This window comes from Urtica dioica, chromosome 7, assembly GCF_054948205.1.
Source record: "Urtica dioica subsp. dioica isolate 48M chromosome 7, U.dioica_male_clone48M_v1_H2, whole genome shotgun sequence".
NCBI classification, from domain to species: Eukaryota; Viridiplantae; Streptophyta; class Magnoliopsida; order Rosales; family Urticaceae; genus Urtica; species Urtica dioica.
The window spans coordinates 45,273,848-45,414,229 of NC_142762.1; the positions used below are offsets into that span (position 1 = coordinate 45,273,848).

At 36.2% G+C, this 140,382-nt stretch overlaps 17 protein-coding genes, 1 long non-coding RNA gene, 1 other non-coding gene and 1 pseudogene across 32 annotated transcripts in view; 14 read left to right on the forward strand and 6 right to left on the reverse strand.

Moving 5' to 3' along the window:
• The first annotated feature begins 11,840 nt into the window (after positions 1-11,840).
• On the forward strand, positions 11,841-13,070 carry LOC149392083 (uncharacterized). The gene has a single exon (XM_089620657.1). It carries the CDS (start codon positions 12,091-12,093, stop codon positions 12,868-12,870), a length of 780 nt encoding a protein of 259 aa, XP_089476783.1. The 5' UTR covers positions 11,841-12,090; the 3' UTR covers positions 12,871-13,070.
• Positions 13,071-21,581: 8,511 nt separating this feature from the next.
• LOC149392084 (large ribosomal subunit protein eL14y-like) lies at positions 21,582-23,687 on the reverse strand. Its single transcript, XM_089620090.1, has 6 exons — positions 23,676-23,687; positions 23,386-23,592; positions 23,200-23,301; positions 22,336-22,465; positions 21,951-22,063; positions 21,582-21,855 (listed from the first exon to the last, which is right to left on the reverse strand). The coding sequence occupies exons 1-6, from the start codon at positions 23,685-23,687 to the stop codon at positions 21,802-21,804; spliced, it is 618 nt and encodes a 205-aa protein (XP_089476216.1). The 3' UTR covers positions 21,582-21,801.
• Positions 23,688-24,304: 617 nt separating this feature from the next.
• Positions 24,305-26,605, forward strand: LOC149392085 (uncharacterized). 2 transcript variants are annotated; one of them, XR_016300268.1, is made up of 4 exons: positions 24,305-24,385; positions 24,568-24,664; positions 25,281-25,589; positions 26,171-26,605. It is a non-coding gene; the product is annotated as an uncharacterized LOC149392085 (long non-coding RNA). The 2 variants fall into 2 exon arrangements; XR_016300269.1 differs by having other exon boundaries at positions 25,295-25,589.
• Positions 26,606-28,012: 1,407 nt separating this feature from the next.
• On the forward strand, positions 28,013-35,603 carry LOC149392086 (triacylglycerol lipase OBL1-like). Its single transcript, XM_089619576.1, has 5 exons — positions 28,013-28,447; positions 28,602-28,792; positions 28,965-28,998; positions 32,868-33,493; positions 34,976-35,603. Exons 1-5 carry the CDS (start codon positions 28,129-28,131, stop codon positions 35,270-35,272), a joined length of 1,467 nt encoding a protein of 488 aa, XP_089475702.1. The 5' UTR covers positions 28,013-28,128; the 3' UTR covers positions 35,273-35,603.
• A 9,814-nt stretch (positions 35,604-45,417) lies between these two features.
• Positions 45,418-49,939, forward strand: LOC149392087 (triacylglycerol lipase OBL1-like). Its single transcript, XM_089619575.1, has 5 exons — positions 45,418-45,990; positions 46,101-46,288; positions 46,447-46,480; positions 48,254-48,888; positions 49,401-49,939. The coding sequence occupies exons 1-5, from the start codon at positions 45,675-45,677 to the stop codon at positions 49,683-49,685; spliced, it is 1,458 nt and encodes a 485-aa protein (XP_089475701.1). The 5' UTR covers positions 45,418-45,674; the 3' UTR covers positions 49,686-49,939.
• A 4,963-nt stretch (positions 49,940-54,902) lies between these two features.
• On the forward strand, positions 54,903-57,617 carry LOC149392088 (triacylglycerol lipase OBL1-like). Its single transcript, XM_089620091.1, has 5 exons — positions 54,903-55,206; positions 55,334-55,518; positions 55,609-55,642; positions 55,927-56,549; positions 57,273-57,617. The coding sequence occupies exons 1-5, from the start codon at positions 54,903-54,905 to the stop codon at positions 57,546-57,548; spliced, it is 1,422 nt and encodes a 473-aa protein (XP_089476217.1). The 3' UTR covers positions 57,549-57,617.
• A 1,919-nt stretch (positions 57,618-59,536) lies between these two features.
• Positions 59,537-62,879, reverse strand: LOC149392089 (Remorin family protein). Of its 3 annotated transcripts, none has more exons than XM_089619540.1 (7): positions 62,572-62,879; positions 62,169-62,286; positions 61,941-62,012; positions 61,158-61,838; positions 60,721-61,042; positions 60,447-60,528; positions 59,537-60,159 (listed from the first exon to the last, which is right to left on the reverse strand). In XM_089619540.1, the coding sequence occupies exons 1-7, from the start codon at positions 62,788-62,790 to the stop codon at positions 59,950-59,952; spliced, it is 1,704 nt and encodes a 567-aa protein (XP_089475666.1). In that variant the 5' UTR covers positions 62,791-62,879; the 3' UTR covers positions 59,537-59,949. The 3 variants fall into 3 exon arrangements, with proteins under 3 accessions (XP_089475666.1, XP_089475665.1, XP_089475667.1); XM_089619539.1 differs by having other exon boundaries at positions 60,721-61,051; XM_089619541.1 differs by having other exon boundaries at positions 60,721-61,039; positions 61,155-61,838.
• Positions 62,880-65,911: 3,032 nt separating this feature from the next.
• Positions 65,912-72,435, reverse strand: LOC149392090 (S-adenosyl-L-methionine-dependent methyltransferases superfamily protein). Of its 3 annotated transcripts, XM_089620434.1 has the most exons (13): positions 72,147-72,434; positions 71,970-72,021; positions 71,819-71,882; positions 71,621-71,703; positions 71,318-71,426; positions 70,420-71,215; positions 70,105-70,232; positions 69,318-69,546; positions 68,520-68,655; positions 68,136-68,230; positions 67,916-68,039; positions 67,163-67,353; positions 65,912-66,160 (listed from the first exon to the last, which is right to left on the reverse strand). In XM_089620434.1, the coding sequence occupies exons 1-12, from the start codon at positions 72,227-72,229 to the stop codon at positions 67,222-67,224; spliced, it is 2,031 nt and encodes a 676-aa protein (XP_089476560.1). In that variant the 5' UTR covers positions 72,230-72,434; the 3' UTR covers positions 65,912-66,160; positions 67,163-67,221. The 3 variants fall into 3 exon arrangements, with proteins under 3 accessions (XP_089476560.1, XP_089476558.1, XP_089476559.1); XM_089620432.1 differs by having other exon boundaries at positions 70,420-71,426; positions 72,147-72,435; XM_089620433.1 differs by having other exon boundaries at positions 70,420-71,426; positions 71,849-71,882.
• An 811-nt stretch (positions 72,436-73,246) lies between these two features.
• On the forward strand, positions 73,247-76,904 carry LOC149392091 (THO complex subunit 5A-like). Its single transcript, XM_089619477.1, has 8 exons — positions 73,247-73,580; positions 73,663-73,953; positions 74,034-74,370; positions 74,470-74,798; positions 74,922-75,181; positions 75,507-76,116; positions 76,188-76,319; positions 76,413-76,904. Exons 1-8 carry the CDS (start codon positions 73,353-73,355, stop codon positions 76,674-76,676), a joined length of 2,451 nt encoding a protein of 816 aa, XP_089475603.1. The 5' UTR covers positions 73,247-73,352; the 3' UTR covers positions 76,677-76,904.
• A 273-nt stretch (positions 76,905-77,177) lies between these two features.
• On the reverse strand, positions 77,178-80,900 carry LOC149392092 (ABSCISIC ACID-INSENSITIVE 5-like protein 5). Of its 5 annotated transcripts, none has more exons than XM_089618902.1 (5): positions 80,688-80,900; positions 79,285-80,497; positions 78,347-78,418; positions 78,222-78,251; positions 77,178-77,561 (listed from the first exon to the last, which is right to left on the reverse strand). In XM_089618902.1, exons 2-5 carry the CDS (start codon positions 80,302-80,304, stop codon positions 77,487-77,489), a joined length of 1,197 nt encoding a protein of 398 aa, XP_089475028.1. In that variant the 5' UTR covers positions 80,305-80,497; positions 80,688-80,900; the 3' UTR covers positions 77,178-77,486. The 5 variants fall into 5 exon arrangements, 2 of the variants coding, with proteins under 2 accessions (XP_089475028.1, XP_089475029.1); XM_089618903.1 differs by having other exon boundaries at positions 79,285-80,392; positions 80,688-80,870; XR_016300081.1 differs by lacking the exon at positions 80,688-80,900 and adding an exon at positions 78,617-78,675 and having other exon boundaries at positions 77,500-77,561; positions 79,285-80,676.
• A 7,559-nt stretch (positions 80,901-88,459) lies between these two features.
• On the reverse strand, positions 88,460-90,241 carry LOC149392093 (DCL-like protein). Its single transcript, XM_089621316.1, has 3 exons — positions 89,633-90,241; positions 89,109-89,223; positions 88,460-88,748 (listed from the first exon to the last, which is right to left on the reverse strand). Exons 1-3 carry the CDS (start codon positions 90,028-90,030, stop codon positions 88,569-88,571), a joined length of 693 nt encoding a protein of 230 aa, XP_089477442.1. The 5' UTR covers positions 90,031-90,241; the 3' UTR covers positions 88,460-88,568.
• A 175-nt stretch (positions 90,242-90,416) lies between these two features.
• Positions 90,417-90,498, forward strand: TRNAS-CGA (transfer RNA serine (anticodon CGA)). Its single transcript has one exon. It is a non-coding gene; the product is annotated as a tRNA-Ser (tRNA).
• A 769-nt stretch (positions 90,499-91,267) lies between these two features.
• Positions 91,268-95,671, forward strand: LOC149392095 (glutamate receptor 2.9-like; annotated as a pseudogene). The gene is made up of 5 exons (XR_016300167.1): positions 91,268-91,568; positions 92,500-93,338; positions 93,980-94,426; positions 94,818-95,129; positions 95,597-95,671. The product of XR_016300167.1 is annotated as a glutamate receptor 2.9-like (transcript).
• LOC149392096 (glutamate receptor 2.6-like) lies at positions 95,663-96,198 on the forward strand. The gene is made up of 2 exons (XM_089620092.1): positions 95,663-95,995; positions 96,193-96,198. The coding sequence occupies exons 1-2, from the start codon at positions 95,663-95,665 to the stop codon at positions 96,196-96,198; spliced, it is 339 nt and encodes a 112-aa protein (XP_089476218.1).
• Positions 96,199-98,288: 2,090 nt separating this feature from the next.
• Positions 98,289-104,213, reverse strand: LOC149392097 (uncharacterized). Its single transcript, XM_089620093.1, has 2 exons — positions 98,885-104,213; positions 98,289-98,788 (listed from the first exon to the last, which is right to left on the reverse strand). Exons 1-2 carry the CDS (start codon positions 104,211-104,213, stop codon positions 98,289-98,291), a joined length of 5,829 nt encoding a protein of 1,942 aa, XP_089476219.1.
• Positions 104,214-114,170: 9,957 nt separating this feature from the next.
• LOC149392098 (glutamate receptor 2.9-like) lies at positions 114,171-118,839 on the forward strand. The gene is made up of 5 exons (XM_089620094.1): positions 114,171-114,456; positions 115,332-116,536; positions 116,873-117,179; positions 117,821-118,218; positions 118,498-118,839. The coding sequence occupies exons 1-5, from the start codon at positions 114,171-114,173 to the stop codon at positions 118,837-118,839; spliced, it is 2,538 nt and encodes an 845-aa protein (XP_089476220.1).
• Positions 118,840-120,142: 1,303 nt separating this feature from the next.
• On the forward strand, positions 120,143-124,935 carry LOC149392099 (Protein kinase family protein). The gene is made up of 13 exons (XM_089618840.1): positions 120,143-120,445; positions 120,633-120,844; positions 121,109-121,283; positions 121,497-121,580; positions 121,887-122,128; positions 122,637-122,868; positions 122,996-123,160; positions 123,240-123,371; positions 123,453-123,566; positions 123,736-123,783; positions 123,902-123,980; positions 124,133-124,183; positions 124,453-124,935. The coding sequence occupies exons 2-13, from the start codon at positions 120,657-120,659 to the stop codon at positions 124,509-124,511; spliced, it is 1,569 nt and encodes a 522-aa protein (XP_089474966.1). The 5' UTR covers positions 120,143-120,445; positions 120,633-120,656; the 3' UTR covers positions 124,512-124,935.
• A 407-nt stretch (positions 124,936-125,342) lies between these two features.
• COR27 (cold regulated protein 27) lies at positions 125,343-127,097 on the forward strand. 2 transcript variants are annotated; one of them, XM_089618841.1, is made up of 5 exons: positions 125,343-125,598; positions 125,857-126,066; positions 126,159-126,435; positions 126,554-126,654; positions 126,748-127,097. In XM_089618841.1, exons 1-5 carry the CDS (start codon positions 125,497-125,499, stop codon positions 126,817-126,819), a joined length of 762 nt encoding a protein of 253 aa, XP_089474967.1. In that variant the 5' UTR covers positions 125,343-125,496; the 3' UTR covers positions 126,820-127,097. The 2 variants fall into 2 exon arrangements, with proteins under 2 accessions (XP_089474967.1, XP_089474968.1); XM_089618842.1 differs by having other exon boundaries at positions 125,344-125,598; positions 125,831-126,066.
• Positions 127,098-128,626: 1,529 nt separating this feature from the next.
• Positions 128,627-131,196, forward strand: LOC149392101 (Polyketide cyclase / dehydrase and lipid transport protein). The gene is made up of 4 exons (XM_089621426.1): positions 128,627-129,208; positions 129,487-129,682; positions 130,079-130,210; positions 130,704-131,196. The coding sequence occupies exons 1-4, from the start codon at positions 128,886-128,888 to the stop codon at positions 130,824-130,826; spliced, it is 774 nt and encodes a 257-aa protein (XP_089477552.1). The 5' UTR covers positions 128,627-128,885; the 3' UTR covers positions 130,827-131,196.
• A 6,780-nt stretch (positions 131,197-137,976) lies between these two features.
• The window catches only part of NCLPP7 (nuclear-encoded CLP protease P7), a 2,946-nt gene continuing 540 nt past the window's right edge, over positions 137,977-140,382 (forward strand). For 2 of the 3 annotated variants that reach the window (XM_089621405.1, XM_089621404.1), the window contains exons 1-2: positions 137,977-138,356; positions 139,282-139,712. In XM_089621405.1, coding sequence (XP_089477531.1) covers positions 138,071-138,356; positions 139,282-139,709 — 714 coding nt within the window. In that variant the 5' untranslated portion in view covers positions 137,977-138,070 and the 3' untranslated portion in view covers positions 139,710-139,712. Of the gene's footprint in view, positions 138,357-139,281; positions 139,854-140,382 lie in introns of those variants that run through there. The other variant, XM_089621403.1, reaches the window with a different exon arrangement.

Consider the following 140,382-nt stretch of genomic DNA (forward strand, 5'->3'; position numbering starts at 1 on the left):
ATCATGGAAGAGAAGCAGTAATCGATAATGGAAAGTTGAAAACCCACCCAACAGCAAGATCTCTTTCCTTTAGATTCTTTTTTTATCCAATCGAACCTCTTTCTTACACACAACATGTCCCTTTATTCATGTCTTCTTGACAAAATATTATTTAACTATTCATTTTTATATTACAAGTGCGATACAAAGTTAAGAGAGTGTAGTTCTCTTCTCCTCATCAATCTTTACAGTGCATTGATATCATGGTGCGACAATTTTTTTTCTTTCTAATTTTATTTTTCTTTCTTTAATCGTGTTTTGGAGTGGTGTTGCAGAGAAGAAAGAAAGTAACAACCCAACATATATACACAACACATCTCTCTCTCTCTCTCTCTCTCTCTTCTGCTATTTTTCACCCACTTTTACAGATTGAAAATGTCTACGTTCGGTGCTACATATTATTCGAAATCAATTTATATTTCTGTTTTTATAATATTTGTTTTGCTGTGATATTATTAATTTTTCACGGACATGATAATACATGCAGTGAGAATATTAGCATTATCCTTACGCTACGTCTATCTGAATCATGTCAACTATAAAAAAATTATCAGATCATATAATATACAAATCTCATTTTGAAGCTGTGATATATTCAGATGTATTATAGATCTTTACCACGGCGTATATGTTTCCCGAATTGGCATGTCATTCTATTTCTATCTTTCAGAACCTTTCATATTATCTATGACTGACTTACGTAAGCTTACCTTACGGCAAATAGACATGATCATGTCAAGGTGTCAACATATACATAATTTATAAATATGTGAGCTTTATGTGTTTGCTAGCTGTAAGAACGATGACATTATAATATTTTTATAGCTTCTCTGTTCTCCCATGTTAGTATAATCACATTTTGGCTTTTAAATTATACATTTTGACGATACATGATGTGCCCAAGACCTGAATTTGATTTATAAGTAAAACTTGCTACCAAAAAAAATTTATTAGTAAAAAAAGGTATTTAAATAAAACTATTTTAGTATAACTAACAAAACTCAGTCGTGTCCCTCCTACTGAGAAGACCATCACAAGGGGGAAAATATCCGTTGAAAATCGATGGTCATAAAGAATCGGGGAAAATAGTTTTAGTACAGAGAAGTGCGAGGAGGCTCTTAATTTAGTGTAATTCAAACTGAGATACTAAACAATTTGTTGTTACGTTAAATTGGTTGTTTTTGTATATTGGCAAAACTGTTTCAGGATGTTCTCTCAGGTGTTAGAACATCTAATTGTTACATGTACTGTTTGGCAAAAATCGTACGTGACAGATCCGATTCTGTGGAAAATAGTTATAGGATATATAGAGAAGCACAAGGAGGCTCTTTAGTGTAATTCAAAATGACATACTAAACAATATGTTGTTACGTTAAATTGGTTGTTTTCGTATTTTGGAAAAACTGTTTCGGGATGTTCTCATAGGTGTTAGAATATCTAATTATGACATGTGCAGTTTGACAAAGATCTTGACAGATCCGATTTTGTGGATATTCTGTGCAAGTCTATTATTTGGTTTGATTTGCTTATGATTTTCTCTCCACTAAATCATAACTTGGTGATCAAATTGGGGAACCCTAGCAAGGCGTCAATTGCTAGGTTTCGACTCATATAAAAGAGAAAGTCTGTCATTAGGATTCTTTTTACACATTTAGAGTTTCTGTGAGAGTCCTTGAGCGAAACACTTTGTTCTTTGTGTTGTTTAAATTTTTTCTTGTTCTTTATTGTCGTTGCGTGCAATTTACAGAGTTGAGTTTTGTTATCGTAGTATTTTAGATCACGTACTGTTATAAACATTGATCAACCACTTGGTGAGTTCGTTGAGAGTGGAAGTGCAAGGACTCAGTCTCAGGGGGATCCTGAGTCGGTATCCACTAAGATAGTTTTTAAGTACGACATTATTTGAAAGGTGATAATTCAGATTGGATCAGTTGTGTTTATTCTACATATAGTGAAGTTTCTTTCTACTATGATTGCATTCTCCAGATATAGGCACGACTTGTCGCACTGAGTTACCAATTCCTTATCTCTTTATTTACCACTTTAGTTGTTTCATTAATTTGATAAATTTACTGATGTTACATAACTTATTAAGAACATCATTAAAAAAACATCACAAAACAGTAAATATGTTTTTTCACAGTTGATACAGAATTTCATACATATAATTCATGGATAATTTAGTTACCATGAATTATATGTCTGTAATTAAATTTGTACAAATGATTTATTATATTTGAAACTATGACAACTTACATACATAATTATAATAAAGGAAATCATGTACTATTGTAAAGTAACAATTATTTACTGAATATTAAATAAATATTTACCATAACTTATTATATACACTAAACCAATCTTAATTATTTTTTTTTTAAAAAAAACAAGCTGATTTAAACAGTTCTACAATATATGATATACTAGACTGACATATACTATTATACAAAATATTTGTTATGCAAAAAAACATGACACCTTACAAACATAATAATAATTAAAGTAACATAATATTAGACTTAATATTTGTTATGATATATTAGACTGACATATGTTACTGTAAAGTAACAATTATTTACTGAATATTATGAATAATAACTTACCATCATTTATTATATACACAATATTATTAGTTAAAATTTCATTTTTTAAAAAACAAGTTGATTGAAACACTTCAAAAATATTATATAAATTAGAACAGAAAAAAAAATAATTCAATATGGACATGGAGAATTGGTTAAGATTTATATTTAATTAAACAGATTAGCTAAAAAGTTTGGCTTATTTAATAAAATTCTGCTATTGTATTAAAAATAAACACAAAGTATACAGAAAAAAATTAAAAATTAAAATTTAATAGATGACAAAGAGTATGATCGGGTACACAATTATACCTTGTGCAAAAAAAAAAAAAAAAAAAAAAAAAAAAAAAAAAAAAAAACTTGTTTATCCAATATTATTGTAAACGGGTTGGGTACTTGGTAAGGACGAAGCCAAACGGTGAAAAATACTTGTCTATCCAATTTTTCAAGATAATAATTTTATTAAATATTTGTTGAAATTTATTTAAATATATGTATGTATGTAATTAATGCTTATTAAGTGATCCAAAACCCAATTTTTTTAAAGGATAATAACTCATTTAAAACTGCGTAAAACTTAATTTTAATTTTTTCTTAAATAAAAATTATTGAATATTATGTATTATTATTTAATTGCTTCATTGCTCCAACTGATCCAAGTAAAATAATGATCAAAGCCCATGAATATTTTCGTGAGAAATCATCTCAAAATAGTCTTGATCTTTCGAAATAAAAAATCTATTTTAATTGATGTTAATAGGCCTCAAATAAGAAGATTATTATCGATTACGCTTTGAAAGATTATTATGAGTTCAAATAGATTATTATATAATGAAAAGAAATAGTGCCGGATTTTTATAGATTATTAAATATTAAATGAATGAGAAAAATGAAGAAATAAAAAGAAATTACGAAGAACAAAAGGATTGGCATAGTCCTCAGAAATAATAAAAAATAATTGATGTCTATCTTCAAATACGGGGCTTTATTTACATGCCTCAAAGGAAGTTGTCGAGAGCCGCCATTTACGGGGAACGTCACTGCTAAACAAGTCTTCTCTTCTCAAGTTGTGATACTATATGTGGCTCGAATTGGAGTCAAAGAGACATTTGAACGAAAGGCGGTTGTATGATCTTAGATCATCGGGATTCAAGGGCATCGTTGAAGCAGTCATATATACCTTCCAAAGCTTGGATGAGCTGAACCTTTTTGTGCTCAGCTCGTATGTCCTTCAAGGTGGGCTAAACCAAAAAATGACTCTTAACTCGCCGTACTCTTCGTGACGGTCTAAGTAAAAATGGTTAAAAAGTTAGGTAAAGAATGGCTTAGCTCGTCATGCTATGGTGTGGGATGGCCCTTGCGATGGCCAACACGATCGATAGCATACTTTTGTAGGCAAAAAAATGTTCTTAGTAAATAACCAAGTCCAACACGGATCGAAAATCATTATACATGTTACCTCCTAATAAACACGGGTCTGGGATACAGAGTTAAGTTGTACATTTAAAAAAGGGTTATTGGCGGCATAAATACCACAACTCTTCGATTTGATACACTTAAATACATCAACTTTTTTTAGGCGGCAAAAATACCACATTTCATTACTTAGAATCATCGTTAGCTTATTCACGTTAAATGTCTACGTGGATTCACAGATTGCATATCGGGCCTAAATAAATGATTTTTTTTATTGTTTTATAATAAATTTAATTGTTTAAATATAAGGTTAATAAATAACATTGTTAAATAAAAGGAAATCCACAAATGTAAAATCCCTAGTTCATCTTTTCTTCTAAAAAATACTCTGGTTCATCTTCTTCGATGTGATAATGGGAGACGAGTACTCGTCTGTAGAAAGTGCTCTGCGAAATGTTGCTGAACTTTGTCGACGCAGCCAATTCTTTAAAGCTTTGGTAGTCCATGTTTGGATTCAATCTGAACTGCTCTAGAAATTTCTTCGACAAACAAGGACTTGTCACATGCTTACTGTCAAAAACAATACCACAGTCATGATCATTGACAAGGGTATTAACTCTGACCGTCCTACCGTCTGAATTTTGGACTCGCGCATAAAGAACCCAGTTACTGTTGGGAAATCAAGCGCGTATCAGGCACGAACAATCGCTCTTATACCACTCGTTGAAGATGATTCTCCCATATGACCATATTAATGCGGAAAAATAATTAATTACACTAATCATAAGCTAATTAAATTATGGTTATAATTAACAAGATCTAGTTATGTTTAATTAATTTAATTCACGAGAGCATATTTATCAAGCAACCGATTTGAAGAAAAACGAATACTTACATTGATTTTCGGTTCAGCTACAGAACGCTCCTAAACCAATCGCGTACTCCTTGCGTCGTCTTGATGAAGGACTCGATGATGACACCTTAGTCTTCCGAAACGTAATCTCCGAGACGAATAAGAAAGATGAGTGGGCACAGTCTTTATCTCACTAGATGAGAAACGTGGTGTTTCAAATCTCGCTCTTATTTTACTAAGAATGGAAACGAATTTCCGAGGGGGAGAGGCAGAAAATTTCGCACGGCCAAGAGGGAGAGCCACAAAATTATTAGGTCAAAATCCTTCTCCTTTTTTTTCCGTCTTTTTATGTCTTCTCATGAACCCCTATTTATAGTAGTAAAATGAGATATTCATGGAACCTTCCAGAATATATAATTTCCTTTTATTGTGTTCACACTAGATGATTTAATCTAGGCCCTTGGATCTCAACAAGTGAATGCTACTTTTTCTCTCATCCATCAGATCAATATCTATGGGATATTATTCTCTATTTAAATAGAGAATATTTTATTTAGTGAGATAATAAAGGAGAATATATTATTTCCCTTTAAATATATTCTCCTAAATACTTTCCTTTAAATAAGGAGAGAATAAAAGACAATATCTTATATTATTCTCTCTCCTTTATTTAAACAACTAAAGAGAAAATATTGGTTAAATACTGATATCATAAAAGTCGGATTTTAGGCACACGGCCAAGGCAAATTTGTGCAACTCCCATGCCAAAATTCTCAAATCCGATTTTCGTATTTTGTGCAAGGCCCAGTTGCTTAAAACCCAATTAATTATTTATTTACTTGGTCCAACAACAAACAAATAATTAATAATTTATTATTTACTTGATCCAACAATAAATAAACAATTCTACCATAAATATTTATTTAATTCTGCGAATACCCGTTTTTCAGAATTAATGCTGTCAATCACAGTTACAGCAAGTGAGATTAATAATGATAAACATTATTATACGAAAGTTCTTATCCGCTTTTATCAGAGCCAAATCGGGGACTATGGACCTAGTAATAGAAGCTTAACAAATCCGATGAAAAAGACGAAATAGTCTTTTCCCTTTTTCCATCGATTTGTGTAATATTGGTCAAGTACTCCACTTTGTAATCCAAGAATGAACTCTCCTTTAAAACTAGAATTATATTTACTCATCGTGACGAGTGTCCACTGATATAGTCAGTTCGTGATCAATATCCTCCAGGTTCAACCCGTGTTAAGAGAAGTCAATTTTTCTGTTATACTTCTCTTGATACATATCAGCCCTAAGCATTGTTGTTTCCCCAGCGAAAGATTCTTTCGAACGTTACTTACTTCGAAAGTGCTACCAATCTATCGGTTCTGGAATCAACCCTTACGTGAGTGAACATTAACCTTCTTTCAGGAAGGCTGGATTCCGTATCTGTAAATCACTTCTCACTCGAATCATGCTCTGAGAGACTCCCAAGACATAAGCTGTGATTAGAATGGATAGCCTTTTATCGAATGAGTCAAAGAGCTCAATAACATGACCCAGTGTCCATGATCACTTCAGGATTCAGATCAAGTCTCACTGTGATCATCATAGTGGCCTCGGTTAGTGTGTCGTAACAGTCCTTAAACGACACATCTACAATCAAGACCTGTCCAAGTCGTACATTTACCACAAGTGTAGAATGCTCCCTCATAGTGATCAGCCTTCACCTATGTGTTCCACATATATGACTTTAGATATAGCTTTCGAGGCGTATATCAGTCATCCACCTCGTTTTAGCTCACCGCCCGAACTCAGGTGCCCAGCACGTGACTCAGTTTAATACGGAGGCTATGGAAGATAGTTGTTATTGATTCTAATTATTTAGAAATCAACCCACTAATCATATAATGCTAATAAAGTAATATTGTTATCGAATTTAGTAATCATTTGTTCATTATCTTCAAGTGGGCAATATTCCCCACAGTTACAACCGAGCCCTGTGCATTTTGCTCTGAGTCTTGTTTGGTCGTTGAAGACATATTGAAACTCCCGATCACCCTTAATGAATTCATCTCTCAAGACAGCTCTCAGATGATCCATCGACGGAAAACTCATACCTATCTTGAACTGAAAATCCGTCGTGTTTGAATTTGGATTGTACTCACTCCATCTCTTCTTTCTTGATGGCTCGTCCGTGTCGCTACACAAGCTATCAAGATCGCTACCAGACCTAACTCCGTCAGACTCATCGTCGCCTCCTTGTACGTCTGTGCAAGCGCCATTCACCACAGACCACCAGTGTTTTGGATTAGCTCTCGCCGCCTCTAAGTCCTCTTCGAGCTCTCCTTCATTGTTATACTCCTCCTCTTGGAAGTCAAAATCTTCTTCAGCCATTATAGGGATAGAAATTTTGGTTTAGATGCAGATGAGATTGGAGAATTAGGGTTATGTTTTTTATCGTGTTTCTATTTCCTTATTTTTGTCTCTTAATTTTCTTTATTGTATTTAAATTCGAAATCAATTAAATGAAATATGTGAGTCCACATAGACATTTAACGTGAATAAGCTAACGACGGTGCTAAGTAATGACATGTGGTATTTTTGCTGTCTAAAAAAGAGTTGATGTATTCACTTGGTTCAATCGAGTGTATAAATACATATACATGAAACGCAAATGTTGGTTTTGTGGTTTGCTTTACTTTCACTATCTAACAAAAGTTGAATTCAATTCCAAACATCATAGATAAAAAAAAAAAAAAAAAAAAAAAAAAAAAAAAAAAAAAAAACTAGCTAGCTCGTTGGGTAGTAGGTACGAGATGGTAATATCATTCAGTATGCTCATAGCTCTACCTCCGAGCTTCGAAATTTAATATATATATATATATATATATATATATATATATATATAATTTAATAGTACTATTGTTACCCGTAAACTGAGGTTCTAATTTTTTTTCATTTTTTTTTTTCACATTCGTTTGGCGTCGTGCCTGATTCGATGTACGTAATAGGTATATACATGTAAGGCGGATGATAGGTTTTGGACGCTCGCACAGTGCTTTACGATGCATGAACCAGCTACGTTTCAGCTAGTTGTGCGTTGTCCACTCGCTAATATTTGCTTGAGTTATTTTGAAAATTGGAAAACAAAATAAAATTCAATAAGAAGATATCCTTCAAATGCTACGCTATCATGATAATATATTTAAATAAGGAAATATTTAAGCGACTAATGATCGGTAGAAATATCTCTTGCCAAAAATATATAAAATAATATTTGTCGTTACACTCAATTTCAATATATATTGTAAATGCATTCCTAATGTGTCTCCTTATCGCCGTCTACATCATATCATTAGGAAGGCCCACAGTATTTAGGTCTTCAAAATCATGTCCAGAAGATTCTCGTATATATATCAAAAACTCAAATCTAGCATCACAACATGCATGTCACTAGGTAGTGATTAAGCTCTCCAAAATAAAAATAAAAAAATATAACATATGTAACTTACTAATTTTGAACTACCATTGTCATACTATTTTATCGTTATGACGATATAATTATATTTATTCCTTGTCACGCAGTTACAATAGAAGATTTCAGATTTAAATAACCGCGAGAATATCGTGACATTTGTATGTTAATAGTGATATACTAGATTACAAAAACTCACAAGGATATGTTCATACTACCAAACAAGAAGCACGTGCTTAAGTATATTGAGAATAAATTTTGGTCCGTGAAACCGTTTATATATAAGATGTTTTGGTTTTTAGATTCTCTGAAAAATGAACGTACATACAGAGTTCGACCTCTAGAACTAATTATTTTGGCCGCTTTGTGTATACAGCATGAAATGGCGTAGACAATTTTTCTGACTATTGATATTTATGTTTTTATAGAAGTTTATTATAGAATGATCCAATATATATATATATACACACCTATATTATATATATAGGTTAGCTAACCGGTGAGTTTATACCTTTAAATAATATTTAACAGCTCGTACCACAAGCTATATGTACTACTGGATCATAAATTGCGTGCGCGTCATTCAAATAAAATTGAGTTAAAGCCTTTCAAGTCATTATATAGTAAACTCCGACATATATAAATGTATATATATATAGCTTATTCGTCACGAAATTCACATTGATGAAGCAGTACAAAATTGAAGCTACAGAAAAAGTTATACACCCATTGATAGCGAGAGATGAAATGGGATTTTACAGGACCAATTATTTGTTCGATAAAATAAAATAAAGTAAAAAAAATATTGACTCCAAAGGTAAGTTCGTTGAGTAAATTTGAAGCACATGAATCAGGTAACCATCAGAAACCTAATCCTTCTCGAGAAGCGTTCCAGGAGAACAGTGACAGCGAGTGAGATTGAGATATAGCCATAGATCTTGTGCACTATATATTTTAATGTCCTAAATTAATATTTATATATATATATATATATATGTATAATATACATACATGCATATACACACACTGCATAGTAGTGATCTAGCTTTGAGCTGAGTTTTTGGAAACTTGGAATTGCCCTAACAGAAATGGACCCCAAAGTAATGTTTTTTTTTTTTTTATTGGAAACAGAAAAATTAAAAAAGACTGGATTGGGTGATTTAAGCCTAATTATGATGTCTAAGCTCTCAAAATGACCGTTTGTGTTTTTCTCATTTTATGCAATTTTCAGTTTTATTTATTTTTAATTCGGTATATTAATGTGTATTACGTAGTTTTAATTTTTTGTTTAATTTCTTCAGTTTTGGCTTATGAAAAGATCTCATGATGCACTATAAATATTGAGAGCCTGTTTTGTATTGGAAAGATGTAGATGAATTTAAAATTGAAACTTGAAAGTTTTCTCCAAATTTGAGCGTCGTGAGCGAGCTCCAAGTTGATGTCCGAAAGCCAGTATTTGTGCGCTTATCAACGGTGTTTGGATGCTCTGAATCTAAAATTTGTGTGTGAATCAATAGGCGAAAGAAGGTTCTTCGATCGGGTATTCGTGCGCGAATCAACGATCAAGTTCGATACTATCCCGTAACATTTCCCTTTTATTTTGGTACTATCCGATCGGTGTTCGATATTTGTCTGCTGCATCAACACCACACAAATAGCTTTTCAATTCGCGGATCTTGCGCGTCCAAAAATCCTAATTGTGTGAATGAATGCATCAAGATTAAGTGTAAAACTTTTTTATAGTAGTCAACCTATCTGGAAGTTGAAATATGATTTTCATACTCATTCACGCAGAGAGAATATAAGTAGAAGGTTCTCCGCGAATCATTCTGGCAAACAGAAAACTTGCCAAAAATACATTTCTACATATAACAACCAAGATGTCTCAACATATCTTGGAGTATGTTGCAAGACATCTGACCGAAATAACGATTTATTTAATTTACGAGTCGATAAATTATATACCCATTAATTTTTTTTTCTCGTATTACTAATTTTGGATTATACACGACTACTTAATTTTTTTATTATTATAATACTATGATAATGAGCAGGCATGAAGCCACTGCCTGCCCAAGGAAAGCTATAGCCCCCTATTTTTTTTTTTGTGCATTTTTTCATATTTTTCTTACAATTTTTTACTATAAATTTTATAAATCAACTGAACGTTTTTCTTTATATATATGTCTCCTAATTTATATTCCTGGCTTTGATAATGAGTATTGATATTGTTATAGTTTGTAATTTTTATTAACGTAATGAGGTGAACATGAACATATTATATACGTTATAAGGTTTAATGCCTATGTTACATGAAATTCTTTTTTTTTTTAATGTATATTTCTTATTTTAAAGTACTCATCAATTTATAATTAAGTTACAATACTGTTAATTTATGTGTTAGCATATGGTCATTAGGGAGGGAAGTGTATGATTAATTAGTTTATTAGGGAAGCAAAGGGATAGCTGCAAAACAGCTCAACGGAGTAGGACTGTTCTATTGGACCGTTGCAACGAGGGAGTCCACGGTGGACCCAACGGCACTGGATCCCCACCGCCAACCAGGAATGTATAATCTCTCATTTATATGCCTCTGCTCAGATTTCTGACACTTTCTCATGTGACTAGGCCCCACAGAAAGTGAAACTTTAACCCTAAATTTAGACTCTTCGTAATAATGTTTCATCAAATCACTAAATGGGTGGTAGATCCAAAACCTCTCAAATAGTTTTTACATATATATAAGAATATTGGGTTTGATATGTATGACACTGAGAAACTTCGATCAATTACAATTTTCACATATATTATATATACGTGAAAATTGTTATTGAACAATATATTTATTTAATTGTCTTACATATCAAACCCAATATTCTTACCAGCGCTGCGTAGTGAACAATATATTTATTTAATAGCAAAACAACGAAGTGGTCCATAATTTTAACTATTTTTTCGTTATCTATAATAGTCATCCATATATATTATTATATACATAAAAATATTTTATATTATGTTAACATTTTCTTCGTACAAGTTGATGGTCAAAATCAAGATAGCAAAGATAGAAAGAGCATTTCTGTAGATGCTCTTATAGTTTCAAGGCAGCAATAATCATGTATACATAGTCCACTTTCTTATTTTACTTTTTATCTGTTACCAAAAAGAGGAGATTGTTCTCATTTAAAGAAAGAGCAATAAAATATCAACCGTGAAAAAAAGAAGTACAAAAAATTGAAAAGGCATTTATGTGCGAATTTAATATAATAAATCAATTTATTCAGAACGTCATAATTCTGATTTAATAGCAATTAAATTATATATACAAAACAAAACACATCTTATATACACTCGTCCACCAGACTGATAGTCTCTGTTCCCAATATAACAGTATTTTATTCAATTAATATCTTTATTATTTATATATTCTATCCCTGCGCGCTATCTATCTATCTATCTATCTTGATTTATTTTTCCTCATCTCTTCTCTCTCTCTCTCTCTCACAGTATATTGAATTCCTCTCTTGTAGTTGTAGCAAGTAACTGAACATTTCTGATCAAAACTCGCACTCCACCAATCTCCTCTCTTTTAACTTTCATCTTTCCCATACCTCTCTCTGCAATCCCTCAGTCCCTCTTCAGTTATAATCTCAGCACCACTTTCTCAACACACAAACACGAACATATATATATATATATACACACATATATATAGTCAGGCATGGACGGGCAGTTAATGAAACCAAACGACCACAGCGATGATCAGATGGAGATGATGATGATGACGGCGATGATGCAAATGTCCAAGCTCCCAAACGACGACGACGATTTCTCCGCAAACGACGTCGTTCTCGCCGGAAACGACTATCAAAACCCTAACCCTAATAACCAGCACCACGGCCACCACTACCACTTCATGAACGGCCACGGCCTGCCTTCCGCCGTGGCAGTGCAATCGCCGCCGCCGGGGAGCATGATGCACTCGCCGCCGGGGCTACTCTCCGGCCGCCGGAGCAGCTCGTCGTCGTCGATGGCGGCGATGAGAGAGATGATATTCCGAATAGCGGTGATGCAACCAGTGCACATCGACCCGGAGTCGGTGAAGGCGCCGAAGCGGAGGAACGTGAGGATATCGAAAGACCCGCAGAGCGTGGCGGCGCGTCACCGGAGGGAGCGAATCAGCGAGCGGATTCGGATCCTCCAGAGGCTCGTCCCCGGCGGGACGAAGATGGACACGGCGTCGATGCTCGACGAGGCCATCCATTACGTCAAGTTCCTCAAGACTCAGGTTCAGTCTCTCGAGAGAGCTTCCACTTCTAATTCTTCTTCCTCTCCTTCCTCTTCGTCTTCCTCTTCCTCTCATCACCATCATCATCATCATCATCACGGGATCGGATTCCCTGTGGCCATGTCCACCGGAAGCGATTATCTCAAGGGGCATTATGGTCAGACCGCACAGACCAGCGTTGTTCACCGCTTCGGTGATCACATGCTTGACTGATTGATTCATTCTTGTTGCTTACGACTTGGCTAGATAGGGCTGAGTCAGCTCCCAAAAAGGCGTGTGCTTTTTTTTCAGGGCGGTGATTGTTTGTGCGAGATTTGGTGGCGGTGGTCTAATGTATAATTATTAATCCTGTTCAGCTTGTAATCCATGTTTGTATTGCCGTTGAAATCAATAATATTAATATAGCCGTTTAAAGTGACACAAAAATTTATAGGACTCTCTGCTCTCCCACTTTCGTAGCTACTCTGATCAATGCCTAGCCAGCACAATCATACATGTAACATTATAGTCATCCATTGAACACACACAAATCATTGATTATGTCATGTATTGTGTGTCTCATAATCTTTTAATTATTTTAATGTTCGAGGTAATTATGAAAGCTATGACCAAATTCAGTCCAAGGTTTCCGGGGGAGAAAAAAAGACAGGAAAGACGCCATATATGCTCAGTTTTTTTTTTTTTTTTTTCGAATGAGTTTTGAGCTAGGGGTCATTCTTTTTCTTTAGATAGAGAAAAAATAAATGCGTGACACTTGTAAAAATGGTCATTAGAATATAAAGATGACATTAGATCCTTGGAAATCTAAAAACAATAATGTTATTGACAGGCTAAGCAAACAATCTTTGTAGTCATATGTCTCAGGTTCTCATGATAAAAATCTCTGTATATATTCCAATTTACAAAAAGACTACGTAGCTGCTTCTTGTCTTAAATATCTTGATGTATGTGTATATATATATATATATATTAAGATTGATGTGTATATTTTTCTTGATGGACCCATTGGCCACGAGATTTGAGCTAGATTATTTGCACCGGAGTTGCAAACTGACACGCGTATTGCACTATTTTCGCTTTAATTCTATAAAACAATTATACAAAAAAACTATAGCAAACTATACTACGAAATTGTTAGCAAAATAATTAAAATTACTTGCTCCACAAAAAAAAAAAAAAAAAAAAATGTTGACAATATCGATAAAACTATTCATCGTTGTTTAATCATTGGCAAAAAATTTATTAAATCGTAGTTGAATATCTTTGTAAATTTTGACTATTTAATTTAAGATAATTTTTTATGATTATTTTATGAATTCATTAGGTTCAATTGTTTTTAAACTACGACACCTTTTATTTTATTCGATGTAGTGTTTTACTAAGTTAAACAGTTTAATATTATTATTATATATATATATATATATATATTTTTTTTTTTTAATTCTGGTCTATGTATATTTCTTAGATCACGAGGCTCAAAATTGAAAAGATAAGTTTTTATAACATTTTATATTTAAATGAAATCAAAATAATTATTAAATTTATTCACTTTTAGCAATGAAATTATTTGTGGCAACGTATAAAAATGTATGTTATTGCAATTGTTTCACAATGAACACAAAGTACCAAACACTTATGATGCCGATAAATAAAATCATAAGTGTCTACGAATATTCAACTTGTATTGTTCCTGACTACTGATAAATATAATCATTAAAAAGAGATAAATAAATCAAGTTTGATGTGTGATAGAGAAGTTAATAAATATAAATATATTGTTACCACGTTTTTCATAATTTGACTAGTTTTTTTATTATTTAACGTGGGTCAAGCTATGCGAGGTGAAGGTTTGATGATTTTGTCATTTGGCTTACTTATTGCCGAGCGTAGGGAGTTGATTAAAAATCTTAGTAACGTATCTTTATTTTTTGTTAAACAGTCTTTAAATCGGGTTGCGTAATATATCGCGCGAAATCGTTTCTTGTCTGACTGTAATATCCACATGAATTTTCCTGAGGATTTTTATAAGCTCATTGAAGCTAATTTGTTTGATTAATAATACAGACTTCTTTTGTTAAAAAAAAAAATCTATTTGAAATTTTGCTCAGATAATTTTGCTAGTCATTTATGACTTATTCATTTTATATTTAGTGGTTCGATCGAGTCTATTTTGCTAAGACTTTATGGGGCTTAATTCATACTCGGAATTACATAAATTCGGTTATTAAAAAATTGATCTCTTAAAAACTAAATCTATATGCTGATTGAAATATATATGTATGTTACACTTACGTATATGCATATAACCAGAAATTATAAATTAAAAAAGCAAAGGGTACGTGTCAATAACGACAACCTAACACCAAAAATATTCCCATCGTCTCAAATTCTATGTATGCCAATCCGGTCACCAAATTTAGACATGTATCGAATCCAACGGAACGGAAGAAAACAAAATATATATGAAACTTGGAAGAAAAACAAATGTGTACTGTGTACAGTCCTAGAGAATATTAGGCTTTGATGAAATAAAAAGAATCTTAATTTCAAATTGCATGAGAAAAGCTCTTACAGATAGAAAGAATAAAAAAACATTATTGAACTAATTGAACTAATTTAATAGAAAGTACAATAAATAAATAAAATTTTGTATTATTTTAGTAAAATTATACATGTTTCAAAGTTATTTTTTCATGTGGAAGCTTCAAACAGGGAGACTTAATTATAACTTTTAATATTACTTTTGTTTAATATATATATTACAGTTTTACCGCATAGAAACCTTATGTGTATATATATTACGGTTTTACCACATAGAGACCTTATGTATGTTAGGAGACTAATTAATTCATTCACTTTTTATATGAAGTGCGCGAACAGTGGACACAGTATTATCACGTAATATATAAATAAGAGAGATAACATGTAATTGAGAGAGAGTGGCCAATTAAAGAGAATTAGAAAAAGAAAAGCTTTGGGGGAGGCAAGATGATAGGAAATGCATGGGAAATCCACGTGAAGTTCTGACATTTGCTTGATTTGTTGGCTTTTATGATCATTTAGCCGATTAGGAAAATGCTTCTACGACTCTGTATTCCATATATGTATCATGTACGACAACACGTGAACTCAATCTTAATTTTTATTATTGTCCTCAAAAACTAAAATCAAAATCTTGAATTCGGTCAACCCTTTTTCTACAGACGCTATCTAGGTGTGCCACGTGGCACGGTACCTCTTTGACGATTGACTACCCCACCTTATCAACCACCGTTTTGTATAAAGACTTTTAGCTCTATTAACACGTCGATGTCGTGAATGGACAAATGAACAACAAATAAATAAGAAATTCAAAGCTAATTAAGAAGTACTAACTATGTCTATGGAATAACATTTAGAGGACACAAAAAAGCTCAACTGACATAAAAGTTGCTAGCGTTAGGTGGTCATAAAAGTTTTTTAACTTCATTACACCAGAAAATGGGACGGATCTTCAAGGTTAACACATACATGTCACATGTGTGTTATGAAAAATCTTGATTAGGACTTTAAGTTCTTATATTGACATAAATACGTGTAGTTATATATCTAATCATACGTATTGTTTACATATTTATCATATTCATTGACGTTTTTTTTTTTTTTTTATTCCTTTCATGCTTTGCAAGAACTGACGCAGCAGCGAGTTAAAACTCGAGGGCAGGGCAAATGTACCCAAATTTTTCAAAATTGTAATTTTTATTTTTAATGTTTATTACTTTTTAATCAAAATTATATGATTTTTAAAAAAATTAATTACTCTGATTTTTTTTTTTTTTCAAATTTGCCTCTTTTAGTGTAACTATTGGCACCGTCACTGCTCGTGTATTTTGTTTTCTCTCAAACTTGTATTTGTTCATTTCATGTGCTCTTTGCTAAATATGTTCACATTATTTAGATACTAAAGCGATGTGAAATTTTTTCATAAAAATTTTATAGTAATAAACTTATGATGACCTCACATCAGAATCTATTCTGACTCTGAGATCGTGATGAAGGTGTGTCTCAATCTATTGACCCACACTTAAAAATTATTGAAAGTAAAAGTTTATAATACACTTATAGATGGTGTCATGTTAATTAGATACCGAACCGATGTCGTTCTTTTTTCAGAATTATTTTTTACATCCGTGTAATTACTATATATTTATTTGTAAACTAGGTATATATCCGATTTGTTTTTTTTTTTTTTTTAATGTATGTTAGTGTGTTAAATAATGGTCTCATGAATAATAGCTACATAGTTTCTTTTCTTTTCATTTATGCATTTATGAAGTGACACGTGATAAGGGTCTCATGCATTTATTTTTTTTTATTTTACCTGAAAAATTCATAAATTAGCCCCTCCTAAAAGTTTTCTTACATATTAGCCCCTAATTTAAATTTCTGTCCCTGCACGTGATACTATGAAATCTGAGCAGTATTCAGAGTACAGAATTAATCAGGATCAACTTTTAATGTCGGTAGCAACTAGCAAGATGAAAGTGATACATTTAGTTGAACATTTATATATTAACTCGACTGCACATGACAAAGTTATAAGTTATTATATACAGTCTAAGCTCATTACTTTTCTGATAAATTTGTATGTTTAATTGGATTTGATATGCAATAACAGAGAATTTAGTAGGACAGATAAACGGAGCTATATTAAATTAATTTTATATTTCTCAGTTGCGAATTCTAGTTAAGTTTTTTTAGATGGGCTAAATTTATGTCTAGCTATATTTAAATTTTAATGACAGTTCATAAACTGAACTCATGTGTTAACAGTGTGAACTTCACACTAGACTTTTGGGACGTTTGACTTATTTAAGGGTTCTTAAGCTCTTACTATATTCCTACAGTAGCTAGGTTGAAGCCATATACTCGTTGAATAAAACAAAAATAGTATATATATATATATAGGAACTAATTAAACATATCATATGCATTCGTAAATACGGGGTTTTAATCTTATATATATTTATATATATTATACTGTACTTGTATATATGTCGCATATATATATATATATATATATATATATATATATATATATATTATAAGAGAAAAAAACTACCGACCAAACGATATACCAAATGGCTAAATATATATCGAATAGTCAATTATATGCCGAACAAATATGTCGAAGCAACTTTGAGTGAGAAACGAACATGATCATAAGTTAAGGTCCGATAACCCTTGAACATAACCAAGAAGATCGGAAAAGTTAGCGATTACTATAAAATTAGTCAAAATAGAATGTTTACAATGGTCACGTAAAATTCAGATAACCGCCAATTGACCACATAAGTCAAAGCAGTTTCAAAATAGCTTCCACGCTGACGAAATGAACAGTTATCAGTATAACTGTCAAAACGTGGGTCTGATCAACTCACGTTCTAGACAATCCAAGCACTATATAAGGACATCGAGAAAATAGAAAAATGGGAGATTATTTTTCTTACACCCGTGATGTTTCTCACCTATCATCAGTACCCTCAATATTTATTTATTATTTTTCTTATAATGAGATTCGTCTATTATTTGAATAATCAGGCCTAAATATTCATGTAGTCGGCATAACTTGTTCGGCGTATGTGAGTTTTCGCTGAGACAGATGTTGTATCTATTTTTTAACATCAACAATACATATCTATCTATTTTATAACTCGCTAAAAATAGGAAAATAATAATCTTTAAGCTCGCAACTAGTGACTAAACTACCTGGTTAAACTAAAGCATAAAATCTCCTTATCACATAATTTACTAATTAAATTAGTAGTAAACGCATAAAAATGTATATTAATGTGCATAAGTAATCGAAAAACAAATGCTGGAAATATTTAGGGCAACATCACTCTCTCTAAAAAAAGGTCGTAGGGTTTTAAACATAAGTACATTGTCGTCTTATTTGGGGCAATGAAACTCAGATTTATGGTTGGATCAGAAGGAAAATTAGTTTATGTTATAATGTGCTATTTCTTTTACAAATTTTTTACAGTTATCACCGAGTCCGTCGCAACCGAGAGACTCTAACTCAACACGGTCATTGGAGTTGAGAGATTTTTTATCACCTCCATTGCGATTTTGTCTCCCTTATGCGAACCAACGTTTTTCTAATTTTTATTTTTTTTATTTTTTTTGTTTTTGTGTTTCAATTATTCATATTTAGATCTGTCTTTGTATCATCGGATCTTTGAATACGTGATTTGTAGTTTTGTACCTCCATTTTTTATATCCGAATCCCATATTTAAGATACAGTTTCTTTTCAGTGAGCGTAGATCTCGCCAGAAATGCTTCCAAGAACGCAATTAATAAGAGGTGATAGACATAAGTACTCGATGGTTGTATGAGTTAATTACTTGAAAAAACTAGTAACCCACGGTTATTATTATAGTTGTAATTGTGTTTCTTATCCCTTTTTCATCTTCATTTTATAGATTTTTAAACTTCTGTTGTTGAAATTTTTTGTAAGTTAAGGATTTTTAACTTTTATTTATATACTCATCTATAGTACGCCATTTAATAAATTTTTTTTTTATAAATAATGCGAGTCTGATCAACATTAATTTAATAAAATTTTCTGCTTAGCTTGGGTAGGTTTTTTTTTTTTTTTTTTTATCATTAGCTTGGGTAGGTTTTATAATAATAATTGTAACGAATTTTATTTTAAAAAAAATTGCATCAAAACAATACATATTGCAGTTTCTCTTACGGGGACAGCCAATGTTGGATAGGTGGAGAAATTAGTTGTTGGTTGCCTCCTAATGAAGGACCTAGATATTTGTGACGTGGATATTAATCAGAATAAGTACATAATCAATTTCTCAAATCGACTGTTTCCAAACGTTAAAATAACCTCGCTGGCCGAGCTTTTATAATATATATGTATATATACACTCAGTTCATGCTCCAATTTAAACTGTCCTTTATAAATATTGCAGTTCATAAACTTTACTTAAAAGTGAATTATATGTATTGAAGAAACGCTCCAAGGCTATATATATTACTATTAAATGTTTTATGGTAAAACAAATAGAATGGAAGAAGAAGAGAAAGCGGTCAAATGAGGAAAGAGAAAAAAGGAGTGATAGACCATGTGAGAGATATGGGAAGCATCTGAACATGCCAATCCTAATGATTTATTGTGAATCGGTCAAGATGAGCCCTCTTGTCCCGTAAATAATAGGCAATAGAGTTTTCAAGCGACAAGTTCATTGTATACATACATACACATATATTTGCACACTTTAAATATTCTATGCCTTCACACTTCTAAAGATTGAGTGTGGCCATTGCAAACAAGATCGAGTCAAAGTATTACATAGTAAGCAAACAAGAATAAAAATGATTAAGTATTTCTGAAAAAAAAATGTCGATACGTCTACCAGAAGCAAATTTGATACTAAAAAAGAATCAATTATATTTTAAATGAAAAAAAAACATTAGAAAAAAACACATAATAATTAGTTTATGCATTATAGTTTTATATAAAAAAAAAACGTGTGTGCCTTATAATATTGACTAAAAGTTATAATTTTGTAAAAAAAACTAAAAGTGTTACTAAACACATATATACAAAAATGTTACTAAAAGTGTGTGCATGATTATTTTGTAGTGTTAAAATATGCTATACCAATTATGTTAATTAGTTTAGCAGAAGGTCTTCATTCATGAAGTAATTTAGTATCAATGATATATAAATTGTAAGGGGAGGTGGCTATGCAAAGATGTATACGTACAAAAAAAAAACACACACACACACATACACACACACACGAGTAATTAGTTATGTAAAAGAGACAATGAAAGATGTTGGTTTGTTGGATTAGATTTTAGTGAGAAATTCTGAGAGGGTGACACAATCTTAAATCTGTTGGGCCGATATTCTCTCCTTCTTTTTTGTCCTTTTCGATAAGAGGGATGTATTCCAACTAATTCATTCACACAAATCTTTCACAAGCACATGTCACAAATTTTTGTTCCAGAAACATTGAAAACCAGCTTCTTCCGTGTAATAATCTCTCTCTCACGTACACATACACACACAAACATATATATATATATATATATATATATATATATATATATATATATATGTATGAGTGTAAATATGTATGTATGTATGCATGCTACATGTATATATTCGAAGAATCCAATGAGCGAATTTGAGGAGTAAAACTAACCAAAGGAAGAAAAAAAAAGAATGTCACATGCAATGCGGTGCCTATATTGAAAATGTTATTTGAGTAAAAATATTGAACAATGTATGGTCCTCAGTTTGGTTAGTTAATCCAAACAACTTTCAATGTCAACTCATTTAAAATAGGCCTCATCCTCGTTAAGATTACCAAGGCTAGGCCCAAAATAACCCACGGCCACCAATCAGCACAACTCTACTTTGATAGTCATTTATTTAAATTCTAATTTTGGCATGAAAAATGGAACAGAATACACAACATACTTTGATAATAGGGGTAAGTTGACAAACATCCCAGTCCCTAACACACACAGAGATTCGATTCCATAAAAAAAATACATAAAAAAAAAAATTCAGATAAACGTTCAAGTTTCAAATTTCTTAAGAGAGTTTTTTGGTCCATGTCGGTTTACTTTATTATGTATTATAATTTACACTTCTTTAATAAGGCATACTTCAATTTCGCTACAGATTGTATTATCACGAAGTGAATTTTCTATATTCCAAGGAATATAAACGAGTATCAACTATCTTTGTCTCGAGAGAAAGAAAGAAACTGACCCACTTTCATCAACCTTCGACTTACGATCAAGGTAGCTGAAGTGAACCAAAGATCCAAAGACTAATAGTGATTGTTAACAGCTTAAGCAATACGTAAAGCATTTGGGACTGATTTCAGATTTTTATGTAGGGACTATCTTTGTGATATAAAAACGCCATAAAAATTTCTTTTTGTGAATAAGTCAAAACACCGAAAAATAAATGATTCTAGATTTTAATAAAACAAAGACAAAAGAAATCTGAAAACAAGTCTCCTCTCACAATCAATCTCTAAACTGGTAGACAACACGAGGATAAATGACAACGGGATGTTCATATTCATAACAAAATTGTGACTAGGTATTCATCAAGTTTAGGCTTAAGCACTCGCCTTTTTAAGCTTAGCAAGCTCTTGCCTAACAATTCCGGCTTTCTGCAAATTAACATAAAACAGATAGTATCAGGCATTTGATTAAACGGTCAAATTTGTATACAGAAGTTCAAAATGAATAAGCATAGTTTGTTTACCTTGATCTTGGCAAGCATAAGCTTGAACCGATCAAAGTCGTTAAGGGATGCTCTCTTCTTCTGAACAATTAGTTTCCTTCCCCAAGAGCTGTTCTCCCACTTCTTCTTGACATCTATATATATAGTTCCAACAAACATACACGTTACATAGAGAATTGAAATTCTGCAGCGACTCAAATTTGTTATTATCATATAACTGATTAATAATAGACTATATCATATACATAGTAACTTTTTCAAAATATTAGTTTTTCGTTTATTGATTATAGCTCATAGTTTTAGTGATTAAAAATAATTCAAATGTTGGACATCGACTTTGAAGTTTGAACCCAAGAGACGGTTTAACATTAATAACGTCGTTATCTGATTATGTAAAATAACTTACCGGCAGCTTCCATGGCTGCAAGAAGTTGCTTCTTGTTAGGGACTCTCTTGATGTCAATCTTGATATCTGTGAGTGAAAGCCTCTTGAAGTTCATTTGCGACCTCACCATATCAGGAGCATCGACAAGAGCCTGATCAAATCGATTGAAACATTATCCAAAGTAAATCAGATAAAAAAGAAACAATGTTCACAGTCTCAAAGGTAGCTACAAGCTTTCACCAACAAACTGGAGTCTTTTATAGTACCATTTATTTTACTGTAGATCGATAATATAACAGCTGAAGAAAAACACCAATAATTTGAATCCACAACAGTATACAGTTTATGGTTTTATCAAGAAAATGCCGTAAAAGATATGGTTACGATTTCCCCATGATAAATTCACGTATAGAAATTATCCAATGGTTATATTTTTCCTCACTCCATTCTTTAACAAGCCAATATATTCGCCAAAAGTTACTGATTTCCTTGCAAGAAGACCATGGTTCATAACTATGATTCAGAGCCAACAAAATCATTCTAAATTACATAAAACGTGTTTAAAAGACAAATCAAGTGGTGAACCGCAATCAACAAAATCTATTCCAATGGAGTTGTTTCTCACTACAAATTAACCCTAATTAATTTGAGTACACAGTTGATTAAGTTCATTTGAACTTTGAATAATAAAGACTGAATTGTAACACGAGGAGTTAAACATGATAAAATACGCATTAACATGGCCGACTACGTATTCTTTATTTTTAGAGTATTTAACCTAAATGCATATGAGGATTTCAATATTTTCAAACCACACCTCGCAAGGCTGCCTAGTTTTTCATTTCCGATTCGAGAAACCAAAATAATAAAAGTTATTGAACATACTCTGTTCTGATCGATGACATCGACGATGACGACGAGCTTTCCGTAGTCGCTTCCATAGTTGACCAACGCAACTCTTCCGATCTCAACGTACCTCTTGAAAGGCTACAGAAATTCACAGTAGGAAAAAAAAATAACGAATCAGTTTCAGGTAGACGGCAAGTGAGCATCAAATGCGAAGAGATTTACCATTGTTCTCTGGTTCGGCTTCGGTTGCGACGGTGATGCTGAGGCAGAGAGGAAGAGAGAGAGGAGGCGATGAGATGACAGAGGCAAGAGAGGTATAGAAGTAGGGTTTTGATATCTTATAAGGCCTTTAAACCTGTGGGCTTTTAGGGTTGAGATGATACGGCCTTTTAGGCCCGTTTCTATGATCTCCAAATGATCTAGACCTACCTAATAAGAGATTTTTCACAAAATCAACTAAAAGTAAAAATAAAATATAATTTTAGTAGTGGCCCCCGTAAATAAGCTAATACATTTATCTTCATTGTAATTTTTATTTTAGGGGAAAATCCTCAACTTTGATAATAATTGGATCCAATTTCCTATCCCCCAATGCAAAGTTTAATTGTGTGTTTGGTTAAGTCCAGTTTAGCTCAGGACGACCTGGCCCAATTCGGTCAACTGGATATCCAATTAAAAAGTAAAAGAAATATAATTATATTATTTACAAAGAAATTATTAGTAAAAACTAAAAACAAGAAATATAATTACTAAGAAATCAATAATTAACATTAGTAAAAAAAATTAAATTTCTTTTAATTTTTACATCTGAGTTATTATTTATAAAATTATATTATTATTCATGTTAATTTTTTTATTGGCGTTAATTTTTTTTATTAGTGTTTAAATGTTTTGAAAAAAATATTTAAATCTCTGTTAAATCTTAGCCCGCCACGTGTACTTCCGCCCAAAGATAACAACACTAGATTACGATGCAACTAAAATAAGGTATTAGGTATTTATGTTATTGAAAAAAAATTAAGTTTTTAAGCGTATAAAATTGAAAATATGAGTAGAGCAGTAAAGCCCAGCCCAGATACTCTTCCCTTTCATACATGGGCCCAGGCCCAAAATTTCAGTGGCCGGATTACCCCAAAAGATAGAGCATCATAGTCCTCTTCTCCGCTCTCTGCCTCTCTCCTCTTCTTCTCGCCGGAGACGATGTTGTGCAGCTCTAACTCTGGTACAACTTCCGATATCCCAATCCATTTCACATCTCAATTAAATCTGTGATCGTATTGCGTGCCAGATATAGCTGAAGTTTATTTTTCCGTATAAGAAAAAAAAAATTGTTTTCTTATTCCGTGGCATATGTTTCTACTCATGCAAAATTCAAATACCCTACGCATTTTCTCACATGCACAGTTACACACAAACAACACTTTCTCAACCGACAAAAAAACGATAGAAGAGCTCAAGAGGACGGACAAAGTCTCCGACGGCCAGATTGACCGACTTCAAGGTGTCTCTCTCTCTCTCTCTCTGATAGTAGTTGTTTGTTACTATGTAGTTTTTCTGGCTATCTCTTGATTGATGAAAAACTTGATCTTTGTTTTAAGTGATTCGAAAACTTCACTTTGCCTTGATAATACTCTTTGTGTCACATGAAATGATTGATTGAGTAAGCTGATCCAAGAAAACCAACGTTTTTTTTTTATATAAGATTTTGTCTTCAGGTATGTTGCTTATGAGAGGCCAATACCTTTCCTCGTTTCCCTTATTTTTTCCGGTGATAAATATATCTCGATGATTTTATTGTGTGTCTATTATATCATTTGTGTGTTTTTTTATGGGTTTAGTGTTGGAAAAAAGGTACAAATTTATTTGAAAAATGTTCATATTGGATCTGAACTTTTTGAAACTGAAGTCGTCTCTTCTCTTTCTCCAACAAAGACTGGACGTCGGTTTTGAAGACATTTTTTTTTTCTCACTTTTAATCCTTCTGTTTCAGAAAAATTTAGTTTCAATCAATTTTATCGACCGTTTTGGTTTTGTCCATTTCCTCGTTTCTATTCCTGCATTCTTTTATTAATTAGATTATATATTTTTACGTGACATTTTTTCATATCTTCTTCAAGCTCTGTTCGCGTAGAGGCTTCAAGTTGTATGTGACCGATAATTTTAATTTTAAACCTTGCTACCTCTCACTCCTCTCAACGATGATTTCCTCCGACACTCTCGAGATCGGTGCCCGAGACCCCTTTCAAAGCACCGTCGCGGCGACACTCTCGAGCGACGCCTCTTTTGAATCCATTCCTTCAACATCTCCATAGGTTGCGTTATTCGAGTAATTGTTGTGATGATTATGTGTAGCATTTCGTTCCGGATGAGAAACATGCTTGAAGAGAAGATATTCACGGACTTGATTCTGAACGATGAGGTCACCGGTAAATCTTGTCTTTCTTGTTCCTTCATCTTTTTTCGTGTTCATAATTTTATGATTTGTGTTATGCCCAAACAGCTTTAAAAAACCAGTCAAGGAGAGATTCCTTGAATTGCAAGCTAACTCGAATACTAAAATCAAAACACAACACGCAAGGTTTTATCCTGGTTCGGCAATTGCCTACGTCCAGACTAGTCGGAGCTGCTTTTCACCATCACAGAAAAAGATTACAAAGCGAACTCACACCCTAAACCCTCCCGGAAAATCACAAATCGATTTCCTTTTACAAATCACTCTATGTGTTTCCCTTCTCTCTCTAAGATGTTCACTCTCTTGTTGTTTTTCATCAACTAACTCGTTTACCCTCATCAAGTCCTATTTATACATCCATAGGACTCGATTTACACACATTGCTTAAGACTCAAGTAATAACTGCCTAAGACAAAGAATAACAGAATCAAGATCCTGGACACTGTCTATGGCTAGTTACACTTATTACAGTAACAGGACTAGATACAATGTTTACAGGTATAAAGAATTTAGATCAACACACAACAATTTGTAAACTGTTTGTTTGTTTTGCAGGTAAGGAAAGAAAGAGGAAGCCTTGGAGATAGATGAAATGCAATTTGGAGACCAAAGAAAAACACGGTGATGATCTCAAAGCAGAAGAAGAAAGAGCACTACGAGAAGGCCGCGAAAGAAATTTCCAAGTCCGTGGCCATAGCTGGAATTCCTCACAAGATCGACATCACGGGTTTGAAAATTCAAAACTGACATTTCGTTTTGTGTTCTTGGGAACGTCTATTGGAAAAAAGATATGCACGAACGGATGAGCTCAGCGTGACCAACGGTCTCACCAATTGGGCTCGGGTCTGGTCTGCTTTTTCGCACCATTCGTTTGCCCAGGCTGATGAAGAGTGACTTGTTCAGTTCATTAAACAGAGTTTAGACTGCGTATTATTAAACAGGCTAATATCACACCTTTCTATATTACTAGTTGACTTTCGCGACTTCAAATTTGTTGATAACATTATTATAAGATTTTTTTTATGCCATGGATGTAAAGTTTAAATCTGATACAGATTGGCTTACTTTAATATATCTACTCACACACCTTGAATGGATCAAATACTTGTATGAAGAAGCAACCCGAACCACTACAACTACTTTTTTAATTTTAAAACTCAAACCAACCCAATTGAAAACCAACCCAATTGAAAGGTAAAACCAACCCAAACATAATCGGGTTGGTTTGAGTTGATTTTTTCGGATTATAATTCTCGACATATGACTTTATAACTTGAATGGAAATCATGTATATATATTTTATTTAATACGTTATGTCAAATAAAATCAAAATTTTACTTATCTTTAGAATAACAAAAAATTAAAAAATAGTCAACTTAAACGTTTGACATTGCTAAATAACCAACGTTCGATAAATCTTAGGTAAATAGCCGTAAATAATGATGTGGCCTAATATATGGAGTGACTATTTATTTAAGATTTACGTCTGTAAATACATAAAAATATTTATTTACCTAAGAATTACCAAACGTTAACTATTTAACAATATCAAACGTTTAAATTGGCTATTTTCATAATGGACCCATAAAATAATCCCAATACCACTATTTTAGATATGTCACACATTAAAAACACTATTTCTATAATTTTCCCACAAAATAAAATAAGTATCTATAGAAAGTTATTGACTTAAATATCTACATAAAGGGTCAGATGACTACAGTTTATGCATATTAATCATCAACATATATCCCAAAAATAATTCTCCAAATTTCTAAGTAATTAAGTCACTAAAAATTTGTGAGTTTCTGTATAATTAACCTTCTGTTAAAATTATGTACTAAAAATTTGTGAGTTGCCATAAATAGTTATTTGTAATCTAATGAATCAATAGGTTTAACCGTTTAAGAATAATCATTGACCGGTATTCGTTCACGAATCAACAATTATGGTTTTTTTTTTTTTTTTTTTAATCATTTCTACCACCACCAGTTAAATTATATACAGCATTATTAATACAATATTGTGGTATAACACATGCAATATGTGCTATACTAGTAAATTCAGAGGTGTACTGCGATAATGGTAAGGGGTATTTCAATAATTGTTATTTCTAACATGAGTACAAATAGAAAATTCAAAGTTTGATTAATCTTTTTCTGAAAAAAAGTGTGATTATTCTATTGATTTCTTGGTCAATTGTTTTGGTCGTATTTTAGTAACTATACCTAATTTTCAATTATATTGATTGTTTTCACGATCATAACTTGGTCAAGTTTCCAATTTCTTTTGGAAGGCACCTTATATGCATACATATATTCCTATATATGCACGTTTCGTCGTATTATTTTCCGATTCGGTAGTTGAAGCGTAATTCTCTTACAATTTCGTGTGAGTAACCAGTCATTCGAATATTCAAATAAAAGCGTAGCAACATCATTCCCTTCCAATCAAGGCACATATAATATATGTTCAGCTTAGCTTAACTTAGCTTAAAAGTCAAATCAGTTTCCATGGCGTACGAGGGCTCAAATCACGCCTGTCACAACTATGTATTGCTTAAGCCAAAGGAAGCAAGTTTATCGGAACTTGTTGGTCTCTTGTTTGGCTCAGAGTTGAGCAAACGAAGGTTCGTCGATTGCTCGGAAGAAGAAGGAACAAAGCCCCGAGAATTCAATCGGAGATGGCTAATCTTCGTCTCCGTTATCATTCAGAAACTCTTACTTCTCCTGAAAAGACCGATGGCTCTTCTCGGCCACGTGTTAGGTTCGTCGCTCAATTTCTTTGCAGTCAACGGTGGACTATTTGCGCTCCTTCAAAAGATTTTCAAAGGTATTACTTTTGATCAACACTTATTGACGATGATTTAAAATTCATGATATTTGCTTTTCCAGTGCTAGATCCATGAAGCGTGCTTATAATCTCACATGCATTTTTTTTTTTTTTTACATGAGGTAAACTATTTAATTAGGGTTTTGATATGCAGGAGGCTTGGTGATAATACCGGACAATTCCTCATATGTCTCCATTGTGGGAAATCTTGATCCGCGAATGGATTTAGACAAAAATATTAAACCCCAAGATGAAAATTACCTTGCATCGATCTCTATTATGGCAGCGAAATTGTCATACGAGAACCAATATTTCATTAAGAACGTAGTCCTGGAAAATTGGAAGGTACGCGTATTCACTTATAGCAAGCCTAGGTGTCTGTTTTTTAATTGGTTGATCGAGATTAATATGTTGATCCACAACTACTAACTATATGCACAGTCATATACACTATTCACAACGCATGAGCAACATAATTTATTATTATTATTTTTTTTTTTTTTTGTGATTATTGCAGATGCATTTTTTGGGGTTTTACAACTTCTGGAATGGTACGCAAACGAGTTTAATATTTCTTGATTATTAATGAATAGTTTATTTTTTAATTTACGATCCAATAGGTGAAGTTTGTAGGTAACAACTTAATCTGTCTTGGTCTTTTTATGGCTAACAAAATCAAACTATAATCAAAGCATATATTAAGACGAGAGAATGTTCAACACACCACTTAGGTATTGATAAGGATATACTGGTAAATTCAAAATATCTGCTGGGCTGGATCACTTAACGTAGTACAGGCTTCTAAGTAGGAAGTCTAAACTGGAAAACAAGGCCCATTTGGTCTCTAGTTAAAAAATAGCTAAATAACTATTTAGCAATATGATTCTTTATTAAAATAGCTCTAAATTGATTTGATTATGAAAATACTTAATTTTTTAAAGAAAATCAGGAAATAAAGTTAAACAAAAATGATATAAACATTAAGAAAATTATTATTTATAACATGAAAAGCTATTTTTCGCAATAAAAAAAAATATACATGAATGTTTTGTGAGATAAATTTTTTAAACAAGAGTGGCCAGAGATAATGGTCCCTCACGCAATGACTTTGTGCCATAAGAAAATCCAATTATGCACACATTTCTAAGCGCGTGAAGTAATAGATTTTGCACGCTAAAAATAAGGCACACAAAATTTAGACAATTTTTTTTTTTTTTATTTTAAGACTAAACTTAAATGTATTTTTTTGGAATTATTGTAGCATATATCATATTTTCATAGAAGTCTAAAAACGCAAATTATCGTCCGAAACTCTACACAAGTGAAAACTACACACATAAGTACTTTTTATAGTCTATTATAAGCTCTAATATATAACTACACATCACCGTCATCCTCTTCGTCGTTATCGCCATTGTGCTCCTCCATGAACATTTACGAAAACAACTTTGCCATTATACAAGTGAACCACTCTATTTGCACGCTTCAATCGTGTGTTCTCGTCGTGTGAGTTTGAGCTTGATGTATCTACTATCGAGCTTGTCCAAATCTAGCATCGAATCACTGACTGGAATTTCAAATGGTGTAATTGTTTGGTCCTCAATCTCGGTGGATGAGAAGGGCTTGTAAGAGGAAGTATAGACATAAGAGCATAGGTCAATCTCGATCACACTGAAATTAGAAGAAATGGCTCTTTGGAAGAATTTTTTAGGCCCATCACGATGAAGAATTTGAAACCGAGACTCGTTACTTTGAAAAATACCTAAATTTTGTGCAATATATACACTATTATTGGCGGAGTGTTAAAATATATGTTAAGGAAACCCAAAATAAAACTTATTTATTAGTTTTGTCCAAACTAAAAGCGGAATTTGCGTGATAAATATGTCTCGCATATTTTTTTAGTTACTATTTGCTTGAGAGAAACTACTTTTGTCATGCAAAGTATCATATTTTGGAGTGGGAATCCATACTTTGTACTAAAACTCCTCTAATAATTCGTTCATATCAAGATTTAACAGTGTGAAAGTATCATGTGGTTCCATCTCAAAACCAATTGGTAATGAGAGGAGTAACCCATGACCTTTATAAGCTCTTGTTAGTTCTCATTCACTTTCGATGTGAGATTCCTAACACGCCCCCTCAAGATGGCGGCTCTTTGCGTTCGCTCATCTAACAGTAAGAATTCACCAACCATTAGGTTGTGCAATAACATACCATTATTTAAGAATTTTACCGTGGGATTATATAAATAGTATAATGTAATTAATAGCAATAACAAGGAACTTTCTTGAACAAAAGAATGAAAATAAAGAAAGAAAGATAAAGGCCACCTGTCTTTGCTTCTGTATCCTAAGCTGACTATTTTAAACAGACATGACTAGATCAAACTGTTTTAAAGAGTTCAAAAAAACTAAGTCCAGACTAGAATGATTAAGAAAATAAATCAAAACTAAACCAAAATGCTTTAGACATGTCCGATCCTGTTTAACCCGTTTGGAATTTTATTTACAAATTTAACAAGTGAATTGTTAATTTTTTATTTTTAAATATCAACAGTGTATTCTATTAATTACATGTTAATCATAAATCAGTTGAATCTGGACTAGACGTAGTTTCAATATTTAAAAACGGATGGACCAAACTGTATAATAAGACATTTTATGCACTTCAGTTGGGCAAAAAAAAAAATGAAAATAGAAAATAGAAAATATGTTATTAATTATTTATGCTTTTGTGATAATGGTAGACTTTTATGCCCTCATCATATTTTTCTCATAGTAATTCTCTTCATTTACATATAATTTATGGTCCATTAAGTATATATCCATATTTATATTATGAGATTGTTATTTAACCAACATTTGGTGAATACACGTATTTACACGCTTAAGTTGACGTAAATCACCTATTTTTTATTTCTATTAAATAGAAAATCAGAAATATCACGTCATATTTGTAGTTATTTATCAAACGTTATCTAAATTCCAAATGCTAGTTATCTGAATTTTTGTATAATATAACACTAAAAAAAGTAAAATGAGGTATCTTCTGTTCAAAAAAATTATTAGACATAAAGAGGGAAATAAATTATCATAAATAAAAAGTGCTTTGACAAACTAATGGCCGAAGGCTGTAAGAGAAATTATATGTGGGACCACTGATATTACTTTTACAGCTTTAAATTATTAGATTTAAATGTCAAAAAATTTAAAAAGATGCTGAAAAATGGATCAGGTAAATCTTGTCTAAATTGCAAATTAAAGAAGATCGGACCGTTTCAATATGCTGTCCAAAGTCATGTGGTATAACATTTATGCACCACAGGAGAATAACAATAATAGTGGTTTATAGTTATGAGCGTTGCTATGTGACACGGGTCACGACAACGAACGACTCACTCACGTTTTGACACGTGGCAGCACAGTGCCACGTGTCAAAACGTGAGTGGGTCGTTCGTTATCGTGACCCGTGTCACATATCATTTCCGTATAGTTATACATTTTCAAAATAGTATGGTTGTTTTAAATTTTTTCAACAATATTGATTTTCAAATCATGAACAGTAATTTGAGATTTTTTTCCTCATAAATAAAATTGTTAACACTAAACGAAGATAAATAGAGTTCAAATATGTAAACACCTGGAAAAATGAGAAACGTAGAGAGTTTGTCATATAGTCTAAAAAAACTCAATATGTTAAAATTCTAGCCGAATTGTCTAAAGATTAAGAAAATAATTCAAATTAAAGCAAAATGCATGTGTCTATGAAGTTATAGACATGAACTAAACTATTTCTTTAATATTTGAGTACTTAAGCTATAATTTTTATAATATAAGATAATCATTTCTCTGATTATAACAATTTTTTCAAAAAGACATTATAAATCAAAAGTGCTGCAAATTAGTGGCCGAAGGCTGTAAAAGAAATTATATTTGGGACCACTGATATTACTTTTACACCTATACAATTCAAATAATAGATTTTTTTTTTAGGAAAATAATAGAAAAAATTATTTAAACATTTTTTAAAACTTGTGTGTCACATCTCCTCATTTGAGAGATGTGTACTTGCCAATAATGCATGAAATATCATTTTTCACTCCACATTGACCACATTTATATACATTCATTTTGGAATCGTTAATTTATTTATTTGAGTATATTTTTGGACACAATTAACTGGTCCTGAGTAATATGGTTGGAAGGCACTATCATATCATTAAATTTTCTTTCCGAAGTTTCTTACATTATTTGATTGTGTACGTATGTTTGTATAGTACATATTTATTTTTGAAAGACATTTTGTCCCAAAATTATGATACGTTGCACTTATTATTGCTCACTTATTAATAATATTAATTATTGTAGTCCAAACCTTTAATTATTACTGCTGTTATAACGTTGTTAATTATGATTAGGTTACCTCGAAAAACCTTCCACGCCGGTTTTCATGTTCCAAGACACCGTGACAAACCCTAAACTCGTCGTCGTGGCTTTTCGGGGCACAGACCCGTTCGACGCCGACGCGTGGAGGACCGACTTCGACATCTCGTGGTACGACCTCGACAACGTCGGAAAAATTCACGGCGGTTTCATCAAAGCCCTAGGGCTACAAAGCGACAACACTTGGCCCCGCGAAATAGGCGATCGCGATCAACAACAACAACAGCGACGCAGCTTCGCTTACTACGAGATCAAGAGGAGTTTGAAGTCGATCTTGGAGGCGAACAAGGACGCCAAGTTCGTGGTGACGGGTCACAGTTTGGGCGGCGCGTTGGCGATACTGTTCGTGGCAGGGCTCGCGGTCCACGACGAGGCGTTTCTGTTGGAACGCTTGGAAGGCGTTTACACGTTCGGTCAGCCTAGGGTTGGTGACGAGGGTTTTGGGACGTACGTTAAGAGAAAACTTGAAGAGTTTGACGTCAAGTATATGAGATATGTTTATTCCTTCGACATTGTTCCCAGAATTCCATATGATGACAAAACCTTCTTGTTCAAGCACTTTGGTCCCTGCCTTTACTTCAATAGTCTCTACACTGGGAAGGTAAGTAAACCTCATTTTTTTTTTCTTCTTTTCATTATAGCAGTTTTCTTTAAGCCAGGTATTATTCATACGTACGTAACGCACTAAAAAATAACCTATAAGGGCAATATAATTCATAAAACTGACTGTAATTCAGTTAAATATGATGGTTAATTACTGATATAAATCGTATTGCTTTTAGATTAGCCATGAAATACTAGTTTTAATATGGTTCATGACCAACAGTATAACTAATTTCTCTCATCTTGTGAAGTGTTTAAAAATACAAATAAAAACTAGGAAATTAGACAAATACACATAGTGTCTACGTTTTATGTTAATAACATAACATGCATACTAATAAATATATATAAGTGTCGGTCTAATTCAACTGTACGTTACGGTGATAAAAGTGTTTTGTCGTTTTTATAAATTTTAGTGATTCAAAAAAATTTATGATTAAAGTACTTTGGAGTGACTTTGTGTTTCTGATGTAAAATACTTTTGATGTTAATACTAACTTTTAGTCACAGTCAGAAAGTAAATCTAAATGGGCTAAATGTCAAAAAATAAAATTTAAAAGAAACAGGAAGTTGAAAATAAAATTTATGATGAGCTAACAACTGATATTACGAAGATATTAACCCTTTAATAGGCATAATTTCAACCATATGTGCACTTCTGTCTCTGTCACAAAATATTAATTAAAAAAAATCATGACTTAATGCTTGGTTAGATGATTATGAATTTACATTGCTTACTTTTGCAATTATTTATCAAGTAGTTGTACTTTTATTATTTATTTTCATTTCTTTCATCCACTGATCTACTTATAGTTATTAGTTTTAGCATCGGTAAAAAGCTTTTGCAATTTTTTTTTCCCGTAGAATATCAGCTAACTTGATTATCTTATATGAAAAAAAAAAGTTTTATTATATTTTGTTGGATGTAGAATATTTTTTTTAATAAAATATTTGTAAAAATAATAGCTGGCGGTACTATACTAAAAAAATCATTTTTTTTGTTTGTCAATTCGTGTAGTTTATCATCCAAAATTAGAACATAAATATATTGTTATATAAATTTTAAAATTACGAAATAGCCAACGTTTAGTTAATTATAACCAATTAGCTACAGATTTTATCAACAACAATTAATTGATAATTTTGTCTAGATAATTCCCGGCGTTGACAATTAATAGGCGGAAGTTATTAGGGCAAAATTATTAATGAATTATTGTTAATATAATTAATGACTAATTAACTATAACTAATCAAACGTTGACTATTTAACAAGTTATAAATTTGATATGATATAGCTGCTTATAAAATTCTAAAAAAAAAAAGGTGTCAAAATGAATTCTAACAAATTTAAAGGGGTCACATGTCATACTCAGACAGGCTATAAAAGATCTTAGATTAAATTAATTATTTATTAGCGACCCCGACGTCGACACAAAACTGTAGTGATTGTGTATAATATATATTACAATGATGTTTGCAGGTTCTCCAAGAGGAGCCAGATAAGAACTACTTCTCATTAATATGGTTGGTCCCGAAGTACTTGACGTGTGTGTGGGAATTGATAAGGAGCTTCATAATTCCACTTGTGAAGGGTCGTGAATATGAAGAGTGTTGGTTTATGAAAGCTATAAGGTTGTTTGGCTTAGTGATCCCCGGAATATCACCTCACTGCCCTGTCGACTATGTTAATCTCACCCGAATCGGATCTTTGCCTTCACTCTCTCATCACCTCAATAACCCCCAGATTGTGCTTCAACCTGCTTCTAAAGTTGATTGAATTAGATGTGTAGCTTTCAAAATGTATAGACAGTTTGTCAAATGTGAGGATACTGTCTGACCTCAATAGAGTTTCTTGTTCATGTGTATGTCTAACATATGGCCAAGGACGACTCCGTGAATCTAGACTAGTGGAGGCTAATATAAAAAAAAAAAAAAAAAAATTAGAAAAGATTGATTTATAAATTTATAAAGTTTAAAAAAAAAAGTGAAAAAATGGACAAAAAAGTGCAATTTTTTTTAAAGGGGCTTTAGGATGTGGCTTCGTCCTCTTGTATCGCTATGGATTGAGTTTGATTTGAGGAAGAAAAAAGAAAGAATAAAGGAAGATATTCGAGTGTATTACTATTTGGCTTGATATATCATATTCTCCTCTTCGTTTTTATTCTTTATATTGTTACAAAAATAATAGAAGATGACTTAGAAAAGTTTTAGATACAATTCGTAAGTTCAGCCATAAGAATATATTGTTAATATCGTTTTTAGATTAACACTTAAAATCATATGCGAGTCAATTTAGGGTCGGACTCTATAATCGTGCGTGAGTCAAATGATCGTAGGATCTCCAAACTTGTGGTCGTTGCCTCGTCCTAGGTTGATTCTTGTTGTCCAAATTTACATGAGAAATTGAAAAACGTGAACCAGAGGAAAATGAATTTTCTCTGACGCACTCTTCCACTTTCAACATTGATCTTATCGCTATTATGAGGTGGGAGGTCTAAGTCTCGGCTCGAGACGAGAGAGAGAGAGAGAGAGAGAGAGAGAGAGAGAGAGATTTTAAGTTATGAGAATCTTATCTCAACATTGTGTGAGATGAAGTGTTTATTATTAGAGCTAAAAAGAGTGAAACATTAGAATGGGGCCTTGGAGAACCATTTGGGTCGAAGTCTTTGGAAAAAGGGGATCTGAGCCCTAGACCTAGACTTGAAGGGGCTGAATCGTTGCAAACCGGGACTTGAGATTGCCTTGGACTCCTGCATAGACCTAAACTTGAGGTGGACATAGACCCGCCGCGAATTTAGTTTTGAGGTAGCTGATGGCTTCCGATAGCAAATATGCTCTTTAAGTGGTCGAAAACCTCTAGTTCATACTCTTCGTTTTCTCGAGTGAACGATGAAAAAAAATCAGATGACGCAAATATAACGAATTTAGAGATTTTACCATTATTTGACCTATGTGCAATGATAAGGTCAACTCTAGATCAAGCCACATACTATTTTAATTTTAAGTGATGATCTAAAAATTCCATTAACACCTAGTTTGGAAGTCAAGCTTAGTGTAGTAAATTTTTTTTTCTTCCTTTTATTGTTTTTGTTTTCATTCAATATATACCTTTTTATCTAATGGGATTATTTGTTCTTTTTAAAAAAAAAAGTATATAAAAAGAATACGCACCTTCTGGAGTATGCAAAATTGAGACAAAAAGTCATGTTTATAAAAATAAAGTTATCAGTCTGAGCTGTTTGGCAGGACTAGATAGGTGGTAATATTAAAGTGTCAACTATTAGATATAGACACCCCACGTGAAGTAGCTATATAGATTATTCTTATTTCGGGCCAGAAAGAATTATGGATTTTTCGTAGTAAATGATACGTGATAAGAATGGTAAATCAAGATAAAAATGTCTTTTTCGAGTGTTGTATATAGAAAAAATCGAAAGTATAATGGCTCGTCCCAAAAAAAAAAAAAAAAAGTCACTTTCTCTATGTCTAAATAATACAATGGTATAAGCGTTTTAATTTTTACATCCTATAGCAGATTTTTGAATTAGTTATTTTTTAGTAAAATTAATATTCTAGAGAACTTTAAATTTCTAATAAATGCACATTAGTTTTTTCACCTAACAAGGTCGGGAAATTAATTAGCTTGTTATTTGATAGGAACATTCACACAGACTCATCCTTGCTTATCACATAAATAATTTATTTATGATTATTATTGATAATGACAAAAAGCCATTACAACAATCTTCTCGGCGACAATTAATTAATGTACCAAATGAAATAATCCGATGACAACTAATACAATAGTCAGATTATCTTTGAAGCTCATGAATCTAATTATAAACAGACTAATAAGTAAATATAATGTGAGTTAGAGGTGGCGATGCTAGGTGAAGAAATATATAATTAAAATGTGTGTGTGTGCGCGCTAATTAGAGCTTTCCGCTCTTTATCTTCGAATTTTCTTCTTCCTGACATTAGTAATTGTCTCACACATATTTTCTAACAATCGCCGTTTATGGCAGGAGCAATTTATACGGATATTAGGGTACGCTGTGATATTTATAAATTGTCAATATTTTAGACGAAGTTAAACCATTTAATCGTGATCTAAAAAGAAATTGATCTGAATTATTATATGCTATAAGCTTGCAGTACTTAATTACTTGACTGGTTAAAATTTTAACAAGGTCCGTGGACTGATTCATGCGTTGGCAAATGGTTTATGAAGATTTGGATTTATTTATTTATTATGGAGAGCAGTATTCTAGATTCAACTTGTGTGACTAATAATGCTTGCTTTTGCTATTTATTTTATGTTATTTATGGTACCTGTAAAATAGCTTATCTCGTATCTCCATGTTGCTAAAGATTAATTTGTAAAATTAGCAATGTTATCTCGCCCATTCTGATACTTAAGATGGTCCATGATATCATAAATTCGTATCTTGATCGGATGATGGCCATTGACTGATATGGGTATGGACAAAAATTTATTATGCCTGATCTTGTACCTGGTTGACATTTACAATTCCCATATATGTAGAAGGAGATAATATAAAAATCAAATTGTGATATGTGATTGACATTAGTTAACAATTTCCATATATATTGAAGGAGTTTTTAATATATATATTGAAGGGGATTTTATAAACATAATTATATAACGTTATTTCATTGAGATCAAAGTCAAACATACACGTAAATTATCATACGTGAATTTTGTTTATGATTTTTGAAATATATGGATAATAATGAATAACTAATTAAAGTAGTAGTATTGTAGCAATTACATTTGTCCGTTCTCTTATTTGTTAAAATAAAGAGGAAATTATGATAGGGGAAAAAACGAATTTTTTTTTTTTTTTTCACACGATGTGCCTACCTAACTCGTTTTCAACGTGCAGGATTATAAAACTTACATTTATTGCGCTTACTTTTATTCCCAAGAGTACATCTGGAATTCGCAATTTTAATACCTAAACTTTTAGGGACAATTAAGCTAATAATTTAATAGTTCATTTTCTTTTTAAGTAATAGTCAAAATTTTATTTTATTAAAAAAATAATTTATCAAGTCGAAATAAATTAAATTAATTAATTTAATTTACTTCGGACTGATAAATTATTTTTTTTAATAAAATATAACTTTGACTAAAATCTTATAATTAGAAATTAAATGATTGACTAATCACGATAAATTTTTCAAACTTTCAGCTTGTTTGTTGTGCTTATTTAGTTAGATATATATGATGGTTATATATTAATAAAGTATATACATCAGTACTATTTGCTGCATTATTATATTTAAATACTTTTTAAAATTTATTTAATGAGAATAAGAATATGAAATGCTCTATGATAAGAATTTTAGCTAATTAAACTAGAAGAATTTGTTACAACTAGTTAATTTCTTAATTTTTTTAAGAGTATTAAGTCAAAGTTTTATTTTATTACAAAAATAATATACTAAATCGAAGCAAATTAAATTAACTAAAATAGTTAATTGAATTTACTTCGGATTGATGGTTATTTTTTTAATAAAATGGAGTTTTGACTATTTTTTAAAATGAAAGTGAAATATTGGGCTACATAGTAAAATATTAAGGTTTGTATATAAAATTAATGCTATAATTGAAATTTATAAATAATGTTATTCATAAGATTAAGAAACAATAACAAATTACTTATGTTAACAAAAAGTTAAAAAATATATATATGTATATATATATATAACTTGTTACGCTAATACTTTAGACCATTATATATATATATATGTATATATATATATATATATATATATATATATTTTGTGTGTGTATGTTTAACGTGATATATATCTTTTTTAAAAGTTTTTTTTTTTTTTTTTTATATCTTTTTGCTCCGAAAGATGTTCTCCTTTTGAAAAGATTAAAAATTATATACGTTTCACTTTTCGTTTATAAATTTATTCTTCAGACAGCGCACCAATATTTTCAAAGCATCAATCAAGCTTTAACAAGTGCACTTATATATATAAGAATTAATTACAATTTTTTCACGATTAACAATTTGCCTTTGCTATTTTTTTTTTCTTGTAACTGTTATCTCGGATTATCTTTCCGTCAAGTTTTGCTTAATTATGTTAGAATTTCGATCATGTGCGGCTGCGCACCACGTGTACATCAATCAGAAGGCATCAATGTAAACTTGAAATTTTATTTATTTTCTTATTGTTTTTAACTTTATAATTTTTTAAATCCTAAAATCATTCAATGGAGAGAGATAAAAAAAAAAAATCCTAAACGCAATCAAAACCAATGTAGATTGGACATTTTTTGGAGTGATAGTGGTGGTGGAGCCACACGGCCAGCAAAAGAGGCGGTCGCAGAGAGTCACGATCGGGTCTTGTGCTAGATCAAAGCAAATGAGGCATTCGAAATATATGTCATCGTTTGAACCGCTGTTGCCAGAGATCGATGGGCTTTGATGTGGCGAAAAGCTCATCGATTCTCCGAAATCGCTTGACATTTCTTGATTTTTTTTCGCCTTTGCGAGTGTGTAGAAATCAGTAACCCTAAATCAAAAAAAGGCTACAGACCAGATACGAAGGGAAACGAAGCATTACGAAAAAAAAATTCGATGCTTTTCAATCCATTTCGTGGAGTTTTCAACTATTCTATACAAAAAAAATTTCCAACATTTTCTCGTGCGATCGGAAAATAAAATGCGATGATATGATCAAATTTTACAATGTTTAGGTATGTTCAACGATAATGATTAAAAAAATATAATTTGAGAAATTAATTTGGAGGTATTTATATCCAAGAGAAAATACGTAATTTCTCACTAAATGATGTACACGTGGTGCACACATGATTCAAATTTTGCAAAATTTAACGAAAGGACTATTTATGATACAAAATGATAATTTGAGATAAACAGTTGACAAAAAAATATAGCAAAAGTATATTCTAACAAAAAAGTAACAAATTATATTTAGTCCCGTTACTGGATTGGGACTAAATTGGCGATCACGTGCAATGTTGTGATAATAATAATATCAATATGGTTCTCTAAGTGTCGGGACCATTAGCCTTTGCACCGTGGTCTACAAAGGAATCTCTAAGTGCATTACGAACCGCTTGAGGCTCACCATGTCTAAAGCTATCTCGGACAACCAAAGCGCCTTCGTGGGGGGTAGGCAAATTTTCGATAACGTCACCATAGGGATTAAGGCCGCTTACACGATGAAGAATGGGAGATTCGGCAACGGGAAGTGTGGTGCTCTCAAGCTCGACATGTCCAAAGCCTTTGACCGAGTAGAGTGGAATTTTCTCGAGGCTATCATGGGCCGCCTCGGTTACGACGATAAATGGGTAGAGCTCATAATGCGATGTGTGCGATCGGTCTCGTTCTCCTTCAGCCTCAACGGGCGGCTTGTGGGCAACATCTCTCCGCAGCGGGGCATTAGACAAGGGGATCCCCTATCCCCTTTTCTCTTCCTTTTTTGCTCCGAAGGTCTATCGGCCCTCTTCCGGAGAGCAGAGACCCTAGGAACACTAAATGGACTGAGATTCGGGAACCCCGGAGTCTTTGTTTCCCACCTTTTCTTCACGGACGACATCTTGATCTTCTTCAAAGCAAAGGCCTCGGAAAGTATTGAGGTTAGACGCTGCCTTGAGACTTACGCTAAGGCCTCCGGCCAAGTCATCAATTTCGACAAGTCCATCATCACGTATGGGAAAAGTGTGATCGATGCGAACCGTGAGGCAGTGGCTGGCATCCTCCGTGTACGCATCTTTGATGCCCGCGAGCGATACTTGGGGCTTCCTATGGCGGTGGGACGGAAAAAGGCGGAAGTGTTCGAATACATCCGGGAATGGGTTTGGTCTAATATCCGAAGTTGGAAGGGCTCATTTTTCTCTCTCGCCGGCAAAGAAATCAACATCAAAGCGGGTATACAAGCCATCCCTAGCTACATTATGAGTTGTTTTAAACTTCCCAAGGGTTTGATAGATGAGATCCATAAAATGGCAGCTAACTTTTGGTGGGGAAGCGAAGAAGGGAATCGGAAAGTCCATTGGGGTCGATGGGAAAGGCTTCGTGCGCGGAAAGAACATGGGGACTTAGGTTTCCGAAACCTCGAGCTCTTTAACAAGGCCCTCATAGCTAAGAATGCTTGGAGGATTATCCGTTATCCCTCATCTTTGGCTACCCGGGTCCTTAAAGCTAGCTACTTCCCCGACACCTGCGTCCTCGACGCCCCTACCCCTCGACGCGCCTCGAGCCTGTGGAGATGCGTTCTTTGGGGTCGCGATGTAGTTGCTAAAGGCTCCCGATGGCGTGTTGGCTCTGGGACCGAGATCGATGCCCGCCTCGGTAGATGGATACCACGTCCCCATGAGTTTGTTCTTCGAGATGGCTCACGACTTCCAGCCAATGCCCGAGTCTCTTGGCTCAAACTCCCTAACGGGGACTGGGATGAACAGCGCATCAGAGACACCCTTATTGAAGACGATGCCCGCGAAGTGTTGAAGATTCCTTGGTGCTCCCCGACAGCCAAAGACACGATTTGTTGGCACTTCTCCAAAGACTGAGAATTCTCGGTCCGCAGCGCCTACCGAGTAGCCTGCGAATCCCACTTGTCGGACAGCTCATCGAACCCCGGACCGATGGTAGATTGGTGGACTAAACTCTGGAAACTCCAAATTCCGCCAAAAGTTCGGGTCTTCCTATGGAAAACCTGCAGAGATTGGATCCCCACCTCGGGCTCCCTCGCCGCGAGAGGCATGGCCATAGGCCCGAACTGCTTCAGATGCGGCCGGGAGCGAGAATCTACCTTCCACGCCATCTGGTCATGCCAACCCAGCGCCGAGGTATGGAAGGCTGCAGGATGGTGGAAGCTCATAAAGAAGTCCTATAATGGCGATATCATCTCCTTCCTAATTGAAGTGAAGCACGCCCTCCCCGACCCGGAGTTTGAAGCTTTCATCATGACGATGTGGCACTCATGGAACCAACGCAGTGAGAGCCTACACAGAGGCTGGCCACGCCCCGCGGCAGACAAGGTAAACGATGCTCTCCGCTACCTCGAAGAATAATGCAGCTGCCACAGACCCGAGCGGCCAAGGTCCAGAACTCACAGGTGGCAATCCAGCGCTGGACCCCCCCGGCGACCCCTCTCACCAGCCTTTGTGTCGACGCGGCCCTCACAGCGGACTCCCAAAGATGTGGCCTCGGCGGCATCTTCAGAGACCCGAAAGGCTGGGCCTCGTGCGCTTTCTTCGTCCCATGTAACAGGCCGCTAAACCCCAGGCTGCCGAGGCCCTAGCAGTGCTCTGGGGCCTGAGGATGGCTAAAACCCTCGGGCACTCTAACCTCCTAGTACAATCCGACTGCGCCTCGCTGGTCTCCGTCATCAAGGCTGGAAGGTCCCCCATCACCGACACCGGCACCTTCATAGATGAGATCTTACTACTTTCGAATGATTTCCCTTATTTCGACATTTCCTTTCTTCCTCGAGGATGTAATCTTATCGCGCACAAACTAGCTAAAACAACTCTCTTTTTTGATGAAGTCGTGGTGTGAAAGGATTGTTTCTCACCGGACATTGTTGATCTTATCCAGGCGGATTGCCTTAATCAATAATCCCTGAGACTACCTTTTCTCCAAAAAAAAAAATAATATCAATATGGTTGTGTCCAAGCTAAAGGTTTTATTAACACTCTTAGTATGATATTTATTAAGTTTTATAATATCTCGTTATAAGTATGAGATATCATTGAAAAACTCGCCAGGTTAAAAAAAATAACTAAGCAAAAAAAAAAAAAAAAAAAAACCTCGATTTTCTACTGATATTTTTTTTTTACCAATTTTTTTCAAATTTAAGATATTTTTAAGCTTTGACATTTACGGCATATATATATATATATATATATATTGTTAAATTCTCCTTTTATTTTAATGCAGTAAGTTAAACTAGAGATAGTCAAGAGTAAGATCTAGCAAGTTTAATCCAACAAACCCAAACAAATAAAGTGAAATTAAAGAAGCCACACAATGCCGATCAACATGTGAATCATAATAAATGGAAAGGATTGTGGGTCCTTTTGGCATGCATGCAACATTAATATATTAAAATATATTCAACACATCTAATTCTGGCTCATTTTACATACTCCACCTAACTCAATTCTTTTTTTAGTCTTCGGTCACTTGCATTTCTGTTTTGATCAACAAAAAAATAGTAAGAAAACTCAATATTTGCATATATAATATATGATATGTCTAAAAGATAAATATCAAAACGGATCGCTCCTACGCAGGACGTGAAGATCAATTAGAAATATCCCTACAATAATATTAAAATTATATGTCGTTACTGTGAGAAACTGAGAATAAAAAAAGGAGTTTCAAACTATATATAGATGTAACGGCGGAGCCACATGAGTAGGTTAAAAAATGAATATTTTACTGTTCTATGAATAAGTTAACTCGCATATGCTCCCCAATCTCCACCTGCCAATAGCCAATGGATAGACTAATATAGTTTATCCATTTGCACATTATAATAGTGTGACATATTCGTTTTATATACATTTTTATTTAACTTGCATTATTTTCTTGTACTTTACACGATTAATCCCTTTATATAATTGATTAAACTATGTATCTTTGGCTAATAATAAAAAATCTCATGAGTTGAGAAATAGTGGGGACAAATAATAATTTAAACTTTTAAATTGAGATGGTTACATGTTGGCCAACTTTCATATGTCCTCACCTTTATTTTTAACTTTGCTGCATCCTTAATACGTACGTCAAGCAAATATATAAAATATTTTAAACCTCAAATAAGAAAAGAACAAATTATCTCACCGGTCACTCACTTCTTTCCTCTAGGAGAAATGCACACGCGCGCGCATATATATATATATATATATATATATATATATATATATATATATATATATATATATATACACTCTGGTTTCTCGTGTTTTAGGCATATAATATATATTATCACGATCACATGTAGTTACTGTTTATTACTTAATAATTAACACACCATTAATAACCCCCAAAGACCTAACTTGCTTGACACTCCCTCTTTGATAATTTTACTATGTAATTATCATACTTACATAGTAAAATTATAAGCTATATACTTACAAATTATAACTTATTTGAAAATACAGCGAAATGATAAAGACCCATCTATAATAATAATAATGATATTTTCAAAAATAATAATAATATTGATAATAAAAATAATGATCTTCATCATTCCTCATATCTTTCACAAAGTCCATGTCCGTCTAGTTACAGCATGGTACGTAGCTCCTGACATATTGGTTAAAAGCTGAACTATTAATTAAATCATGAAAAATGATTAAGAGCTAGATTTTGGTTCAAATAATTGCGGGCGTGACATCCGCTTATCAAACATTGTGAAGTAAATGTAAAATAATATGGTTTTGTACCATAATTTTCACAGTTCACTTATTGTATAAGGAGTCAAAATATTCCATGTCATTAATATACTGAGGTTGAGCGTGTTTTATTAGTGTCTATAATTTATCAAACATTTATGAATTATTCCGTCTTCATACAATCTCTAACATCTTGAGATCATTTTGCAAAGGTAATATAAACAATGACGTCGAGTAGAATACTACACAATAATATTTGTTTGCGCAATCTAGTTTCTCGGACAAACATCTATTACGTTGAATCCAGATTTTTTTATCTATTTCTGTGTCTTTTCCATATCTCTTCAATCAAATTATGACACGTCATCATCATCAATTAATAAATATAAATATTTATTAAAAATGAAATTAGAAAAACTAATTGGAGAGAGAATGAAATGGGCATAGAAAGTGGAGATCCGAATTCATTTGGTTGAGCGACCCATATATTTTTTTCCCCTATATAAAGGAGCCGAGAGCTGCTTGCAAAAGGTACAATATGAAGCAAAGCTAAAGAAAATGAGCTGAAATTAAATTTCTAAAGAGAGTCGTGTAAAGAGAGAAAGAAAGAGAGGTCATACAATACAACCAACTACTATATACGAGTATATTTTTCCTCTCCATATATATATATATATATATATATATATATATATATATATATATATATATATCTTTCTCTCAAACGACTTATTAACACACACTAGCTAGTTTATAACAACACACCATGGGTGTCAAAAAAGGACCTGTGGTCAGTAACTACATTCTGATAAAGCCCAAAGAAGTAACCCTTTTTCGGATAATACGGCTCTTGTTCTCGTCCAAGCTGAGCAACATAGGCTTCATCGAAGCCTCGCCGGAAGAAGGAGAGAAGATCAGAGACATTTGGTTCAAGCTGGTCATCGCGGCTTCGGCTTGGCTTCAGGGCTTTTTCGACACCATAAGGCTTCCGATGGCTAAGGTCGGCGATCTCACCATCTTCTTGCTCAACCTTATAAACCTCAACGGAAACCTATTCAAGCTCTTGACCAATATCATGACTGGTATATATATATATAGATATAAATTACTTGTTATGATATGCCCTAATAGTAGTAATTTATAGAGACTGACTTTATTTTTTTAATTTGCGCACGTGTTTATATTACTACAGGAAGGATAGTTTTGCCGGTTCCGACAAACTCTGCTTCGATGATCGGAAATCTTGACTCGCGGTTGGATTTAGACGAGACCATATCGACAACGGACGAGAAATACATGGGAGCTCTGGCGATCATGGCTGCTAAATTGGCCTACGAAAGTGCACTCTATGTTACTAGCGCTGTTACGCTTCACTGGAAGGTAATCAAACACTACGTATATATATATATATATATATATATATATATATATATATATATATATATATATATATATTACACGTTTCATTCTCAATTTCTCATGCATATTTAGTTTATTTTATACTTTTTTTTTTTTTTTTTTTTTTTTTTTTTTTGCAGATGCATTCCTTGGGCTTCTTCAATTTCTGGAATGGTATGGTATTTGAGCTAATCATTGATCGCATATTGAAATAATACCAAAAAAAAAAAAAGTATAGTAACATTCATATTTGAATAAGAATTTTTTAAATTTAATTTAAGGAAAAATGATATGAAATAGCCAATTCAAACTATGACTTTTGCAAAATAGTCATAGTTTCATTAGGTATAGCAAAATAGCCAATTGAGAGTACTACGACTTTTAATCATGCCTCGATTAATTTTAATCCAGCCTTTATAAAGCTTACATTCTGTCTTTATAGTTCGTTGGGATTAAATTTAATCCAGTCTAAATTAATCTTACTTTGACTAGTTTACTTATAGTTGACAAACTATGATATTTTGCAAAAACTTAATTTTTATTTGACTATATAGCCGCTTGACCCTTAATTTAATTACTTTAAATATTCCCAAGTTATGAGTTGGAAGACATAGCAAGACATTGAGAATAATTTATTGTTCTCTCAACAAAGTGGGCAGGCATATATGCAATCATAACAGTTGTTCTCAGTATTTTGACGACTACTAAATTGACGCTTAATTTTTGAAACTTTCACGTAGTTTATGAACAACTTTTTCTAGAAATAATAAGAATAAATGGTAAATATCAGTAGTAATTTGGATGCGCAAAATTCCCACTTAGTATACATTATAATTTCAGATTTAGACAGTTCGATCTTTATGCTTTGAAATATATATAATAAGAAAAAAAGCGGGCATTATTTATTTATTTTTTTCTCTCCATATATGCTTTTAACCCTTTTTACTTTCCGTAGATCGGTACTCAAGAATTTACATGAATTTAATTTATGCTTGAGCTGATTAATTATTGTGCTGCATATTATGTATTAGTAAAATTATAGTCACTACGCGCTTCATTATATTTTAAACTAATAATCTTATAATTCAATCACATCGATTCCTTTATTATATGATTGGCTATTAATAGTGTTATTTCCATTCATATATATATATATATATATATATATATATATATATATATATCTATATACACATATATATAACAGGTCCGATCATTAAAGCTCTTAAAAATAACACGATATTTAATGGCTCACAATTCTAAAAATTATTAGAGAATATACAGGTACAGCTACACACACCTGACCTGAATGATATACATTGAAAATTGTCCAAACAACGTACCAGTACATATTTATTATATTACACCCCTTGACATCATAAATGATGGACCCTAATAAATTTCCCCCTTTAATTTTTTATATTATCAAGAAATGCTTTACATCACTACTCACTACTTTGAACTACCCACTCAAGTGTTGACACGTAGACAGATTTGTCCACGTGTCAACAGTTGAGTGGATAGTTCAAAGTAGTGAGTAGTGCCAAATAGCATTGCTTCATTGGAGTAAAAAAAAAAAAAAAAAGAGGAACAATGTTTTACACTTTATCACAGTATATAAACCCTTTTATTTATTATTTATAACAAGTTTTAAGGAATTATTCTAAGCATATGACTGAATCAGTAATGATTTTCCTATTATTCAATAGGAGGTATTTATAATTCCAACAAAAATATTAATAAAAACAGTTTTTTGATGATATTTTGTCATCAAATTAATCTTTTCAATGACATTTGTTATCATAATGTTAGAATAAATGGCTTATATATTAGATATTAGAAAAAACACTATGCTAATTGGAATAATTCAAAATTTTACACATCTCCATGTGTATGTGTTCAATAATTATATATGTCAGCTTAAACCCTAATCATTGTGATAACCAGACTACCACGGAAGAGCTTCAACCCCGGCTTTCATATTCAAAGACAAACTCCTAAACGCGAACCTGATCGGCGTTGCCTTCCGCGGCACGGACCCTTTCGGCGCCGACGGTTGGGGCACGGACATCGACCTCTCGTACTACGAGATCGCCGGAGTCGGAAAAGTCCACCGCGGCTTCGCAAAAGCCCTCGGAATCGTCCAGAAGGACAACCACATGCCCTCGGAGGCCCTTGCGGTGGGCCCGGACTCGGACGGGCTGGGCCTACACCTCTACGCCTACTTCGAGATCGTCAGAATCCTCAAGGTGGCTCTCAAGACCAACCCTCGGGCCAAGTTCTTCGTCACGGGACACAGCCTCGGCGGTGCTTTGTCGGTCATGTTCGTGGCGGCTCTGGCCATGCACGAGGAGACCGAGCTTCTGTCGAGGCTCGCCGGGGTTTACACGTACGGTCAGCCTAGGGTCGGCGACGAGCAGTTCGGGAATTACATGTCGGAGAAGCTCTCGAAGTATGGGCTTACGTACAATAGGTACGTCTATTGCTTTGACCTTGTCCCAAGAATCCCTTTTGACGACAAGAGCTTCTTGTACAAGCACTTCGGAAAATGTATCTTCTTCGACAGCTTCTACAACGGCAAGGTATTAACTATTCACTGTTTATATCATATGTTTCAAATCAAGCATCGTTTTAATTACCTTTGACTATTACTTAGGGTTCTTAACTTGTTCCAGATCTTGCCCAAAAATCTTATAAATTGGATTTAGGATTTTAAATTCATGTTAGGTTTAAAATCATTTACTTGTCTGACTATATTATTCTAATATAATCATGATACACACTATGTGAAATCTCAGCAAGTTGATATGACACATATTTATGTCAAATTGACCAACTTGGAGTAATATATCTAATTTTAGAAAACGCAATAATAGCAAATATATATATATATATATATATATATATATATAAATAAATCGTCTTCTTTTTAATTTCAGATTACTTTTTTTTTATATGTAAAAAGTAAAAACTCAAAACATAAATAAATGGTAAGTTAATTTATTAGGGTTTTCGGAGTTTTGGACCTTATTATATATGTTACAACAAAATAAAAAGAAGCGATATGATTATCATGAATGGTGTGATTAATTAGGTCCTCCCAGAGGCACCAGACAAGAACTACTTCTCACTGGTTTGGTACTTTCCGAAGCTTGTGAACGCGATGTGGGAGGTTCTGAGGGGATTCGTGATCCACCACAAAAGAGGTGCTTTGTACAAAGAAGGCTGGTTTCAGATTGTGTTTAGGATCTTTGGCATTATAATCCCCGGACTCTCTGCCCACGGACCTCGTGACTACGTCAATATGACCCGTTTGGGCACAATCACCACTGAGCTCGTTACACTCCCAGAAGACTCCGTCACAATCACCGTTAAGTAGGTCATACATATATATATATATATGTATATATATATATATATATATGACCTTCCTATACGCTATCAAGTCTCGTTGGACTACTGCTAGTTGCTACTACTTTTGGTTGCTTGTTTGTAATAAATGATGATTGGCTGAGAGATCGCTCCAGCTTAACTCTGAATGTCGTTTTCTTCTGTATTAATTAAGGGTTTCGTCACTTGTGTTATTGTTATGAGTTGCAGTAAATAATAAACACAGTGAACTTTATTTTTATATTTTATTGCTATTACTATTATTATTATATATTTTATATAGTTGGTAAAATTATTGATGCCAACTTTGGTCTTCATATTTCTAATGCAAAATATTTTTGGCCGAATTGATATTACTTTGTTTGCACAGCTGTTTCTGAATAGGTCATTTATTCCTATGATCAGGCTTATTTATGCTTGTAGTCCTTAAACTTACACTTTTTAGTTGACTAGTATTTATATTATTATTTTTTTTGCAAAAATAGTCCTTGAACTTTGACATTTTGTTACTCTTGCATTTTTTTTTTGGTCATTTATTAATGAAAAGTATGCAAGTGGTGTGATTTTTAAAAAAGGGTGATTCATGTAAAGATTATATATATATATATATATATATATTATAAAAATCAACTATATTAAGGTTACAACAAATACAATTTGTAAATTACGCACAAAAATCGCTACTTTACCTTATGAGTAAGGTCACACGGCTCTGACCTTGAGATTACGTCCTTAAATTGATAAAAATTTGGAAAACAAAGGCCACAGCACAAAAAAAAAAAAAAATCGAAATTTAAAAATTACTTTAGCCAAAGAAAATGCATATAGCTAGAGAACCGTTTGTGCCAAAAGATGTATTTCTGAACACAAAACACATAAAATCAAATGATCAACTTGCTCTTCTTTTTTCTCTTCTTTTAAATTATTGATCTCTAGATAGAAATTCGGAATACTATACCTCAAACCCTAAAAATAACAGAAAATTAAGAAAATAACCGATTTAAAAGTTTAACAATGCTAAATAGTCAACGTTTGGTAAATCTTAAGTGAATAGTCGTAAATAATGACGTGACTTAATATATAGAGGTGGCTATTTATCTAAGATTTACGTCTGTAAATACATGAAAATGACTATTTACCTAAAATTTATCAAACGTTGGCTATTTAGCAATGTACGTTTAAATTGGTTATTTTTCTAATAGACCCTAAAAATAATTAAAGAAGATCCTCAAACATTAGGGCTCTTCTCTTCTACTTGGGGCCAATGTTGCCACTTAGTCTAACTACAAAATAGATATTATTCCTAAACTATGACCTACTCAATATTTTAAGACCAAAATTCAATAAGTCAAAATTAATCCAAAATCATGACTTCCTTATATGTGTTGGTACAAAAATACTTTTAATGAAATTTTTTATTTATTTTATTTTGTATTTACTTTTTGTTATTTACTTAATAGCCACAAAAGCAAAGTTAGAGGTAATTTTTTATTTTGGTATGTAAAGTAATAAAAAATATAGAAAAAATTGGAAAATCTGGAAAAAAATAATATTGTTTGAAGAATTTGAAAATTCGTTTGAAGATTTATTGACATAATTGTCAATAAATTTTATGTATGTCAATAAATCTTTAAAGAATTTGGTATGTTGAAGATTTATCGACATCCAGAAATTTATTGACAACGATGTCAATAAATCTTCAAAGAATTTTCCAGAATCATTTGAAGATTTATTGCCATTCATATCAATAAAAAGACAAAATGTCAATACATTTTCAAACGAATTTTCAGATTTTTCAAACCATTTTTCTTTTCAAATCTCCCAAAATATTAGGTAAATACAAAGTTTTGGAGAGGGTGAAATTGTGAAGCAACACGTTGATATGGATATAAATATCTCTCTCTCTCTCTCTCTCTCTCTCTCTCTCTTCGCCTCCACTTTGATTCCTCTTCTTCTTTTATTTTTCTCTTCTTCTTCTTCTTCTTCTTCTTCTTCTTCTTCTTCTTCTTCTTCTTCTAAAATGACAAAAAAAACACTGAAACCCAAATCCAAACCCTAAAGTTAAAACCATGACCCAATAAATATAAATCCTCGTCGGTAAATGGAGAGAAGTTCGAAACGAGATTGATTTTGGATGTATAGTTGTTGACTTTCTTTTGGTTTGCTTGGAATTTTGAATCCACATCAAGATTTTTCGAGTTTAAAAAAATCGTAATGTTGACAATGTCAATAAATCTGATAGATTATTGACGACCATGTAAATAAATTAGACAGAAAAAATATAGAAGCAAAATTAAAAGATATTTCATTTAAGGTAGTTTTTCACTAAAAAAATACAAAATATATAATTTTGGATTAAATTAGACTTATTAGATTTTGGTCATAAACTAATGTGAAAGTCATAATTTAGGACTAATCCTTATAAAATATGCCATTTCTCTATACATCTTATTGAGGCTAAGTAGTGGACTTGTGACCCACTAACCATCCTTACTTCCTCCTCGGTCTTTTTTCGGCAAGGACTTTTATTGTGTTTCCAACCCTGTGGATACGTGGTGGAATATTATAGGCGAAATTACAAAAATAGCACATTTTATGAGTACATTTGAAATAAAATAAAAAAAACAATTTTGAATCTTTTCAAAAATACATGTTTTTAAACGATAAAAGTTTTTTTTAATTTAAATTAAATAATAAACAGTAAATAAAGTTAAATCGAGTCCAAAATAGTAAATAAGTTTTTTTAAAAAAAATTGTAAATATCAAGAAAAGTGATTGTTTACATCTTAAAAAAAATATTTTCGTAATAAAATTTCGTGATAAAAAACGGCTACTAGATGCAATTTCCACAATATATTATACTGGTACTTTTATTATACTTTATCTTAAAAATAGCTATTTTAAATTTTTTATTGCAAAAAATAATAGTTTTTAAGTTGTGAGTAATCTTTTTTATGTTTGCATTTTTTTAAATTTATTTATTCTTTTAAGTTTTATTTAACTTTATATATTATTTACATAATTTATAATCTAAATAATTATTTACCGTTTGAAAACACACTATTTTTTAAAAGGTTTTAAAACAGCCACTATATTAGAATTCGTACATTAAAAAAAAAACGTTGTTTTTTGTAATGTTTCCAATACTATATGGTCCCCCAACAACACCATATACTATAAAAGAATCATCACCCATGAAAATTAAGCCTTATTATAATTATAATTATACAAATTATTTGGTTGATTGATGGCTCATTGTGACTCATGTATTGAATCGTATTTGGTGATTGCGACTTGAAACAGATCTTCTAGACATTTTTTGTTTAGGACAAATTAAATTACAGTCAGGATTTCATTAGCTATGTTATAGATTAGAGACACACTCTCTTAAAAAATAAAAATAAAACCTGCTTAATGAGAATACATTAAATGCCGCGATTTCAACTTGAAACAAAAGTAGTATTATTGGCTTCTGACAATATGAGCAATACTGACCAAAGAAATGAAGGAAATGAATATCACGTGAGAGTTGGCTTTCCAAAACAACAGAATATAACATGAAACAGGAAATCATATATAGAAAAAAAAAATATGCATATTGCAAAATTAGTACACGAAATACTACATACAGAATTATTGGATTACACGTGGTGATATTGGTAAATCAAAACTCTCATCACCGCCATATTATCGCTGATTAATTGGAAGAAGAAACAAGCTGTGACTCTGTGAGTACAATTGTAATTGACATCGCTGATTGGAAGCGGATGCATTATGTTAATTTGTTAATTATCAAAGTCCACTACACTACACTCTATAGGTGGTGTGAAATAATTACCACCAATCAAGCCAAACTAGTAAGTACAACTATCATCTAAACTTTGTTTATAAAATTGAAAAAAATCAAGTGCGTTTGGCGCGGTGTCTCTAAGCCGTTGTGTTATAAAAATGTAAGGGAAAAGATGAAAATTGATAACATTTTCATTCATTTATTGGATTCCAAGAAAAGTCAAGAGAAATATGGCAAAAGATAAAAGAAGAACAAAAATGTATATGACTAAATGTAAATTTTATAATTGAAAAAAAAAAAAATGCAATTCATGTATTGTTCAAGAATTTACACTTTTCAGATGTGTTACCGTATCTCTCCCTTGTACCGCTCTCACTTCTTGTGCTTTTGAAACCCAGCATTCCTTGGCATTTTCTGCCCATTTTTCGAAGCAAGACCGAAGAATTAAAAAATAACTACGAAATTTACATTTTTTATCAAAATTGTCCGTGATTTTTTAATATTAAAATTTTCAGTCATTGATTTTCCATATTTTTTTGTTTATTGTAATTTCATGTTCTTGTCCGTAGATTCTTGTTGTCGACGTTTTTCGAGTTGAGCCATTGTCTCTGACACTAGGGAAAAAAAAATGACAACATAACACCGTGCAAGTTTGTTGGACATGGCTCTTCATGATAGAAAAAGATCATCGTGCAAGTTTTGTAGCTCATGTTTATAATAGTGACATTGAAGCAAGTTTTGTTTTTTTTCTTCTTTATTTTCCTGTGCCTTGCATGTTATGCAGTATGTACTTCGATGCTGAAGTTCGTGATTTGTATTACTACATTATTGTATATTGTTAATTTGACACCATGGTGTTTTTCAAAACTTAAAAATCGCTAGTTCATCTTACACTCTCTCCCTACTTAGCTTTCTTAGATTGGAAAGTAAATGCCAAATAATTTTTTTTTTACAGTAGCACAAGTTTACGTGCACATATTTGGCTACCAAACGGATCACGTATATATCTTCGTGCTAATTCATAATTGAAAGTATTTCTACTCGATTTTAGAAAACTCTTCAAACGAATTTTGTTCATATACATGCGCTATGCGTTATATATAGAATATAAACATATTATCCGGCTAATAAATGGTCTCTGCAAGAATTGCATTCGGTAAATTAAAGCAAGACGCCCTTATAATTAGAAATGAATAGAAAGGGCACTTTCGTAACATCCCTCCATATAGTTGTATAAAGAGGAGGGTCCTGGGAGGTTTGCATGGATTATAAAGATGTGTCAAGTAGTGTCAATACTCCAAAAAATTATAGTGTAATAGTAGTAATCAAAGTATACATACGTACAAAAATTAAGAATTTCATAATACAATATATATATATATCATTGTAATTTAGTTTTCCTGTCCGTCCGAAATCATGGGTTTGGTGGTTCGAAATTACATGTTGGTGAAGGCAAAAGAGGTGACATTTGTGCAGCTGATTCGGCTCTTGTTCTCGTCAAGGCTCAAGAACATAGGGTTCATTGACTGCTCCGTTGAAGAAGGAGAAAAGCTGAGAGACTTCAAGTTCAACGTCGTGCTTTTCGCATCTGCTATGGTTCAGCATTGGCTTGAAGTACTCAGAGAGCCCATCTCCAAGATCGGCAACGCCATCGAGGCTTTGATCAATCTCATAGCAGCCAACGATGGTTTGCTTCAGTTCGTCCAAAACGCATTAACTGGTAATTACCCCTATATGATAGCCCTCCAAATTAATACTCTATATATATATGCACGCGTTTTTTTTGTTTTATCCAATATTGTTTTGTCGTCTCATTTTGTTACATATATATATATATATATTTACAGGCAAGATAAAGCCGATCCCAGAATTGAGTCCTAAGCTGCTTGGAAGTCTTGATACGCGAGTGGATCTAGATGAAAACATCAAACCCCTGGACGAAAAATACAACGGAGCTTTGGCCATGATGGCTTCTAAATTAGCTTACGAAAAAGCCGACTTCGTTGAGAAAGTGGTCAAGGATAACTGGAATGTAAAATATAATTACACATCATTTTAGCTCAATTGATATACACATACATATAGAAATCGAGATTTAACTTTTTGGCAACTGTTTTTGCAGATGAATTTCGTCAAATTCTACAATTTCTGGAATGGTAATACAAACATATATATGTCACTCTATTGCTACTGCCCATTTATTATATATACCAGCAAATCACTTTTTTTTTATTTTTTTTTTATTTTTTTTATTTTTTATTTATGACCTATCCATATTTAATCAGATCATATATCATATCACTTTTTATTGTTCATTAAAATTTTTGTACTCTTATCATCACGACAAGGTATATACTGAGAATATATGATATATTAATGAATTCTTTTATACCAAAAAAAAAAAAACATAACGTATGTAAATTTGTACGGAATGACACAGCCAAGTACGATAGATTCTCGACACCGGCGTTCATATGCCAAGACAAAGAAAGCGATGCGACAAAAGTTGTGGTGGCGTTCAGAGGCACCGACCCTTTCGACGCCGACGGTTGGAGCACCGACATCGACGTGGCACACTACGAGCTCGCCGGCGTCGGAAAAGTCCACCGTGGCTTCCTCAAAGCCCTCGGCCTGAGGCTCGAGTCCGACGACGACCCCGGCGACGCCACCGACATCGCCTACTTCGGCATCGTCGCCGACCTCCTCAAGATTCTCGACCACAGCCCCAAGGCCGAGATCATCGTCACCGGACACAGCCTCGGCGCCGCTCTCGCGCTGCTTTTCGCGGCGGGGCTCGTGATGAACCGCGGCGACGACGACGATACTTCCGACGAAGCCATTGTGCTCCGAAACCTGGCCGGGGTTTATACGTACGGACAGCCTAGGATCGGGGACGAGGCTTTTGGGCGGTTCGTCGCCACCGGGTTTGAGCGGTACAATGTCACGTACAAGAGGTTCGTGTACTGCAACGACGTCGTTCCGAGGATCCCTTTTGATGACGACAGCTTTGAGTATAAGCATTTCGGGAAGTGCTATTACTTTAACAGAGACTACGCCGGAGAGGTATGTATGTAGAAATTAATCAATTAATTAGGTTACTTAAATTAGGGCTTATTTCATTTTAGGTAATGACAGCCAGCCATATGCATAGGGAAATTTGCGTCAATGTCACAAATTCGTCGGTTTTTTGCATTTGTGTCATAAAGTTGTCAAAATTGCATTTGTGTCACGTATTTACATTCGTATCACATGTGCAAATTTCAAATTACTCTCTCTCATCATTTAATATTTTTATTAGTTACTCCATGTCTTCTGAATTTTTACAATACCTCATTAAAAATCACTTCATCTTCCTCTAAAACTTCCTAAAATTTTTGCGTGTGACTTATTTACAATTGGATTGCCAATTTGTGACATAAGATGCAAATACCACATATGCATATGCATGAGAGCGCTCTTAATCAATTAGGGGAAATAATGACAAAAATACTTAGTGTTTAGACAAAAACACAACTTATATACTCATTTTTTTTTTTTTGTAAAAATATCACATGTTACTATTTAGTAGCTGTAACTATTTGCACCGTTAAATTCAAACAAAAATTTTAACGGTGGAAGTATTTATTTTCACCCAAGAAAAAAAAATGAATGTATAAATATCGGTTAAAGTAAATTTTGAGTATTTTTATCGCTAGTTCTGCAATTAATTAGTGCTTTGTTGACATTTATATTCACATATATACGTCGAATAATTTCTAATTATTTGTGTGTTACTTAAACAATCAGATTCTTCCGGAGGCACCAAACAAGAACTACTTCGATCCGAAGTCGTTTGCACCCATGTTTTTTAATGCGGTTATGGAGTTGATTAGGAGCTTCACGATGGAAGCTGAATATGGGTCGGACTATAAGGAAGGTGGGCTTCAGATATTCTTTAGGCTGTTTGGGCTGGTCGCTCCAGGATTGTCGGCCCATGGGCCTCAAGATTACGTCAACCTCACTCGTTTGGGCTCCGTACATCCTTCAGGCCCAGACCATGCAATCAAAATACTCATTCCTTAGACTCGCTCGTGGACTTACACCGCATACTATCGATATGCCAGGGATTGGGTGATATTCTGGTGCCTGCTGCTCTACCATAACTATGAAATAATTATAAAAGAATTATTATGTATTGCTGTGATACATCCAGCTAAGGTTTCTAAAACTAGTTTGCTTTATATCATGTGTGTGTGTTTGACCGCTGTTATATGGTGGGTATATGATGCAATAAATAAAACAATGAAAGCAATAACAGTATCTCATATGTTTTCTCATACCATTTTCGGATCCAGCTTAAAATATATATCTTGAACAACTTAATAAACTCGTGATTGTGCGTGAGAGAGAGCCATAATTTTATTATACAAATGGTGTAAATTAATGAAATTATATTAAAATGAGTGAAAAGTACACAAAAAATGTTTACGAATACAGTGAACTATGAGTTAGTTCTCCAAAACAACAGAACGAATAACCTAAAATGGGTGTTATATTTAAAAAAAAAATGTACACTGCAAAATCAGTAGACGAAATACTACATATATACAGGGTTATTGGATTACAAGTGGTGATAATCAATAAATCAAACCTCTTTAACTGATAGCCCTCATAATACTTGGCTACCAAACGGATCACTTATCTTCAAGCTAATTCATAATTAAACGTCTCCCTAAGCTTTCGTGGATTGGGAGTATCAAGGAAGCACGATAGAGAAGAAGAGAAACATTTCATTCACTATCGTCTTGAGCAAACAGAATACAGCGGAAAGTATTTATATCTATGTAAACTAAGTAATGAATACAAGCTACATAGGCATCCTAAGTAAAAATTTGATTACTAAGCAAAACTTTGATAAGAAGTTTTTTTTTTTTTTTAAGTGATAAATATGATTAAAAAAAAATTTAATCTTAGTGTCAAAAAATTTTTGACAACAAACTTTTGTTACTTTCTGAAAATTTAAAATTTTGACTATTTTGCTAATTAATTAATTTCAAATCGCTATTTTTGTATAATATAAATAATCAAGTTCTTCTGATGGAAACTAACTATGGGCCGGACTATAAGGAAGGTGGGCGTCAGATATTTTTGTGGTATTTGCATTTTATGTCACAAATTGGCAATTCAATTGCAAATAAGTCACGTGCAAAATTTTTAGAAAGTTTTAGAGGAAGATGAAGTTATTTTTAATGAGGTATTGTAAAAATTCAGAAGATATAGAGTAACTAATAAAAAGATTAAATGATGAGAGAGGGTAATTTGAAATTTGCACATGTGATACGAATGTAAATACGTGACACAAATGCAATTTTGACAACTTTGTGATACAAATGCAAAAATCCGACGAATTTGTGACATTGACGCAAATTTCCCGATATTTTTTAGGCTGCTTGGGCTGGTAGTTCCAAGATTGTCGGCCCATGGGCCTAAGATTATGTCAACCTCACTCGTTTGGGCTCCGTAAATTCTTCAGGCCCAGACCATTCCATCAAAATACTCAATCCTCAGACTCGCTCGTTCTACCGCATATCAATATGGCCTGATATTCTGGTGCTGCTGCTCTACTATAATTATGAAATAATCATATTTGCTTTGTTTGTTGTAATTCAAAAGAATCTATAGCTGTGACCTGTGACATATCCAGCTAAAGTTTCTAAAACTGTGTGCTTTATATTATAAGTATGGCATGTGTGTTTGACCGCTGTTTTTTTTTTTTTTTTTTTTTTGGCTTTTTCTATTATTGTTTTACTGACTGTTTGCATGCACAGCTAATTTTGCCACATATAAACTGAAAGATTTCTCTTGGAGCATGTTCAACAACGTGAAAATAATCTTGAGGACCAATCTTTGCTTTAGATCTGATAAAGTAGAATAATACTATTTAAAAAATAATGGTTATGATCAGGCTTTCAACATTAGTAACCATTTTCAAATGGCTCTCTTAAAACTAGCTCTTTTTAATACTGAAGTAGCTAGTTCCTAGAAAGCACATAATTTGTTGGAAGAGCAAATAACAATAGGCAAAAGCCAATCAATAAATCAAATTATGATAGTTCAATTCCTTCACGAAAGCAAAAGATGTATAAAATCTGGAGTCTATTTTTACATAGTACATACAAGCATTATTTATAAAGCTGAAATCCTTCTCGCTTCTTTGTGGTCTGTCATTCAAGTTTCTTAAGGTACTATATGAAGTTACCAAAAATCTACACTAGGACAGAAATTCCAGCTTCTATCACGGGAATTGACGAGCTCTGTTTCACTAACAAGTGACTTCTTGTCGCCGTAAGAAATAGCGGCAGAAGAACGAACAACATACGTACATCGCACAATACGATACAGAGACATAAGAGGATTATGTATTGTATATGTGAAGTAAAGGAAAGACTTGGCTACCGAGTGGTCAACAAAGAATTGTGAAGAATCAGAAAGCGTGGCAAGTGAAACAACCGCTCAAAGAACTCATTTTCTGGGTGGTTCTACGGAACGATAAAGTTTTAGTCGAATTCCTGGGAGCTGGATGAGCCTGGTTTGTTAGCACAGAGCTTCTCATATCTTGAGCCCTATTCTGAGCTGATCTCAACTTCTTCATTATCTTATCCATCGACGATGATCTCTTTTTCTCCAGCTTCATCTGTGAGTATGAACATAGATTCTACACATTTCATATACAAACTACAGCAGAGAAGTCGCTGCGGTAATGGAAACATTTTGCTTTCAAAAGAGACTAAAAATCTCATGTCACATATCTGAGGCTAGTAAGACCAAAGTTGAAGAAGATATGAAGCATAATGGATGCCCGGAATATTTAACTTAAATACTTCCATATTTTTCTCCATCTGTATTTATTCAATTCTTATCCGATTCATCTTGTTCTTAACCAGACTGAAAGATAAAAAGGCTAGAAAAACGGTAACGAACCTCTAGTTTCCGGATTGCTGCTTCAGCTTTTGCTTTTTGCAGGTTTTCCCATGCAGTGATTTTGGCTTCCTCTCTTTTAACCCTGAAACGAGAAAAGGAGTGTTAGTGATCACTTGCGATTAAGGAAACACTTTCAAACTCATACGTCTGTATGTCTAATAGATAAGATCTTTTGTGAAATTATAGATTGTCAATCGTCTACATCAGCGTTTCTCAGTCGGAAATTATAAGAGGGATTGCTATAGTAAAACAAAAAATTCACTGCTTTACATACTTTGATACGCTCTTAGGCACGTCAGAGATATCCCAAGCCGCATCTTTTTTCTTCCAGCTCTCAAACATTTCAGAGCTCTTCCCCGGAATTCGTGATCTGCGCTTGTTAGACCACCGAGTCATGGTGACCCGTTCATCTACCTGCACATCCCGAACCTCTAATCTACAAGAAGGGCCACTCTCCATTTCAACTGTGGGCGTAATCGAGGCAAAAGAAGGTCCAAGTTTAGGGGACGAGTTGGGGCTACCCTCTGGGCTCATCTGGGTCGCCATATCCCTTCTCGAAACTGCACGAGACACATTGGTGGCTGCGTCCTTGACTCCTGCAACATCTTCATGTATAAGTATACCGCTTTAGATTTACTAAAAAAAATCGACGACAGTAAAGCAATAAACCACGGGCAGATGAGAGTATTTCATCGGTGAATCAATTACCACCTTGATGAGCAGGAGCTGAAGAGAGGCTCATCATCTCAGAGCAACCGTGGACGCTAACCGAACGGGCCATGCAAGGATCTGCTCGAGCAGGAAATCCACCGTTGTGCTCGTGACTCCGACGCATCGCCAATCCATCAGCGCCAATGACACCGGCCGAGAAAGGCGACGCGGCCATGAAATTTCCGACATTGCCGACGCCTTCAAACATCGGCATCGCGGGCGAGTACAGAGAATAGTAAGCGACCCCGGGCGGGCCCAGCGGGCCGCTCTTCGACTTAGGTCTCCTCTGAGGCTGCTGGTTGTTGTTGTAAGAAGACCTCAACGCTCCGTCGCCGGAGACAGGGCTGAAAATCCATCTCTCCGCGTCTTCCCACTTGGAAGGCAACGTCTTTCCGTTCAGCAATAAGGCGCTGCTCTGCTGCTTTCTTCCGTTGCCGGTGTGCGACGCGACGCGCTCGGAGCTCCAACCTTTCTGCATTCCGGCGCCGGCGCCGGCGAGCCGGTAGTTTGGCGTCCCGGGGCTCGGGAAGTTTCCGGACTTGCGAGTAGCCAATGAAGCCTTCTTGGTGTTTCCCAGGCGAGGCGAAGAGGCTGTCACATTGTTCAAATCCAGGGAAGCTGGTCGCCGTCTGTCTAGTTTCTTGGATAAAGCTTCAGATCTGGATCTCTTTTCCTGACACTCTGCACATATAGAAAGTCCTACGAATTCAAGAATCTGTGGAAAAAAAAAACAAGCAAAAATATCAACTCTGATGTTTAAATGGCATTTGGAAAAATTGGTACCTCTGAGGGCCAGAGAAAAGGAGCTCCTAGCGGAATCAAGAGCTACATCAACATCGCTCTCATCTTTAAGGGCTGAGACGAAATTTGAGTTATAACGGAAACAGTGAGAGAGGGTGTGAAAATGACGCACGATTTAAAACTCGCTCGGCAAAAGAAAAGAATCGTGTGGTTGATTTATTTTTAGTTTTTTGGTAAGTAGTGATGAGAAAGCACATATTATAGCTGTACCTTTAACTTTTTCTCCTTTTCTATGCCTATTGAGGTGTATAACTGGTTTGTTCGGATCTGGATCTGGACCACTCGGACTCTCCTGTTGCTCTCTGTCGTACTCGTGTCCCGCTAGATGCTGTATCAATTCACCACTACCATCAGATTCATCGTCATCACGAAAAAAGGCACATATATAAGATTGTTGATTTTATATACCTCCAGAGAAAGTGTCACTTCACATGCTCATTCAAACTCTACAGCGAATAAATTTGACTAAGCCTTTAAACTAAAAAAATATATATCGACTCTACTTTTTTCAGATTAATCATTTATCAAACCCACGCACATGTGAATCCGACAGACATGCAATTGAATGGTTATGGTGTGAATATCGGAGCAATAATCGGAGAGATTATAGTACCAGAGAGATCTCAGATGCCAGAGAATCGTGGTCGTGAGCGTCGGAGGCGAACGAGCAGCGATCGACGCTTGCGGAGGCGGAAGAGAAGAAGCTCAAGTTGGACTCGAGCGTGAAGATGACGGAGTCGGGGCTCGCATCGCCGCCTCGGAACCTCCGTCCCGCCGAAGTCGTCGCGGACGAAGAGGAAGAGCTCTGATCGCGAAACCCTAGCTCAGGCATTGCCGAATAGCAGTCCACATTCACAGAGACAGACCAGTAGAAGAAATATGGAATCTGTGTTTGTGATTGTGAGAGAGTATAAAAATGGCGGGTATTATAAAGGTATCACCTGCGGTCGTTCTCATTTTACTATTCCAAGCAGGCTTACAATTATACCGCAATTGAAGTCTTAAAATATCAATAAATAATATTTTTTTTATGGTAATTAAGAGGGAGAGAATATTAGATGAAAATAGAAATATGAGGAGGCCATAGAAATTGAGAGTCGATGGATGTAAAATAGTCTTTAATTTGTATTATATTACGAAAAAGGTTGTAATTTATATATTTATATGCTATCTAATTATTTTATTTATAATATTTTTAATATAAAAAAAAAAAGTATCCACTACTCACTTCTCCTTTCCTCTCATATTTGAACATTCAAGATGAAAAGTCTGTCGACCTAATTAATTAGATGTAGGACCAGGTTAGAATATGACCAACAAAAATCAAAATATAATATATAATATTTCCGCTTCCAATCCAATCTATGGCATTTTCTGCTTTACCCAAATATATTATAAATGGACCAATTAATGGGTCAATTAATATTATAAAGTGAGTGTTAACAAATAAAATTATACGATGTATGAGAAAATAAATAAATTCAGTTTGTAACTTGTAAGTGACTAGCATGATTCAATTTATCCACCAAGTAATACGTCAATGTATAAAAAAAATATATATGCAACACTTTACCAATTACATTTGTTCATAAAATAAAAAGAAAATCTCAAACAGTATACATTTGGCGCTAAATGGTATATGTGTCTCTCTTTTTTTGGCACTATAAGTGGATTGCATGAACGGATAAATTTAAAATTCCAATTCAAAATTTTTAAAAAGTTCGTGATCTTTTTGCTATTAAAATGTTCAAAGTCAAAGGATAGTCCTGCTACTTTTTATTTTTAATTTTTTTTACCTCGGCTTTTCAAAATTGTGGCTACTATTTTTTTCGTGCATGAGAACACTATAATTTTCAAATGAGCTTATGATATCAATTATCAAGTAGTGTTGCTTTCGGCGGCAATGTATGAATATGATAGAAGAGAAGAGAGCTTCTATTATGAGTGGATTTGCTTATCTCAACGTTGGGTCTTCATTCGTAACATTTTTTTTCTACATCAGATTTTGACGAAAGGTGAAATGACAGCATTACCCTTTGACTATATGCCAGATTTTGCCTTGTCCGGTGGGGCTCCACGAGTCTTATGACTCACGACTTCCACAAGTTTGGATATGGAAACCAAAATAATATCCGAATCGCGACAAAATTTGTGGCAGAACATCATAATGCCTCATTCTGTTACTTTCACTAGAATGAGATAACATTTAACATACGTGAAAATGATTTACCGTTGAAAAGCAAAAGTTGTTCACCACTGACTCTGAGGTTCAAACAGTAAATGGCATGGTCCTAAACTTATTATTTATAGGAGACAAAAATATGCGTTATCTCGTCAATATATAACTTCAATAATATATAGTTTTTTAAGTTTGAAAGAAACTTGAAATTTTGTACGTATATTGTTCCCTAAATTTCAACCATATAGCATGGAAGCCCATATTTCATGAATACATGCAAGTTCAAAGATTCTTCCCTATTTGTGGTTTTTTTCGGTGTCAAATTATTTTTTGGGTTGCTTAATCATTTTAGGCTGCCAAAAATCTTATTAAGTGTTCTTCTAGAAATCTTTACCAAACCAAATGAAGAAAACTTAGCTTAGAGATTACACATTTTTATAATCCTTAGCTAAGGTATCTTAGGATAAACTTTTGCCTGTAATTTACGTTAATAGTTTCATTATGGCCTATGATTTTTTTTTTATTTACTTTTTATCTGTTTTGGACATATGGCGTAAGTCTTTATCCCTTCTAAAATACATATATTGAAAAGGCGTGAACAAAGCCAATCAATGGGTACAAAAAAAAATAAAAAAATCACAAGCTGAAACCCGTGATTAAGATCTAAAATAATGCGAAAGGATGATAAAGATCAAATTATAGATGGAACAAATTGGCCGGGATGATTTATGACCTGAAGAAACAGTCTCTATGAAATACCATAAGAAAAGAAAAGATATGAAAATAAATTTATTTTATTCATTAATAATCCAACAACAGCGAGAAGACCACCCACCTCTACAAAATTAAAATCAGTCGTGATTCCGATTACCGACAAATAATAATAATAATAATAAATATAAAAAATTAAAAAATAAAATTTGTGAACTCAGTTTTTCACGTGAAACTGAAAGCCCGAAAAAGAATTCCCATAGAAATCAACGTCTTGTCAGTAGTCAGAGAAATTACCAGGCTCTCTCTCTCTACTCTAGGTCTTATTCAAGAGTAAAAAAATAACATCGAATAATGAACAATAATTATTTTAACCCTCCCGAGAAAGGAAGTGAGACTTGTGGTAAACCATAATTATTATGTCGAACCCACAGCACTAACACACCCTGGAGTTAAGCCGGTCAAACCGGGTTTAGGTACAATATTAGAATCATTTTTTAAAAAAAATATCCATTCTGCACAATTCGATTGTGATCGTTTAGTGCTCATGCACTCCATGAAAAGAAAAGAAAAAAAAAGTTCCATTTCCACAGATAGAGTAGACCTACCTTAACGAACATCGAAATAGTGCTCCATTACAAACACCTCAACCTCTAATAAGAAAAGGGTTATATTTAAATTTTGAACGGCCATCGAGTGCAAATGATTAGCATGAGGGCATATACATATAGCATTTTGAAGGCATCCATTTGTACATACAAGCCAGTCAATGCAAAATTCTACAAGGACAAAAAAGCTTTGATTCGTCCTGACGCCTTGATAAAAGTGGTGAAGACAAACCTTGAATCAACTTTTATCAAAAAAAAAAAAAAAAAAAACCTTGAATCAACTTTTCATCATTATTCTTTAGGGCTTTCTGATGTTACGAATTAATAAACCAGATGACACGCTTTGAATTTAATGACGCTGGGTTTGGATGTCAGAGTTAAGCTTTTTTTTTTTTTTTTTCCCTTTGTATTCATGTCACGTTGTGAATCTGAGTAGAGAATTCCCTACGATTAAATACTTAATTAAAATAAATACATTGACTATTAATACATAATTAATCAGGTACAAGCTCAGCATTAAATAAACTGGAAAGGAATCATAAATGTTACATAGATATGAGGAGGCAAACGCATAAGTTTGTCACCGATCTCGAACGCTTTAAGTTCATGTTCATGTATACTTTCTGTTACCACTCGGACATAAATGAGACTTGATCACGCAACGCAACCGACTGATGAGAAGCTTCCACATTTTGTCAACAAACCTATTATAACATATTTAAGAAATATGCATGTGAATTTGTCCACGGAATGAAAAAAGAATATATATTTACCAAGGAAACCAAGAGAGGTCCAATGAAGTACGACTTTCAGCATGGCAAATTGATAAAGTAAATAATAATAAACTAGTTGGGAGCATTAAACAGAGCGGTCCATGACTTTTCTTGCAAAAATTAGAATAATTTATAAAATAAAATAAAAATGAGTGGACTTCATTCATACAAAGAAAATAAAATAGTTTTTGAGGGAATTTCACAAACGCGCAAGAGTGTCGTACGAAGAGATATAAATAGTTTAAAAGTACGTGTACATGAAATGAAAGCTTAAACCTAACCTAACCACCGAATCTTCTCTACCGATACTCGTGCATTGTGAAGAAAACAATTAAGTTAAGACAGCTAATAGATCAGGCCATATGTTTGTATTTGTATATCTACTAATATCTTCCCAATAAAGACTTGGAACCACAGGTTTCCCTAGAAAAATCTACCAGATATTTTTTTAATGTTGTGAAAATATAATTTAAAACCCCACTGGATATATGCCTTGATACGCGGTTCCACCACCACCCAACTAATTACTCAATGCCAATTCTACTGGGGTTGGTCTCTCTGCCTGGGCCTTTTATAGCTTAAACAGTGTTTAGAGTGAAACATTGAAATAAATTCATGCTTATGAGAAATTCTTCTTAAAGTCAAAACCCACCTGACTTGTTCCAGAAGATATTTAACACAAACACGGTTTGCAACAAACTTCCCGCTTTACCTCTATAACCAACCGGTACTAGTGAAAATAAGTACAAGCCTTATAGCTATTCATTATATATTTCTACTCAGAAATAAAACACGGTGACACATTTGATCTAGAAGTTAATATTTTGAGTGAAAAGCAACCTACATAACTAGAAGTAAACTGGATAAAAAAGCATACTTCTTCGAATACTTAACTTGACCAGATAAGTTGGTTCATAGGGATTGATTACTTACCAAGCTATACAAAGCTATATAGTCCACCCCTGAAATTTAATGGCCTCTTTCAGGAGCTGCTAGTAATCACAGAAAGTCCCCCATCCCTTTTCGTGAATTAGAGATGAATGGTGTTGGTTTCCACTTGTTGCCGTTTTGCTGAAGTAAGCAGTTATTGCCTTCAGTTTTCCATTTACATAGTTTCTCTCCACCTGTCAACAAACACTTGGGCCCTTAGAAATAATAGGGTAGTGAAAATAATATGCATTAATACAAGGGTTTACGGGAATGTCTGAGCATGAAGCTAACAGAGAAGCTAACACATGTTAAAAACAGCTAGCAAATAAAAGAAGTTGAAAGCAGTTGGCGAATAATTTTTCAGGCATTTTGGGTCAGTGATCTTCAAAATTTGTGACTTGAATTACATATTATGACCGCTTTTTTGCAGGTTAGCCAAACATATCTACTTGGCTTCAAATATTTCGCAGATGAAACAAGGACTTGAAACGCGACGCACGAACATTAAAAAATGCTCTCTCATATCACAAATGAGGAGAATTCTACAGCAACCGAACTCCAAGACTCCTACTACAATTATATGTCATAGCTACTATGACAAAGACTAACTCAGCACCAACATGGTAAGCACTTAGTAAAGCTAAAACAAATTATTTTAAGTCCTGAATAGAGCTCATAATCTCGGGGGAGGGTTCACACACACACACACCCCTAAAAATAAAACCTCAACTACAGAAATTATAAGAAATGATATACCTCTAATGACCATGGTGAAGTAGATGATAGCGCTAGTTCTGCTAATTGGTTGAGATCAACATTTCTGGGGAGAAACATAATGATTTTGGAGGCAATTTTTTTTGCAGTATTGAAGAGAAAATATCTGCACATACACGTAGTGGAATCACATCAGACTTAGCAACAAAAAACAATGCTCCGCAAAAAAACTGAAGTCTTATATATATGAAGTACGACATACCCATCACGTGGCTTTAGCATTGTCTTAATATCGTAACTCTCGACCTTCAAATAATCAGGTCCACCCCATGGAGGTGACAAGAAGAGTGTGTCCGCCTGCACAGCCAGAAGAAAACATCATTTACTAATCAGAGAAGGTTCACATGATTATGGTGCAATGAGATAGATCATCGAAAGAAAGAACTTAGGACTGCCAATCTAAGAAATGCATAACCAATGACGCTTAGCTTGAGTGGCCAGGCCCATGGTTTATTCCCATGGGATCTGGGGTTTGATTATTCATGAGGTACCTGACAAGTAATATATATGGGAAAACTAACCACTTTTGTTGCTAATACTTTCAAATAACAACAAATCTGTTAGCTCTAAAGACAAATTTCAGTACCTTCAACTTCGGTGCCAGAAGGAAAAAATCTCCTACAATAAAGTCTATTTGATCATGTACCCCATAGATGATAGCATTATGGTGGGCGTATTCAATCTTCTTTGGATCAATATCAATTGCAATCACATGTTTGCTCCTGAAAAAACATGCAAGAAAAAAGCAAGATAAATTATAGCTTTTTTTGTGTGTGACCAGCAAGTAGAGTAGTAGAATTCATATGCAACAAGTCCACTTCACGCACGTCAGGTGCAAGAAGAACCAGATTAGATGGATCAAAGCAAAATTTTCCCAAGTCTAAAGCCAGTTAGTTAGCCAAAAGTTGATGTGGCAAATTTGTTTGGGGTCAAGGAAGAAGAGTAAGATAATGTTGTAATGAAAGGGTACAATTGTAATCATGGAGGGTATGGAATATCTTGATCGCTATTTAGCAGAGAATACCCTAGCATGAGAGACAAGTCTCTCAAAATGCTTGATTTCCGGTTGTAAAATTCGCCTGCTATTTTTTTCTCATGCATTCTGCTCTGAAATTGCTTGATATACAGCTAATCCCACTTTGGTACTGTTTCATTCTCATTGTATTGGAGTGGAGTGTAACAGAATACAAGCAGCTGCTGTAACTAAATGAAGATGGCATGATAATCACTCATAAATTGTTTTGAGATAAAAGTCTAGAAACCATTACATAATTCAATAACATGCCCATCATAGAGAAAATTAAATCTCTATACAACTCAGATTCATCGTATAAGAACTTGAGAAACCAAAGAAAATTCCCAATATTGTCACAAGAATATTCACCTGTCTGCAAACTGTATGGCATTTCCACCCACCCCAGTAAAAGAATCGATTATGATACCACCACCGCAACGAAATGCATGATGTCTGGCCAAAGGTTCTGGAGTTACAGAAAACCATCCCTCCTCGTCCATTTTTATACCATCATCGTACTTGGAAAACAAGAGATACCTCTGCCACCAGTATTTTTCAATACCAGCAGAAAGATTTAGCAGCTCATGAGAGTTACATGCTGAAAATGCAAAAATATCCATCAGTTGAGAACTGTTCATGGTTCTAAAATTCTGAATAACAGAGGATGCGACGATTTCTCCAAATTATTCACATAATAATTTTTTTTGGCAGAATATTATTAAAATTTACTATATGGTAAAAAGACATTTATACATGAGGTGAAAAAAAAATATAGAAGCATTCATGTACATCTTTAAGATTCCCATACACATCTTGCATCTTTTAGATGACACCTAAAGTCCTTAAGCAGATCTTAATAACAGATTAATATCACGACATGGATACCACCAGCTCGCAAATTACTCTTATCTTTACATCAGTTACACTCATACCAAGTTTTCTTTGAAAAAACCATCTAGCTGAATGGATTCCCTTACCAGTTACACTTCAACTGAACCAATAGCTGATTGCAAGAAATGAATAAAAATCAAAATCAAAATCAAAATCAAAATCAAAATCAAAATGCTTTCATGTTAGTTAGTTCTAACAAACAAGAATAAAACTAACATGACACCCTCATAATAGACTTGCTATAAGCAGGAAGCCGATTACATACCTTCATTTTCATAAGATAATTTTCTCTTGTTCCGTGCTTTCCTAGCTTTCTTTTTCTTTATTTTTGCAGAATTACCATACCGGGTTTCTAAATGAACTGCTGAAACTTCATTCCCTGAACACATAGAGCTAACCCCAGCGAAAGTTCATCAGCATATACATAAAAATGAGAAAGTAAACAACTCAACAAGATCAACCCTAGTAGAGAGGAATGTATCCTTATATAATATAATTATACCAGGATTCACTTGACTAAGCAGTAGATCAAAAATATGACATGTGATTTTAAATTAAGCTAAATTGTATTTATTAGTACCTCACAACATACTCTCGACTCTTTGATGATAAGAGCTCCATGCTTCCATCAATACAACTGCCACCGGTCTCACTAAGTGTATCTGATTCCTCCGTATTTCTGCTAAGACTATGTCCAAACCCCTCAAAAAACTCATCAAATGCCTGACTAAGTAATGCATCATCACCACTGGGATTGTTAAATAAGTTAGTACTATCTTCTAAAATGCACACGTCTGATGCATTTATGGTTTCACTAGCATCCATCTCTATTGGCTCGGAATTGGTTTTATTCACATCGTAATTGGTGTCACAGAGATGTTCCATTCCTTCAGGCGGATACCATGTAGAAATCTGTGTTTTACTATTATAAAAGTAGTTTCTCATGTAGTCTGAATCCCAAACCACCGACCAATCTCCAAATTCAGACGCGCTTTTACAATTTTCAGCTCCATTACCAACATCTGTTTGCTGGAAATATGCTGCTGATTCAGGAACCTCTAGTTGTTCCCCGCCTTCGTAGGTATTTTCACGCGCTCGATCGTCAAAAGCGGAAGATGAAGCCTCTATAGATTTAGCCTCTAATTCATCGCATCGCACTGTATGGTCAAATTCAGCTGCAGCATCGGTCAAGCAGCTTCCTGATGAAAGTTCGGTTTCAACATTTTCGCTTTTGTCATCAAACTCTAGATCTCTGGCACATACGATGTCTGACACTCTGGCATCACATTGCTCCTCGCTAGAGCTACGAATAATATTCGAAAGACCAACTGGATCATCGCTATCATCAATAGTTGGTTCACAAACACGGGTGTCCTCTGCAACATTGCAGCAAGATGGTTCACTTTGGCTGGTTATTGACATAGGGCATATAGAACCGCCTGCTTCATCATGAAACAAGGTAGGAGATACAATCTCACCCACATGCTCATGAACAGACTCCGTTGTATCCCTCAAAACGCATTTAGGGATGACTGGATTTGTTGGGTGTGTACGCTTTGTTATGCCCTTGGTCTTCCCATTTCTTTTCTGGAAAATGTAAATGCAAATACTGTATCTCTTAGTCTTACACAATTTGAGTATGCCTTCGATTGAAATAATCACATACATCGTATATACCGTACAAACAATTTTGGCGGAGGCACAGCAAAAATCTTGTCCTCTATACCCTAAATAAATCTGGCCAAATGTAAATGGAACACAATTCATTCGTTTGAACTAACCTCCTTGTTTGAGTTGAACGAAAGAGGGAGTCCCAAAGCATCCATCTGCAGAGTAAGTTCATCCGCTGGTACATTGCTGCAATCTAACCGCCCAAAAACAGGCCAACAACGCACAGTTTTAATCATGAAGAAGTATTAGCTATACTATAAAAGTGAAAACAGATATTCAAAACAGAGGAAGATCAAGCCATCACTAGCCTGTAATGGAATGGAACTTTGAAATCTCACCATCACCATCATTTTCACCTCCATGAACCGCTTTCTGTTAATCAACAAAACAATTAAAAATTCCTTCTCGCTGAACAAACTCTCAATACCCTAAATTCGCAACTCAAAAACCCAGACTTACAGTGACGCCTTGGTCGAACGACTGTTCTCGCGCCGGCCCTGACCCCTCGTCCCTGACGAAAATGAAGTCTTTAAATAGTAAATTTTTCAACTTCGAAACCATAAAACCCTAGTAATCTCCAACTCTTAGAAATCGAAAAATTGAACAAGAGAACTAACAAAAAAAAATGAAAGGTACCACAAGCAGACTTCGGTGAGCTTGAAGAGAGAGCCAAGCGCTCTGATCGCGGGACCTTGATCTTCGGCTTCTACGACCGCCATTATTGACTGCGGAACTTCAGAACCGAGAGCTCTGTCGAAACTTTCGTGATGAAGAAGAGAGTTTTATTGCCGCATTACGAGCTCGGGCTTGGCAGTTAGACACTCGAACCGTCGCGGCATTTCACGACTCCTAAAACCAAATTTTATAATTGGTCCCTTGACAGTATTTGCCCAAGCATAACCCAAACTTCCAGAAAAAATTAGAATTAGCCTCTTTAGAGCATCTTTAATGGTAAGCAAATACCATATTTGCTTAACTTGCCACATAAGCAATTTAAGCTACAATTAATTTAAGCAAATTTGTTCTCTATTGGTAAGCTAAATCACTATCTTAGCTTAACTTTATCCCACATGTCAATAATTAATATTTTATTATTATTTTCTATTCAATTCCCACTTATTAAATAAAAATAAATAAAAAATTGGTCCATCTTTTTGTTAAGCTAGTAGCTTAGTTAAGCAAAGTAGCTTAGTTAAGCTAGGAGATAAAGTGCAAAACAATGGTAAGCAACTAGCTTACAATTTTTGCTAATTGCTAGCAAGTCCTCACAATTGTTAAGCTACAAACCATTAAAGATGCTCTTAGTGACAGAAGCAAATGTTCAAAATCTCATCTTCACCGATTTCTCAAAATATAAATAAATATTAATTGTTTTGGATTTTGATCAAAATGTAATGAATATTAAAGTGATGAGTATTTTGGGTTTTTCACACAAATCCAAATAGTATTTTTGGCCAAAATTATATTTTAGTGGATTATTGGAAAATGTTATTAAAATGGTGATAGATATGACAATTTCTCCCTATTTATACAGTGACATGTGTCTAATTCTGTTACAAAAATAGACGAAAGGGGCAAAGTTGATGCGTTTACGAAGTTGACGATGAACGTTTGTAAGGTTTGAAAATTTATGGGGCACTTTGTTAAATGTGTAAGAGTTAAGGGGGATTTTATGTAATTAATCCTTTGTATAAAGAATGAAGATTTAGGTTTAATAAAAGGATTAAATATTGGGAATTTTTTCAATAAAAGTACAGGAGCATCCGTAAAAACGACAAAGCGAGCGAAGAGGCTTAAAACCTAAGTGGCAGTGACGAGGGTACGACTGAAAGAAGGTGAGAAATGGAAGATGGTGAGGTCGAGGAGGGAATGCTCGTCGAAGAAGACGACTCTCAGATGCAGATTGAGCCCAAGCCTGTCAAGTCCCCATACGAATTGCTTCAGGAGACCAAGGCTTCCATCGAAGACATCGTCGCCAAAATGCTCTCCTTCAAGCAACAAGGCAAACCTAAGTCCGAACTCAGAGAGCTCGTCACTCAGATGTTCGTCCACTTCGTCAATCTCCGCCAGGTTAGGCTTCATTCACTCTCGGCTGGCTCGTCCCAATCGCCTCGAGAAGAAATTGAATTTTTTTTTTATTGGTGTTTGGTAGGCGAATCGTGCGATACTGCTCGAAGAGGAGCGAGTGAAATCCGAGACTGAGAGCGCGAAAGCGCCGGTGGATTTCACGACGTTGCAGCTTCACAATCTGATGTACGAGAAAGGTCACTACATCAAGGCGATCAAGACCTGCAAGGACTTCAAGTCCAAGTACCCCGACATAGAGCTTGTACCGGAGGAAGAGTTCTTCCGAGACGCTCCGGAGGAGATCAAAAACTCGGTGCTGTCCAACGACACTGCTCACAACCTCACGCTCAAGAGGCTCGATTTCGAGCTTCACCAGGTGAATTTCTTCATCACAATTTATAATCCGTACTGTTGTGAATGCCTGCATCGATGATTTAATTTGTATATTTTTTTCAGCGGAAAGAGCTTTGCAAGCTTCGCGAGAAGCTCGAGCAGCGCAAGAAGAGTCTTCAGGAGACGGTTGCGAGTCGGAAGAAGTTCTTGTCGAGCCTCCCGTCGATCCTCAAGTCGCTGAAGAAGGCATCTTTGCCGGTGCAGAACCAGCTCGGAGTTCAACACACGAAGAAGTTGAAGCAGCACCACTCAGCGGAGCTCCTTCCCCCGCCTCTCTACGTGCTTTACTCGCAGTTCGCGGCTCAGAAAGAAGCCTTCGGCGAACAAATCGAGATCGAGATCGTTGGAAGCGTGAAGGAGGCTCAAGCTTTTGCTCACCAGCAGGCAAACGCCAACTCCGGTAACTGACGTCCTTGTCTGCTTTGTTTATTTTTACTCTGTTCGTCAAATGAATCGCAAGAGTACGGATTGTGATGCGTAGTTTGGTTGACTGGTCCAGGCAATTCTGCGAGCATAGAGAGTTCAAGAATGGAAGACGACGCGGCGGATGAGGAAGATGATGGGCAGAGGAGAAGGAAGCGGACGAGGAAGATCCCGACGAAGGAAAGCCTTGACCAGGCGGGAACGCACCCTCTGAAAGTCGTGCTTCATGTGTTCGACGACGAGGCTTCCGATCCCAAGTCTGCGAAACTTGTCGCGCTAAAGTTTGAGTATTTGTTGAAGCTGAATGTGGTGTGCGTCGGGATCGATGGATCCCGTGATGGACCCGAGAATAACATCTTGTGCAACTTATTCCCTGATGATGCTGGCCTTGAGCTTCCCCACCAGGTATTTGATGCTCGTTTATTCTCACAGGGGTTCTCTCTAGCCCTTTTTTCTCAGCCTCTTCAATGAATTTACCCGTTCGTTTTTTTTAATTTAATGAGCCATATGTATATTTGATTGGTGCAGTCGGCCAAATTCGTTGTGGGTGGTTCTCTTGTATTTGACGAAAGAAGAGCTTCCCGCCCATACAAGTGGGCCCAGCATTTAGCAGGAATTGATTTCTTGCCCGAGTTGTCTCCGTTGCTGCCTGGGCAAGGAACACCAAACCCTAATGTAGTGAAAAGTGATGCTGTTATATCTGGCCTTTCTCAGTACCGCCAGCAGAATCGTGTTATGACAGTTGTTCAACGAATTCGCTCCCGGAAGAAAGCTCAGCTGGCTCTTGTGTGAGTCATTGCTCTGTATCTTTAGAGTTGTGATTGAAAGACACTAGAAAATCACTAGGAACTGGGTAGCACCTTTTTTTTCCTTTCAAATCTGCGTAAAAAAAAATTTGTAGTTTTGTTTTGCTTGTTTGATTCCGAGTAACGAGGCTCGCTTATGAAATAGTATTTTTTTTTCTCCTCTTGCTCCTGTATCACAAGTCTGCATCACTTATAGTGATCATATCATTTTCTGTATCTTGAATCGTCTCTCTCGATATTGTGTTTGTTCGGCAGCATGGTAAGGAATTTCCTCTTGAATAGTTTTATATTCTTTGATTGGCTACAGGGAACAGCTTGATTCACTTATGAAGCTTAACTGGGCCGCTTTATCTTGTGAAAGCGTGCCATGGGCTTTGCATATTCCTTTGTGCAATTTGCATGGTTGTTCACCTGTAGGACCCGCACCAAGCCAGGTCTCATCCGTGTCTGTGATTGATTTGGTGCAAGGTCAGCCTCACGCGGACGTGGATGAACGATATGGTAATTCGAAGGAAGAGCTAGAAAATAACAGGGAAGATGGCGAGCTCAGAGAGATTCCATCTGTAGCTCCGGTTTCATCAGCTACGAGTGATGTCACTACACTCGCTCTGTCAAAAGAGCCTAATCTCGAGCACTCCAGGCAAATGGCTTTACTTTCAAAAAGCCTAGTATCACCCATCGGTAAGGTAAAATCACAAAGCTATAAGAGACACGACGACGACGATTTCATCCTTATGTTAGGCGTCGAGAGTGACCCGGATGAGCCAGCATGTGATGAACCAGAAGAAGAACACACGATGCCTAGTCACTGCTTCGAGGCGGATAAGAAATGGGTGAATTACGGTGCCAAGGACTTTTCTCTTGTCTTGACCAGGATTACGGGAGTAGATAACAAGACTATGAAGTTAGAGGCCAAGGTATATCGTGTGACTTAAAATACATTAGAGTATTCTTTTAAATTATTTTTCTGACAATTCGATGATGACAGATTAAGATCAGCATGGAGTATCCCTTGAGGCCTCCTCTGTTTGCATTAAGCATATTCACTTCATCCGGTGAAGATACTTACGACGATGATGGTTCTGAGTGGCACAATGAGCTCCGTGCAATAGAAGCAGAGGTGAGGATGGTTTAGGAATCAAAACTTAAGTTAAGTGACCCTTTGATTAACTAGCACTTCCGATAACAAATTCGTATATTTTTTTTTTGGTAGGTAAATCTGCACATGCTTAAATTGATACCTCCGGAGGAAGAGGATTACGTGCTAGCCCATCAAGTGCGTTATCTGGCGATGCTGTTCGACTATTACACGGACGGAGCATCTTGTTCTAAAAAGAGAAACAGCAATTCTGTTGTTGATGTCGGATTGTGTAAGCCCGTCAATGGCGAGCTTGTTGCCAGATCACACAGGGGAAGGGACAGAAGGAAATTGATATCCTGGAAAGATATGGAATGCAATCCTGGCTATCCTTATTAACCTCACACATTTTCCCAAGGCGTTTTTAGCCGTGTATTTTTGTTAATGTTTATGAGCGATAATCTATGTTTCTTACTTCCTATGCTGTAAAATTTTTGTTTCATCTCCTTTAATCTTTCCCTCTAAGGGTATTAATTTTTACTTTTTTGGAGCTGCATTATTGTTGTACACACGAGTCACTGGCTACCTTGAGCGAGGGAAAAAGGCCAATGTAAACGCAGGTTACGACTTCAAGTCCAAGAGAGATTGTTGAGCAACACAAGCCATTGACAAAATTGTTGAACGTAGTTTTGAGTCAATATTATGTCCTTCATTTTGTTTCTTCTGTACGACCGGTGTGAGTTGACAACGTTTGTGGATAATGTCTCGCACTCTCGCACACTATTAGCATATAATTCGTATTGGCCTTTTTCTTTTTATCCCAATTAGACGTCACTGTCTCACATTATTAGAAAAGAAGCGAGGCAAAAATGGCCACGGCAATGGCTTTGACAAATGAGATGTTAACAATTGGGAATGCTCTGAATTTCAAAATAATATATATAATACTAAAAAAAACGGAGGATATGTCACGGATATACTATGATTCTCTTTCCTTCCCTATTTGTACGCATGATAATAATAATAGATAGTAATAGGTTTTATCTAAAAGTGTCGTACCTAACAACACACACTAAAGCTCTCTTTGTCATGATCTACAACTACAACAGGAAAGAAAAAAGCCCACAAAAACGCCTTAGATATGTACACAACAAACATTGCCTCTCTTTCTTCCACATCATCATCATCATCATCATCACTACTTGCTCTCTACCAAGGACCTGTCTGTGTTCGTCTCAAGCACCGTTTTTTGCCTCCTTTCTGCGCGTTCATCAACTCCTTTGCCTGCCACGTAATTAAAAAAAAATTACAACCTTAATTTTGCCAAAAGGAATAAAAAAAAACGGTTGTATGTCATCTCTCTCTATGTTATAAATTGATGACAAGTAAAAAGAAAGATACCAAAAAGTGCACATAAATTTAACGTTGAAAACCCAAATTGGGAAAGGAAAAAAAAAGACCACGGCAGAGAAATTTCGCTAAATCAAAAAACAAGTTGCAAAACTTCGCTACACATCAATCCCTCAACCCAATGCTAAACCCCGGAAAATCAAATTTGTCGCACCGCAGATTTTTCGGGCCCGCCCAAACCCATTCGGGTGACCAACCTTTAACAGTACGGAGACAGAAAGAATTGTACTTTCCGACTGATATTTGCCACGTCTTTAGTTTTTGTTTCTTTATTTTAAAAGCCACATCTTTGTGGTTATTAATCAACTATCAAGAGATGATGAGATCACACTCTCTCTGTGTCCCTCTTCTTGGTGAATTATTGCTACCGTGAACCCTCCATAAATTGTATATTAAGACAACGATTGCATATTCACGGAAAGCGGGTTTCAACTTTCAACTACATCTTGTATAGTGGACAATATAGCAAGAAAACTCGTCTTCGTAGAAAGATAAAAACAAGATACGAAGAAAAATTAGTAGATTCAAAAGTACCTGATTTTTCTGCATTTCAATCATATGTTCCTGAGGGGGGACAAATAAATGTGCAACAATGTCAGTTCTTTCCACAGAAATGCAAGCTTAAATAAAGACAGACGAAACAAGCCCTGAAAATTTACCTGCTTCTTTCTCAGTTCTTCATTCTCCTCTTTTAACTTGGCAACTTCTGCTTCCAATTCCATAGTGTAAGCCTGAAAGAAGAGGAAGAAGAAGCCCACAAAAAAGAGAAACCATCAATTCCGTAGCAAAAGAGTAAATCTAACCAGCCTTTACGCATCTCTCACCACCACAACCCAAGAAATTTCCAACCTTTAAGGACCCCCCTTTTATTTTATTTACTTGATACGATTACTGTTTTTCATCATTAATCACTACTACGATTCCATTACCTTGTAATAAACTGGATCCTTACAACTTCTCAAGACCGTTACTTCCCAAAACCTTTCATCTGTTGTCATGTCAGATCAGATCGCTACCACACTACAACTCTGCCACATAGTCTTTCACCAAGTTTTAGGACACACACACAACACGTCAATTGTAATAGACCATAAACATAAACACACCACTAATTATAAAAATTAAATAACCTTATAAATTCCCATTCTAGCGAGTCACTTTATTCCTGATTGAATAGGGGAAAAATAGTGTTCTTTCTTCTGATCACACACACACACACACACACACACATATATATATATATATATATATATATATATTTCTTTTTGTAACGGTGGCGGTGGCAGTGGCAGAGAAAAGCCAAGTGGTGGTGTGATAGCAATCGGACACGTTCACTAACGGCTTTTAATTCTTCTTAATTCGTATGGAATGCGTGTTATATCGCCACAGTGTTCACTTAACAACAAACCAAAGCTATTGACACGAAAAATATGACTCACTGATATCAAGCTAGTACCACCACTCAAGATTCAACACATAAACAGAGCAAACGATGATAAAAAAAAATTAAAAAAAAAAAAACAAGAAACGAACTCCATAAAAGCAAGAGAGCGAGAGAGAGAGAAAGAGAGAGAGAGAGAGAGAGAGAGATTTCAACCTGCTTGCGAGCTCTGGATCGAGCGGCGGACTCACGGTTCTTGATCATCCTCCTTTGCCTCCTCTCCACCACCTTTTCCACCGCGCCGCCGCCTTTCCTCCCCCGGAGGCCACCATTGAACACGAACGGCACCGGCGACACCGACGACGTGTCGCCGTTGCTCCTCACTCCGTCCGACGACATCTGGTTCCCCGGCGAGCCTAATCCCATCACTCCGCCTCCGACTCCGGCGGGGCTTCCCAGCTGCGTGCCAGCGCCGTAAGCCACAACCGGATTCTGCTTCGGAAATATCTGCTGTGGCTGTTGATGTTGATGGTGGTGAGGATTCGATGACGATCTCACGCCGTTCACGTTGAGCGGCAGATTCGCGGCTTGGATCGGAATCGGAGCAGGATTCAGATTGCTGTTCATGATTCCGGATATCATTCCCAAATTATTGTTGTTGTTGTTATGATTGCTAGTTGAGAAAAGTGGCGTTCCATTTTGCGACTTCGAATTCGAATTGAACTGAGCGTTGCTATTGTCGATGTTGTTATCTTCTCTGACGACTCCGGCTCTGACGAGAAATTCCTCGAGCGTTATCTCTCCTAGGGTTTGCTGTCTCGGAGGGGCGGAAGGCGGAATTGCGCCGCCGTTTCCGTCCTTAGAGAGGCTTTTCCAAACCTCGTCGACGGTCTTCTGGCTCAGCGTCCGAGGCAGAGTCAGCGAGCCTTGCCTCTGCAGAGGCGCCGCCGCCGGAGCGCCGCTGATTTGCGCCGGAGAGACGGAAGGCGCTCCGATTCCGGAGGCGGCTCCGACGCCGGCCATGGACTGGACCTCCTCCGCGCTCCAGATGTTCTTGAGAAGCTCGTCCATGTTCATGGACCCGAAATCCTTTCCCAAGCTACCTCCCATGGTGTTCTGTAACTCGTCGAACGTGAGGGAGTAGATCGACGATTGTCTCGCTAGGAGACTGTTCGCCGGCGGTCTCCCTCCGCCGCCGTTAGCCGGCGGCTCGGTTCCGAAACCCTTGAAGTTCATCTCCGAAAGTTCTTCAAGAAAAAAAGAGAATCAGAATATAAACTGCTTGTTCTCCGAGGTAAGTCTCTCTCTCTCTCGTCCGTTTGTTCTGCAGAAAATTTCGTATCGAAAATGAAAGAGATTTCAGATTGATCCGACGAAACTCGTCATTGTCAATTCGCCGTCTCCGATCGAATCTTGTGTTTCACGAACCCTAACCTCCGATCAATCAATCAATCAATTATAGACTAATAATGATCAAAGAAAAGGCTCAGAAGAACGAGATCAAAACGTATAGCACAAATAAAAGAAAAAGGAGTAGCAGTAGAAGGAGCTGTAAAGATAAACTCTGAAAGCAGAAAAAGGAAAAACACACATAAATATGCTTTTATTAAATTCGTTACCTTTGTTTTTTCTTTTCAAGTAAATTTTGGATTTTCGGTATCCCTTTTCTCTTTCTTGCCGTCTTCTTCGGCTGGGAATTTATTTATTTATTTAGTTTTTTTTTTTCCCCAGAACCGCCAAATGTTTACTGTCTTATGCTGCATTGCTGCTGTCTAATTTTATGTATTTATAAAATTGATAAATTTACAAAAATTTGTGCTTTTGACAATTACAAAGTGGGTTCAAAATTAATTAATTTTATAGTAATAAAATAAGATATATATATAATTGAAAAGATAACAAATTTAATTGTCCGAATAAAGAATTGGGAAGTAGTCGCTGATAAGCTACTTTAGAACGTGGTCCCATACGATTGGGTAAGAGGCTTTGATGCGACATCATCCAATCAGGTATCGCTAAGTGGGATGATCTGAGCCGTCCACGTTTCGCGCTGAGAAGGGAGACCACGATGACCTTTTAATAATAGTGGCGTCGGAGATGAATTACGTGTGTATGCACTTTCAGGTGCATAAATAAATAAACGATGAACACTTTACTTATTATTTTTACTAAGATAACAGTTTAAATTAAGAAAATATCAGTAATAAGTTCTTTTATGCTCCTCATATCAGTAATATACTTATATCAGCCTATTTTATTTACATATTTATTATTACGTAAATTTTGTTTGTTTTACCAAAGCTTTCACATCACAAACATGGTTACGATTTATGTGTTTCAGATTGTAGTAGCCCTATCGTATCCTCTTAAAATATTACAAATCCATGTCAGTCATATTTATCTTCATTAGGAAAGAGTAATCTGTTCAAAATCGTGTAATATTTCCCAACTAGTAGGTAGATCCATCCACTAGTAGTAGTGCGACTGCGTAGGGACGAAAACGAGTATGTCATCTTAGCCATATTTAGGTTTATGTCTAATCAAGTTCCAATATTGGAACTTCGTATCAGACCTTACCAACGTGAATTATCCAAAAGGACCAAAACAGGTCCAAAAAATATGTCGTTCTGATTGGTCACAAATGTTTAAGCCGACAAACGAGATAATGGTGGCTGTCACGTGGAATTCAGCGGACGCGCGTGAAGATTTCAGAACATATTCAAAGAATTACACCAAACGAGCAAAAAAAAAAATTTAGAATGGAATCCCATACCCAAACACGTATTATATTACATTCTAAAATGTATTTTTTTTAATTAAATCAAACTTCATTATATCTCCAACTTAATATCAAAATTTTAACATAAAAAACAATTCGTTGTTTATCTATTTTATTTTTTAAATAATTATTTATATATTACACATATTTTATTCAATGTTTCAAAAGCGGACAAAGATTTTCACCATGTCATTTTCTGTAAATCAAGAGGCTCAAAACGAACGACATTTACATCCTTAATCTAACTTGTGTCATATTTTTATATTGCATCGATAAAATTTGATTTTGTAACTGAACTAATTTTTTCTTTTCAAATGTATAAACTTCGTACATATAAATATAGGAATAATGTTTTTAAGTGCAGCATTTCTAATATAGTAAATGTTTTGAATAATTTCAAGACTAGTACTTTTTTCAAACTGTAAAAAATTCTTTGTGATTATTTTTCTTATAAATTAAATTGTAAGCATGAAATAAAGTTAAATATAGTAAAAAACAGTGTAAACAAATATAAAGATATATCTATAAACATAATTTTTTTTTAATATAATTAGATTCATACCACAATTTAAACTAGATTCATATAAAATAGCTTTTAATATATAATTTTGTGATATTTTAATACAACGCTATATAGATTAAGCTATTCTGTGATTATTTTTGAAATAAAGCAAAATAATAAAATATTTTAAATATTTACTCTATTATAGAGTTGGGTTGTAGATGTTAGTAATAAATTTTCATGACGAATTCAGGTAACTTTATTTTATTAATACAAATCAATTTTTAACCGGCTAATTGAAATCATGTTGTCAAGGTTTATTATTTTTATTGATTTTTTATGTTATTATTTTTTGAAAAGTTTGAGGGCCTAGTTAAAACTTAAAATGGCCTAAACCAATGTTGAATGCGACTAATTAATTATAACATTCTTACTTTTTTTTTAAATATTGGAAAACTAATTAATTCAGAAGTATTATTATGAAAATTTAATTTTACCCCCATTTAGTCCGGACGATTGAGTAGAGAATTTTTTTTTTTTTTTTTAGTAGTAGAAAAAATGTTATTTGAAATTGATGATGTCACTAATCTCAAGACAACAAACAAGTGCTTAGAATAATCAAATGAATCAAACTTCCCATGATTCTAGATATTTCATTTCAAAGTTGACGTTTTGCTTTCATACCAATTAGAAAGTCGGAAACATGACGTAAAGATGAGTCTGTATATTTATAATTAATTTGAGTAACTATACAAATGTAAAGATCTGTTAAATATTCAATTTTTTTTTAAAATTTAAACAAATAATTATTATGATGATGCGATATTATTATTTCTGTCTTTAGAATATGATGATTATTTATAATTTTTTTTTTTTACTTCGTTAATAAAATTTTATAATTATTTATTTAAAATTTATCGGTACATGACAAAACATAAAAGTTTTATATATTAGGAGAGCCTGTCCATATATTTATGCCACCCAAAATAGCTGCGGCTTTCTATGACAGCTAAGATAAAATTCTCCCCAACAAACCCATAGACTTTGCCGTTTTTTTTTACGGGGTGAAAATTACAAATACTATTTAGTAGTGTACATGTTTGACTTTCTTCTTAGCAAGTATATTAATTATTTATGTATTATTTGGAGCAATTTTCAAGCGAGTGTGTGAATGATTAATTTGGCTCGCTTATAGAGTACGGCTATTTATGCAAAAGGACAACTGCATTTAACCATCAGCCTATCTCATTGCATATGGAATTATGGATGTATATCTAAACTATATATATGTATATATGATGACACAGTATTTATTATGAGTGAACTTTCAACATCAGATCGGAATAGTACAAATTCAATATTGCGAAGAAAATTGTATTTTTGCAAACTATATCCTAATGTGGCCTACTTTCTTTACATATGAAAAACACTCTTTCTTGTTTGTTGCGTGAGATCAAATTTCTTCTAAAGATCAAAGTTCTTCAATCATTGGAATTCCATAACTAGTTTCCTCTAACCAGCGATGACACCTAGCAGAAAATATGTCAACGTGCGCGATTAAAGACCATTACGTAAACAATACCCAAGTAATTTTTCATGCCACTACTTGAAAGTGTGGCCGGCCCATTTCATAAATTGTGTTGTGATCCTGTTTATTCCAAGTAAACAAAAAAGGGATTATTCCAAAATTATAATTATTTATAAAAAATTTGATCAAAATCCAATAAATTCTTTTTATTCCAAAAGTATGATCTTTTATTGATAATTTTGTCAATAAATAACTGATTTATTGATAATAAATTGATATTTATTGACAAACTTAGTCATAATTTTGAAATAAAAAATATTTATTAAATTTTGGTCGAAAACTTTTTAAATTGTCATAGTTTTAGAATAATTCCAACAAAAATATAGAGAGTTCGAAAAAAAAATGAGGAAGTTACAAGAATGACGAATTTTTTTAGGGAAAGTTTTCAAATAACGCATATTTAAAAATATATCGAATTGACAATTTCGAAATTTTTAGGACCAAAATGCTCTTTTTCGGCATGCCGAGTCCCGATTCATATTAACATGCGATCTTTGATGACGCGGGGAAGAAATCGCACCATTAAAGATCCATGGTGGCAAAATTTGCTCTTAATTTGAGATTTCGAGCTCATCTAAAGATGATTAATTGAGGACGAGCATGAGGAAATTTCCCATCTTCGACGACGAGCATCTCTATCTTCAACGGCAAGTTGGGAAAACGACATAGATTCGTTGGAGGGAAGCAAGACATACCAGGAAAATAACCATTTTTACCTATGCCATAATTTGCATTGGAATCTCCGAGCAGACCAAGCGAAGCTCCGACGTTTACCGCGACAAAACATGGTCATTAAAAATGAGATCCTTAATGGTAACTGTTATGCTGTCGTTTTCACAATGTAAAAATTATATCCGAGAGCAAAAACGATACCCTCGAAGTGAATTATCGAGCAAAAAAAATATTCCTTCTACTCTTTCCTCACAAGCACATACAAATATATCTATTCATATTTTTGTCTGCATCAATGCAAACATGAATTTAAAATACACAAAGTGTACGTGTGCGTATGTAGAAATACTCATGCAAATGCATATATGAAATATATACGTAGAAATAATATATATACGTGTATAGCACAAATACCCACGTGAAAAGATGATATTCATGTATGCACAACAAATGTATACTCAAAAGGGGTATTCAAGGAATTAAATCATACATGCACAACACATGTACACCCAAAAGGGGTATTCAAGGAATTAAATACAAAGGCCCAAAACTATCGGCAAACTTGACTTTCGGCGAACAAACCATCGGCATGAGCCTCCCGCCTAGTCCACTGCGCTGTGGGCAACTTGGCCACCGACTCCATCAACGAGAGCACACAGAGAAAGATGCATAATTATATATATATATATATATATATATATATATATATATATATGTTGACCTGTAAAATTAGTACAACAATATCTCACGAAAATACACAGACTCCGAGTACAAGGACTCCGAGTACAGAGATGATTTAGGTAAGACTTTCTCTTTATACAGACGAATCTAATACAAGAGAGCAATGTTTTCTAGAGGTTCTAAGTATCAATCAATCCGTGATCTCCCCCTTGAAGTCCTCTGCGAGATCCTATTTATACTTGTCTGGTGTAGCTTCGTGGTCGTGGGTTTTGACGGTTATTCTGGGGAACGTGGGGTGATCAATCCCACGTTCTAGACGGTTTTTTGGGTAACTGTCGATTCCTTCTCGTTGAGGTGGATGGTTACACGATTTATGAACCGTCAAGGTGCGCGTTTAAACATTTGAAACATGTTTTCTTTTGGTTTGACTAGTCTTTGACCCACGATTTTCTCTTCTCTCCGAAGTTCTGATCGGTAGGTTTCGTTCTTAACTTATGAACGGGTCGTTCCTTTTCAGTGTTTAACTCTTAGGTCTATTTTACCTGAGTTCGGTGCTGGGTTTTGCATTCTGCTCGGGGTTCCGACTACCCTACTCGGTGTCTGACCATTTTATCCCGTAGCAATATATATATGAAATACCTTGACAGAAAGTAAATGCATGCATATATGATAATGTATATACATAAATAAATAAATAAATATATAATATATATGTACGCAAACAGAAGTAAAATATATGTATATGTAAACACTTATGCATTAATAGATATACATACATACGTAAATAAATAATGGTCTATTAGTAGTCAATTTAAACGTTTGATATTGCTAAATAACCAACGTTTGGTAATTAATCTTATATAAATAACCATTTTTCACGTATTTACAAACGTAAATATTAGATAAATAGCCAACTCTATATCTTAGGTCACGTCATAATTTACGGTTATTTACCTAAGATTTACAAAACGTTGTCTATCTAGTAATGTCAAACGTTTAAATTGACTATTTTCCTAATTTTCTGAATATATATATATATATATATATATATATATATATATACACACACACACGCACACACACATACAAACAACACACTCCCAGAGTGACTATCGGCACAAGTATATTTATCTGCTTCACTCCCGACTCACTATATTTTTCTCTCTCGATACTTGAGACGAGATATTATAGCCTTCCACCAAGAGAAACTCATCCGCTTCCCTTTAGTTGATGTTTCTTGTCTTTTCAAGCGAAGAACACGACGAACGCGAAGAAAGCCAAAAATTCGAAGATCGTGAATAACCTGGAGAACACGACGAACTCAAAAGACTTGATGAACATGAAGAACCAAAAGAGCACAACGAACTCGACGACCACGAAGAACGCGAAGGACCCGAAGATCGCAACAAACCCGATGAACACGATGAGCATGTGGAACGCAAAGAACACAAAAGAAAACTATTGACGAAGTGACGAGAAATCGTGAACCACCTTTCGGAGAGGCAAAGACGGTGAAAAGAGAAGATTTCACCACACCTAACCTACATGCGGTCATAGGGTCCGGCTCCGAACCACAGACGGTTCTAAGTGTTGACCAAAAAACGACGTTAACAGCAGCGACAGTTCAAAAATTACCATTTTCATCGAGTTGGAATTCGAATCAAAATCTCAGAGAAGACAAAGCGAAGCTCTCCGAGTAGACCAAGCAAAGCTCTGACATTCGCCGCAATGGTCATTAAAAATGGAGATCATCACTAGTTTGACATATAGTATATTGAACTTCTATACGGTATACACTACTGGTACAATATACTTGTATACTATATTTTGCAGTAGTATATTGTTTATTAATTTCATAGCAAAGTTGAAATTACTAGACGTGTCATGAGAATGTTGTTCAACTATGTTGGTGGAACTACTTGTTGACCAACTGATTGATTTTAGCAAGATTATTTAAATCGACAATCAAACAATCAATCAACAGAAAGTAATAAAAGACAAGCGGAATTGGTAACCCTGTTCGGTGATAAAGCACATACTCAGGAGGACTAATACGTCTGGTGGTGGAAAACAATTCACTATAATAATCAATGGTACAATGACTCGAGTTTGAAGGCTTCCTCTCAAACAGCCGCCTCCTCCGATCTCCGATGAATTGCAATCCAAGTTCCCCTCAGATTTGAAACTCTCACTCACTTCCACCCGACTCTTCCTTTCGAAGATCGCACGAACCTCTCCCATAGATATTCTCAGCGTATCAATGCAAACACACGTACTCACAAACTTTTACAAACAAAGCACAACAGTAACAAGCTATTTTAAACCAATTGTCGATGTAGATCTCCGGTAGAGAGACTGGTTTTAGATTAAGGTATGTGTTTATTGACCTAAAAGTGCAAATCGACCTAATGAAACCCTAAGGGGTTTTATAGGCATCATTAACATAATCTCCGCGTAGCTAAGACCAGCCTACAAAAAAAACCAACGTAAGTGAGTTGTTCAATACTTTATTTTGCATTGGTGTACTATTTACTGATTTCATAGTGAATTGATTGAGACACATCGTCAAAGAAACTGGTATATAATTGTCGGAGAAACATCACCTCAGAAGTGCGAGGACGATCTCTGACACTTGTTGCAACGGATTGTGCCCTTGCGAAGCAGATGTCGTTTCCGAGCGAGCTCAACGACAGGTTGAGAAAGACCTTTGCCGATTCAAGAATGATAACAAGGTGACTAAAGGGTGTAAAATCCCTACAGACCCATTTGGGCTTAAACATAGCTAAAATTAGGCATAAACATTACTACCAAATTGAAGGAGTTCATCTCAAACTTAATTCTCCAAATTATCTTTATTAACTGTTATTTTTTCATACTTTTTTTTTCTTTTTTCTTTTTGTGTGTCGAAGGTTTGCAAATGAGAGATTCTTAGAATTATCATTCTCAAACGAGTTATTTGATACCTCTCCTACTAGAATTGGTCATACTAAATTTCAAAGCCAAACGTCGGTCACCTAAGGGCATTAAAATAGAAGTCGATTGTTAAACAGAGTTGTAAACGACACAGCAGAGTTTAGCGATTGAAGAGAATATATCTGAACCCGCATTTGGTTTCATTCCACAGCCAAAATTCTTTTCAAGTTGCTTCCACTCAAAAAGAACACTCATATCTACTAGATTAGCCAGAACACTAGTTAAGCACTCGTAGAATATTGCATAAAAGGAGAGAAAATTTTTACTTCATGTAATAATGCATAACAGGGAAAGCGGTTTTAATTTCATAAATTACGATTGCGCCGCTGACGAAAATGTCTGAGAATGAAGCTATCGGCGTATAACGGATAGTTCTTCCTTATCATGCCCTTAATGCATTTCCAATAAGAGAAGTCAACCATTTTTCCGTCCTTTTGAACGATGAACATACACCTTGATCTTTGGAAATCAGGGTGATAGCCAACCTGTCCGTCGAAAGAAAAGGGAAAAAAAATGTCTCATTAGATATTCTATCGAATAGTCAAACAAAATATCTAAAACCTTTGGATTTATAGACGATCGTGATGTCAAGAAGTACGAAAAAATGCGTCAAACAAAGTCATGCTCCACAAATTTATTGAAAATCGAAAAGCATGGGATTTACAGATGATCGCGGAAAGCTATATCGATAATCAGTGAAAAGGAAAGTCTTGATTCTCAACTAGATCAAAGCATACCACGATAAATTGTGCACATAAGTTCCGAAGGAAACAAACTTTTTGGCGTATATACAATATTTTGTAACTGAGAGAGAGAGAGAGAGAGGCAGAGTGAGAGAGCATTACAGTTATGTAATCGAGTCCGGATCCAATCTTCTTCTGGAACTCTGGATGATACGGAAGCAATCTCTCGAGAATCGTTTTTTCGTGTTCAGGGGTTAATCTGTCTCCACTCTCATATCTGTAAACATTCCATTTCCACATCACAATGAAAACAGGCACACATACAGCTCAAAAAACTATTCACATTTCCACATACATGAAAGCTAAAACTCACTTTGAGATGGGAATGAAGTGATCACCAAAACACAAACATTTAGTCCCTAGGACTTGTATGTGGGTTTCCAAGTAAGGAAAAACAAAAGGACCAATCTTTAAACACACACTGATAAATAACGAGTAAAAGCCCAAATGAACCATGTTACAGAAACAATCATATATACTCCAAAGTTTATACCTTAGCCATCTAGACTGTCCTAACACTCCTACATATATAATTCTGCTAAACACTTTTACACTGAGCATTGAAACAAGAGAATAAAATTAACAAACCGAAATTAGCGGAAAAAAGAAAAGAAAATAAATCATACTTTCCGGAGTGAAGAATCATTCTGACGAAGCCAACTAGAGGAACAGTGTCTTCCAAAATCTTGTCCTCCCAATCCACCCAGCTTTCTTCATCGCCTTCTTCGTATTCTTCGGCGACGTTTTCGACGAACACGTAATTCCTCTTCGGCTCAATCGTTTCCTCATCCTCCGAAGGAACTTCCGGTAGTTCCTTCCTCGGAGCAACCACCGGCTTTCTCAGCAAGTCCGGTCCGATTGAGCTTCCACCACCGCCGTCCGATCCGGTCTTGAGAGCTCCGAGCCGAGACTGAAGCGACGTCGTTACGCGGAAGGGAAGGGGCAGAGCGACGGGATAATGGTTCGGATACACAGGACACCGAAGAAGGTTGAGAATTTGCGGTGGTTTAGATAGGGAAGCCATGGCAGGGTTTTTTTAGCTTGCCCTAGCCTGGGAGTTTCTCGTCTATCTGTTTCTTCTCAGTTCTTCTGATACTGATTCATTTTGTATTTTTTTTTTTTCCTTTTTCTTTTCTTGGTCAAATTATCTTCTAAACAATCAAAGTGATTGACTCGTCCATGGTTGGATCAGTGAGTTATGTTTGCGTAAAACTCGTCCACTTCTGCAAATGCAGCTTCAATCTATTTCTGTGGCTGCTACTCGCTTTCAGGCCTATAATGGGCCTAATATGGATTGTGCTTTTTTCGGCCCATTTTGAAGTTTTGGGCTTATCACAGCCTTTGCCTTAATGGCTGTCTGAATACAAATTAAGATTGTTTATTTAAAAACTTTTAAAACATTTGTCAAAAGTCGATATGTCCGAGTGGTTAAGGAGATAGACTCGAAATCTATTGGGCTTTGCCTGCGCAGGTTCGAATCCTGCTGTCGACGTTTTTTGAAATTTTAAGCAAAATTATAAAATTTAATCATTAGAAACTAATTTATAAGAAAAATAACTAATTAACAAGCTAACTAAAATTACTTATGATAAAAATAAAAACTAAGTTACGATTATCAAGTATCAACATATATTTAAACATTGTTATTAATTTTTTTGACTATATAAACAATTTACCACAATAATTCATTTTTTAAATCACTTGATTTGACATTTGAACGAAAATTCCATGCAAATGCAATTGCAAGTTGCAACTACGCTGAAAAATTAAGAAGCTGCAAGTTGCAACTACGTATGTAGAGTGTAGACCTAATACTAAATAATAATAAAAAATTGAGTAGATGACTAAAATAATTTAACAGCTTATTCCACGTCTTGATTGAAAGTGACTAGACCTTTCAATCTAATTTTTTTTTTATCAGGATTTGTAATTGGTTAAATGCTTGGCCTTGTAATTTAGTGTTGCTAATGCATAAAACTAAAATTGATCATACATTCCTCAGCCATATTAAAACGTATATATAAGTATATATATATATATATATATATATATATATATATATATATTCATTTTTTAATATAGAGTGAGCGCGATTTCATTTAATCACAGTCGACCAAATCCGGCGCTATAATGGCAGACACCCTAAAAGCCAACAAACATTATATACATATAAAAGACATATATAAACATTCTATGGTCGTCTCTCGCTATTAAAATAAAGTCAAACAATTGATTTTCTTCTGAATTCCCCGGAAGAACAAATGAAGAAGGCCATAAAAAACTCTGACCGTCTCTCGTTCTGCGTGGTTTTGTTTGTACTAATATCGGTGAGATCTAAAGCATTGAACAACGGTGATGAGAATCACAAACGACCATGTTCAAGGGTTGCGAAAATCGGTCCTATAGTCGACTTGACAAGCCGCGAGGGAAAAGAACAGAGAATAGCCATCGAGATGGCAGTTCAAGACCACATCTTCTACACAGACTCATCGTCCAATTGCCTTCAACTGGATTTTCTGATTAAGAATTCCCATGGCAAACCAGCTCGAGCAACTCTTTCAGGTAATAGTTTATTTTTCAGCCTAGCTAGATTTTTATTATATATTTTTCCATTGATTTTCTTGGAGTTTTTCAACAAATTCAGCCATTATTTTGACCAGTCATTCATAACTAAGCTGGTCTTATTAAATTTAAATGAGTGGTTCTAGTTTAAGTCGGTGATCATTATTAAGGATTGAATAGTCTTTTGAATTTCTTTATATGAAACTGTGTCGTTTTGTACTGATTGTAATAACGGTCACTGACGAGCTTATGAATTTTGGAAGTTTTCTTGTATAAAATTTCAAAGGGTCTGAGCTATATTATACACCGTTATTAACGTAATTAATTTATTAGCATACAACTTAACATGACTTTTATTCTTTTGCTTCGGAAGTTGACATGACTTATAGTACGCCAAAAATATTTATTAATTAATATATATACTCGATATTATAACACTGCAGAAACATGGCTATAACTGTAAGCACCTACCATGCAAATAATAATGTTTTTAACTTATCGGAAAATATTCTTAAAAACTTTATAATAAATTAACAGCTGGGTTTTATATCTTTCCAAGAGGGCGGACCCAGGTGCAAGCTTCAAGTGGCCTGGTCTCCCCTAAGCCCCAATTTTCGGGCTTAAAAAAAAAAATATATATTACAACCTAAATTCATATTTGGCCCACCCTCTCCTCAAAGTCTGGATCCGCCCTCTCGGAAAGATATTATAAACGGAGGATTGTATCTAAATTCATGTCCCATTAGTCAACCATAGGATTGTAAACGGAGGATGGAAAAAGTAATATAATATAAAATGATTGAGCTTAGGAAAAGCAATAATCAATGCATATATAGTTCTATAATTAGAAACCCATTTATCAATTCCAAGTTGATTTTAAAGTTTATTAATTGACAAGAATATTTATTAAATAATCTATCTATGCTCACAGCAATCGATCTTCTGAGAAGCAAACAAGTTCAAGCCATCGTGGGAACGCAAATAACTTCACACGATATAGCTTTAATATCCGAGTCAACGCATCGTAACGCTGTCGAGAAATTCCCTTTCATATCACTTTCCTCTCCGGCGATACCAAACCCAAGCCCAACAACGCCGCTCAATCTCTTCCGAATGTCAAACGACGTCGTTTTCCAGTCAGAGTGCATAGCCGACTTAGTCAACCACTTCAACTGGCGAAAGATCACCGCAATCTACGAGCACCACAGCAGCGACAATTACGGCTTACCAGCGGCGTTGACTTTCCTGTCGGACTCGCTTCGGCGAGTCAACTCGGAGATCCAACACCACAGTGCATTCCCAGCCCTATCTTCTCCTCTCTCGGGACGTGCCGAAAAACTAGCCGTTGAGAAAGAGCTTCGGAAGCTGAAGAGCAAGAGCAACCGAGTCTTCGTGGTCCTTGGCTTCTCTTTCCCTTCGGTTCTTTCGCTCTTCAAAACCGCCAAGCAAATGGGAATGATGGAAAACGGCTTCGTTTGGATCGTCTCAGATGAGATCGCGAGCTTTCTCGACTCGGTCGACTCGTCTTTCAAGCGTCGATACATGCAAGGCGTTATTGGTGTAAAAACCAGGTTCGATGACACGACCGAGGGTTTCGAACAGTTCAAGAGAAGATTCCGAACAATGTACGGATCGAGATATCCTGAAGAGGAAGAGAACTCAAACCCTAGCATCTTTGCTCTCCGAGCCTATGATGCTGTCACCGCCATCGCTAAAGCCGTAACGGCTTTGCAAGGAAAAGTCATCACAGCGAAAAGTATACACGCAGAGGTAGATATTGATATTTAGACCTCCTATTATTATTGTTATGATTTTTTTTAACGAAAATTGCATAGAGTTTCTATTAAAAATAGAGTAAAATATAAATCAATATAAGAGATCATAACATTTTATTATAGAGAGATGCTATTTGGCACGATTAACGACCTCTGACGATCCACTCAGAGGTTGACACGTGGATGTTTAATGCCACGTGTCAACTTCGGAGTGGATCGTCAAAAATCGTTAAACGTGCCAAAAATGATTTTTGTTTATTATAAGGCATATTAAAAACCTAAAGTCGAGGTAAATCTAACACTACTACATGTACATATAAATTAATTTTATTATATGTCTAATAAATTAGATATTGACTTGTCTAAATACATCAATAGTGAAATAAATATTTTTAAAATACTGATATTCATAGTCATCAGTGCCCTTACCCGTTTCAAACAAGTGAGGCCCGCACTTTTCCGTATTTTAATAACTAATTTTAAGTTTAATTTTTTTTGTATCTTAAATTCATATTTGATTTATGATATATCTACCAAAATTTAAATTTTTGTTTTTTATTTTGAATAAACCAATATTATAATTTGGACTCTTTAATTAGCTTACCCTAATTTTTTATTTTTATTTTATGTGGAAAGCTTTTGAAAACCGATTTCCCAGGTCTAAGTGGAGCAATTAGGTTTAAGAAGAATGGAATACTAGCTCAATCTCCGGCCTTTGATATCATCAACATTGAAGGAAAAACCTGCCGAGAGATCGGAATTTGGTCAAAACGAGCCGGGCTTTCCGGAACGAGACCGGTGTATTGGTCGGGAAATACGTCGAAGGTGCAATTTACAGTTCCGACGGGTTGGGCTTCGTCGGAGGAAGAGAAACCGCTGAGGATAGCGGTACCGGCGAAAGGTGTGTTTCATCAATTTGTGACGGTAACGTATGATGAAGCAAACAATCACAAGACGACAGTGTCGGGTTTTTCTATCGATGTGTTCGAAGCGGCCGTGAAGCGTCTTCCCTATCAACTCCGTTACGAGCTCGTCCCTTTCAACGGCTCTTATGATGAAATGGTGGAACAAGTTTATCTCAAGGTGATTAGAAACCCTTTTGTTGACTTCTTTGAAATTTGATGAAAACCTTAAACTTGTGGTTATTTCACATATCAATTCATGCATAATTTTTTTATTTTATTTTAGATGTATAAGTGGACTATGAAAAAAAAAAAAAAATATTAGTTAAATAAGCAACCGAAAATTTAAAAATTGTTAAATATATAGTCAATTTTTTGTAAATAGCCAACTCGATTTATTTACGGCACTTAAAAAGAAAAAAAATACCCAATAAACATTCCCGCTTATTTTAAGTTTTTTTTTTGTCTTGTTGAGTTCCGTAAATAAGTTGATGTGACTATTTACAAAAAATTTACAAAAAAATTGATTATTATACAAAACATTATAAGTCAAATGGCTATATAACTAAAAGACTATATGAAAATTACAGGGTTTTGAGGGCGCGGTGGGAGATATACAGGTATTTGCAGAGAGATTCCGTGCCGTAGAATTTACACAGCCGTACGTGAACTCTGGACTAGAGATGATAGTGACGGTGGAATCAGATAAGGCCAAAGAAACATGGATGTTCAAGAAAGTGTTCAGTCGAGGAATGTGGATCAGACTCGTGCTCATTCATTTCTTTGTTTGCTTTGTAGTTTCAGTCATCGAACAGCAACCCCAAATACTGAGCCTAACACCTCAGCATTAGTTACCTGGCTTTGCCTCTTACTCTTTTCCCAAAGTAAGCATAAACAGATTATATTCTATTTATATATATAAAAAAAGTAAATCACGTAACATCCTTAATATCATAGGAGTAAATTTCATGACAAAAATTCTCATTCATGTCATTGACTTCTCAAATTGAATTGTTCCCCTTCAATTAAATAGGTTTATTTGAATAATATTGTATTTTAAGTTTGACATTCAAGTCACTTTTTTATTTATAAGAATCTAACCTCACAAAATTATATTAGTTTGATTTTTTTTCTTCTTCTTCATCTGTAGTAATTTTATTTAACTAAATGTGTATTAATAAAGATAGATCACATGAAATACTTACATATGTCATCCAAACAAATGTAATTAAAACATGTAATTTATTTATAAGTTACAGTCACAAGACATACCTTATTTTCTCACAAGCACCTATAGTTGGTTTTGTCAATAATTTTTTAACTTAGAATATGTCACAATTTTTGTAAAGAGGAACCACTGAGGTGCAACGAGGCGCGATTTGTGTTCGCCCCATGGATGCTCGTGATTCTGGTATTGATGGCGACATTCACGGCTAGTCTCTCCTCAATGTTGACTGTGTCACAGATAAGACCTTCCGTGCTTGACATTGACACGTTGAAAACGACAAACGCCGTGGTCGCTTGCAATGGAAATTCCTTCATCGTTGGATACCTAATCAACACTCTTGGCTTCAAGAGAGAAAATATAAGGAACATCACATTGCTAGATGAGTACCTTCAGGCATTTCTCGAAGGTGAGATCAAAGCGGCTTTTTTCGTTGTTCCTCACGCTTCGGTCTTCCTCGCTAAAAATTGTGGTCACGGCTTCATAAGATCCGGACCTACTTTTAAGCTCGGCGGTTTTGCATTCGTAAGCTCTTTAAATCTCTCTCTCTCTCTCTCTCTCTCTATCTATCTCTCTCTCACACACACACACACATTATTTTGTTTGATTTGATATTTTGGGTATAGTTTTTAAGCACAGATAATAATCTATAAACTAGTATGCGAGTAACATTTTAGTATCTAAACTAATTTTTATGATAAAATTGTTATGCCGTTTTTTAGACTTAACGTTCGTGAACACGCGGCGTGCTTGGGTTGGTCACGTGCCTAGTCTCGGGTCGGCCCAAATTACTTTTCTAGAGTCCAAAGGGCTCGAGGAAGTTCAGGACAAAGCCCAAAGCGTCCAAGAGCTTCAGAGGATCTTAGAATCGCAAAGAGGGAAATGATGCTTCGTCTGGTTCTTCGTCGGGAATGCGTTCTTCGTCTTTGATTCCTAAAAAGAAAATAAATAAAACGTGAACTAGAGGGACGCGGAGGGTTTCCCCTCGGCGCGTGCTCCGACGCTCAACATTAGTCTTGGTGACGTTTGTACGAGTGGAGATAATCTTGATTCTAATCTCAAATGTATACGAGAGAAGAATTTTTGTTGAGTATAATTTTTTCTATATTTTTTCTAGTCAGAGAGCCAAAAAAATCCCCCTTCAAAGTGGAGAAAGAAAGGGTATTTATAAGGGTTTGAAAGTTGTGTTGCGCGGATTAAATGTTTACCTGTGGGTGTCTCTTGAATTTGGCCCAAAAAGTCCTTTTTTAAAATGTGTCTTGCACGCATAAGAGAGCATACAAGAGGAGAGAGACTTGGTCAAAGCAAGCAAAGGATGGGCGGATGATGTGGCAAGCAAAGGATGGCGGATGACGTGGCAAGCAAAGACTTTGGCAAAAAGCCATCTTATTCTATCACTGCCGGAAAGGATTTTAGTATAGGCTTTGGATTTTATTTTTATTATTTTTTTTTGTGGGGTCCATTTGAGTATACCAAATTCTATATCACCAATTAACACCCCCCTAGTCAACGTGCTCAATGGATTGTGCATGTGACTTAAAAGAGTGTGTATTTGGTTTTTTTTTTTTTTTTTTTTTTTTTTTTTTGAAATGCATAGGCTGATGGCTTTTGTAGGCGGGCAAAAGCAAAGGTATTTAATACACTACATATTTTTAATATACAGATTTTACATACCTTTGTTACATGTATACATATTATTTTATTGGACTTTGTGATAACTTATTGTATCAGAAGTCAGAACTCTTCTGCCCCTTTCTTTTTTATTTATCATCATTTTTTTTTTTTAAGTGTGGCCCAATAAACTATTGATCAATGTCATTTTGTCAGCCAAGTGGGAGGGCTTGGGAAGAGTAAAGTGAAAAAGAACAGAGGTATTATTTTATCCGTTTTCTCCTTTTTGCCTTCTTCTTCTTCTTCTTCATCAATATTTTTTTTTTTTTTTTTTTTTTGCGCGCGCCTTGACGAGGCTTTGCGGTGGGTCAGTGTCTCGATAGTGCGAGTTTCCTCATCTCGGACTTCGTGGGATTCCTTGAGTTGCACTTGGTTTCTCGGCGCCGTGAGTAATCCTTTTTTTTTTTTTTTTGGATCCTGTAAAAGCTTTAAGGTCGGTCAGGAACTCGATGGTGTGAGTACCCTCATCTCGGGCCGCCCGAAATTCTTTGAGATATGTTCGGGGTTTCAACACCGCGAAACCCATTTTCTCGGATTCCATGGACGCTCTGAGGTTGGTCGGGGACTAAATGGCAAGAGTACCCTCATCTCGGGCCGCACAGAATTCTTTGAGATATGTTCGGGGTTTCGAAACCGCGAAACCCACTTTCTCGGATTCCATGGACGCTTTGAGGTTGGTCGGGAACTAAATGGCAAGAGTACCCTCATCTCGGGCCGCACAGAATTCTTTGAGATATGTTCGGGGTTTCGACACCGCGAAACCCACTTTCTCGGATTCCATGGACGCTTTGAGGTTGGTTTGGAGGCTCAAGACTGCCCTGCATGTTTATAATAAATGTATATATTATATATATGTTCAGCTTTTCTTTATTTATTTATTTATTATTCCCATTTTTTTATTGCGTCTGGTAATTTGTCTTACTCCGTTAACCCCTCATGTTTTTATGCAATTTGTTCAAATTGTATGAAAATTTAGGAGCTAACATTGCAAACTAAACGCAAATCTCGCTTCATTCATTACTTGGGCGCGTGGCCGCTTTTGGAAATTTAAAATACAACTGGGCCGATGGCCACTTTTGGAATGATGAAATAAAAGTAAACTCTGGCTGTGGTGTTTGCCAGTCTTCAGATATCTTGATGCTATGGCCTACTGGTAATATTGGCGGAGGTGCTCAGCGTTCCATGGGTGTCTGATCTCTGTACCGTCCATCTCATCGAGGTGATAGGTACCATCATGTATCACCTTCCGTATACGATAAGGTCCTTCCCAATTTGGTCCGAGTGCTCCAGCCCCGCGAACTTGAGTGTTTTGGAACACTTTTCTCAGGACGAGGCTTCCCTCGGTGAAACGACGGACTTTGACCTTCGAGTTGTAGTGTTTCTCGACGATCCTCTTCTGCGCGGCCATGCGGGTGAATGCGTCGGCCCTTTTTTCTTCAATTACGTCCAACTCCATTCGAAGGGCCTCGTTGTTGCCCTCCTCGTCAAAGGTTTCCATTCGGAATGACGGGGCCCCGATTTCAACGGGTATGACAGCTTCCACTCCATAAGTGAGAGAGAATGGCGTTTCTCCGGTGGCGGTCCGAGTTGTCGTTCGGTAGGCCCAGAGGACGAGAGGGAGCTCATCGGCCCATGCGCCTTTCTTCTCTTCGAGCTTCTTCTTCAGAGTCTGCTTGATCGTTTTGTTCACGGCCTCGACTTGGCCGTTTGCCTGCGGATGGCGCGGCGATGAGAAAGTCTTACTGATCTTCAGCTGCTCGCATATCTTTCTGAGTCTCGCATTGTCGAACTGGGTGCCGTTGTCGGTGACGATCGATGCAGGGATGCCGTGGCGACATATGATTGATCGCCATAAGAAGTTTGTTGTGTTTGCTTCGGTGATCGTGGCAAGAGGTTCCGCTTCTACCCACTTTGTGAAGTAGTCGATTGCGACAATCGCCCAGACTCGTTGACCCGACGCCATTGGGAGTTTACCGATGAGGTCTATTCCCCATTTTGCGAACGGGCGCGCCACAAGAATTGGGCATAGCGGGGCGGGTGGTTGCCTCGGGACATGCGCAAATCTCTGACACTTGTCGCATTTCCGTGCCAAGTCGAATGCGTCTTTCTTCATCGTGGGCCAAAAGTAGCCTTGTTTAAGAGTTTTCAGTGTCAAAGATTGACCTGCGGAGTGGTTTCCACAGATTCCTTCGTGTATTTCTCTTAGGACATAGTCGGCTTCCGCTTCGTCAAGACATCGGAGAAGTGGCTGTGAGTATCCTCTCTTGTAGAGCGTAGACCTTCGCAAGACATATTTATGTGCGTGGTATTTCACTCTCTTAGCTTCGGCTTGGTTGGTTGGGAGCGTGTTGTCGCGGAGGTAGTCGGTGATCGGTGTCATCCAATTTGGCTGAGGTTCTTCTTCGATCAAATTCACTTCTTCTCTCTTGATGGATGGGAGCTTCAAAGTCTCGATAGGTACCTTTCCCAATTCATCGCCATCACCGCCAGAGGCCATTTGAGCTAGAGCATCGGCCTCGGCGTTTGAGCCTCTGGGGACTTGGATAATCTCGTACCAAGAGATTGCCTTGAGTCGGAGTTTGGCCTCGTCCAGGTAAGCGGCCATGTTCTCTTCCTTTGCTTGGTACTCCCCTTTGACTTGATTGACGATAAGGAGCGAGTCGCAATGTATCTTGAGGTTCTCTGCTCCGAGTTTCCTAGCTATGTCTAATCCGGCTAGGAGAGCTTCGTATTCGGCCTCGTTGTTTGACGCCTTGAATTGGAAATGGATGGCATACTTGAGCTTTTCTCCGTCTGGGTTGATGAAGACAATTCCGGCTCCCGATCCGCGAGTGTTGGATGCTCCGTCTACGTGTAAGCTCCAAATTGGCCCGTTGGGGGTAGCTTTCCTCTTCTTGTCCGCCTCCGTATCTTTCGATGTCTCTTTTTCTTCTTCGGTCTTCTCATCTTGGAATATGTTCACATCGTATGTGAATTCGGCGATGAAGTCGGCGACAGCTTGTCCTTTGATCGCGAGCCTCGGCTGGAATTCCACTCCATATTCTCCCAACTCCTGAGACCAGATGGCCATTCTTGTTGAGGTCCCCTTTTGCATTGCCTTTTTGATTGGATATTCGGTCCTAACAATGATTTGGTGTGCTTGAAAATATGGCCGGAGCTTTCTTGCCGCCATCGTCAAAGCGAGGCACAGTTTCTCTATCTCTGTATATCGCGTCTCTGCGTCTAGGAGAGCCTTGCTCACATAGTATACGGGCCATTGTATCCTTTCTTCTTCTCGAACGAGTACTGCGCTTACCGCCCTTGCGGATACAGAGAGGTACATATAAAGGGTTTCCCCATCCTTTGGTTTCACCAAGAGTGGTGGTGTGGCAAAGTAGGCCTTCAGATCTTGGAATGCGGCTTCGCACTCGTCGGTCCAATTGAAGTCGGCTCCTCCTTTGATAGCTTGGAAGAAAGGCTGGCACCGGTCGGTAGCCTTGGAGATGAATCGGCTAAGCGCGGCCACGCGTCCGGTAAGGCTTTGAACTTCCTTTGCCTTGGCTGGGGATCTCATATCTAGGAGGGCTTGGATCTTTTCTGGATTGGCTTCGATCCCTCGTTGGTTGACGATGAATCCCAAGAATTTTCCCGATTCGACTCCAAATGCGCACTTGTTCGGGTTTAGCTTCATCTTGTACTTTCGGAGGAGGGCGAATGTCTCCTCCAAGTCTTTGACATGGTCCAGCGCCTTGAGGCTCTTGACGAGCATGTCGTCAACGTAAACCTCCATCGTCTTTCCAATCTTCTTGGCAAACATCTGGTTTACCAAGCGCTGGTAGGTGGCTCCGGCGTTCTTTAATCCGAACGGCATTACGTTGTAGCAAAATAGTCCTCGGTCAGTGGTGAATGTGGTCTTGAGTTCGTCCGGTTCGTACATTCTTATCTGATTATATCCCGAGTATGCGTCCATGAAGCTCATGAGTTCGTGTCCGGCGGTGGAGTCGACCAGTTGGTCGATCCTCGGTAAGGGGAAACAATCCTTTGGGCATGCCTTGTTTAGGTCGGTGTAGTCGATGCAGATTCGCCATTTTCCATTTGATTTCTTCACCATGACTACATTGGAGACCCAACTGGGGAACTTGGCTTCGCGAACAAATTTTGCGGTGATCAATTTCTCGACTTCATCGTTGATTGCGAGGTATCTCTCGGGGTTGAACGATCTTCTCTTTTGTATTTTTCCTTTCTCTCCGGGGAGCACGTTGAGTCGATGGGCGATGACTTCCGGATCGATTCCCGGCATGTCAGCGTGCGTCCATGCGAAGACATCCTTGTGTTCTCGAAGGGATGCTCTGAGTTGACCCTTTAATTCGGCCGACAAGTGTGCTCCGATCATAACAATATGTTCGGGTTTGGCGTCATCGAGTACTATGGGCACGAGATCGCTCGATGCTTCCACTTTCTCGGTGTCAGTTTCCTCCCTTGGGTCCAAGTCTCCGAACATTTGCGCCTCGCCGATTTTGCTGTGAAGATCATCTATGATTTGGTGGATTGTCCCCACCATCGCGTCGTCTTTCTTACTGTGGGATCCTTGGACGTGGCACATCCTTGCGTCGGCCTGATTCCCTCGCATCACTCCTACTCCTGTCGGCGTTGGGAACTTCATGAGGAGGTGGTATGTCGAGGTGACCGCGCGAAGTTTATTGAGTGTCGGTCGTCCTATGATTATATTATGGGCGGAAGGTCTGTCCACAATCAAGAAGTTTACCAAACGTGTGATTTGGGCTTGCCCATCCTGTCCAAATGTGACTGGGAGGTTGATGGAGCCTTCCGTGTCAACACGCTCCCCTGTGAATCCAAAAAGCGGAGTCTTGACTGGGGTCGGGTGGATTTCTCCGAGATCCATCCGGTCGAGAGCCGTTTTGAACAGAATATCGGCTGAGCTCCCATTATCGATGAGGATCCTCCTTACTAAATTGTTCGCCACTTGTGCTCTGACAACAATGGCGTCATTGTGTGGATGCATGACTCGGTGAGCCTCTTCTTCTGTGAAGTTGATCGTCTCGTACGGTGTCGTAGGCCATTTGCTCTGGGTGAGATTGATGTGATGGGAAGGGCCTTCTCCGGCGGCCGCCCTTGCATAATTTTTTCGCTCGTGTGCGGTGTCTCCCGCTTCGGGTCCTCCAAAAATGGTGGTCACGATATTGAGCGGGGCATTGGTCGTGTTGCCTCGGACGTCGCTATTATCACCGTCGCTCGTGACGACTCCTTTCCCACGATCTTGTCGCTTGTTGTTCTGAGAAGCTTGTCTCCTTAAAGCGGAGCCCGGATTGGCGATCATCATCATCACGAAATCCTTTAGCTTGCCATCCTGGATGAGGTCTTCGATTTGTCTCTTGAGTTGGATGCACTCGGCGGTGACGTGGCCATGGTCTTTGTGAAATTCGCAATACTTGTTCTTGTTTCGCATCGATGGGTCCTTCAATAGGGGTCGCGGCTCGGTAAACATGTCCCCGTGTAAGGCTAGGATCTTGTCCGGCGTGGTCTTGAGCGGCGTGAAGTCGATGTTTCTCTGGAACTTCTCGACCAACAAGGGTTTTCGACTTGTCGGGGATCCGACGTTTGAGACCGCGATATTGGTGTTTCGGTTTTTCTTTCGTCGTGGGTCATTGTCGGCCTCGTCCTCGTCCCTGCGACGACTTCCCCTCTCGCGGATCCGTCGGCTTTCGTAATACTCCTCGACCGAAATGTGCTGCGTGGCCTGAGAAATGAGCTCTGTCATTGTGGTGGGTCGTTGCTTTACTAGCGATGTCAAGAGGTCACAAGCACGCAGGCCATCGATGAAAGCGTAGACGGCGTCGCTATCCTCGTAGTCATCCACCTTGTTCGATTCTTCGATGAACCGGTTGAGGTAACGTTGAAGCGTCTCGGTGCTTCCTTGCTTGATCGTCAAGAGATAAGACTTCTCTTTTCTCCGTACTCGTGAGGCGGAGAAACGAGTGAGGAATCTTTCTTGGAGATCTTCGAACGATTGGATCGATCCTCGTCCGAGCCTTTGGAACCACTCGAACGCAGTGCCAGTGAGTGTGAGGCAAAAAGCCTGACACATCGTCGATGGCGACTGTCCTGCCATTCTCATATTCGTCTGGTATTGATGGATGTGGTAGAGTGGGTCCGTACTCCCATCGTAGAGTGGCACGGTAGGCGGACGAAAGTTTCCCATGGCGTCGTCGGCGAGCACGTTCGCGGAGAACGGCGAAGCTACACCTTCGATCATACTTCTCACAAGCGGGGTCCTAGTCTGTGATGCTCGTAGCTCCCGGACTTCTTCTCTTAGCACATTGACCACGTTGGTCAATTCTTCATTCCCGGCTTGTGTTGTGGCGGGTGCGAATCGAGTAGTGCGTCCCCTTTCGTTCGATGCTTGAGTGGCATGCGGCGCAGGCGGCGTTGGCGTTGCCATAGTCGGGGGGACGATCTCTTGTGGTTCGTGGGCCTCCGGGGCGGTCTGGTGTCTTGGGATCTCCCACCGGGCGTTAAGGTGGCGCCTCAAGTCCATGTGTGGCTCTAGGCGTCCTGGCGACCTTGCGCGTCGGGGTGGTGAGAACCTCCTTATGTCTCCACTGTCGGCGACCTCTTCTCCTTGTCCTAGCCGTTCAAAGGCGGATCTTCGTGATTCGGTTCTTGCTCCCGCCGCGGAGCGAGCGACTTGAGGAAGATTGGCGCGGGATCGTGGGCGCGGGTCCCTCTGCCCATCGGTCTGACGTGCTTCCGAGCGTTGAGGTAGTTGTCTTTGCTCGCGGACGGTTGCCCACTCCTCTTGGTGGTTGTGGCCGATGTCCCGGATGCTCGGATCGGGAACGTCGTCTTGGCTACCTTCATCGTGGAGTTCCTCAATGGGGGCTTGTCCTTGTTCGTGTCCATGGCTTCCCGAATAGGCCTCTTGTGCTTGCCCGTCTCTTGCCCGAGCGTGGTGCCTCATGGCTCGTTCTTCCCTATCTCTGGCGAACTCACTCGTCAGCAAGAAAAGGCTATTCTCGAGGCGTTCCATCCGATCGTCTCGCTCGATGAATACCGGGCCGGTGGGGTTCGCCATGCCGATGGTGTTCGGATTGGCCGTCGGGGCGGCGCTCGTTGATGGGCCCGCGCTCGCCGGCGGGGCCCCTTGCGCTTGTCCATGTCTTGCTTGCATTCGTGCTCGCGTGTGGAGTGCTACGCTTTCCGTTCGTCGAGGGGCGGCACTTTCGGAGACAACCGCGCGGTTCGACATGGTGGTTTCTTGGTGTAGTGGAAATTCCTTGGTTGTTGTCGAAGCTCTTTCCTCTCGGAGAAAAGAGAGTTTGCCGGTGGAGAGCCCGTATGTGGTTGTTCTCGGGATCCCCTCCTTCTAGCGCCAAAATGTTATGCCGTTTTTTAGACTTAACGTTCGTGAACACGCGGCGTGCTTGGGTTGGTCACGTGCCTAGTCTCGGGTCGGCCCAAATTACTTTTCTAGAGTCCAAAGGGCTCGAGGAAGTTCAGGACAAAGCCCAAAGCGTCCAAGAGCTTCAGAGGATCTTAGAATCGCAAAGAGGGAAATGATGCTTCGTCTGGTTCTTCGTCGGGAATGCGTTCTTCGTCTTTGATTCCTAAAAAGAAAATAAATAAAACGTGAACTAGAGGGACGCGGAGGGTTTCCCCTCGGCGCGTGCTCCGACGCTCAACATTAGTCTTGGTGACGTTTGTACGAGTGGAGATAATCTTGATTCTAATCTCAAATGTATACGAGAGAAGAATTTTTGTTGAGTATAATTTTTTCTATATTTTTTCTAGTCAGAGAGCCAAAAAAATCCCCCTTCAAAGTGGAGAAAGAAAGGGTATTTATAAGGGTTTGAAAGTTGTGTTGCGCGGATTAAATGTTTACCTGTGGGTGTCTCTTGAATTTGGCCCAAAAAGTCCTTTTTTAAAATGTGTCTTGCACGCATAAGAGAGCATACAAGAGGAGAGAGACTTGGTCAAAGCAAGCAAAGGATGGGCGGATGATGTGGCAAGCAAAGGATGGCGGATGACGTGGCAAGCAAAGACTTTGGCAAAAAGCCATCTTATTCTATCACTGCCGGAAAGGATTTTAGTATAGGCTTTGGATTTTATTTTTATTATTTTTTTTTGTGGGGTCCATTTGAGTATACCAAATTCTATATCACCAATTAACAAAAATAATCATGGAAACTATAGATTTTGTAGCATTTTGATCATTTTAGTGCATTTAAGAAAATCAAATCAAACTCTCTATAAAAAATACAACACCAAACTTTTTATAATTTTAAAATACAAAATTAAAATACTCACTTACTATAATATTAATTGTATGTTTACTAGTCTCCGTTAACTATTCTACGGGTGATATTTTAGTCTCTAGTAATTTTAAAGAAAAAAAAATGATAATGGAAACTATTGATTTTGTAGCATTTTGATTATTTTACTATATGAAAAAATAAAATCAAACTCTAGAAAATATACAACACCAAACTCTTTTTATAATTTATAAAATAAAAAGGGATGATTTTGTAATTTAATAAGCTAAAAAAATCCCGATGATTTTGTTAGGCTTTTCCCAAGGGATCGCCTTTGGCCATTGACATCGCGGAGGCTGTAACCGAAGTAACAGAGAGCAAAGAAGTCGAATACTTGGAAAACGCCATGCTTTCTTCTTTAAATAATTGCTCGGCGTCAATCAACCTCGACACGACTAAGTCGATAGGGCCAGAGTCTTTCTATCTTCTATTCATAATCACGACAGTAATTTCGGGAGTAGCTCTGTTGATTACACTTTTTCGCCTAGTAGCCAAGCATTTTAATGCAACATTTTTTAAATGGGCTAATGCATTGTTGCCTATATATTTGCACAGATCGGTATATTTATAGAGATGTATGTACACAAAGAAAAATAAAGAAATAATTTTTTGTGCTGCAATTTTGCACCAAACAACAATGAAGTTGACTTTGATTAAATGATGTTTGTTTTCACATGCCACATGAATTTTACATCTTGTGGTAGATTAACCATATTTATTTTCTCGTCATCAATAGTTTCACAACTTTGAAAACTTGGCACGGGTTACCCTCTGTCTTAACTTCAGTCGTTGTTATTTTTGCAACAATTCAAGTGTTTGACGACTACCGTAATCTTATTTTATACTTGGAACTGTCAGTTCATTTACAAAAATCATAAACAAATAAATTATTTTTGTATTGAAATACAAAGTATAGAAAGTGTACGACTTGAGAATTATTTTTATATAAACATGAATATAACCAATTCCATGATAATTTTTCAAATTAAATTAATATTTTACATAGTAAATAATAGTACATAAGTCGCACAATTAAGATTTCATCGAAAAATTTATGTAAGTTAAACAGATTAGTTGTTGTGCCGTTATTTTCACATGATATAAATAACACCTCGAGAGCAAAAAAATGACATATCAAACCCAACCTACGTGCGGTCATAGGGTCCGACCCTAGATCGAACCACAGACGATTCTTAGTGCTAATCTAGAACACGATTAACATTTTGGCGCTAGAAGGAGGGGATCTCGAGAACAACCACGAGCTCTCCACCGGCAAACTCACTTCCTCCTCCTTAGACCACAACCAACAACAAATAACTAGCCACATAGCCATCTCCGAGGGAGGCGCCCCTCAAGCGGGAAGCGTCGCATTCAACACTCGGGTCCGAGCCCGCCAAGCCCAAGAGAACGACGCCCCTCGAGAGGAGGCTATCCCCGCACCCGTTCAAGGCGACCGAGACATACGAATAGAGCGAATCGAGACGAGTATCATCCATCTCGCCGAAGTTGTCGCGAGACTCGGAGGACAAGGTGCCGTCGTCAACGATGTCTTCGACGAGCAAGGTGCACCGGAGTACATCCCGTTAGGACCAGAGATTGAAGACTCGGAGCAAGACCCCGGTGATAACCCCGAAGGCGAAGCACCCGAGCCCCTTCAAGATGTGGGCGATAATGTCCCCGATCCGAGTATTTGGGACATCGGCCACAACCACCTCGAAGGGGAACAAGGAGTTCGTGAGCATTACCGACGTCGTGATGCTCGTCGAATGATTGCCGAGTCAAGGCCACGAAACCACCCGGCCGCCTCACGAAGCTCTCACTTATTTTTCAAGGATAGAACGGACCGGTCGCGTCCGTCCGCCTTCGATCTCCGAGGCCACGAACAGGACATGACGAATAGCGAAGATACTAAAAGGTTCGCGCCACCGAGACGTGCCCACGACCCGCCATGGCGAGGATCGAAGGCAACAACACAACGCTCGATGAGAGATTCCACAGGATTCTCACCCCCTAGAACCAGCAAACCCCCGAACGGGTAGGGGATCAATCTCGGACAACCCAACTACACCTCACATCGCGCCTCTCGACCAAGCGTCTAATGAGTGGGGACGCAGGACCAGACTTGCCCCGGAGACAACTCCCACTGACGACACGGACATGATGACACTCTTCCAAGAGCTGAGGGACAAAGTGCTCGGCGTAAGAGCAGCCCAAACATTGACGAAAGACGTCTGCAACATGATGGAAGACGTTGCATCTCCATTCACCGCAAATATCCTCGCAGAGGATTTCACACGCGACTTCCTTATTCCACGCATCCCTGTTTACGATGGGAATACCGACCCACTTTGTCACATCCAACAGTACCATATATGGATGAGAGTGGGGAGACACTCACCGACGATAATGTGTCAGGCGTTTTGCTTCACTCTGAGTGGCCCCGCCTACCAATGGTTCCTCATGCTAAGGCCCCGAGACCATTCAATCTTTTGAGGAGTTGCAACAGAAATTTCTCGCCCGTTTCAGCGGCTCAAGAGAGAGGAAGCTGGGAAAGAGTCACCTCCAGACAATACGGCAGAGGAAAAGCGAACCTTTGCGCGAATACTTGTCGCGTTTCACTGAGAAATCGAATAGAGTTGACAAGTTTGAAGACAGAGACGCTATCTCGGCCATTCTTGATGGAATTTTACTTGAGATTTCCTTAACTCCTTGATCAAGAATGAGCCAAAGACAATGACCGAGCTCACGGTCCGGGCCAAAAAATACATCACTCTGGAAGATTTTGTCCAGATTCGAAGGACAAGCGACCAAGGAAACCGCCGAAGGGAGGATGACGAGCCCGACGATTGGAAAAGGAAAAAAGTGCGTGCCGACGCCTCTGGACGACCTCATGCCGACTCGAAGCATCTGTTGGTGGAAAAGTTTCGAGACCACTCGAACTTCACCCCGTTGAACGCCCTGCCTGAGAGGATTCTCGCGCTAGCTCGCGACAAGTTTACCGAATCCGCGCCTCTAAGGAGTGATCCTGCCAAACGAGACCGGTCCAAGTACTGCAAGTTTCACGAGTGTTATGGACATGTGACCTCTGGATGCATCGATCTAAAGAGACAGATCGAGTCCTTAATCCAATGAGGAGAACTGAAAGAGTTCGTTCTTAGAATGGTCAACGGCGTCGAAGCCTCGACAAGCCGACACGGCAAAGCAGTCGATAAGGGGAATGATGAAAACGTGGCTCAAAGGGAAAGAGTTCCCCTCAATGTTGTCACCTAAAAGTCAGAAACCACATCGATGATTGGACCCCGCGCGCAATCATGTTTTTTTTTTGTATAACCATCTTTTTGTGTCCCACCGCATGTAATTCCCGCGAAGGGAAACTTTTGTTATCCACCTAGTGGAAAAACTTTTATCAATGAAAATAACCTATTATGTTGCCTCAAGCACGATATCTTAAGGCCTTCATGGCTCTGAAAATCTCGACCCCCGTGGTTTAGGGTCGCAAGATCCCCATGATCATGTCGCTTAAGGCCCCTGTGGCTCCAAAAATCTCGACCCCCCGTGGTTTAGGATTGCTCGATCCCTGTGATCGTGTCACTTAAGGCCCACATGGCTCCGAAAATCCTGACCCCCGTGGTTTATGGGCGCTTGATCTCTAAATCGTGTCACTTAGCTCTCGAGGCATAATCTTCCAATATCCATATCGTACCGCCCCGTGGAATCACAAATGGAAAACCAAAATGGTCCGAAGACATCAACGACGAAACTCTCGGGGATAGTTTTTTTATTCCAAAAAAATTTCAAAATAAATATATTTCTATTTTTTCAAAGAGTAATCCAAGATTTTTTTTGTTTCTGTATAATTCTCTCGAGTCTAGCATCTCACTGAATCAATCCGTTCGATTCCTCAGCTCAGAGCAGAGGGTGCGAGCATCTTCAAAGGATCTTCGATGCGAACCTCTCTCGTATCGAATTCAAATTAAATTTCTCACACGGTAAGTCGCTCAAGAAATTGGGGGTTAATGCCGTCATTTTCACATGGTATAAATAACACTCCGAGAGCAAAAAAAATGACATATCAAACCCAGCCTATGTGCAGTCATAGGATCCGGCCATAGATCGAACCATGGATGGTTCTTAGTGCTAATCCAGAAACGCGATTAACATTAGTCACAAGTGCTAAACTTTAAAATTGAAAGAGTATTGGCGGAAAATAAAATGTATCTAGCACCATCCCTAAAATTTAGAGGTTATATATATTTGCAAATAAAAGTAGGGTTCCAAATTTGCGTATATAGCTATTGAGATTATGCTCAATTATTTTTACAACAAATCAAGACGTATATATATATATATATATATATATATATATATATATATATATATATGTATATGCATATAAGAGAGCTATTATCGTTTCCTCCATTGCGAGTCTGTCTTTGTACCACCCATTTTTTTTTTTACTAATGTAGTTTTTAGTTTCACAATCTTTATAATATATGAATATTAGATCTAAAATATAGGTCCTTTTATTGCGTTGATCTACGGGTGACAAGAATATGTTGTCGGTATGAGTTATTTAAACAAATTAATAAATACAATTTTTGTTGTTCGTGATCCACTAACTATATATATATATATATATATATATATATATATATATATATATATATATATATTAAGAAGTTATGATTTTTCACTTGAGCTATAATTCAAGAGATTCATTTTTTCTTTCTAACACTATGAAATTATATTCTCGTTAATTTGAGACAATATTAAATTTGGATATATATGCAATCAAAATTAATTAATTTACATAAATGATCATAATTTACATGACCAAACTTACCACACCATAAATTAGATGATTCAAACATATGAGTAGAAGCATTCTCATTGATAGTTTTTTTTTTTTTTACCAATAATAACAATTACATTCATCTTCACAAATTATCTTTCACATAGTCCTTACCCACATACATCTCATTCTTACTAAGAATAATTTTATGAGACTCAAAAACCATTTTAAACCCATGATTACAAAGTAGAGTTCCAGAAATGAAATTCTTCCTAATGTCAAACACATGAGATAACATTCGTGAGCTTCATCTCTCATCCCGAGGTCATTTTGAGGATAAGTGGCATGTCCTCTTGACATCGGAGGTGGCCAAGTTTCCCATGTACAACCTCTCTCCAGTAGGTCGCATGTCGAGCGAGCAAACAGCGTTCTTATCTGAGCAAATGCGGTGGGTAGGTCCAGTGTCTAGCCACCAGTCCTTGGGGTTGGAATCCACTAAGTTCACTTCGGAGACCACGGCGACGAAGAATTGGTCATCTCCATCAATCTATAAGGCATTGGCCTCTCTATTCTTCTTCTTTTGCGGCTTTCGGCAATCCGCAACACGGTGACCCTCTTTGTCGTAGTTGAAGAAATTACCAACGAACTTTTATTAGTTCTTCTTCTTAAAGGAAGCACCCTTCGGCCCACGATGTACTTTTTCGAGCCCGCGTCCTCGGTCTTGTATTTTTGATCAAGTGATTCCCAAAGTTCTTTAGAAGACGCATTGAAACTATACACGTTGTATAATGAGTCCACTAGACAATTTATCACATAATTTCGACACAAATAGTATGAATTCTTCCAAGCGAAAAACACCATTCTTACTTTCGGATCGGCCTCGTCCTCTTAGAGATTCGAAGGATCATCAGTCAAAAAGCGTACAAGACCAATGATGGTCAAATAGAAGAGCATCTTTCGTTGCTATATTTTGAATTTCAAGCCATCGAATTTCCCCGACTTTTCGGCTGTCATAATCACGGGAGGGCCTCGAGCCGCACCCGCATTTGGAACAAGACCCGCGGGTCCTTTCCGATCGTAGCTATCATCGAGTTTTGTGCTTGCACCGCGATGTTCGGATTCACCACGTTGGTAGTCAAAACCTCCACGTTCGAAGTAAAAAAATTGATCGGATTTTCCGACTCATCCACACCGTTGTTGTTCACGTTGTTATTGTTGATTTCTATTACTACAAAAGAAATCAACTAGAATTAGTCGCTAGCTAGTTGAAAAATAATCAGAATATTTTCAAAACTCCTTCACGAGCAAGCTATCTAAAACACAATATTACTTTAAAATTGCATGAAGAAATAAATAAAATTAAAAGACCACTAAGGCTGATGATAATAAAATTAAATAAAAACAACAATAACATGAGATTATGAACAGCGAAAATAAAAAAATAAGAAAAGAGGAACGCCGAGGCTTGCTCGACAGTTTCATCAAAGTAATATTGCTCTCTCACGAGTGCTGGAAACAACGAAAATTTACCTTCCATGATACAACACCAGAGTGAGAAGATCTTTGCACCAACAGAACTTCTCCTGCAAACCAAGTTTGTAGCAGATCTAACCATCGACTACAAAAGAAAAACACTAAACAATTTCGGAGAGGAAATAAATATCAGAGAGAATATAATTTTTAGGTGTGTTCGAATGAGAGAACAATGCCACCTTTTATAAGCCAAGAGTCTGAGTGGTTACAAGAATTTGAACCACAAAACCATTCAGCCTTAAAGGGCTTTAAACGCATTAAAACTCAATTATTACGCTCTGATTAATCATACAAATATTCAGACTTAATTCTCATAACACTAGGACAAATTAGATCATTGACGTCAGGCTGCTTTTGGATGCGACTAGTCGCATCTACTATCAACAGATACGGAATTTTGGATGCGATTTGTCGCATCCAAAGTCATATCCATTTTGACCATTGGATAAGATTTCGAACCTTTGGATGCGACAATTATCTCATCTAAAGCCAATATTTGTATTAGTATAAACGTTCATATACGTTTTGCATTCAAGTGTAATCCGCGGTATTAAATTACACGGTTACTACAACCTTAAGTTTAATTCCCAACATAACAAAAAAGTTAGTAAAAACAAGCCCAAGTCTAGGACCGACTCGGTTAGACACGATCGATTGGACGAATGGTAACGGCGACGCGTGCGAGCGCGTGTGTCGTGGATTTGGACTTTCCTAAACCTTTGCTCATTTACAAAATTTGGGTAACTCTTGAGAACCCAAATACTTTGATTTCTTTATTTTATAATTCGGGTGTGTGCCATGACATTTTCTTTGGATAAATTTTGTTCTTCCTTCCCAGTTATTAGTATTCTAATTAACAATAAAAAGACTTTGACTTAGTGCTAACGTATTTTTTGGTATCATTCATTCTCTAGAAGATAACAAACGAAAAATAATAGTAATTGAAATTTCAACCATCTTTCTTTTTCTCAAACCATATTGTATCTAAAAAAAACAATCATATGTGGACTATCTAGAAAGGCACTCACTTACATAGTATCTTCATTTTATTTTATTTTAGATTTTTTTGAATTATAATATTATCTTTCAATGTAGTGTAACATAATTAAGTCGCCTTTTCTAACTAATTTATGTGGCTGGCCATATATGGTCATTGGTATGTACAATTATATTAATAACTCACTATATCAATAGATAGTCAATACTTAGTTTTATTGAAATCGTAGTCAATTATGGAATAAATTTCGTAGTCAATTGGTATTATTTTGCTAGTATGTTTATAAAAAATATTATTTTGCTAGTGTATTCTTTTTTAATAAATGAGCTACTCAAACAGGAATATATATAAATTTAATTATCACAAAACTATATATAATTATTTATATTAAACTAATTCAATATTAATTTTAATACTAAAAAATATATTAAAAATAATAATTTACATTGCAAACAAACTACATATTAAAATATATTTTATGAAATAAGTATATAAATAAAACCCCTACAAAATTTATAAACTTTATGTAAAATATATAGAGAATTATATGACATGATTTTGGATACAAAAGATACAAGTAAAATATAAATTGACTATAATGTAATAATTAAATAGAAAGTTATTAATATTATTAAAACAATAGATAAAGGAAGAATATATATTTTTAGTGTTGAAAATAGAGTATTGAATCATAGAGTATTTTGTAGTGCATTAAAAATACATTTTAAAATTTTAGGTTAGAGTTATGAATATAAAAGTCATCCAAATGAATATCTACCCCAATCGCTATCCATTATTGTGCATGTCATGTTAGTAATGTATGGCGTATGCGGATAGTTTCTTCTGATAATCAAGCAACAATTTTTTTAGAGTTTCCTTTCGGTCTCTCATCTAATTTTTTACTTTAATCTATACATATATGTAAAAATAATACATTTTGACCTTGGCCTATCGTGCGTAAACCACGACGTAAACTGCTTGCTCTCAAACACCTTCGCAGAAAAAACCTAATTAATAAAATATTTGGATCCTATTGACTTTGAGATTTTGTATGGTTTTATTATGTGAATCAATTATTTTTTATGGTGTCTGCAGGCCGAGAGGTCATAAATCAATTAATTAAATTGGAATAATTAGCTAGGATAAAATACGATTATTAAAAAAAAAAAAAAAAAAAAACTGAACCGGCCAACTTCTTCTGAACAAAATAATAGTCAGCAAAAAAAAAAAAAAAAAAATCCAGTCAGTTATCAAAATTAACTTGTAAAACACGCACACTGACACACACACACACATCTGTGCGATATAAAATGGAATAATCTCTCCCCTAAAATATAAATTTCTTTATTCCCTTCTGAATTTCTGATCAGTACAGAAAATCTTGAAGCAAAAAGAATTATGCTCCGCCACTTGGTCATGTTCTTGTTTGTGGTTTTGTCTGCGTTGGTATCGAAAGGACTTATACGCGGCGACACGTTAGAGAATTGCAATCGGTGTTCTTCACTGGTAATAGGATGTGTTATTGACTTCACAAGCCGTGTGGGAAAAGAACAGAAAATAGCCATGGAAATGGCAGCTCAGGACCACGTGGAGGTCTTTGATTCATCATCGTCCAAGAGCTGTGCTAAACTGGATTTGCTTATCAGAAACTCTGAAGGAAACCCAGCTAAAGCAGCTGCTTCAGGTAATTATTTATTCAGATTTTATTGTTTTACCATCGTATTACAACTCAGAACTTAATTAGTTTTTGTGACATGCTGTCAAAAAGTCTCATGTTGCAAGTTGCAACTATCAATTGTACTAGGGTTTTTTTTTTTTTTTTTTTTTGTATCGGCCTATAATTTTTTATTTATTTGTGTTTTCTAAAGCAAAGGATAATTTAGAATTAGAATATGCCAAGCCTCTTCCTCTTGTATTAGTCTCCAAAATACTAACGAATAGGGTGTTCGACAATGGCTTGTGCGTGGTTTTGCCTAAATTAGTAAGCTAATTATTTTATAATCTTGTATACACAACCACGTAAATGAGCTGTAGCTCAGTTTTTATACAAGTGGATAAATCCAATATTAATGTACTACTTTTGGATCCCAAGAAGTTTGCAAATTTAGAAGGTACGTGTCTCATCTCAAGCACGTGATTTCAATGACATATTTCAACTTTTATTTTTTATTTTTTATTTTTTATCTATCTTATTTCTTTACGGTTCCGTGTAGGGTAGCAATATCTCGATATATAACAAATTATGTTTGGTTAAAAAAAAACTGCATGATTGCAAGTGCGAAATCAGCTTATAATATTTAAGAGTTTCATTCAATTAGATATAACTGAATGCTCAATCACTTTCTTGAGTACCGTTCGGTAAACAAAGTAACAAACTAATGCCATGACAAATTTGGAAAAAAAAAAGTTTTATTTTTGGTGGTATTGTTGTGTCTGTCTGTATAAGGGCATTTAGTGAATTAATTAATTGGCTTTTTTTTTAATTCCTTTACTTTGACTATTCTTCATTCGTACAGATAAGTAGATCACTCTGATCTCTGTGTATACATTTACTTACAGCCATCGATCTCATCAGAACCCAAAGAGTTCAGGCCATCGTGGGAACGCTAAGCTCACAAGAAGTAGCTTTAATCTCCGAGTCAGCACATAATGACAGCAACGAGAAATTACCTTTTCTATCCCTCTCTTCTCCAGCAATACCAAACCCTTCGCCAACACCGACGACGCCGATTCTCTTCCAATTGTCAAACGACGTCGTTTTCCAGTCAAAGTGCATCGCTGACCTAGTCAATCACTTCAAATGGCGAAAAATCACCGCAATCTACGAGCACGACGCGGCTCACGGTTTCTCCGTCGCGTTGACCTTCCTCTCCGACTCGCTCCGCCGAGTCAACTCGGAGATCGAACACCACACGGGCTTTCGAATATCCTTGCCTCTTCTCTTCGAGGAAGAGCTTCTGAAGCTTAAGAGAAAGACCAACCGAGTCTTCGTAGTCTTTCACTTCTCTTTGCCTTCTGTTTTATCGCTCTTCGAGAAAGCCAATCGGCTGGGAATGATGGAGAGAGGCTATGTCTGGATAATCTCCGACGAGATAGCGAGTCTTCTCGACTCCGTTGACTCTTCTTTCAAGCTTCGAAATATGGACGGCGTTATCGGCGTGAAATCGAATTTCAACGATACGGCCGAGGATTTCAAAAACTTCAAGAGAAGATTCAGGAGAGCGTACGGATCGGAATACCCCGAAGAGGAAGAGAATTCAAGCCCTAGTTTGTTCGCGCTCCGAGCTTACGACTCAATCAACGCAGCCACAAAAGCTAGGGTTTCGTCCGAGAATAATCTTTCTCTCCGGGGTCTGAGTGGACAAATCGGGTTCAAGAACGGAATGCTAGTTCAATCGCCGACGTTTGAAATCATCAATTTGGTTGGAAAGAGCTATCAATCGATCGCGTTTTGGACGGAACAGCACGGATTCTTAGACGGAGGATTTAACGGTCCGATCCACTGGCCGGGCAGGTCGCGGACGGCGCCGAAGGGAAGAGCTTTGTCCGGCGAAGAGAAACGGCTGCAAATAGCGGTTCCGGCGAACGGTGCGTTTCACCAATTTGTAAACGTCAGCGTGGACCCAAAAAACGTGACCCATGCGACGGGGCTTTCGATCAGCGTATTCCAAGCTGTTCTTAAGCGTCTAAATCATCAAAGGCCCTACGATTTTATTCCTTCCAACGGCACTTACGATCAAATGATCCAAACCGTACAAAATCAGGTATATATATCTATCAAATAATTCTTATTTACTATTATATTTACTTTTGAATAAGTCTCCACAGTCCCCATTTTTTAGGTGTTCTCTAAATCAACAAATTGGACGTCGTCATCAGTTTTTTAACATTGGTTTAAAAATGAACAAACGATCTGGATAAGAGAATTTGAGAGAGAACTAGAGAAATAAAAACACTAATAATCATATTCCAATATAATTGATTTTATATTTAACGAATGGATACAGATATACGTAAGTACATATTTTACAAATATCCAACTAGGGCAAACTTGTCACATATAAAACTGAGTTGTTGTTGTTATATATGTATATATGTAGGAAGTGGATATGGCTGTGGGAGATATATGTATAATATCGGATAGGTTTGAGCACGTGGAGTTCACGCAGCCGTACCTGAACTCGGGGCTGCAGATGGTGGTGGCGGTGGAGGAGGACAGGCGAAGAGAGAAGTGGATGTTCATGAGAGCCTTCAGCAGAGACATGTGGATACAGCTCGTCTTCATGCATTTCTCCGTTTGCAGTGTCGTCTGCATAATCGAGATTCAACACGGCCGAAACCGAGAACTCGAGGAGGGATTCGGTGTCATGCTTTGGTTCTCCCTCACCACGCTTTTCTTTGCCCAAAGTAAGACCAAAATATATATATTAAACAACACGAGAAAAATTAGTTATTATTAGACTAAAAGGGATTACAATAGCGAGATTTTTACTCAATCACACAACTTATATGAGAATGTTGTAAGCAGGGGGACGAGTCTAAACTTAGGGGGCTAAAGTGAATTTTTTTTTCAGGATGAGTTAATTTGTAAATCTTCAAGGTAAAAATTAAATATGATAAATAAATTAAATTTGGACAAAAAAAAAAAAAAATTGAGGGTTGTTGGGCCTTCATTGCGTCCATCCTGGTTGTAAGCACTTGCCACTAAAACACTACAATTTGTTATACTCAAATTGTACACTTTTTTTCTTTCTTTCTTTCGTTTCTGGATATTCAACTTCATGGACTCAATATATTTCGTTTATACTTCATGGACCCAAAGTTAGAAATATATAGGGTAAACGCATTTCGTCTTTGCATATTTAAAAGCTTATCTAAAATCCAGCATTCTTATTAACATATTGTTTTTTAATATTTATATATCTTTCAAGGGAGCATTCAATTATTATTATTATTTTTTTCTTCCATTTTACATATTCGTATATACTTCTTGGTGATGAACATTGAGTATATTTCTTCAATGTCTTGACAATGTAATTGATTTCCAGGAGAACCACTGACGTGCAATTTGGCACGATTTGTATTGGCGCCATGGCTGTTTGCGATCCTAATCGTGGGAGCTAGTTTCACAGCCAGCCTCTCGTCTATGCTCACAGTCCCGCAGATCACGCCGTCCGTGCTTGACATCAACACGCTGCTGAGGACAAACGCGCCCGTGGGTTGCAACGGCAAGTCTTTCATCGTCCGCTATTTGGTCGACACTTTGAAATTCAAGCGCGGGAACGTCAAGAACATCTCGTTGATGGACGACTACCCAATGGCATTCGAGAACGGGGAGATCAAAGCCGCGTTCCTCATGGCGCCACACGCCGAGGTATTTCTTGCCAAGAATTGTCGAGGCTTCACCAACGCGGGTCCCACTCACACGCTCGGTGGTCTTGGATTTGTAAGTTTTGCATATCGAGCTTTCGAATCAATATTTTTATTTTTCAAAACCCTAATATTAAGTCTTTTGTATATTTTTAATGACATGTCATAGTTTTATCAATTATTTTTGGTGAATAGAAATTATTTTGGTGAGTACAAATGAGTTTGGTTGAGTCTGAATTTCGCCTAGAATTTCGTCACTTGTATAAATATGTTCTTATTTATTTTTTCTAGTTTTTTTTTTTGGTACTCGCCTTTGGTTTCTAACAAAAAAATTGAACCATTTTCTACGCAAAAGGCCGTAAAGAAGGAATCGCCTTGGGCTATTGAGCTCTCGAAGGCGATTATCGAAGTGATAGAGAGCAAAGAAGTGGAAAGACTACAAAAGGACATGCTTTCGTCTTTTAACTGCACGTCTTCATCGATCAAGCTCGGCGCGGGCCCCATAGGTCCTGAGCCTTTCTCGGGCATGTTTATCATTTCGGGAACCATATGCGCCTTTGCTTTCTTGGTCCTTCTAGTTCGTCGCATGTGCAAGCTCTTTGATGAAGCCTCGAGCTTTTTACGAAAGAAAGCTATGTTGGCGAGTATGGGGTTTTGGAGATGGGCTTGTAGAAGAAAGCTTCCCAGCGTTGTTTAGCCGTGTACACGTGAGTATTGATTGACTTAGGGCACTAACTATGTCGCAACTTTTCTTACCTAATTGTAAGCCAGAAGTCTCGGAGCAAAAAAATGTTGAAGTTTTTTTTGGCAATAAATGTTAAAGTTATGAGATGTGATTGAATAATTAATAATGTTTTAACTTTGATTTATGGTGTGATTGGAATCAACCTTTTACCTTTATATCGAAAAAAATCTTCCAAACCTAACACTTCCATCCAATTGTGATATAATGGGATTTCACTTTACGGTACCAGTAACTGTAACACCTGTGTTAAATCATGGAATAGTGTGTTAACATTGAATAAGGTGTTAAAACATGCTATTCACAGAATTACTCCACGAAATAAGGTTCAACTTTGAAGCTACGTAACAACGTATAGATCAAGGGAATATATGTCATCGAAATTCTGTAAATGTTCAGAGATTTTTTTATGATTAACAATTTTTTTTAGTTAAATTACGCTTTTTTATAGTTGTTTTTTTCTTTAACAGATTCTTAGATTTGTACATGTGGTAACTTAACAATGTAATATCTAAAAACTTATAATTGCATTATTTTCATCTAATTTAACACAATTTTTTTTTACTGTTTTTCATTCATACATTTCATATATTTGATTACATAAAATATTTAAACTCAAAACTTCAATTTTTTTTTATTATAAAAATTAAATAATAGAGACAAGAGGCCCTCACTAAAGAGAAAACCTTACAGGAGGTAGTACTGTACCACTACCATCCAAACTAAATGTTTCTTGTCAACTCGTGTTGAAGTTGAAAGTCTTAATCAGGTAGTTTTGGTAAAAAAATAAAAAAACAAAGTAAAAATAACATAGAGTGTGTACAATTACAATTACGAATAATCCAAAAATACACATTAAAATAAATTATCTACATACATACATAGTTTTACCTGCAAAGCCGGTTGGTTAGAAAATTATTAAATAAAATAAAATAATAAGTAGTGCGGGTTTCCCATATAGGGTAGAAGACCGATTCTCTTCTCCAATTCAACGTTCACACAGTTCGACTTCAAAGTTCAAACGGTCAAACCCGAAGCTTTTTGTTGTTCACTCCCTTGACTCGAGAGAAGACAGGACGTAGAATATGGAGTCCACTAAACCCACCTTCTCTCTCTAATGTTTCAACCAATAACCTCCCTCGTAAACGACACGTCATCACAAACGCACCAATACCACAATGTCCAGAGCGCACTTAATCCAAACCCTTGTTAAAATTGCTCTTCCCCTTTCATATTATAGAATTAGAATCTATCTCTCCGCCGACACACACACACCAGCTGTTCGACGACTCGCCAGTCGCCAACAAACAAAACAAACCAAACTCTCTTTCTATTTTTTTTTTTTTTTTTTTTAACACAGATCTAAAAAGTCAGACACTCGAGTAATAATGAGAAATAATGATATTATTATATATAGAGGGAATAGAAAAGAGAAAGAAAAGAAAAGACTTGCCTCCAAGATTCCAGTTCATGCGAGGAAAACGATGGCGTCGATAACACTCAATTCCTCAGAGAGCGAAAAGACGTTTATCAAACGACAAATTAAAAGCCATAGATAGGAGTAAGACTGCTCTGCCAGATAATCGTTATACATATAATTACACGCATATATATAGTCAGGTCATACGGACAAATAGCCTTTGCTCTCTCTGTATCGTTGTTTGGTCTGTGAATTGGAAAATTCTAGGGTTCCGTTCAAAGGCTCATTCTTCCGTGATTGGCTGATCTTGTTTGGTGGCTCTCTGTAGATCGAGGTTGGTCTCGATTTGAGAATGGACGGTGGAGATGGAACGGTGAGATTGGGGGCTCTGAACTTGAAGGCGGATCGGTTCGGGCTCGATTCGGGACAGGATGTGTCCGTTTCTTCGCCGGTGACGAGGCAAAAAGCCGCCGCGGCCAAACAGTTCATAGAGAATCATTACAAGAACTATCTGCAGGGATTACAGGAACGGAAAGAGAGGTAGGCGATTATTTTTATCTTAATTTGGTTAATTTGATTCATAAAATAATTACGTTCTATCTGCCTTGTAGTTGAATTAGTGTGTCAAAAGAAATTTGCGCTGATTATATTTGTACGACTACAAGAACAAATTTTTGGCTTGCAACTATATCCAATTCATATACTGTTTCGATTCGCTGATCCTTCTTTTTCTTTCCTTTATGGGAAATTTGATTTGATTGGTGTAACTTGTAACCTTTTTTTTTTCTTTTTTTTTTTTTACAGGCGGCGAGCACTGCAGAGAAAAGCACAGGAGTCTCAGATATCTGCTGAGGAACAAGAGCAGATGATGAGGAATCTAGAGCGCAGAGAAACTGAGTATATGAGACTGCAAAGGCGTAAAATTGGAATCGATGACTTTGAGCAGTTAACTGTGATTGGCAAAGGTGCTTTTGGCGAGGTATGAGAAAAAGTTGATTCATTACGTAAACATTTTTGGTGGTCAAACTTGCTGTGTTAGAGAGCTAATGACTATATCTTGTTTTAAATGGGATGTAACTCTCTTGTGGTCCAGCACCCTTGTGTTTGAATTTTCTACAATAATTGTTGATCATAGAATTTATATATAGATCTTTTTAATTATGAGATTTATTCATTTCATGCTGTGATTCAGGTAAGGCTGTGTCGTGCGAAAGGGACAGGAGAGATTTTTGCAATGAAGAAATTAAAGAAATCAGAGATGCTTAGCCGTGGACAGGTAACACAGAGATGCCTTTTTATTTATTTGGTAAAGCAGTTAAAACTATAATTTAAAATTTTTTCATGCTGTAGTTTCAGTTTGTAATCAAAATAACGCGGTATCTCTGGCCGAAATGTTATTAGAATCTTAGCGAAATTATTTTCTTCTCGTTTAGCATTCAGACAAAAAAGATCAAGACCTTAAAATCAATTTGAAGCATCATATTATGTAGAGCAATTTGATTACTAAATGGTAGTGGAACAAGTCTGACTGGTATCTTTCATTCTTCGTTTATCTTCTGGTTCATTTTCTTATTTCAATTAGGTTGAGCACGTTCGGTCAGAGAGGAACTTGCTTGCAGAGGTTGATAGCCGGTGCATCGTACAACTTTTTTATTCCTTTCAAGATTCTGATTTCTTATACCTTATTATGGAGTATTTACCTGGTGGTGACATCATGACGCTATTGATGAGAGAAGACGTTATCTCTGAGGAAGTTGCACGTTTTTACATTGCGGAAAGTATCCTAGCTATTCATTCCATTCATCAACACAACTACATTCATAGGTATGAGTATCATCTGTTCTTAACACCCAATCTCCCAATAGTTCGGATCTAATAACTATGTATGTGGTCGATTTGAAGATAGGAGAAGTATTGGATTCTACCTCCCCGAACATCCTGATCTGTTTTTCTGCCAAATCGGGATTATTTACTTGGATGCCTGTACATAAGTTGTCTTAACTGCATGATTGAAGTGGACATTAGTTACTTACATGTGAGTTTGGTTAGGGTAGTAGAATGGTCAAGAACTTTTAAATAGATGAAGAGCAGTAAGAGGCGTTTCATTTATCACCTTGAACTTGGTCTTATGTCCATTTTATCATAAAAACTCTTTCTCCACATGCCTTGCCAAAAAAAATTAAGCAAGTGTCTTTATTTCTTTGAAGTTTGAGGTTGTTGACAAATCTTTAGCTATTTGCTGTATATGAACTTCCACACGTATGCCATGAAAAATATATTTTTTAAGAGCATTAAGTACTCGCTGGCTCACTCTCTAGTATTCTTCTTTCAGGGACATAAAACCAGATAACCTGATCTTGGACAAAAACGGCCATTTAAAACTTTCTGATTTTGGATTGTGTAAACCTCTTGATGACAAGTATTCAACAATGCTGTTGGAGAATGAAGATTTGGAAACTCAGGAATCCATTTCTGAAAATGAAGGACAATCTGCCGCTGATAGACCCCCTTGGATGATGCCAAAAGAAAAATTGCTGCAATGGAAGCGTAATCGCCGTGCATTGGTACTTTTTCTTAAACAATCTCTTTCTAACAAAATCAAAATCTATGGTGTCATCATTTGTCTTTTCCAGATTAAGTTTCATCAATTTTTTTTTTTATTATTTGTGCCTATTGTACTGGTATCCACAGGCCTTTTCAACTGTCGGAACTCTCGACTACATGGCACCAGAGGTGTTGCTGAAGAAGGGCTATGGGGTGGAATGTGATTGGTGGTCACTTGGGGCAATTATGTATGAAATGCTAATAGGCTATCCTCCCTTTTGTTCCGATGATCAAAGGATAACGTGCCGCAAGGTAACTAAACTTCTGCTATTTGCTTTATTAAAAGTCATCCGGGATTTCTAAAGCTATGGTTTTTTTTTCTCTTCTGCAGATAATTAGTTGGAGAACGTGCCTAAAATTCCCCGAGGAACCAAAAATATCAAGCGAGGCCAAGGATTTGATATGCCACTTGCTATGTAACGTTGAAACGAGGTTGGGAACTCAAGGAATTGAAGAATTGAAGGTGAGAGAAAACAGTGTCTTAGATTTGGTTTTGATATTGAGATTTGATTCGGGATCTTGTCTGAGCCGATATTTTACACAGGCACATCCATGGTTCAGAAGCACCGAGTGGGACAATCTCTATGAAATGGAAGCAGCATATAAACCTACAGTCACTGGCGACCTGGACACACAGAATTTTGAGAAGTTTCCTGAAGTGAGTATAAATAGGCTCAGTCATGATCTTGATCAAATAATTACCAATAATAATAAATGCACAAAGTGTTCTGATAAAACTTCAAAAAAAAAAAATTGAATTATATAATGTGACTCAACCAATTGTTGGTCCTAACTTCCACCCGTCCCCCAATTTATTGTTCTTCTAGATAGACGCCCAACCATCCGAAAGTCCAACGGTGGGACCTTGGCGGAAGGTATTTACATGCTTCCTTGTTTAACTACTGTAAAGTTTGGTTATATTATGCCGCTGCGAATTCTTGGATCGAGAGCTGGTAATCGTATCATTATTTACATTTCCCGTTGATGTCGCAGATGTTGACATCCAAAGACACTAACTTCATTGGATACACTTACAAAAAATCAGACGTCATTAAATCACTCGAAGGTTCAGGTATGCTCTTGTGTTTACCTTCTGTTCTGTGTTGGATGATAGACCAAAAGTACGATCAAATTCTAGCGTTACATGATTACGATATATATACACATATATATAATATATATATGCACATTTGGCTAATTATTATTGGTGAATTGCGTGTACAGAGATGGCGTCGAATGAAGCTTCACGGGGCCCTTCTCTGATATCGTTGTTAGGTATTGCTAACTATCATTGATCTTCAATACTATCCCATAAGATGAGTCACATGACCTTGTGACACTACATATCAATAAATTAAATTCCTATCTAGATGGTGGACCTAATAATCCACTTATGTGTTTGTGCCCATTGCTTTATGACAGACAGATATTCCACGGCACAACCACTCTACATTTGTAATTTTTTTCTTTCTTGGTTTGATTAAGTTGAACACAACGTATTATCATGTAATATTCGTGTCGGAATGTTTTTTGTTTTAATCCAGGTCGAATCAATTTGCAAGAGACGGTGATATCAGAGGGTGAGCTGAAGCAAGACATGTGAGTGTTTCTATAGGAGATAGTTGATACACAAATATACATACCGGGAATGAAAGCGCTATTATACAAGACCTGAAACGGCTATATTTCTGCGGAAGAAAGAGTTCAGCTAAAAGAGAGCTTATGCAACAATCTTTAGGAGCTATAAATTATCGGCCCCTAAAAGTTACTCGACTAAGGATAGACGTTATGTGGTGGATAAAGCCACTCATGGTTAGGTTCAGCTTAGTGGGACCATTATATTCTGACTTTTCATCTCTCTTCACTTCTCATCCATGGTATCATAAGCAACAGATAAGGAATTTTGGTACTATAGTAATACATTTCTGTACAATCCCAATGCTTAGTCGAGGATTTGCAATTTTGTTGTATGTGCAATACAATAATAGTACTGTTTATTGTAACTCTGGATTTATTTTCCCCTCACATCACATAATGTTATTCAACAAGTTTGTTTGAATGAACAATAATTAGTGGTCTACTAGCGTGTGGAAATGCACGTGATTGAACATCAAATCAAGGGACATTCAAACTCCGAAATGAAATAAAAATATATTAATTCGGTGATAAATCCTTGCGGAGCCACAGAATTATTGCTTAGATAGTAGATACTGGGAAGATGGATTGAGCCAGCCACGTAAGCAAAGATATCACGAGTGATTTAGATATTTTTAGATATTTTGAGTCTGAGACGCCAACAAAATATCTTTGATGTCCCTTTGCTTTGCGACTTTGCTTCCAAGCAGTTACTTCGGATGACGTGGCAATTGCGATGGACCCTGACACGTGTAAAAGTAGCGACAACTGTATCGTTCTTTTGTCCCAACACCGCCATCTCTCTCTCTCTTTCTCTCTACCCCAAATGCCAAAAAGTGCAAATTCCATTCTCTCTCAGCCGTCTCTCACATATCATACAAAATCTCAAAACATATATCATCAAATTTTCTTTAATATTGATAAAGAAAAATAAATCCATATATTTTTCATCCATGTATGTATTGGATGGTTTCATAGCAAGACAACACGTTTCCGAGCTTCAAACTGTAAGGTCGTGCTTGTTGACTTCCTCCGACGATCCTTCTTCCGGCCAAGTACTTTTCCGTTCTTACAAAATTCAATTTTCTTATCATGAGATCGTCGATTTTTCGGATTGTGTTTTACTTGATTCAACTTTTTCCGTTTCTTCTGATACGACATGCATTTCGTTTGTGTTACTTGTCGATCTATTCCAGAATGATTATTTTTTGGGCAACAGATTAGTAGTAATTGTTACACGAACATACACGATTCTGGAGCGAAACACAGAGACTAATTATGTTTTAGTTGAAAATTGCATGTGTGATTCAAAGAGTACAGCGATGGAGACTCCGCCGGAATCTATGCCTACGGAGTGGACCGACGAGAAGCACAGTATGTACCTGAAATCCATGGAAGCCTCGTTTGTCAACGATCTATATGACTCCATGGAATTCCTGGGATGGTGTCCCGAAAAGAAGGATATTCTGCTCTCGAAAACCTCTAACCAAACACGCCCTAAACCTTCTTCCCCTTCCGGCCAGGTAAGCCCTCATTGATTCTCTTTTTTTATTATCTAATTCACGAAACAACCTGTTAATCCGTCTCTGAATGTGTTTGATTATAATCTTTCTAGTTCGAGGTGCTTCGAGGCGGAAGTTGGGGAAAAGTCCATTTCGACCGAGCCAGATCTCAAGCCGCCAAGACCAACAGAATAGGAAAAGACCTCCTCTCGAACCCGTGGATTCTTCACTTCAAGTCCACCGGAGAGCCTCGCGCTGCGGCGATGAACCGGGAGATCAACCGGGAGATCAATCGATCGGATTCGAAGAAGGCCGTGCCGCGCTGGGGAGCTTCTTCGAGCTCGACTCAGTTCCAGCTCGCCCAACAGGACTCTCGCTGCAACGAGGCAGGTATATACATCATCTCGAATCATACCAACCGTGATCTCGATTTGTTGTATATCAACAGTGATTTGATGTGATCTTGAGTTTGAATTGGAATTAACTTTTTGATTCCTCGTTTGCACAGAGGCTTCGGGCCAGAACTTCGACGATGAGGAGGACGAGGGAGGTGATAACATGAAACGGGTTAAAACACAGGAGCTCGGTCCACATTCGCCGCCCGATCAGGTGAAAATTGTGCTCTGAAACTTTGATCGGAGTCGCACGGACTATTGTGTTCATGTCAGTGTGTTTGAAACTCTGCTGGTTTTTTTTTTTAAGGTGGTACCGCATCACAACCGTTCTCACGGACGAGAAAAGCACTGCAAATCTAGCGAGGAAGACGATCTCTAACCAAAGAACTGTTCGTAGAGACCTGAGTTCATAATTATCAAGCAGTCCTCAAAGCGGGTTATCATAAGAGCGATATTTCTAAATGGGAGCTCAAATAGGATAACTCTATCGATTAAGTTATAAGTAGGAGAATTTTCTGTTTAAATATGCCAGCGATTTGGTGGTGGTGGTGGTTGTGGTTTCTTATGAATTGTCTAGTTTGCTTTCGATTCAATAGACCTTAATAACTCTTGTTGTTCTTATTATCATTGCCTCAAAGAGACGATGGATTTTCAGCTTCTGAATTTGAGTCGCTTCAATTCTTAAAAATAAACCACTATCAGACAAAAATGGCTTATAAACTTGGGTTTGATTTATAAATTATAATTGCTCTAAATGTTGAATTTATTTATTAAAAAAATATATTAAATTGGAATAAAAAACTATCTTTTTCTGTCGTTCCACAACTTTGAATTCAAATTGTAATCGAATTTACTTCCTGCTTCTATTAGAAGAAACGCCAGGTTCAATGTTCAACGAATGCTATATGTGTTGCTTAGAACTTAGAAGATAGAATTTATTATCCTCCAAGTTGGTAACTTCCATACCATTTGCGTGACTCAAAAGTTTTAGGTAGTCTACTTTTATCATAATTGGCTCGTCACAATAATATCTAAATGGAACTCAAACGGTGACGCAACAATATTTGATACAAAAAGATTGCATCATGCTAATAATGTGCACCCGAACTCGAATTTGTTGCAGAAATTATTCTGATCTTTTTCTTTTTTTACACGTTGCATCTTCTGTTAAAATTTCTCTGTTATCTCCAAAATTTTACTAACATGTTACTCACATTTGACTAAAAACATGTGCAATTAAATTATTAAAATGTAATTTAAATTGACTGAAACTAAAATCCTTAAAAAATAAACTCGAGTTCGAGCCCTAAAAAACTCTAGCCCTAATTTCTCTTCTTTGAACTCGAGCAAGATATGATTGAGAGTTTGTTCGTTGCAGGCAGAGATGAACAGCGAAAATCACCTACGAAGTCGTATTTCTGAAAGCAACGATGAAACAACATGAACTTAACACGATCAATTGCAGATGACAATTACAAATGATTCATAACACTATCAATTACTTAAAAATGATTACAAATAACAATATCAGGCATTCAAATAACATGAACTTAATTTTTTTATTCATTTGTAATTTTTCCGATAATTTCAATAGAGACTGGCCCATTCATCTTTGACTCCGAATCAGTTCGACCATTTTCCACTTCAATATGTGTCCTCTATTTTTCGTCTTCCATGGCGTTAACTTCTTCAGCAAACTTGGAATTATTTGCATTGACCTCTTACATATTGGGGGATCCGACCACTCTAAATACCCGTATCCCTTTTCCCTCGACGCAACTTCTTTTTCTGATTCCGCAAAAAACCTTCTTTTAGATTGCAGAGCACGGCGTTGATTTCGCCACTGAATACACCGTCATAGCTCAACAAACGAGGATAAGCCAATAAAATACCGATCACACAGAGATTATCAATTTCGTGTCGGAGAATTTTCACTTTCGGGATAGCTAATGTTGAGATCTTTTAGGAGCATAAAAAACTTTCGCGATCGAATCTTGTTAACGCGTTAAGAGTGCACATTATTATCGCCGCATGAGTTCAGGGATAATTTTGTAGTTTAACCTTATAAATATTGCTTTAAAAAAAATAATAGGTATATACACTATTTAAGAAAAACACGTAATTAATAATCTGACCATTTTTCTGAACTTTCTTTGTCGACTTGATCACCACGCAAATTAGTGACACGTTTTCTTTTCTTCCGTCTCTCAATCTTTCTCCCCTCTTGATTCAATTAATAAAAATAAAACAATCCAATGTATAAATTGGTGTTTCGGGTACAACTTCTTGGCCGCACACGATTCACTTAGCAAACTGAGTATCTTCAAAATCAAATCTAATATTCTCTCCCCAACTTTCTCGGCCCTTCACAACTACTTCTTCTTTTTCCGATAATTCCCAGTCTCAGGCCAATAATCGTCACCCGATTCCGATCCAGCGGTGACAATGCCGCCGTGTGCATCGTCGACGAAGGCGGTGGCGAAGTCTCTGATTTTGCGGCGAGCCGGTCTGAGAGGCCTCATCAGCCTCGCCGCCGACGCCACACCGATTCGGAATCGGCGACTCAGTGGAATCGCTGGCAAGGACAACGACTTCGTCGCCCGAGGGAATCGACAAGACGTCTGTTCCTCTTCTTCGTCTTCGTCTTTATCTTCGTCTTCGGTGCTGTCCAATGTCAATAATGTCCAGAGGAGGAGCTTCCTCGGCTGCGGCGATGGCGACGAAGGCAGTGTTCTATCCAAAGTCTACGAGGAAAAACGCGTCTTGGGGTAATCTATTCATACCTCAATTTTTTTTGGTATTGAAGTTTTGGTCAGCAAACCCTAGTTTTTTTAATTTGAATCGCGTTAAGGTGTTTTGATGTAATATCGAGATTGATATTTGTTAGAAGAGGAAAAGCTAAAAGGTTGACTATAGCTATCTTTGTTCTGCTAAACTACCTATTGGCATGTTTAAAATTTTTGTGTTGATTGGAATTACATTATCCTTTTCATTTCTTCTTCTTCTTCCTTATTGTTTGAATTGAACTTATATGATATCTGTATAGGTACTCCCAGGAGCAGCTGTACAATGTAGTTGCAGCTGTTGATATGTACCGTGATTTTCTACCGTGGTGTCAGCGCTCCGATATACTCAGGCACTATCCTGATGGGTCGTTTGACGCGGAGCTCGAGATTGGGTTTAAATTTCTTGTTGAGAGTTACGTGTCCCATGTGGAATTAGAACGGCCCAAAAGGATCAAGGTAACTGCAATGTTTGATCATTTTTTTGGCTGTAAGTTTGTAGTTAAAAGTGTTTGTGAGGCCTAATAGATAACTACTGCTTTGGGATTATATATAGATAGTGTATGTGCTGTTACGCGGCTTAGTATTTGCCGATATCCCGTTTTATGCCAGATTAAGATGGAGTTATGATTGGTCTTTTGTGTTCGGTTTTTATTTACTTGTTTTTGTTTCATTATAAGAAAGTTGTTTAGGGATTGATGTTGAAAATGCAATGTCTAATGCTTGAGTTTATGTGGGAACTTCTTTTTCTTTCTCCGATCATAGTTTCTTTACGTGAATCATGTTACTCATATCATCACTCCAAATATATGCCAAGCTTCTCGATGATGTACTTACTTTTTTTTTTCCTTTCAGACAACTGCAACGGACACTACACTATTTGACCACTTAATAAACATCTGGGAGTTCAGTCCTGGTCCAGTTCCTGGATCTTGCAACCTCTATTTCTTGGTAGATTTTAAGTTCCAATCACCGCTCTATCGACAGGTACTCTATTTTGCTCCCCTTTGCTGCTATCTCATAAACTTCAAAATCAAGATTATCACGTGCATGTCCATTTTACATTTTCTTTGAAGTCCGATTCCAATTGGCTTGTGCCATACCCACCAAAGTTCTGGTTTGTGTCGTATCATTTCTTGTTGTGGAAGATGAAATAGAATCACCTGACAATTTAGTATCTCAGCAATAGGCTTGGACCTAGATGTTCAACTGCTTAAGTAAGTTTACATTGAATTCCATTATTATAACTACCAATTACGCTTCCGTCCTAATCATCCTTGGCTATAGTATGTTTCAATGTTTCTCAGAGTTTTAAGTTGCTTAAAAATGGACAATATCTCTGTTGTTTTCAATACATACCAAAATACGCTCTATCACTTGGCTAGAAAGTGACAGTTGGGCGTAAGACTCTTATTCTGTCTCACCATTTTGCGTAAACTAAATGAATCGCTATGTTGATAGTCAACTAATGTCCTGCCAGGTGGCGTCCATGTTCTTTAAGGAGGTAGTTGCTCGATTAGTTGGTTCGCTCGATGATCGCTGCCGAGTGGTTTATGGACCAGGGACTCGAGTTATGGAAGATTCGTACGGACATAATTCTTGAAAGCCTTTCTGCGTACTTAGTAGTTTTTGTTCGTGCGCTACCAAGCAGTCGTCGGTGATGATGATATCTCAAAAAATGCTAGAAAGGCCATGCTAACTTGGTAGTTTTTGTTTTTGCATTCAATTTACTGGCCATGGATGCAACACAGATGGATTTTCAACCGTTGAAAAGGCTCTCAATTGTCGGCGGACATTGGAAGCCTTCCGTGCTCCTCATGATTGGTTTTATTTCTCACATTACATTGGTTTTGGGCTGTATTTAGTCTTTTTAATCAGTCATATGACAACTTGGGAATAACCACTTGTTGTGTCGTGTCATTGTTACTCTTTTGACATATTTATGAAATCAAAATATCCGTACTTCATGCCTATTATAGAATTTGATCTATGGCTTCGACCACGCATAGGAATTAGGGTGGCTTGAAAGTTGAAAACTCGTTCATTGTAATATGTGCTGTCTTTTGACTCAGCTTTTACTTCCTCTCTAGAGGGCTTGGGCCGGCCTGGCCCACATACGTGAAACTTGTCCAAAGCCCGAACCCGATCCCGATGAGGCCCGGTTCAGGGTTAGACCAGGGCCGACTAAAGCACGACTTGGGACTAGCCATTCGCTGACCGCGGTTCAGTACTAGGCTAAAGGTCCCAAGTCCATCCTGTGAATCCCGTACTTTAACGAGAAATTGACGTGAATGAGTATTTTCAAAACCGGAATTTCTAAAATATTGGTTTTATTTTTACTCATAATTATGATGATTTTGTCATTTTTATAAATATTTTTACATATACTAAAGCTATTTAGATTTTCTATAATTATTTACATTTTGACGATTGTGAAATTTGAAGCAATACCTTATTGAAATGTTAACAAATTTAAACAGGTGAAATAATTGAGAAGAATAAATTATTAAAATAATATTTTTAATAAAAATAAGAAGTGAGCAATTATGAAAATGTAAACAATTTCACTGAATGTAAATATTTTTCATTTGAAAAAAATCTAAAATAAACGTCAAAATTATTTTAATTTTTTTTAGCTAGAAATATAGTTATTTTGATAAAATAAAATTAAAAAAAAATAGTTCTTTTGTAGTGGTAATTATTAAATAGTTGTTATGAGAAATGATTTTTAAAAAAAGTTGATGGTTAATTTGTAAGGGGCAATCTTGTTTGTCATTTTAAAAATTGGGGTCTAGTCTTTTTCGACTTAAGCCAAGTCTAAAATATACAAGTTATGATTTAGTTGGGCCAACCCTTCGTTCCCGTTAGAGAGAATTACAAAACTAACGGTTTTTTTAAGATTCTTTTCCAAATTAATATGAAAAATGATGTTTTTCAAATATTTAGGATGACAATACCCTTCAATATACAATATAGATTATACAGTTTTCAGTATACATTATGTAGTTTTCAGCTTTCACTATACATGCACTCAATATACATCTATAAAACAATATATATTGATAACAGTGACAAAGTACGCAAAACGATTAAATGAGAGTAAAATTGACACTTCACTAGACACACGACTTATTTTCGATATAAAATAATTTCACGCGTTATTTTTGTAATAATTTCTCAAAATCTACTAGCACTCTTAATTATTATTTATGTCATTGCCACCATCGATCTTTTCTGCACTTGATTACGAAATGTTTCTATAACATATGTAGGTCTAATATTGATATTGATCAGATTTGCTTCAATATAGTAAGTGTTTACGTAACAATCTTCTTTTTATGTTATTTGAAGCTCATCACCACTATGCTTTCATCGATGTGGGACATTTCAATTTCTAATATTTTTTTTTATCAAAAATTGATGCCCCTCTTTTAAAAATAAAAAGATATTTGTAACTAACTAGACCACTTTAAACATGTGATTTTGGATCTAACCTACGTTTGATAATTTTTATAGATATAGCCAAATGGCTTATGTGGCAATAATTGAGGTCTGATTTGCCCATATTTATTAACAAATTCTTCACTTTCGCTCTCCTATTTTTTTTCAAATATTTTTTTTTTGCATCAAAACTTCAAAAATTCGTATCTTTCTCATACGAACTCGAAATTGAGTGATTTCAGATCCTACAAATTGTGGCGTCGAGATTTTCAAAAATAGACCCATTGTGTTTGATGAAAAATTATGTTTAATGCATCAAATTTACGTTTCCATTTATTTGTTTGATAATTTCAATTATTTTCATATTTAAGGTAGTAACGTGATTTTTCAACATCTATGATATTAAACATGATTTTTCATCAAACACAGTGGATCTATTTTTGAAGATCTCGGCGTCACGAATCCGTAGGATTTGGAATCACTCAATTTCGAGTTCATATGAGATATATATGGTTTTTTGAAGTTTTTATGTAAAAAAAAGTGTAGAAAAAAAAGTAGGAGAGAGAAAATAACGAATTTGTTAATAAATAAGAGCAAATCAGACCTTAATTATTGTCACATAAACATGTTGGCTATTTTCCTAAAAGTTGTGAAACATAGGCTAAAAACAAATTTCATAATTCATTTTGGCTATTTTGCTACACTGCCCAAATAAAAAATAAAAACTAATTTTTTCTTTGATTTTGTAGTTTATTTGTTTCTTGCTCCACTCAATAGTATATATTTTTTTTTTTCTTTCCATGCCCAAAAATAATAATTAGGAATTAAAGGAGTAGTGTTTCAAAACAGCAACAATTTTAAAATAATAAATATTTTAATTTTTAACTATAAATAATTGTTTTCGTTATAAATAAAATAGTAAACCGTAAACTAATAGTGAATAATTTATTATTAGAAAAAAATATTTTCATGAAAATTTATTTACAACTTCAAAAAAGTTATTCTCATGAAATTTTTAGTCAAAAGTGTGATTTAAAAAAAAAAATTGGAGGACCCGAGTCTCTCAATCAAAACTCGTAGCATTAATTGTACTTATTTTGAAAATGATAGGCTTCTACGTTCTTTTCTGTTTTTTTTTTTTCCTAAAAAATGTCTATTATTTACATAAAATTTTACACTATGTATTAATTTGAAACGGGGTATTGATACCTAACTTAAAAAACAAAACGTGTCCATTTATTTTCACAGTTAAAAAGGTAACTTGTAAAATCAATGTTGTCGAGACACAATATTAGAAAACCAAGGTACATTTTGAACACGTTAGGAAAATCATTGTTTTGAGCCTACGATATTTTAAAAAGGGCAGTGTAGAGTTTTGGCCATTTTCAAACTTAAAATTGTATTTTAGCCACCGTTTAAGTAATTTATGTTTATTAGCCAGACGAATTAATTACCACTGAAAAAAGACTTCCTTACCCCTAAATATTTTCCACCATATATAATTGATATAATTAAGAAATAAAAAACGAAATAAATAATCTTATAACTAATTCCTTAATTCAAGCAACTATAATTCTTTTTTTTAATCTACTCTAAAAAAAGAAACAAAAAAACTACAGAATGTAAATTTAAAGCAAATCGAAATCGCAAAATTATAAATATGAGAACGCATACAATTATTAATGATTATTATCGATTATTAACTAACGATATTTAGATATCTAATATGGGAACGTATAATATTATTAACGACTATTACCGATTCTTACCACTGGAAAATTTGCAGATATTACCGTCAAAGAAGACAAAGATACTGATGCAAATGACCGCATATTAATAAAAATTAACGATTATTAACGTAGAAAACCTATTGACAAAAATTACTGATTATTAACTGAACCGATTATTATCGGCGCGGTTCTCCTCTCGAATGATGTGACTCTCATACTTGCTCAGATCGTTGCGCAGGTCCCCAAGCAGCCTTCGCACCCCGCCGCCGTCTAGAGCACATATTTAGTCCCGCGCGCATCCTCGACGACGTCATGCCGGCCACCTCTTTGATGTGTGGTGCTTCCGCGCTGCTGTCGGCCGATGAAGGAGAAAGGGGTTACATTGCAATATTTTATTTAATTGTATTTTAAAAAGATGAGATCATAATTGGCATTTTGATGAACGTGTTATTCCACATGAGAGAGAGAGAGAGAGAGAGAGAGAGTTATGTAAAGAGAAAATTAAGGAATGAGATGATAGCATAATTAGCATTCTGACGGACGTATGTGATTGCACATGAGAGAGATAGAGGCAGTTATGTATAGAGAAAAATAAGGGGTTTAAAATAAAAATTATCACATGTAACTATTCTTGATTTCTTTCTAAAAAAAATAACTAAATATTTTTTAATTAAATATATATTCAAGGGTATAATTGGGATTGAAATTTTGGTTAGATTGCCACATAAGCGAAGTTGGCTAGTTTGTTAAAAAAAATCAAACGTTGGCTATTTTAAAATTATAATGTTTCAAGTGGCCTAGTTCCTATGAATTCTCTTTTAAAAATACATTTAAAAAAAAATTAATTTCCTATTTGGTTACCTCTATAATAAGAAGAAATTTGGGTTTTTAATATACTGATTGTTGGGTTTGGGCAGAGGATGATATAAGGCACATAACACTGCATAAGGAGAAAGGAAAGACATGGGATTCTCCCATTTTGGGACAGACTCAGCTCGATCCTTACTCCACCGATCTCGAGCAGAAGCGCCTCATTCGTGTAAATATTTATGTTTCGAGTGTTTTCGCTGTTTGTAGTTTTTTCTTGACTAGTTTTCCTAGCATCTGAGCTGCGAAATACTATGGAGGCAATCATGCCCGGCCGAGCCGACACGAAATCATTTTCCTTGGTCTAGTGCCAATCAATTGGGAGAAAAAAGATCAATTTTTTCATCATGGATTGTAACCTTCCAAGATATGGATAAGGGACATCGAATACATATGTTGAGCTAGCAATAACGGTTCAGGTATTGATTGAGCATGTTAGGATGTTCTTAGGATCTGATATAGACCTTCACGGGAAAGCCAAAAGCAAACTACAAACTAGAAGGCACTTTTGCCGGTCTTTAATTTATGATCCGACAGGGAATCATTTAAAACCAATGATCGTGAACTAATGCTGTACCATGTACTCATCTCCATATACTCCTTGGAAATAGCCTGCGATGTTATTGTGCTCCTATTGAAACCTCATCCATTCTCAGAAACTGGTTGGCTAAGTTGCTCCTTTTGATTTTTTTTTTTTTTTAAACTTGCAGAACCTCGGTTTTGACTTCTCACAAGCCCAATTCTCGGGTAACTGTCCGGATCCAAGGACTTTTATGGGTGGAATCGGCTCCGATAAACCATCTTTGTTCTGCCTCTTTCACATAAACCATGGCATCACAAGTTTCCGACTAACGGTAAATAATACAATTTAAGAAGTTCGTGAGCCTGGCTCGATTGGCTATAATAATCCATAGCGTCGTAACTCTGACGTTTTATTCTGTAGCATAAGCAATCCGAGTTTGAAGGTGGTTCTCTTTAGAATTTCCATCAAATCGCATCTCATGTCAAATGTCAACGCAAGTCGATCGTGGTGTTGTTAGATTGGCTTTTCCTTACACGAAAATGAGCTCCCAAAGGTAGAGGTTTAACATAGGATCAACAATTCCATTATAAAGCGTTACCGTGATCCGTTCCTCTTCCCAAATATTATCTGTTATTTATTTAATAAAAAAATATAGCCCTTTCATTGGAGTCGTGATGAATAAATACACTCAAGTTTCCGGTAGTATCTCGCAAAATTTGATATCTCGATAAAAATAAAAATAAAAGTCTATAAACCGTACCGTTCTTATATACATTGCTCAATTGCCGCGAGATTCTTGTGATATTTCTCGTACGGCGATATCAAATCATGATTTTTTACTAATATACTAATCATAATTAAAAACTTGCAAAATTAAATAATAGTATAACTTAACAAATTGCTATTATATTAATTGGTTGATTAAAACATTTTGTCAATACATTTTTTTTAAAGACCCGAAGGTTGAGAAAACTTTTTTTCATGAACCAGTATATTAGTAGCCAGAGCTTGTTTAGCGCACTTGAGAACATGCTCCGGTCAACTCAGAGCCGGCTCGACATTTTTTAGGACCTTGAGCAGAATGCCATTTGAAAGCCCTCAAATTTTTTTCTTCAACTTTTTTTATATTAATTATCATATAAATTAATAATAAATACCAAAGATTTAAATTATTTAATTACTACTTAGAACTATAACTGTAAATTAATACTAATTTAGTTATAACTACAAATTACTAATTTAGTAAAATTATAACAACAAATTAAACTATATAATAATTACATATATAAAAATATATTTCTTAAAAAAAATGAGCCTCTTGGACAATGACCCCCACTTACCTTCCCCTTGACCGTCAACTAGTAGGGAACCCGGCAACAATAGCAAATATCGCCAAGCAATTGCGCTAAATTCCAAACCCTCTCACGGACATCTACAAAAGAGGTCTTTCTTCCTTCCTCCCAAAAACGCATTGGTCACGAAAACACTCAAGCAGCAGACATCGAGGGAACAAATTTTTTTAACACATACTTTCTAAAGCAAACATCGTACTTTGAGAAGTTTATCACTTGGCCCGACGCTTTCCCATAAATTCTCAAGTAATCCCGAACAATCTCTCCCCCCACCTCTAAAGCTTTGAAGAAGACAAAACTATCATCCGTTAAAAAGAGGTGAGAAATCCAAGGTCCTCTACTATCGAGAGCGAAGGCCACTCAACAACCCACTTGCTTCTGCTACCCGAAAACCCCAATAGTTATAATAAAAGAAACATGTAGGGTGAAAGTGAGTCACCTTGTCCAGTACCTCTGTGCAAAAGGACCCAACTTCGAACGGGTGCCGTTGATATTGAACCAGAAGCTCATCGTGGAGACACACCGCATAATCTTCATTACACATTTTTCCACGTAGTCGAGTTTAAACATCACAAACCACAAAAAAGACCATTCAACTCGATCGTACGTTTTTCTCATATCCAATTTTAGGGCCACGCATCTTCTCTGAATATGCCAATACATAGAGTAATCAAAATTGGGGTATTTCATTTAATTAAGTAATTTGGCAATACATAGAGTAACAATTTGAATACATTATTTTATTTTACTTTAAGTAAATATCTCTATTAAAAAAAAGGGAATAGTGAAGAACTTGCTGAAAATAAAATTAATAAGCTTGTATTTTTTTTTCTTCTCTTGCTCACATAAATTCCCCATTCGCCGTAAAAAAAAGAAAAAGGGAAAATACTGTCAAACTCTGTTGCTGTCGTTTGTAGCTCCGCCGCCGATTACGATGATGATGATGAGAAGCGCAGTGTCGAGAGTGGCGAGGAATACGTTCGGGTCGGGTCGGCGAGGGTACGGACTGATTCCGATGGTGATAGAGCAGTCGTCGCGGGGAGAGAGGTCGTACGACATCTTCTCTCGCCTCCTCAAGGAGCGAATCATATGCATCAACGGTCCCATCACCGACGACACCTCTCACGTCGTCATCGCTCAGCTTCTCTTCCTCGAATCCGACAACCCTTCCAAGCCCATCAACCTCTATCTCAACTCCCCCGGCGGCAACGTCACCGCCGGTACCGTTTTCCCCTCTTTCCTCCGTCCAATTCGATTTCTAGGGTTTTGTCGAATCTCCAGGAGAATTAGGTCGTGTTTTGACTGAATTGCGTTCCCGATTTAGCAAAGTCTTAATCTTTTCTCTCATTTGGTTGGGGTCGCTCTCCGCAAGTTTCAATTATTTGTGTCTCACTGCTCAGTCCATTTGGTTAGAAATCTAGTCGTGAAATACGAGTGTGTTGGAATTTTTGGAATAGTCTGAGTTCAGGTGATGAATTATATTTTTGATATCCTTTCTAAACTTTAAACCATGACTAGATTTGTAGAACTACCATCTTCCATCTATACCAAAATAGCTCTTGAAATCGAAAAGAAACAAACTTTGAGTCCTGAGCTGCCTGCAAAATCTAGATAAAAACAACAAATTATTTGGCTGGAAAGGAACAGAAGAATTTAGAAGAAAATAGTAACTCGTCGATAGCCAAATAGCCTTACATTATTAATAAAGCTTTTTCTGAGGTTTTAAGAGGCTGGTTTGCTAGTATGATGGGATCAGAGCTGGGCAGGGTTTTGTTTTTGTCCTTGTTCCTGTATAATTTTCCAATTTCTTTTCTTGTATCTCTTTCTTCCTTATATAAATAAAATCTTTTGTTTCTAAAAAAAAAAAAAAGAAAGAGCATTATGCATGTATGTATTCAAAGTTAGGCTCTTTTCGCTTATTCAAATATTCAAGATAGCCTCAGCTCAAGAATTTGTCATCTCTCTTGTGGCCTTGAATTGGACAAACCTGATGGTTATGTAACTCATTTTTAAATATTGGAGTTTATGTTGATTTAGCCATATTGTAGTATCTAATGAGTTGCGCACATTCATAAACCTTCCTTATGTTTTGAAGTATTTTTATTAGTACATGAGATTCAAATGATGGCATATTTTTCTTCACAGGTCTGGCAATATACGACACGATGCAGTACATAAAGTCGCCGGTGAACACACTGTGCTTAGGGCAAGCTGCGTCGATGGGGTCGCTTCTTTTAGCCGCTGGTGCAAAGGGTCAGAGGCGGGCCCTACCAAACGCAACGATCATGATTCATCAGCCATCTGGCGGGTACAGCGGTCAGGCCAAAGATATCACGATCCACACGAAGCAGATTGTTAGGATTTGGGACTCGCTCAACGCGTTATACGTCAAGCACACGGGTCAACCCCTCGAAGTGGTTGAGAAGAACATGGACAGAGATCACTTCATGACCCCGCAAGAAGCCAAGGAGTTCGGTATAATCGACGAGGTCATCGATCAGAGACCGGAGGAGCTCGTCTCCGACTCCGTCACTGGCCCCGAAACCAAAGATAAAGACTCTCAAAAGGATTAGATGGTAAGATCTCGAAAATAATGACACACATTGCTTCATTATTTTGACTCTTCTTCAAGTTTCCTTTAATGCCTTTTGTCTCTTAAATTTGATCTTCTTTTAGCTCTTAACTTATTTGATCATATTTATCTTTGTTTGGGTTCATCTTTTTTTTTCTTCTTTCTTTCAATGATATTAATGTACCGCAGTTTTCAGAGCTAAATGCAAATGATATTTTAGAAGTCTCTCTAATTTCAGCTTGTATAATATGCTTCGTCGGCTGGCATGTGTTGAGTAATAAGCCTTTCCTTTGTTTGAGAAACAAAAAATGTTGCTCAAATGTGAGATTTGTGGGAATTTGAAAAGCAAAGTCAGTTGTCTCTTGTAGCTTTCGTGAGTAAATGACATCGGATAGGGATTTTAAAGGTAGGAAAGGTTAAACCTCTATGTATTATATGTACAATTGCACACAGTATATCTACTTATTAGAACTTATCTGCGAAAACATAGAAAACAAAAGTTCAATCAAAGATAATTAAGGTTGGTGGAAGATAAGGTTTTTAGCCGAGTTGTGATCGGTTTAGAGCTAAGTATATTCTACTTCAGCTTCAGAATCTTTATCTTTATTTTTATTTTTGTTGGCGAATTGCACGTTCTTTCTTCTTTTCCCTTAAGAGTCCCATGCCGAGCTGAG

Excerpts from the sequence above, each read along its gene's own strand:
- LOC149392083 (XM_089620657.1), top strand. The coding sequence starts at position 12,091 with ATGGACGGGCAGTTAATGAAACCAAACGACCACAGCGATGATCAGATG.
- LOC149392084 (XM_089620090.1), bottom strand. Across the intron at positions 23,302-23,385 it reads AGCCGAACCAGAGAACAATG|CCTTTCAAGAGGTACGTTGA; the intron begins GTAAATCTCTTC and ends GAATTTCTGTAG. Across the intron at positions 22,466-23,199 it reads ATGTCATCGATCAGAACAGA|GCTCTTGTCGATGCTCCTGA; the intron begins GTATGTTCAATA and ends CGATTTGATCAG.
- LOC149392086 (XM_089619576.1), top strand. The coding sequence starts at position 28,129 with ATGGCGTACGAGGGCTCAAATCACGCCTGTCACAACTATGTATTGCTT. Across the intron at positions 28,448-28,601 it reads CCTTCAAAAGATTTTCAAAG|GAGGCTTGGTGATAATACCG; the intron begins GTATTACTTTTG and ends TTTGATATGCAG. Across the intron at positions 33,494-34,975 it reads ATAGTCTCTACACTGGGAAG|GTTCTCCAAGAGGAGCCAGA; the intron begins GTAAGTAAACCT and ends TGATGTTTGCAG.
- LOC149392087 (XM_089619575.1), top strand. The coding sequence starts at position 45,675 with ATGGGTGTCAAAAAAGGACCTGTGGTCAGTAACTACATTCTGATAAAG. Across the intron at positions 46,481-48,253 it reads CTTCTTCAATTTCTGGAATG|ACTACCACGGAAGAGCTTCA; the intron begins GTATGGTATTTG and ends TGTGATAACCAG. Across the intron at positions 48,889-49,400 it reads ACAGCTTCTACAACGGCAAG|GTCCTCCCAGAGGCACCAGA; the intron begins GTATTAACTATT and ends GTGATTAATTAG.
- LOC149392088 (XM_089620091.1), top strand. The coding sequence starts at position 54,903 with ATGGGTTTGGTGGTTCGAAATTACATGTTGGTGAAGGCAAAAGAGGTG. Across the intron at positions 55,519-55,608 it reads TGGTCAAGGATAACTGGAAT|ATGAATTTCGTCAAATTCTA; the intron begins GTAAAATATAAT and ends CTGTTTTTGCAG. Across the intron at positions 56,550-57,272 it reads ACAGAGACTACGCCGGAGAG|ATTCTTCCGGAGGCACCAAA; the intron begins GTATGTATGTAG and ends TTAAACAATCAG.
- LOC149392089 (XM_089619539.1), bottom strand. The coding sequence starts at position 62,790 with ATGCCTGAGCTAGGGTTTCGCGATCAGAGCTCTTCCTCTTCGTCCGCG. Across the intron at positions 62,013-62,168 it reads AAAAGGAGAAAAAGTTAAAG|CCCTTAAAGATGAGAGCGAT; the intron begins GTACAGCTATAA and ends ATTTCGTCTCAG. Across the intron at positions 61,052-61,157 it reads TTCAGCTCCTGCTCATCAAG|ATGTTGCAGGAGTCAAGGAC; the intron begins GTGGTAATTGAT and ends TTATACATGAAG.
- LOC149392090 (XM_089620432.1), bottom strand. The coding sequence starts at position 72,229 with ATGGCGGTCGTAGAAGCCGAAGATCAAGGTCCCGCGATCAGAGCGCTT. Across the intron at positions 68,231-68,519 it reads TTCTGGCACCGAAGTTGAAG|GCGGACACACTCTTCTTGTC; the intron begins GTACTGAAATTT and ends CTGGCTGTGCAG. Across the intron at positions 68,040-68,135 it reads ATGCTAAAGCCACGTGATGG|ATATTTTCTCTTCAATACTG; the intron begins GTATGTCGTACT and ends GTGTATGTGCAG.
- LOC149392091 (XM_089619477.1), top strand. The coding sequence starts at position 73,353 with ATGGAAGATGGTGAGGTCGAGGAGGGAATGCTCGTCGAAGAAGACGAC. Across the intron at positions 74,371-74,469 it reads GCAGGCAAACGCCAACTCCG|GCAATTCTGCGAGCATAGAG; the intron begins GTAACTGACGTC and ends TGACTGGTCCAG. Across the intron at positions 76,320-76,412 it reads TCCGTGCAATAGAAGCAGAG|GTAAATCTGCACATGCTTAA; the intron begins GTGAGGATGGTT and ends TTTTTTTGGTAG.
- LOC149392092 (XM_089618902.1), bottom strand. The coding sequence starts at position 80,304 with ATGAACTTCAAGGGTTTCGGAACCGAGCCGCCGGCTAACGGCGGCGGA. Across the intron at positions 78,252-78,346 it reads AAGAACTGAGAAAGAAGCAG|GAACATATGATTGAAATGCA; the intron begins GTAAATTTTCAG and ends GTCCCCCCTCAG. Across the intron at positions 77,562-78,221 it reads TTGAAATGCAGAAAAATCAG|GCAAAGGAGTTGATGAACGC; the intron begins GTACTTTTGAAT and ends ATTACGTGGCAG.
- LOC149392093 (XM_089621316.1), bottom strand. The coding sequence starts at position 90,030 with ATGGCTTCCCTATCTAAACCACCGCAAATTCTCAACCTTCTTCGGTGT. Across the intron at positions 89,224-89,632 it reads ATGATTCTTCACTCCGGAAA|ATATGAGAGTGGAGACAGAT; the intron begins GTATGATTTATT and ends GAATGTTTACAG. Across the intron at positions 88,749-89,108 it reads CCGGACTCGATTACATAACT|GTTGGCTATCACCCTGATTT; the intron begins GTAATGCTCTCT and ends TTCGACGGACAG.
- LOC149392096 (XM_089620092.1), top strand. The coding sequence starts at position 95,663 with ATGGCGACATTCACGGCTAGTCTCTCCTCAATGTTGACTGTGTCACAG.
- LOC149392097 (XM_089620093.1), bottom strand. The coding sequence starts at position 104,213 with ATGGCGAACCCCACCGGCCCGGTATTCATCGAGCGAGACGATCGGATG. Across the intron at positions 98,789-98,884 it reads ATGCGAGCAGCTGAAGATCA|AGAAGAAAGGCGCATGGGCC; the intron begins GTAAGACTTTCT and ends AGAAGCTCGAAG.
- LOC149392098 (XM_089620094.1), top strand. The coding sequence starts at position 114,171 with ATGCTCCGCCACTTGGTCATGTTCTTGTTTGTGGTTTTGTCTGCGTTG. Across the intron at positions 114,457-115,331 it reads AGCTAAAGCAGCTGCTTCAG|CCATCGATCTCATCAGAACC; the intron begins GTAATTATTTAT and ends ATTTACTTACAG. Across the intron at positions 117,180-117,820 it reads CACGCTTTTCTTTGCCCAAA|GAGAACCACTGACGTGCAAT; the intron begins GTAAGACCAAAA and ends ATTGATTTCCAG.
- LOC149392099 (XM_089618840.1), top strand. The coding sequence starts at position 120,657 with ATGGACGGTGGAGATGGAACGGTGAGATTGGGGGCTCTGAACTTGAAG. Across the intron at positions 121,284-121,496 it reads GCAAAGGTGCTTTTGGCGAG|GTAAGGCTGTGTCGTGCGAA; the intron begins GTATGAGAAAAA and ends GCTGTGATTCAG. Across the intron at positions 122,129-122,636 it reads CAACACAACTACATTCATAG|GGACATAAAACCAGATAACC; the intron begins GTATGAGTATCA and ends TTCTTCTTTCAG.
- COR27 (XM_089618841.1), top strand. The coding sequence starts at position 125,497 with ATGTATGTATTGGATGGTTTCATAGCAAGACAACACGTTTCCGAGCTT. Across the intron at positions 125,599-125,856 it reads ACGATCCTTCTTCCGGCCAA|AGTACAGCGATGGAGACTCC; the intron begins GTACTTTTCCGT and ends TGTGATTCAAAG. Across the intron at positions 126,655-126,747 it reads CACATTCGCCGCCCGATCAG|GTGGTACCGCATCACAACCG; the intron begins GTGAAAATTGTG and ends TTTTTTTTTAAG.
- LOC149392101 (XM_089621426.1), top strand. The coding sequence starts at position 128,886 with ATGCCGCCGTGTGCATCGTCGACGAAGGCGGTGGCGAAGTCTCTGATT. Across the intron at positions 129,209-129,486 it reads GAGGAAAAACGCGTCTTGGG|GTACTCCCAGGAGCAGCTGT; the intron begins GTAATCTATTCA and ends ATATCTGTATAG. Across the intron at positions 129,683-130,078 it reads AACGGCCCAAAAGGATCAAG|ACAACTGCAACGGACACTAC; the intron begins GTAACTGCAATG and ends TTTTCCTTTCAG.